Raw genomic sequence first — 121,896 nt, forward strand, 5'->3', positions numbered from 1 at the left:
TAGTACAGTGCTCTGCACATAGTAAGCGCTCAATAAATACGATTGATGATGATGATGATGCTGTGGGGAGGGGAAGGAAGTAAGGCTGGGGGGGGAAGGGGATCAGTCTGGGAAGGCCTCCTGGAGGAGGTGAGCTCTCAGGAGCTCTCCTCCTCGCTCCCATTGGCCGCAGCGCCCCTCGCTCCCGCCCTGTGATTGGCTGGCGGCGCCGGGCGCGGTGAGGGGGCGTGGCCTGCGCCCCAGGGAGAGGGCGTGGCTTGCGCGCACGCGCGCTCCCCCTCCCTCCCCGCCGAGCGGCGCCTCGCTCCCATTGGCCGCGGCGCCCCTCGCTCCCGCCCTGCGATTGGCCGGCGGCGGCGCCGGGCGCGGTGAGGGGGCGTGGCCTGGGTCCGCGCTCTCCTCCTCCTCCCATTGGCCGCAGCGCCCCTCGCTCCCGCCCCCCTCCGCCCTTCCCGCCCTGCGATTGGCCGGCGGCGCCGTCCGTCACGGCGGCTGTTTCTCCTGGGTGAGCGCAGCCCGGCTGGTCCCCGTCCGTCCGGTCATTCATTCATTCATTCGTTGGTATTTATTGAGCGCTTCCTGGGTGCGGAGCACTGGGCTAAGCGCTCCGAGCCGCCGCCTTCGAGTCTCCCCCTTCTAGACTGTGAGCCCGCTGTTGGGTAGGGACCGTCTCTAGATGTTGCCAACTTGGACTCACAAGCGCTTAGTACAGTGCTCTGCACCCAGGAAGCGCTCAATAAATACGACTGAATGAGTGAAAATGAATGAACAAAGGAGCCCGAGGGCATGGCGCAGCTCCGGAGGACGCGCAAGTTGCTAGGCGGGGGAGGGGATGGTTGCTAAGCAAGAGAGGGGACCCTCCCCTCCCCCAGACCCAGTTCATTCATTCATTCATTCATTCATTCATTCATCATCATCATCATCATCATCACCAATCGTATTTATTGAGCAGTTACTGTGTGCAGAGCACTGTACTAAGCGTTTGGGAAGTACAAGTTGGTAACAAAAAGAGACAGTCCCTACCCAGCAGTGGGCTCACAGTCTAGAAGTGGATGAATTCATTCATTCACTCATTTAATCGTACTTAGTGAGCGCTTACTGTGTGCAGAGCACTGGACTAAGTTATTAAGCACTTATTAAGCTTTTATTAAGCTTAAGCTACTAAGTTATTAAGCATTTGTTAAGCACATAGTAAGCGCTTAATAAATGCCATCATCATTATTATTATTATTATTACTAAGCGTTTGGGAAGTCCAAGTCGGCAATAGATAAAAGACAATTCTGCCGGGGGGGCGGGGGTCTTTCCCGCCCACCCCACACTGCCTTCGTTGGAGATAATAATAATAATGATGATGGCATTTGTTAAGCGCTTACTATGTGCAGAGCACTGTACTAAGCGCCTGGGAAGTACAAGTTGGTAACATAGAGAGACAGTCCCTACCCAGCAGTGGGCTCACAGTCTAGAAGTGAATGAATTCATTCATTCACTCATTTAATCGTACTTAGTGAGCGCCTACTGTGTGCAGAGCACTGTACTGTTATTAAGCACTTATTAAGCTTTTATTAAGCTTAAGTTGCTAAGTTACTAAGTTATTAAACATTTATTAAGCACATAGTAAGCACTTAATAAATGCCATCATCATTATTATTATTATTACTAAGCGTTTGGGAAGTCCAAGTCGGCAATAGATAAAGACAATTCTGCCCGGGAGGGGGGGGTCTTTCCCGCCCACCCCACACTGCCTTAGTTGGAGGTAATAATAATAATGATGATGGCATTTGTTAAGCGCTTACTATGTGCAGAGCACTGTACTAAGCGCTTGGGAAGTACAAGTTGGTAACATAGAGAGACAGTCCCTACCCAGCAGTGGGCTCACAGTCTAGAAGTGGATGAATTCATTCATTCACTCATTTAATCGTACTTAGTGAGCGCTTACTGTGTGCAGAGCACTGGACTAAGTTATTAAGCACTTATTAAGCTTTTATTAAGCTTAAGCTACTAAGTTATTAAGCATTTGTTAAGCACATAGTAAGCGCTTAATAAATGCCATCATCATTATTATTATTATTATTACTAAGCGTTTGGGAAGTCCAAGTCGGCAATAGATAAAGACAATTCTGCCGGGGGGGCGGGGGTCTTTCCCGCCCACACTGCCTTCGTTGGAGATAATAATAATAATGATGATGGCATTTGTTAAGCGCTTACTATGTGCAGAGCACTGTACTAAGCGCTTGGGAAGTACAAGTTGGTAACATAGAGAGACAGTCCCTACCCAGCAGTGGGCTCACAGTCTAGAAGTGAATGAATTCATTCATTCACTCATTTAATCGTACTTAGTGAGCGCCTACTGTGTGCAGAGCACTGTACTGTTATTAAGCACTTATTAAGCTTTTATTAAGCTTAAGTTGCTAAGTTACTAAGTTATTAAACATTTATTAAGCACATAGTAAGCACTTAATAAATGCCATCATCATTATTATTATTATTACTAAGCGTTTGGTAAGTCCAAGTCGGCAATAGATAAAGACAATTCTGCCCGGGAGGGGGGGGTCTTTCCCGCCCACCCCACACTGCCTTAGTTGGAGGTAATAATAATAATGATGATGGCATTTGTTAAGCGCTTACTATGTGCAGAGCACTGTACTAAGCGCTTGGGAAGTACAAGTTGGTAACATAGAGAGACAGTCCCTACCCAGCAGTGGGCTCACAGTCTAGAAGTGGATGAATTCATTCATTCACTCATTTAATCGTACTTAGTGAGCGCTTACTGTGTGCAGAGCACTGGACTAAGTTATTAAGCACTTATTAAGCTTTTATTAAGCTTAAGCTACTAAGTTATTAAGCATTTGTTAAGCACATAGTAAGCGCTTAATAAATGCCATCATCATTATTATTATTATTATTACTAAGCGTTTGGGAAGTCCAAGTCGGCAATAGATAAAGACAATTCTGCCGGGGGGGGCGGGGGTCTTTCCCGCCCACACTGCCTTCGTTGGAGATAATAATAATAATGATGATGGCATTTGTTAAGCGCTTACTATGTGCAGAGCACTGTACTAAGCGCTTGGGAAGTACAAGTTGGTAACATAGAGAGACAGTCCCTACCCAGCAGTGGGCTCACAGTCTAGAAGTGAATGAATTCATTCATTCACTCATTTAATCGTACTTAGTGAGCGCCTACTGTGTGCAGAGCACTGTACTGTTATTAAGCACTTATTAAGCTTTTATTAAGCTTAAGTTGCTAAGTTACTAAGTTATTAAACATTTATTAAGCACATAGTAAGCACTTAATAAATGCCATCATCATTATTATTATTATTACTAAGCGTTTGGGAAGTCCAAGTCGGCAATAGATAAAGACAATTCTGCCCGGGGGGGGGGGGGGTCTTTCCCGCCCACCCCACACTGCCTTAGTTGGAGGTAATAATAATAATGATGATGGCATTTGTTAAGCGCTTACTATGTGCAGAGCACTGTACTAAGCGCTTGGGAAGTACAAGTTGGTAACATAGAGAGACAGTCCCTACCCAGCAGTGGGCTCACAGTCTAGAAGTGAATGAATTCATTCATTCACTCATTTAATCATACTGAGCGCTTACTGTGTGCAGAGCACTGGACTAAGTTATTAAGCACTTATTAAGCTTTTATTAAGCTTAAGTTACTAAGTTATTAAGCATTTATTAAGCACATAGTAAGTGCTTAATAAATGCCATCATCATTATTATTATTATTACTAAGCGTTTGGGAAGTCCAAGTCGGCAATAGATAAAGACAATTCTGCCGGGGGGGCGGGGGGGGTCTTTCCCGCCCACCCCACACTGCCTTCGTTGGAGATAATAATAATAATGATGATGGCATTTGTTAAGAGCTTACTATGTGCAGAGCACTGTTCTAAGCGCTGGGAGGGGGTACAAGGTGATCAAGTTGTCCCACGTGGGGCTCACAGTCTTCATCCCCGTTTTGCAGATGAGGTAACTGAGGCTCAGGGAAGTTAAGTGACTTGGCCAAGGTCACACAGCAGACGTGTGGTGGGGTCGGGATTCGAACCCATGACCAATGACTCCAAAGCTCATGCTCTTTCCACTGAGCCACGCTGCTTCTCTATGCTGCTTCTCTATGCAAGCCCCTCTGAGGGTCACCCGGCCAGAATTGGAGATAATAATAAGAATAATAATGGTATTTGTTAAGCACTTACTATGTGTCAAGCACTGTTCTATGCGCTGGGGTAATAATAATAACAATTATATTGGTATTTGTTAAGCGCTTACTATGTGCCAAGCACTGTTCTAAGCACTGGGGGGAGGGGATACAGGGTAATCCTTCATCTGTAAAATGGGGATGAAGACTGTGAGCCCCACGTGGGACAACCTTGATTACCCTATATCCCCCCCAGCGCTTAGAACAGTGCTTGGCACGTAGTAAGCGCTTAACAAATACTGTCATTATTATTATTATCATCCGGGACTGGTTCCACCAGTAGAAGAGGGCTTTCCCGTTCCAGCAGACCACCATCAATCAATCAGTGGTATTTACTGAGTGCTTTCTGATCCCAGAGCACTGTACTAAGAGAAGCAGCGTGGCTCAGTGGAAAGAGCCCGGGCTTTGACGTCAGAGGTCATGGGTTCAAATCCCGGCTCCACCAATTGTCAGCTGTGTGACTTTGGGCAAGTCACTTCACTTCTCCGGGCCTCACTTACCTCATCTGTAAAATGGGGATTAAGACTGTGAGCCCCAAGTGGGACAACCTGATCACCTTGTGTCCTCCCCATCACTTAGGACAGCGCTGTGCACATAGTAAGCGCTTAACAAATGCCGTCATTATTATTATTATTATTACTAAGCACCTGAGAGGGTACAATACAATGGCGTTGGTAGATACGATCCCTACCGCCATGGGTAGGGATCCTCTAGAGAGGAGACAGGCATTAAAATCAATTACCCGTACGGGTCATGTCAGAATAGAAGGATGTGGGCATCGTTACCAACGGTCCAGAGGGCCGGGGGGTCCACGGCCCGTGCCTGCTGCGAGACCGGGGGACAATCCGCTCAGCTCTGGAACCGCTCAAGGAGAAGATTCACGCCTACCAGCTTCAACACAAGGCTCTCTCAAGGAAAGAGTTCCTGCGTACTGTCCTCAAAGGGCACAGGATTCAGGACTGTTTACATCACTGCAACGGGAATTTCCTCTGAGAGAGGAACCCGCCCATACCATCATCTAAAGGAGGAGAGGAATTTGCTCATCATGCAGGGGTCTTTGATGGGCAGGGAAACAAGGGGAGAGGTCTGGAATCCGGCTGCTGCCCGGATTATCTTTGTCCAGAAATGCTCTGTGCATATTACTCCCCTCCTCAAAAATCTCCACTGGCTACCAATCAATCTGCACATCAGGCAGAAACTCCTCACCCTGGGCTTCAAGGCTGTCCATCCCCTCGCCCCTCTCCTACCTCACCTCCCTTCTGTCCTTCTCCAGCCCAGCCCGCACCCTCCGCTCCTCCGCCGCTAATCTCCTCACCGTTAGGCCTCGTTCTCGCCTGTCCCGCCATCGACCCCCGGCCCACGTCATCCCCCGGGCCTGGAATGCCCTGCTCCCTCTGCCCCTCCGCCAAGCTAGCTCTCTTCCTCCCTTCAAGGCCCTACTGAGAGCTCACCTCCTCCAGGAGGCCTTCCCACACTCAGCCCCTTCCTTCCTCTCCCCCTCGTCCCCCTCTCCATCCCCCCATCTTACCTCCTTCCCTTCCCCACAGCACCTGTATATATGTATATATGTTTGTACATATTTATTACTCTATTTATTTATTCTACTTGTACATATCTATTCTATTTATTTTATTTTGTTAGTATGTTTAGTTTTGTTCTCTGTCTCCCCCTTTTAGACTGTGAGCCCACTGTTGGGTAGGGACTGTCTCTATATGTTGCCAACTTGTACTTCCCAAGCGCTTAGTACAGTGCTCTGCACATAGTAAGCGCTCAATAAATACGATTGATGATGATGATAAGGGAAGAGGTCTGGAAAGCATTTGGCTGTTGGGATTTCTTCATTCATTCTACCAATCAATCGTATTTATAATTATAATAATAATGATGGCATTTGTTAAGCGCTTACTATGTGCAAAGCACTGTTCTAAGCGCTGGAGGGGATACAAGATGATCAGGTTGTCCCACGTGGGGCTCACAGTCAATCCCCATTTTACAGATGAGGGAACTGAGGCTCAGAGAAGTGAAGTGACTTGCCCAAGGCCACACAGCAGACAGGTGGTGGAGCCGGGACTCGAACCCATGACCTCTGACTCCAAAGCCCGGGCTCTTTCCACTGAGCCACGCGGCTTCTCATTTGTGGAGCGCTTACCATGTGCACGGCACTGGCCCGTCTCTAGATGTTGCCAATTTGTACTTCCCAAGCGCTTAGTATAGTGCTCTGCACATAGTAAGCGCTCAATAAATACGACTGATGAGGATGATGGCATTTATTAAGCGCTTACTATGTGAAAGCGCTGTTCTAAGGCCGGGGAGGGTACAAGGTGATCGGGTTGTCCCCCGGGGGGGCTCACAGTCTTCATCCCCATTTTCCAGATGAGGTCACTGAGGCCCAGAGAAGTTAAATGACTTGCTCAAAGTCACCCAGCTGACAGTTGGTGGGGCCGGAATTTGAACCCATGACCTCTGACTCCAAAGCCGGGGCTCTTTCCGGCTTTCCCATTGTTTCTGCAGACAACAGCCTTCTTCCTGCCTCTGCCTTCAAGGCAGAGCTCAGAGCCTGGGAAATGACCTCTGTTACCCTCCACCCAACCTCCTGGACCTTCAGCCTGCTTCCTCAGTAATCCTGCACACATCCACTCCTTCCTCTCCACCCCCTAATAGCCCCCAGGCCTGGGGGCTATTAATAATATTAATATATAATATATAATAATATATAATTATATATACCATATATATTATATATAATTATAATATATATTATAATATATAAATATAATAATATAATATTAATAGCTGCCTGGGCCAATCAATCAATCAATCAATCAATCGTATTTATTGAGCGCTTCCTGTGTGCAGAGCACTGGGCTAAGCGCTTGGGAAGTCCAAGTCGGCAACATCTAGAGACGGGCCCTACCCAACAGCGGGCTCACAGTCTAGCAGGAGGGAGACGGAGAACAAAACCAAACATATTAACAAAATAAAATAAATAGAATAGATATGTACAAGTAAAATAAATAAATAGAGTAATAAATACGTACAAACGTATATACAGGCCAGTCGTTCAGTGCATGGTCAGATGGGGACGAAAGGAAGATTGGACAGGGCTCTTTGGGTAGGGGTTGGGACACATCACTCTCGCTGTGGGAAGGGAATGTGTCTTGTTGTGTCTTCTATCATCATCATCATCATCAATCGTATTTATTGAGCGTTTACTGTGTGCAGAGCACTGTACTAAGCGCTTGGGAAGTCCAAGTTGGCAACATCTAGAGACAGCCCCTACCCAACAGTGGGCTCACAGTCTAAAAGGGGGAGACAGAGAACAAAACCAAACATACTAACAAAATAAAATAAATAGAATAGAATAGATAGGCTGTGAGCCCACTGTTGGGTAGGGACCGTCTCTCTATGTTGCCAACTTGGACTTCCCAAGCGCTTAGTGCAGTGCTCTGCACAGGGTAAGCGCTCAATAAATGCGATTGAATGAATGAATGAATGAATGTTGTAAATTGTTATATTCGACTGTCCCAAGCACTTAGTACAGTGCTCTGCACACTGTAAGCACTCATAGAGAAGCGGTGTGGCTCAGTGGGAAAGAGCCCGGGCTTTGGAGTCAGAGGTCATGGGTCTGAATCCCGGCTCCGCCACATATCTGCTGTGTGACCTTGGGCAAGTCACTTAATAATAACAATAATAATAATAATGGCATTTATTAAGCACTTACTATGTGCAAAGCACTGTTCTAAGCTCTCGGGAGGTTACAAGGTGATCAGGTTGTCCCACGGGGGGCTCACAGTTTTCATCCCCATTTTACAGATGAGAGAACTGAGGCACAGAGAAGTTAAGTAATTTGCCCAAAGTCACACAGCTGACGGCGGAGCCAGGGTTTGAACCCATGACCTCTGACTCCAAAGCCCGGGCTCTTTCCACTGAGCCACGCTGCTTCTCCTCTGAGACTCAGTTACCTCATCTGTAAAATGGGGATGAAGACTGTGAGCCCCCTGTGGGACAACCTGATCACCTTGTATTCATCCATTCATTCAATCGTATTTATTGAGCACTTACTGTGTGCAGAGCACTGTACTAAGCGCTTGGGAAGTCCAAGTTGGCAACATAAAGAGATGGTCCCTACTCAACATTCATTCATTCATTCAATCGTATTGATTGAGCGCTTACAGTGTGCAGAGCACTGTTCTAAGCACTGGGGAAGATACTGTGAGCCCGCTGTTGGGTAGGAACCGTCTCTATATGTTGCCAATTTGTACTTCCCAAGCGCTTAGTACAGTGCTCTGCACACAGTAAGCGCTCAATAAACACGACTGAATGAATACAAGGTAATCAAGGTTGTCCCACGTGGGGCTTACAGTCTTAATCCCCATTTTACAGACGAGGAAACCGAGGCCCAGAGAAGTGAAGTGACTTGCCCAAAGTCTCACAGCTGACAAGTGGCGGAGCCGGGATTAGAACTCATCCATTCGTTCATTCAGTTGTACTTATTGAGCGCTTACTGTGTGCAGAGCACTGTACTAAGCGCTTGGGAAGTGCAAGTTGGCAACATAGAGAGACGGTCCCTACCCAACATTCATTCATTCATTCAATCGTATTGATTGAGCGCTTACAGTGTGCAGAGCACTGTACTAAGCGCTTGGGAAGTACAAGTGACCTCTAACTCCCCAGCCTGGGCTCTCTGTGAGGGGTCCATGTGATGGGATGGAGCAGGGCAGAACCAATCAATCAATCAATCAATCGTATTTATTGAGCGCTTACTATGTGCAGAGCACTGTACTAAGCGCTTGGGAAGTACAAATTGGCATCACATAGAGACAGTCCCTACCCAACAGTGGGCTCACAGTCTAAAAGGGGGAGACAGAGAACAGAACTAAACATACCAACAAAATAAAATAAGTAGGATAGAAATGTACAAGTAAAATAAATAAATAAATAAATAAATAGAGTAATAAATATGTACAACCATATATACATATATACAGGTGCTGTGGGGAAGGGAAGGAGGTAAGACGGGGGGATGGAGAGGGGGACGAGGGGGAGAGGAAAGAAGGGGCTCAGTCTGGGAAGGCCTCCTGGAGGAGGTGAGCTCTCAGCAGGGCCTTGAAGGGAGGAAGAGAGCTAGCTTGGCGGATGGGCAGAGGGATTGGGGGCATTCCGGGCCCGGGGGATGACGTGGGCCGGGGGTCGACGGCGGGACGGGCGAGAGCGAGGTACAGTGAGGAGATTAGCGGTGGAGGAGCGGAGGGTGCGGGCTGGGCTGGAGAAGGACAGAAGGGAGGTGAGGTAGGAGGGGGCGAGGGGATGGATGGACAGCCTTGAAGCCCAGGGTGAGGAGTTTCTGCCTGATGCGCAGATTGATCGGTAGCCATTGGAGGTTTTTGAGGAGGGGAGTAATATGTCCAGAGCGTTTCTGGACAAAGATAATCCGGGCAGCAGCATGAAGTATGGATTGAAGTGGAGAGAGACACGAGGATGGGAGATCAGAGAGAAGGCTAGTGCAGTAGTCCAGACGGGATAGGATGAGAGCTTGAACGAGCAGGGTAGCGGTTTGGATGGAGGACCACAGCTCCCGGGGAACAGAGAGTCAGGACGGGCTGGCAGGGAGGCTTTGCTAGGCAGAGAGCTTAGCGCAGTGCTCTGCACACAGTACGTGGTCAATCCTGGGAACGGAACTAATAATAATAATTGGCATTTGTTCCCAGACTGAGCCCCTTCCTTCCTCTCCCCCTCGTCCCCTTCTCCATCCCCCCATCTTACCTCCTTCCCTTCCCCACAGCACCTGGATATATGTATATATGTTTGTACAGATTTATTACTCTATTTATTTTACTTGTACATACCTATTCTATTTATTTTATTTTGTTAGTATGTTTGGTTTTGTTCTCTGTCTCCCCCTTTTAGACTGTGAGCCCAATGTTGGGTAGGGACTGTCTCTATATGTTGCCAATTTGTACTTCCCAAGCGCTGAGTACAGTGCTCTGCACATAGTAAGCGCTCAGTAAATTGATTGATTGATTGATTAAGCGCTTACTATGTGCAAAGCACCGTTCTAAGCGCTGGGGAGGATACAGGCTGATCAGGTTGTCCCCCGTGGGGCTCACAGTCTTCATCCCCATTTTCCAGATGAGGGAACTGAGGCCCAGAGAAGTGAAGTGACTTGCCCAAGATCACGCAGCAGACATGTGGCGGAGTCGGGATCCGAACCCATGACCTCTGACTCCAAAGCCCGGGCTCTTTCCACTGAGCCACGCTGCTTCCCTGCGGCTGGGGAGACCCACTTCCTGCCCCCTGCAGCTTACACTCTAAGACCGTGAGCCCCCCGTGGGACAACCTGATCACCTTGTGTCCTCCCCAGTGCTTAGAGCAGTGCTTTGCACATAGTAAGCGCTTAACAAATGCCATCGTTATTATTCTCTGTGCCTCAGTTCCCTCATCTGTAAAATGGGGATGAAAACTGTGAGCCCCCCGTGGGACAACCTCATCACCTTGTAACCTCCCCAGCGCTTAGAACAGTGCTTTGCACATAGTAAGCGCTTAACAAATGCCATCGTTATTATTCTCTGTGCCTCAGTTCCCTCATCTGTAAAATGGGGATGAAAACTGTGAGCCCCCCGTGGGACAACCTCATCACCTTGTAACCTCCCCAGCGCTTAGAACAGTGCTTTGCACATAGTAAGCGCTTAACAAATGCCATCATTATTATTATTATTATTATTATTATTATTATCTGGCTGTTGCTCGGCTATGAAAGTGCCACTGATGCTCACATTCCCTCTTCTGTTCCCGTGTGAGCTCTGGACTAAGCGCTTGGGAGAGCGCTTAGTACAGTGCTCTGCACACAATAAGCGCTCAATCAATCAATCAATCAATCAATCATATTTATTGAGCGCTTACTATGTGCAGAGCACTGTACTAAGCGCTTGGGAAGTACAAATTGGCAACACATAGAGACAGTCCCTACCCAACAGTGGGCTCACAGTCTAAAAGGGGGAGACAGAGAGCAGAACCAAACATACCAACAAAATAAAATAAATAGGATAGAAATGTACAAGTAAGATAAATAAATAAATAAATAAATAGAGTAATAAATATGTACAACCATATATACATATATACAGGTGCTGTGGGGAAGGGAAGGAGGTAAGATGGGGGGATGGAGAGGGGGACGAGGGGGAGAGGAAGGAAGAGGCTCAGTCTGGGAAGGCCTCCTGGAGGAGGTGAGCTCTCAGCAGGGCCTTGATCAATCATCATCATCATCATCATCAATCGCATTTATTGAGCGCTTACTATGTGCAGAGCACTGTACTAAGCACTTGGGAAGTACAAATTGGCAACATCTAGAGACAGTCCCTACCCAACAGTGGGCTCCCAGTCTAAAAGGGGGAGACAGAGAACGGAACCAAACATACTAACAAAATAAAATCAACAGAATAGGTATGTACAAGTAAAATAAATAGAGTAATAAATATGTACAAACATATATACATATATATAGGTGCTGTGGGGAAGGGAAGGAGGTAAGATGGGGGGATGGAGAGGGGGACGAGGGGGGACAATAAATACGATTGATTGATTGATTGATTGAGAGTACAATACAAGATAATCAGTAGACACATTCCCCGCCCACAATGAACTTACAGTCTAGAGGGGGAGACGGACATTACTACAAATCAATAATTTATAATATATAATTTAAAGGAGAAGCGGTAGATGCCACACTGCAACCTTAAAGTAATTTTTTAGTCGATAACGAGTTCGCTGATGGTTTTTAGACACAGAGGAGAAGTGCCCGGGTCGACGAGTGGGAAGGGCCCTGGCTGGCAGGGCGTGAGGAACAGGTTTTGCCGCACCCGCTCCGCCACGGGAGAGGTGCGGGGAGCCCCGGCTGCAGAGGGAACCACAAATGGGGGCGTCTGCCAGGTGGAGAGGGGCGGGGGAGAGGCGAGCCAGAGTCGGTCGGATGGGGAGGGCCAATCAATCAATCAATCAATCGTATTTATTGAGCGCTTACTGTGTGCAGAGCACTGGATTAAGCGCTTGGGAAGTCCAAGTTGGCAACATAGAGAGACGGTCCCTACCCAACAGTGGGCTCACGGCCTAAAGGCCAAGGTCGGGCCTCTGCACGAGCTCAGTTTCCCCAGGATGCAGGGGCCCCCGACCTCACGTTGGGGAGGATCGGGGGGTTGGTCCAGCCTTACAGCAGGGGTTGGGTGGCCCAGGCCGCCTCTCCTCCTCTCTCCCCTTCCCTCCAGCTCCACCCCGGCCCCTGTTTCCCTGCTCTATCAGCAGCAGCAGCAGTTGTCATCATCATCATCATCATAATCATCAATCATATTTATTGAGCGCTTACTATGTGCAGAGCACTGTACTAAGCGCTTGGGAAGTACAAATTGGCAATATATAGATTGTCCTGCTGTACATGGATGCCCACTTGGAGAGGCGCAGGGGAAGGGGCTGATCGGATGCCAAGAGCCTCCCCAGTGGGAAGCCAGGTGGGCCGCCCTGGGAGTTCTCCGATCGGAAACCTCCCGCCGAGGGCTGCGGCTGCATTTCCCTCGTTCCCTCTCGTTCTCGCTTCAGCGGTTCCCACCCCGGCTGGACGTCCCCTGGGCATGAGCGCACCGTGCTCGGCCGTGGTCCGGAGGGGTACCCTCCTTTCCTCAGAGTTTGTCGTTGTTTATCCCGACTCCCCCGTTCTATTGTGTTTTAGCCGCCTTATGCCAACCAATCAACAGTACTACTGACTGAGTGCCTACTGGGGATGGAGTACTGTACTAAGAGGTTGGGCAAATACATTCAATCCATCAGTAGCACTGACTGCAGGCCTTCATATTGTGCGTTCAGGCGAGAGGACGGGTAGAAGGCACTGGCCCTGGGTAATGGAGTTTACAGTTTAGAAGGGAAGGAAGGAAGGAAGGGAGGGAGGAAAGGAGGGAGGGAGGGAGGGAGGAAGGAAGGAAGGAAGGAAGGAAGGAAGGAAGGAAGGAAGGGAGGGAGGGAGGAAGGAAGGGAGGGAAGGGAGGAAGGAAGGAAGGAAGGAAGGAAGGAAGGAGGGAGGGAAGGAGGGAGGGAAGGAAGGAGGGAAGGAGGGAAGGAAGGAAGGAAGGAAGGAAGGAAGGAAGGAAGGAAGGAGGGAGGGAGGGAGGGAAGGAGCAAGGGAGGGAGGGAAGGAAGGAAGGAAGGAGGGAAGGAAGAAAGGAGGGAAGGAAGAAAGAAAGGACGGAGAGAGGGAAGGAAGGAAGGAAGCAAGGAAGGAAGGAAGGAAGGAAGGAGGGAGGGAGGGAGGGAGGGAAGGAGCAAGGGAGGGAGGGAAGGAAGGAAGAAAGGAGGGAAGGAAGAAAGGAGGGAGAGAGGGAAGGAAGGAAGGAAGGAAGGAAGGAAGGAAGGAAGGAAGGAAGGAAGGAAGGAAGATCAATACGTGAATGAGGAAGGGCTTAAACAGGAGGGCAGCCCCTCACTCTGGGCAGAAGTGCCAGGGGGGCATGTGAGCACACAAGTGCAGAGGAGGGATGCGGGAGCACGGAACCCATCACTGGGACTTGAGGTGGAGAAAAATCAATCAGCCGAGGCCTTCTGGAAGGGGAAGGAGATCCTGGCCAGCTAAAGGGGCAGGGCAGAGGGTCTGAAGAGTCAGAACCCACCTGCTCCCCACAACCCAGCACATAACCCAACGCCGTGCCCTGCACGTAGCGGGGCATCCAGTACTGCGCTCTGCCCCTGGCCTGGGAGCAAACGGGGCCCTTTTGGGTGTGGCTGTCAGACGCTCCCTCAAAACGCTTCTTCCGTCCCCTTGCCGCGCTTATTCCCACCCTTCGGGACTGGCTGGGAGTACCGGAACTGCGGTGGTGAGCCGGGATGGGCAGCTCCGTGGGCAGGTGGGCCCGTTTCCCCGGGTCTCCCGCCGCAGTGTCTGCCCACCTCACCGGATACAAGCCCGGCAAGTGAACATGAGTCACCCAATAAGCAGATACGCAAACCCTGCCCTTGTGTGTAGCAATTAACAAATTAATTGAGAGCTGGCGTAAACAGACCAGCCTGACACATGAGCCATTAACTGTACTGAAACCCCGTAGCGAGAGAGGCTGGGGAGGGATGGAGGAAGGGAAGGGAAAGAAGAGAGGGAAGGGAAGGAAGGAGCCTGCCTTTCTGGGCCCCTCCAAGACCGATTCTGAGCCCCGGGGTCATAATCGCCATCCACATGTGACCTTGGGCGAGTCACTTCACTTTCCTGGGCCTCAGTTTCCTCAACTTTTTTTTTAATGGCATTTACTAAGCGCTTACTATGTGCAAAGCACTGTTCTAAGCGCTGGGGAAGTTACAAAGTGATCAGGTTGTCCCACAGGGGGCTCACAGTCTTAATCCCCGTTTTACAGATGAGGTCACTGAGGCCCAGAGAAGTTAAGTGACTTGCCCAAAGTCACACAGCTGGTAACTGGCAGAGCTGGGATTTGAACCCATGACCTCTGACTCCAAAGCCCACGCTCTTTCCAACTGAGCCACGCTGCTTCTTCTCAATTTAAAATGGGGATTTGATACCCGTTAGACTAGGAGCCCCCCGGGGGACAACCTGATCACCTTGTAACCTCCCCGGTGCTTTGAACGGTGCTTTGCACATAGTAAGCGCTTAATAAATGCCATTATTATTATTATTATTATGTTTAGTATCGACCCCGCGATTAGCCCAGGGCTTGGTACGAAGTAAGTGCTTTTCCTTATTTAAATGATCAGAGCTCAGATCCAGTTTTTCCCAACACCCAGGAGGGGAGACAAGGGGAACAGGAGAACTGAAGACTCACCTGGCCCCAGGGATAGAGGCTCCGGTCCACACCCAGGTACCACAAACACCCAACTCCCGGAGCCGCACAGGTTGGTACTCATAGTAACCAGGTGGCACAGGGGAGGGCTGCCAGGGGGTGACTCAGCCGGCAGGGAGAGAGGGAGGGAAATTGGGAAAGAGGGGGAGAGAGAGCTCCAGCCATCCCCGCCCCAGTTTCCCAAAGCTTCCGAAAAGAGGGAAAGAGAAGGAACGTGCCAGGACGCACAGTCTTCCCTTCAGTCCCCTGCTCTGTCGCGGGCACCGGGCACGAGGCCCTGCTGGGTCTCGAGGCCGTTGACTCGGCCTCCCGGCTGGCGCGGACCCCCATCCGCACTCCACGAGGCAGCCGCTCAATCAATCAATCAATCAATCAATCGTATTTATTGAGCGCTTACTGTGTGCAGAGCACAGGACTAAGCGCTTGGGAAGTACAAGCTGGCAACATCTAGAGACGGTCCCTACCCAATCGTGGGCTCACAGTCTAGAAGCGGGAGACGGACAACAAAACCAAACATACTAACAAAATAAAATAAATTGAATAGATAGGTACAAGTTAAATAAATACATAGAGTAATAAATCTGTACAAACATATGTACATCATCATCATCATCAATCGCATTTATTGAGCGCTTACTATGTGCGGAGCACTGTACTAAGCGCTTGGGAAGTCCAAATTGGCAACATATAGAGACAGTCCCTACCCAACAGTGGGCTCACAGTCTAAAAGGGGGAGACAGAGAACAAGATCAAACATACTATTCTATTCTATTCTATTTATTTTATTTTGTTAGTATGTTTGGTTTTGTTCTCTGTCTCCCCCTTTTAGACTGTGAGCCCACTGTCGGGTAGGGACTGTCTCTATTTGTTGCCAATTTGTACTTCCCAAGCGCTTAGTACAGTGCTCTGCACATAGTAAGCGCTCAATAAATACGATTGATGATGATGATGATACTAACAAAATAAAATAAATAGAATAGATATGTACAAATAAAATAAATAAATAAATAAATAGAGTAATAAATATGTACAAACATATAAACATATATACAGGTGCTGTGGGGAAGGGAAGGAGGTAAGATGGGGGTGATGTACATATATACAGGTGCTGAGGGGAAGGGAAGGAGGTAAGATGTGGGGGATGGAGAGGGGGACGAGGGGGAGAGGAAGGAAGGGGCTGAGTGTGGGAAGGCCTCCTGGAGGAGGTGAGCTCTCAGTAGGGCCTTGAAGGGAGGAAGAGAGCGAGCTTGGCGGATGGGCAGAGGGAGCAGGGCATTCCAGGCCCAGGGGGAGGACGTGGGCGGGGGGTCGATGGCGGGACAGAAGGGCTGAGTAGGTGCCAATGAGGTAACTTGGTGATAACAAGGGCCTTTTTCCCGGGGTGGGGGCAGGGGGGGAGAGTAAGTCAGGATCGGACCGGGAAGGGGAGTTGGGGGGCACTAGAAGGAAGGTCGCTTAAGTGGGAGGGGGGGGTGGAAGCAGGGGGCGTCTATGGCGGCGCTCGGAGGAGAGGAGCCTTCAATGTTCGCTCCAATGTTCGCCGTCACCCGCCCTCGGCACACGCGAGTCCGGCCCAGCGGAGCTGGGCTTATTTGTTCGACGGTATCTGGTGAGTGCTTACTATGTGTCAAAAACTGTTCTAAGCCCTGGGGTAAGCAGAAGTCCATTAGGTTGGACACTGTCCCTGTCCCACATGGGGCTCACAGCCCGAAGTAGAAGGGAGAACAGGCGTCGAACCCCCATTTTACAGTTGAAGCGACTCGTCCAAGGTCACACAGCAAATAACTGGCAGAGTAATTGGCGGAGCCGGGATTAGAGGAGCAGCGTGGCTCAATGGAAAGAGCCCGGGCTTTGGAATCAGAGGTCATGGGTTCAAATCCCGGCTCCGCCACTTGTCAGCTGGGTGACTTTGGGCAAGTCACTTCACTTCTCTGGGCCTCAGTTCCCTCATCTGGAAAATGGGGATTAAGACTGCGAGCCCCCTGTGGGACAACCTGATCACCTTGTAATCTCCCCAGCGCTTAGAACAGTGCTTTGCACATAGTAAGCGCTTAATAAATGCCATTATTATTATTATTAGAACCCAGGCCCTGGGGCTGGCTTTCCGGGTGCCGCGACGTTAAGCCTGGCGACGGAAAGAGCAGCTACGGAGGGCAGGGGAGTGATTGCCTTGATGGTGCTACAGCAGACTGAGGACCAATTTGCAAGATGTTCGCTGTATTGTTCTCGGCAACAATTACTGTGATCCATTTGTCTGAAAACTGGCCTTCTGCTGTTGTTGGATGGTTAACCTCCGCAAGCCCTGGGCACCCTGCCAGCCAGAGCCCCAGAGCCCGGTGCGGGGCAGCGCAGCTCGCACGCTTCGATCCTTCAAGTATGATTGATTCGTACCTCTCCTTCTCTCCTTCTCCAGCCCAGCCCACACCCTCCGCTCCTCTGCCGCTAACCTCCTCACCGTACCTCGTTCTCGCCTGTCCCGCCATCGACCCCCGGCCCACGTCCTCCCCCGGGCCTGGAATGCCCCCAATCCCTCTGCCCATCCGCCAAGCTCTCTCTCTTCCTCCCTTCAAGGCCCTACTGAGAGCTCACCTCCTCCAGGAGGCCTTCCCACACTGAGCCCCTTCCCTCCTCTCCCCCTCATCACCCTCTCCATCCCCCCCATCTTACCTCCTTCCCTTCCCCACAGCACCTGTATAGATGTATATATGTTTGTACATATTTATTACTCTATTTATTTTACTTGTACCTATCTATTCTATTTATTTTATTTTGTTAGTATGTTTGGTTTTGTTCTCTGTCTCCCCCTTTTAGACTGTGAGCCCACCGTTGGGCAGGGACTGTCTCTATATGTTGCCAATTTGGACTTCCCAAGCGCTTAGTCCAGTGCTCTGCACACAGTAAGCGCTCAATGAATACGATTGATGATGATGATGATGATTGATGATAAATACGATTGATGATGATCCTCTAATGCCGGCCTCCACACCGGACCTCCATCCTGTCATTCTCGCCGCCGACCTCTCACTCCCGTCCCGCCTCTGGCCTGGAACACCCTGTCTCTTCACATCCGATAGATAATAATAATAATAATTTTGGTATTTGTTAAGCGCTTACTATGTGCAAAGCACTGTTCTAAGCGCCGGGGAGGATACAAGGTGATCAGGTTGTCCCATGTGGGACTCACAATCTTAAACCCCATTTTACAGATGAGGCAACTGAGGCCCAGAGAAGTTAAGGGACTTGCCCAGAGTCACACAGCTTGACAAGCGGCAGAGCCGGGATTTGAACCCATGACCTATGACTCCCTTCAAAGCCTTATTGAAGGCACATTTCCTCCAAGAAGCCTTCCCTAAGTCCTCTTTCCCTTTTTTTTCCCCACTCCCTTCTGCGTTGCCCTGACTGGTTCCCTTTATTCATCTATTCTATTTATTCTATATCTATTCTATTTATTTTATTTTGTTATGTTTGGTTTTGTTCTCTGTCTCCCCCTTTTAGACTGTGAGCCCACTGTTGGGTAGGGACTGTCTCTATATGTTGCCAACTTGGACTTCCCAAGCGCTTAGTACAGTACTCTGCACACAGTAAGCGCTCAATAAATACGACTGATTGATGATTGATTGATTCATCGCTGCTCCCAGCCCCACAGCACTTAGGCACAAATCTCATGCATCATGCACGAGAAGCTGCGTGGCTTAGTGGAGAGAGCCCGGGCTTGGGGGTCAGAGGACATGGGTTCTAATCCCGCCTCTGCCACTTGTCTGCTGTGCGACCTTGGGCAAGCCACTTAACTTCTCTGGGCCTCAGTTACCTTATCTGGAAAATGGGGACTAAGACTGTGAGCCCCATGTGGGACAACCTGATTACCCTGTATCTACCCCAAAGCTTAGAACAGTGCTTGGCACATAGTATGCGCTTAACAAATACCATTATTATTAATAACAATTATGACTTCAGTGCTTAGAACAGTGCCTGGCGCATCGTAAGTGATTAACAAGTACCATCAATATTATTATTGTATCTTATCAGTCAATCAATCAATCAATCGTATTCATTGAGCGCTTACTGTGTGCAGAGCACTGTACTAAGCGCTTGGGAAGTCCAAGTTGGCAACATATAGAGACGGTCCCTACCCAACAGTGGGCTCACAGTCTAAAAGGGGGAGACAGAGAACAAAACCAAACATACTAACAAAATAAAATAAATAGAATAGATATGTACAAGTAAAATAAATAAATAAATAGAGTAATAAATATGTACAAACATATCAATTATCAATACCATTGTATTCTTGTATTGTATTATTATTATTATTGTATCTGAAATGTATTTATTTATATTGGTGTCTGTTTCTATTCCTATGTAATTTCTATTACATACCTATTCTATTTATTTTATTTTGTTAGTATGTTTGGTTTTGCTGTCGGTCTCCCCCTTTTAGACTGTGAGCCCACTGTTGGGTAGGGACTGTCTCTATATGTTGCCAACTTGTACTTCCCAAGCGCTTAGTACAGTGCTCTGCACACAGTAAGCGCTCAATCAATACGACTGATTGATTGATTGATGGATTGTTTCCCCTCTAGACTGTATGTTTGTTGTGGGCAGGGAATGTGTCCATTATATTGTTATAGCGTACTCTCCCAAGCACTTAATACAGTGTTGTGCACACAGTAAGTGCTCAATAAATACCGCCTCTTGTCTGCTGAGTCTTCTAGACTGTGAGCCCACTGTCGGGTAGGGACCGTCTCTATGTGTTGCCAACTTGTACTTCCCAAGCGCTTAGTACAGTGCTCTGCATACAGTAAGCGCTCAATAAATACGATTGATTGATTGATTGACTGTACTTCCCAAGCGCTTAGTACAGTGCTCTGCACACAGTAAGCGCTCAATAAATACTATTGATTGATTGAGTGACGTCGGGCAAGTCATTTCAATTCCCTGTGTCTCAGTTACCTCATCTGTAAAATGGTGTTTTAAGACGGTGAGCTCCTTATGGGGCAGAGATTGTGTCCACCCTGATTTACCCAGCAGCTACTTACTCACTGCGCCTGGCACACAGGTACTGCTTAACAAATACCACGAAAACAAAAGAAAAAGACGGATTTACGATCTCTCCGAGTAGGTGCGGCAAGGATGGTGGCCCAGGAAGCACGGCAGAAGCGGCTGGTTCGGTTTCAGCGTTTTCGGGGTAGGGGGGACGGCTGCGGGGAGGGGGAGCAGGGGGGTGAGGGGATTCCTTGGGGAGAGCCGTGTCCATAAAGACATCTTTCAGGGAGCTACGCGCCGCCAAGGCCCTGACGAAGCATCTCCCTTTTGATTTCCCGTGGTTCCTGGCTAGAGCTGGGAACGTTGGGAGCGATGGCGGGCAGGCTTTTGGGGGGCTTCAGTGACCCAATGAGCCATTTGGCCCTCGGTAAAACAGCCAAATAATCGATCAATCAATCGGTCCCCACCATGGCCACGGGGCAAAACGCCGCCTCCGCGGGGTGGGCCGAAGGCCCGTCCGTAGGTAGCCGGGGGCCCGCCCAAAAGCACCATCATCAATCGTATTTATTGAGCGCTTACTGTGTGCGGAGCACTGGACTAAGCGCTTGGGAAGTACAAATTGGAAACATATAGAGACAGTCCCTACCCAACAGTGGGCTCACAGTCTAAAACCATCGGTGGCCGCATTCCACACCGAGACCGTGCTCGGGAGAGCGTCTGCACACCACAGGTGCCCAGTACAGTGCTCTATATCATCGACATCATCATCAATCGTATTTATTGAGCGCTTACTATGTGCAGAGCACTGTACTAAGCGCTTGGGAAGTACAAATTGGCAACACATAGAGACAGTCCCTACCCAACAGTGGGCTCACAGTCTAAAACCATCGGTGGCCGCATTCCACACCGAGACCGTGCTCGGGAGAGCGTCTGCACACCACAGGTGCCCAGTACAGTGCTCTATATCATCGACATCATCATCAATCGTATTTATTGAGCGCTTACTATGTGCAGAGCACTGTACTAAGCGCTTGGGAAGTACAAATTGGCAACACATAGAGACAGTCCCTACCCAACAGTGGGCTCACAGTCTAAAACCATCGGTGGCCGCATTCCACACCGAGACCGTGCTCGGGAAAGCGTCTGCGCACCACAGGTGCCCAGTACAGTGCTCTATATCATCGACATCATCATCAATCGTATTTATTGAGCGCTTACTATGTGCAGAGCACTGTACTAAGCGCTTGGGAAGTACAAATTGGCAACACATAGAGACAGTCCCTACCCAACAGTGGGCTCACAGTCTAAAAAGTCTATATGAAGGCGACGTTCGATAATTACTGAGGAATAAATGACAGTCTTCTAGACTGGGAGCCCACTGTTGGGTAGGGACCGTCTCTGTCTGCTGCCAACTTGTACAGTGCTCTGCACACAGTAAGCGCTCAATAAATACGACTGAATGAATGAATGAATGAATGAATGAAAAGAGATACCACCCACTGTGCAGAGCGCTGGGCTGGGTGCCTGCTGTGGGCAGAGTGCTGTACTAGGGACCCATTGTGTGTAGGGTATTGCGTGCATGGTGTTATACCAGCCCATTGGAAGTGCACAAAACACACAAAAAGACACAATTCCCGACCTCCGCAGGCGTCAAATGGGGTTCAGTAGCAGTAATGGTATTTACTGAGAGCGTGCCGGTGGTAAAGCACTGTACTAAGCGCTTGGAAAGTACAAAATGGAGATGTAATGCGGTCCCAGCCCCCAAAGAGCTGCCACTCTATAGCAGGGAGGCAGATGACAAAACCCTTCTAAACCCAGGTACTCAGACTAGAAGCAGCGTGGCTTAGCGCTTAGTCCAGTGCTCTGCGCACAGTAAGCGCTCAATAAATACAATTGATTGACTGATTGATAGTGGCAACAGCGTGAACCTCAGGAGGACCTGGGTTCTAATCCTGGCACTGCCACTTGTCTGCTGTGTGACCCTGGGCAAGTCACTTCGCTTCCCTGGCTCAGTGGAAAGAGCATGGGCTTTGGAGTCAGAGGTCACGGGTTCGAATTCTGGCTCCACCACATGTCTGCTGTGTGACCTTGGGCAAGTCACTTAACTTCTCGGAGCCTCAGTTCCCTCCTCTGTAAAATGGGGATGATGACTGTGAGCCCCACGCGGGACAACCCGATCACCTTGTATCCCCCCCAGCGCTTAGAACAGTGCTTTGCACATAGTAAGTGCTTAACAAATGCCATTATTTTTTTTTAATTCCCTCATCTGTAAAACGGGGATTAAGACTGTGAGCCCTCTGTGGGACAGGGGCTGTGCCCAAACCACCAATTACCTTGTATCTACCGGTGTTTAGTACAGTGCTTGACACCTTGGAAGCGCTAAACAAATACCACAGTTATTATTGTTATTATTATTACCAGAATCAGGCCTGGCAACTTGGCCTCCTGCACACCTTTTCCCCCCAACGGCGGAGCAGTGGGTCAAGGGACGACAAACTATTTTTCCATCTCCTGGACGAGAAAACCAAGGCCCAGGAAACCGTTTCGTGGGTCGCCGTGACGGAACCGGCCAGTCAGAATGACCGTCTCTGTCCCCGCCACCTTCCTCCTCCCCCTTCTCTCAGCTGCAGGAGGCGTCTGATTATCTCATTACAAGTGCTGAAATGCTTTACTTGATTAAAACCTAAATTGGAATCATGCTTCTCTTGAACACGGTTAAATTTGCGGAGATTTCCAAATGAGCCAGCCCAGGCCTCTGCCCATAGTAGATGCCCATAGTAGATGCCCAGAGCAGCGCTCTGCACGCACCTTTTAGACTGTGAGCCTACTCTTGGGTAGGGACTGTCTCTATATGTTGCCAATTTGTACTTCCCAAGCGCTTAGTACAGTGCTCTGCACATAGTAAGTGCTCAATAAATACAATTGATGATGATAACACACCCAGAAGATGGCCAGCATACAGGAAGCTTTCAATGAATAATGATGAGGATGCACAACTGTAGTTTCTATCAGCGAAAGCACCTGGGATATTTCTTTAGCAATTCCGGCGTCAGTTAGCATGAATCAATAGCCCAACCTTCAGGAAAGGTTACCTCCGTTTCCGGATAGAGAGAGCTGTCGGGAGGAATTCTCGGTGACCGCTCTATTTTCTGCGGTCTCTCTGTCGGAGTTCCTCGTTAACAGGCATTTATCTAGAGGACCGGCAAAGGGGGTCTCAATTATTTAGTCGAGTCTAAAGGACGGCTTAATCACACTGCCAACTTTTGGTTCGCTCAGCGGCCCTGTCCGCCCGGCTCCGCGATCCTTTCCCGGGGCTTCCGCTTCTGGGAAAAGCCCAGAACCCTCGGCTGGAGGAGAGGGAAGAGACCACCAGCCTCAGAGGTCCGGCGGCCCCGGCGTGTGGGGAAAAAGCAGTCGATAGGCCCCGTCTCTTCCTCCCACCTTCCTCTCCCTCTTCCCTTCCCCCTCTCTCTTTTCTTTCTCCCCTTCCCTCTTCTCTTTCCCTCCCTCCCTGGCTCCACCAGATGTTTCTTGAAATAGGAGCAGCTCCCGAATTCGGCAACAGAAGGACAGGAGAGCGTTCCCCAGGATTCTTCTGGCCACGTGCTCTTTTACATCAAAGCAGGGATACTGCCCGAACCCTGTTACCTACGGGAATCAGGTCCGCGCCCTTCCCTCGCCACCTTTTTGCGTCGATCCGAATAGTATTGATAATCCAAGTTGTGGTATTTGTTGAGCGCTTACTCTGGGTCCGAGCACTGTGTTCAGCGCTGGGGTAGAGAGGGGGTAATCGGGTTGGACACGGTCCCTTTCCCACGCAGGGCTCACGGTGAAGCAGCGTGGCTCAGTGGAAACAGCCCGGGCTTGAGAGTCAGAGGTCATGGGTTCTAATCCCGGCTCCGCCACTTATCGGCTGCGTGACTTTGGGCAGGTCACTTCACTTCTAGACTTATCTTCTAGACTGTGAGCCCACTGTTGGGTAGGGACTGTCTCTATATGTTGCCAGCTTGTACTTCCCAAGCGCTTAGTACAGTGCTCTGCACACAGTAAGCGCTCAATAAATACAATTGATTGATTGATTGATTGATTAACTTCTCTGGGCCTCAGTGACCTCATCTGTAAAATGGGAATTAAGACTGAGCCCCACGTGGGACCATCTGATCACCTTGTGATCCAATGCTTAGAGCAGTGCCTCACACATAGTAAGCGCTTAACAAATAGCATTATTATTATTATTATTATTATTATTATTATTATTATTATTATTAAGGGGGCAGCCTAGGAGCCCCAAAGGCTCGGCCAGTCCACCAGAAAAGGGGGAGAAGTAGGGCCGGGATGGGTCCATCCTGAAGGAAGGGAGCGGGAAGTTCTGCCCACTTGTCTAGATCGTGAGCCCACTGTTGGGTAGGGACTGTCTCTATATGTTGCCAACTTGTACTCCCAAGCGCTTAGTATAGTGCTCTGCACACAGTAAGCGCTCAATAAATACGATTGAATGAATGAATGAATGAATCGGGAGGTGCGGGGCCCAGAAAGTTACCTCTGTCTCCCTGTGACAGTGGAAGCTCCTTGTGGGCAGGGACCGTCTCCCGTGCCTCGGTGTTAGCTCCCAAGTGCTTCACCCAGAATACAGCATTCGGGCTACTGCTGCTATCCAGTCAGTCGGTCAGTCGTATTTACTGAGCGCTTACTGTGCGCTGTACTTGGCGCTTAGGAGTGGGCTATATATCAGACACATTCCCTGCCCACAGTGAGCTTACAGTCTAGAGTTACAGTTTAGAGAAGCATCATCATCATCAATTGTATTTATTGAGCGCTTACTATGTGCAGAGCACTGTACTAAGCGCTTGGGAAGTACAAATTGGCAACATACAGAGACAGTCCCTACCCAACAGTGGGCTCAGTCTAAAAGGCTAAAAGTCTAAGAAGAAGCGTGGCTCAGTGGAAAGAGCCCGGGCTTTGGAGTCAGAGGTCATGGGTTCAAATCCCGGCTCCGCCAACTGTCAGCTGGGTGACTTTGGGCACGTCACTTAACTTCTCTGTGCCTCAGTTCCCTCATCTGGAAAATGGGGGTGAAGACTGTGAGCCCCCCGTGGGACAACCTGATCAGCTTGTGTCCTCCCCAGCACTTAGAACACTGCTTTGCACATAGTAAGCGCTTAATAAATGCCATTATTATTATTATTAGAGTTTAGTCCCCCCCCATCTCAGCTGTGCCCACTGACTCCTGCGGGATCGAGGTGGGAAGCATCAGTGCCTCCTTAAAAAATTCATCCTGCTTGCACGGCACAATCCCTGGTAGCAGGAGGAAAATTTTCAACGGGGAAAATTTCTACAGGAAAACACGTTTGCAAGGAGTGGGAAGGGTGGAAGCTTCCCCCCAGGAACTGTTTGTTTACTCACTGTAACAACTGTTATCGTGGTTTGGTCGCTGTGGCCATTGTTACATTGGTTTGTTCACTGAAAGCAATTGTTAACTTGGTTTATTGGAGTAATTGTTACCTTGGTTTGTTCAGCTCTAACAATGGTCTGTTTAATTTGTAACAACTCGCTGGTTTTCAGCTTTGCTCCCATTGTTCTTTGGAGCTGTCTACTGGCACTTAGACTGTGAGCAGGGCCACAGGGAGTGGGTCTGATCTGATTATGGTTATTATTATCATTAGGGTCTTTATTAAGCGCTGACTATATTGTGTCAAACACTGCCCTAGGTGCTGGGGTTGAGGTTAATCAGGTCAGACCCTGCATGGGGCTCCCAGTCTAAGTAGGAGGGTGAAATTAAAAATATTTTTATAGTATTTGTTAATTGCCTACTATTTCAAACATTTTGTCCTAATCTCCCAGTCAGACACAACCCCTGTCGCACAGGAGGCTCACAGTCTAAGTAGGAGGAGGAACAGGTATTGAACCCTCATTTTACAGTTGAGAAAACCGAGACACAGAGAAGTGACTTGACCAAGGTCACAAAGCAAGCAAATTTGCGGAGCCGCCAGTAGAACCCAGGTCCTCTGAATCCCAAATGCTTCTCGATTGGATTGGATTGGATTGGATCTACAGCAGTGCTTAGCACAGCACTTGACACAGGGTAAGCACTTTATGAATACCGTTATTACTACGACTACTAAAAGAAAACCATCCCCCTTCATAAAAACTTGGCTATTTGCTATATCTCTTTTTCCAAGGAGTTAAATGCTCTCAGGCCTGTAACACATATCTCCAAGATGTAGAGTGAGGGCAAACCCAACTTCCACCTTTCTAAATAATAAAAATGGCATTTATTAAGCGCTTACTATGTGTAAAGCACTGTTCTAAGCGCCGGGGAGGTTACAAGGGGATCAGGTTGTCCCACCTGGGGCTCACAGTCTTAATCCCCATTTTGCAGATGAGGTAGCTGAGGCCCAGAGAAGTGAAGTGACTTGCCCAAAGTCACATAGCTGACAAGTGACGGAGCCGGGATTTGAACCCATGACCTCTGACTCCAAAGCCCGGGCTCCTTCCACTGAGCCACGCGGCTTCCCTTCCCTACAGACTGTGTCCAACCTGATTAGCTTTCGTCTACCCCAGCTCTAAGTACCTGGCATATAGTAAGTGCTCAACAAATACCATAAAAAAGGAGCACTTAAGGGGCAACCTGAGGCAAAGGATGAGGAAGAGAAGGAAGGGGAGAAGGAGGAGGAGAGGGAAGGGTAGAAGGAGGAGGAGAAGGAAGAGGAGGAGGAGAATGAGAAGGAAACAGGATGAGATGGCCCTCTTCCTGACTTCCCAACTGCTTTCTATCGGCCAGATGCTTTAGGAGAGGAAATTCCACCTTCAGAGACCCTGGGCTTCTCTGGAGGGCTCTCTGCCTCAGTTTCTCCTGTCCTCCTGTTGAAATACTTCAAATTTTCCTATTTAAAAAGGGGAGAAAAAGGCTGAGATGGCCCTCTTCCTGACTTCCCAACAGCTTTCTGTCGGCCAGATGCTTTAGGAGAGGAAATTCCACCTTCAGAGACCCTGGGCTTCTCTGGAGAGTTCTCTGCCTCCGTTTCTCCTGTCCCCCTGCTGAAATACTTCAAATTTTCCTATTTAAAAAGGGGAGAAAAAGGCTGAGATGGCCCTCTTCCTGACTTCCCAACTGCTTTCTATCGGCCAGATGCTTTAGGAGAGGAAATTCCACCTTCAGAGACCCTGGGCTTCTCTGGAGAGCTCTCCGCCTCAGTTTCTCCGGTCCTCCTGCTGAAATACTTCAAAATTTTCCTTTTTAAAAAGGGGAGAAAAAGGATGCCGTTGGGAAGTCATTAAAAGCGCTCTTCTCAGCCTCCACCTGAATGGATGTCGGCCCGGAGCCTTCCCAGGACACTCCAGAGAGGCAGATTTGTTGTCTGTCGTCCAGACAGACCTGAATCTGGCCTTTTCGTAATTCGCAGCTCGTGGGAAAATACTCTCCCCCGCTGAAGATAAAAACGGAGAGGCTCAGGGAGAGGAGAGAGGGGGCAGCCACATCAATTTGTGGGTGTCTCTCATTTCCTTGGTGGGAAGAGGAAGAAATCGAAAGGGACGTCTTGGGTTTTTTTTTAAACTGCGGTCTTCCGAGGGCTGGAATTATTAATGATAATGTCTATTCGAACAGATGGGATCTGACCTGGTTCTAAATAAAAATGTTGTCAAGCTGAAAGATTGCCCGGGCTCCGCTTGCGAGGGCCATCCACCGTGTGCCTGCTCAGGAGGAGATACGGCATCAAGGAGACAGGAGCCTGAAACCAAGGGGGGAGGCGAGAGGGTGGGGAACTTCAAAAGCTCAATCTGCAGACAGCTCAATCAATCAATCAATCGTATTTATTGAGCGCTTACTATGTGCAGAGCGCTGTACTAAGCGCTTGGGAAGTACAAACAGGCCCAGACACTCTGCTGGATCCATTTGGCGCCGGGAAGGCTGGTCTCGGACGGCTTAAATTCCCGTCCTCGGCCGGAGCCAGAAATAGACCTAGTTTTACTGCAGTCGTTTCTTCCAAGGATCGTGTTTACGAGCTGTACTCGCCCAGGCGCTTAGTAGGATGCTCTGCCCCCAGCAAGCGCTCAATAAATACCACTGACTGACAGAGGAGTTCACTCAGTTAATCATCATCATCATCAATCGTATTTATTGAGCGCTTACTATGTGCAGAGCACTGTACTAAGCGCTTGGGAAGTACAAATTGGCAACAATTTGCAATACAAACGGTTAATATGACGGAAAGTCCTCAGATGCCCGACACGGTGCCGGTGACGGGAGGCGGAGGCTGGAGCCCTTTCGGTCTCTACGGCGTGGCTCAGTGGCTTTGGAGTCGGAGGTCATGAGTTCAAACCCCGGCTCCGCCAGTTGTCAGCTGGGTGACTTTGGGCAAGTCACTTAACTTCTCTGTGCCTCAGTTACCTCAGCTGGAAAATGGGGATGAAGACTGTGAGCCCGCCGTGGGACAACCTGATCACCTTGTAACCTCCCCAGCGCTTAGAACAGTGCTTTGCACATAGTAAGCGCTTAATAAATGCCACCATCATCATTATTATTATTATTATTACGGCCCCCGAACGGATCGATTCAGAGGCGGAACTCTATTTTGGGGCAGACTTGCTTTTTCCCTCCTGCTACAGTGTTCCAGGTTCCTTCAGGAGGAATTCAGGAGGGAATCCGCCGCTGACACCACCGAGGCTCAAGGAGGAAGCGAGGAAGGGGAATCAATCAATCGTATTTATTGAGCGCTTACTGTGTGCAGAGCACTGTACTAAGCGCTTGGGAAGTACAAGTTGGCGACATATAGAGACAGTCCCTAAGACAACCTTTTCCCGCAAGTGTGCTTGCAATGCTTGCAGATAGGAGTTTCAGTGCTTCCCTGCTTGGCAATGGCTTTCATGTCGGTGGGAGGAATCATATTTGAAGTGTAATAATAATAATTGTGGTATTTGTGAAGTGCTTACTTGGTGCCGAGCACTGTACTAAGCGTTGGGGCAGATCCAGGATAGTTGGGTTGGACAGCTCTCTGTCCCTGACCCACAAGCAATCAATCCCACTGTTTGTTTTTGGTTTTTATGGTACTCGTTAAGCGCTTACAAGTATCAAGCACTGTTCTAAGCGCTAGGGTAGCTTCAAATTAATCAGGCTGGACACAGTCCCTGCCCCACGTGGGACTCTCAGTCTTAATCCCCATTTAACAGATGAGGTAACCCAGGCACAGGGAAGTTAAGTGACTTGCCCGAGGTCACACAGCAGACAAATGGTGGAACCGGGATTAGGACCCAGGTCGTTCTGACTCCTGGGCCCGTGCACTAACCACTAAGCCACACTGTGGGCAGAGAATGTGCCTGTTATAAAAATAATAATAATAATAATAATAATGGCATTTGTTAAGCGCTTACTATGTGCAAAGCACTGTACTAAACTCTGGGGGGATACAAGGTGATCAGTTTGTCCCACGTGGGGCTCACAGTCTTAATCCCCAGTTTACAGATGAGGTCACTGAGGCTCAGGGAAGTTAAGTGACTTGCCCAAGGTCACACAGCAGACATGTGGGTGCTCCGCACACAGTAAGCGCTCAATAAATATGATTGATTGATTGATTGATTGACTAGGGGCCAAGCGGGGTCTAGAACGTGGGTCTCCTGACTTTTAGCTCTGCGCTCTTTCCACTAGGCCCCACTGCCTTGCTCGCCGCTTCTTCTTTCCTTAGGAATACAGAGCTACATCCCTAAAGACCAGCAGCAGGAGTAGCAGCAGCAAACCCCCCGAGACTTACATTTGCATGGGGGTCCGTCCGGTGGGAACCTGAAAGGTCTCCGTGGGATGCTCGGATCCAGCGTTTTCCCAAACGGAGCCGGCTGAGTCCCAGTTTTCGGAGAGGCTGCCTGGCCTAAAATGCAATGGGTTAAAAGAGAGCATCATGTTTCCTGTTGCCTGGCCATTCATTCATTCATTCATTCAATCGTATTTATTGAGCGCTTACTGTGTGCAGAACACTGTACTAAGCACTTGGGAAGTCCGAGTTGGCAACGTATACAGTCCCTACCCAACAGTGGGCTCACAGTCTAAAAGGGGGAGACAGAGAACAAAACCAAACATACTAACAAAATAAAATAAATAGAATAGATATGTACAAGTAAAATAAATAGAGTAATAAATATGTACATACATATATACAGGTGCTGTGGGGAAGGGAAGGAGGTAAGATAGGGTGACGGAAAGGGGGACGAGGGGGCCAAGTCATCCCGTCTAAGAACTGGGATCAATCAATCAATCAATCGTATTTATTGAGCGCTTACTGTGTGCAGAGCACTGTACTAAGCGCTTGGGAAGTACAAATTCATTCATTCAATCGTATTTCTTGGCCACCCAGGGGCTTGGAATTTTAAACTCTAAGGGAAATAAGGATCCTTCCAGGCCCCGGAAATCAATCCATCGGTGGCCTCTATTGGGTGTCTATTGTGTGCAGAGCACTGTTCTAAGTGCTTGGGAGTTGAACACACCATAGAGATAGTAGACTAGTTCCCTGCCTTCAAGGAGCACACAGTCGAGGAGAGTGGTGAACAGTACACCGGAGGCATTTCCAGGTTCCTAGAAACCCAGTTAAAAACGGGAATGAGGACAGTCCAGATCAGGGTCTCTCAGGTCCCTTTCCCTGGCAGGCAGGCACTTCCCGGTTCTGCGGGCAGACGAAACCCGGTAGATCGGGATCACTGGGTGGTTGCGTGACCCCACCATCAGAACGGATAATTTCGGCCTCGTGAACAAATCCCAAGGGGCCTCCTTCCCAGCACGTGAGGAACGAATGGGATGGTTTGGAGGGCTACAGCCTGGGGGTCGCCAAGCTGGACTCTGCCCCCAAGAGAATCGACTTGAATCCCGACGGAGATGACGAGGCCAGGGAAGAGGAGGGAAGATGCCCGGAAAGGTCAGGTGGGAATACTGGGGTCCTCTCGGCAGGTGGGATGGAGTCGCCAGGGACGAGGCAAACACCTTGCTCCTGAAGCCCTTCATCATCATCATCATCAGTCGTATTTATTGAGCGCTTACTATGTGCAGAGCACTGTACTAAGCGCTTGGGAAGTACAAATTGGAAACAAATAGAGACAGTCCCTACCCAACAGTGGGCTCACAGTCTAAAAGGGGGAATACCATCAAAATAAATAGACTTATAGATATATACACATCGTTAATAAAATAGAGTAATAAATATGTGGTAGAATAGGAATAATAGGAATAATAATAGGAATAGAAGCCCTTCCACCGTTACCTCCCCACAAGCCCCACCATGACCCCTTCCTTAGATAGGGAGCTACTTTGCTGTTTTGAGGAGCACCAACGCAGCCCCAGGTGATAATTGAACTGCAATCTGACAGCAAAATTCTCGTTGGGCTTCCTTGCACCCCGTACAGGGCTGCTTACATTAAGCTCACTGCGGGCAGGGAATGTGTCTATCTATTGTTGTATTCTGCCAAGTGCTTAGTACCGCACTCCGCACAGAGTAAGTGCTCAATAAATACAATTGAATGAATTTCATGAGCACTATGAGCCTAGTGCTCGGCAAAATACAAGAGAACCACATCCCCATCCCATTTCGGGATCACAATCCGAAGTTGGGAGAGCAGGGATCTTAACCTCACTTTACAGATGAGGAAAGTGAGACCCAGAGAGGGCCAGTGACCTGTCTGAGGTCACACGGCTGGCGAAGGTGGGACTAGAAACGGGGTCTCCCGACTCCCAGTTCCTTGCCCTTTCCACAAGGATGCAGCCAGCTCCCCTACTCTTGTGTGCCCTTCCCACCCCCGCCCTTTTAATAATAATAATAATAATAATGATTGGCATTTGTTAAGCGCTTACTATGTGCAAAGCACCGTTCTAAGCGCTGGGGAGGATACAGGGTGATCAGGTTGTCCCACGCGGGGCTCACAGTCTTAATCCCCATTTTACAGATGAGGTCACTGAGGCCCAGAGAAGTTAAGTGACTTGCCCAAGATCACACAGCAGACATGTGGCAGAGTCGGGATTCGAACCCATGACCTCTGACTCCAAAGCCCGTGCTCTTTCCACTGAGCCATGCTGCTTCTGCCCCAGTTCATCCTTCCTGGCTCACCTCACCGTGAAAAAGCAGTGATATTGGGGTGGGGGGCTGGCGGGGGGCTTTCACCCAGTGAGGACGACGTGCCCTACCTCTGTTCTTGAACTTTATATTCGCATCCCATCTGCATTCCTCCATCCCTCGTCTCCCCTTCTCGGATCCTGGCCACCGCCCCAGCTAAATAGGGAGGCGGGAGGGGGGCCGTACCAACCACCTCCTGGCTTCTTGGCACGGCTACGGGGCTGGATCTTCAATCTGCCGATATTCCACTCTATGAAATTCCAGGGTTTTGGTTCGGCTCCCAGATTAGCACGGATACTTGCCTCGGTGACGATGAAACCAGTGATGGGTTGATACTGGGGGAGGCCAAGGAGACAGATAGGTGGGCTAGTCAAATCAGGGTTTACAGTCCTATGTGAATTAAAACTGACCCAGGCCCAACAGGGTTCACAGTTTAGGTCCTTAAAAATAGAAAACCTAAGCCACAGCTCTGACTACTTCAATGGCTGACTTCTCCCTGTTGCTCTGAGAAGGGTTGGTGGGCATCATCGGGGGGCGGCGGCGGCGAGGCTGGCGCTGGTCCGACCGCCCCCGACCCGCCGCCGGGACGATGGTGAAGTACTACCAGAGGGGGACCTGGGTCGGGAGGTAGACGGTGACCAGGGCCAGGAGGCTGAGGACAAGCAGCAGCAGCAGCAGCAGCAGCCCGCGTGTCTCTCTGCCCAGAAGGCCAGATGCCCGCTCTACAACCAGAACCAACACACTGAGGCAAAGGCCGCGGGACGGCCCAGCCCGCACCCTCTGCTCCTGTGCCGCTAATCTCCTCACCGTGCCTCGTTCTCGCCTGTCCCGCCGTCAAACCCCGGCCCACGTCATCCCCCTGGCCTGGAATGCCCTCCCTTTGCCCATCCACCAAGCTCGCTCTCTTCCTCCCTTCAAGGCCCTACTGAGAGCTCACCTCCTCCAGGAGGCCTTCCCACACTGAGCCCCTTCCTTCCTCTCGCCCTCGTCCCCATCTCCATCCCCCTCATCTTACCTCCTTCCCTTCCCCACAGCACCTGGATATATGGATATATGTTTGTACATATTTATTACTCTATTTTTTTATTTATTTTACTTGTACATATCTATTCTATTTATTTTATTTCGTTAGTATGGTTTTGTTCTCTGTCTCCCCCATTTAGACTGTGAGCCCACTGTTGGGTAGGGACTGTCTCTATGTTGCCAATTTGTACTTCCCAAGCACTTAGTACAGTGCTCTGCACACAGTAAGCGCTCAATAAATACGACATTGATTGATTTGCACATAGTAAGCGCTTAATAAATGCCATTATTAGTATTATTCTCTGGGCCTCAATTCCCTCATCTGTCAAAAGCGGATGAAGACGGTGAGTCCCCCGTGGGACAACCTCATCACCTTGTAACCTCCGCAGCGCTTAGAACGGTGCTTTGCACATAGTAAGCGCTTAATAAATGCCATTATTGGTATTATTCTCTGGGCCTCAGTTCCCTCATCTGGAAAATGGGGGTGAAGACTGTGAGCCCCCCATGGGACAACGTGATCACCTTGTAACCTCCCCAGTGCTTAGAACGGTGCTTTGCACGTAGTAAGCGCTTAATAAATGCCATTATTAGTATTATTCTCTGGGCCTAAGTTCCCTCATCTATCAAATGGGGATGAAGACTGTGAGCCCCCCGTGGGACAACCTGGTCACCTTGTAACCTCCCCAGCGCTTAGAACGGTGCTTTGCACATAGTAAGCGCTTAATAAATGCCATTATTAGTATTATTCTCTGGGCCTCAGTTCCCTCATCCGTCAAATGGGGATGAAGACGGTGAGCCCCCCGTGGGACAACCTCATCACCTTGTAACCTCCCCAGCGCTTAGAACGGTGCTTTGCACATAGTAGGCGCTTAATAAATGCCATTATTAGTATTATTCTCTGGGCCTCATCTGTCAAATGGGGATGAAGACTGTGAGCCTCCTGTGGGACAACCTCATCACCTTGTAACCTCCCCAGCGCTTAGAATGGTGCTTTGCACATAGTAAGTGCTTAATAAATGCCATTATTAGTATTATTCTCTGGGCCTCAGTTCCCTCATCTGTCAAATGCGGATGAAGACGGTGAGTCCCCCGTGGGACAACCTCATCACCTTGTAACCTCCGCAGCGCTTAGAACGGTGCTTTGCACATAGTAAGTGCTTAATAAATGCCATTATTAGTATTATTCTCTGGGCCTCAGTTCCCTCATCTGTCAAATGGAGTGCTCAGCGCTTAGAACAGTGCTTTGCATATAGTAAGCGCTTAACAAATACCATTAAAAAAAATGGGGATGAAGACTGTGAGCCCCCCGTGGGACAAACTCATCACCTTGTAACCTCCCCAGCGCTTAGAACGGTGCTTAGCACATAGTAAGCGCTTAACAAATACCATCATTATTATTATTCTCTGGGCCTCAGTTCCCTCATCTGTCAAATGGGTATGAATACCATGAGCCCCCCGTGGGACAACCTGATCACCTTGTAACCTCCCCAGCGCTTAGAACGGTGCTTTGCACATAGTAAGCGCTTAATAAATGCCATTATTAGTATTATTCTCTGGGTCTCAGTTCCCTCATCTGTCAAATGGGGATGAAGACTGTGAGCCCCCTGTGGGACAACCTGGTCACCTTGTAACCTCCCCAGCGCTTAGAACGGTGCTTTGCACATAGTAGGCACTTAATAAATGCCATTATTAGTATTATTCTCTGGGCCTCAGTTCTCTCATCTGTCAAATGGGGATGAAGACTGTGAGCCTCCTGTGGAACAACCTGATCACCTTGTAACCTCCCCAGCGCTTAGAACGGTGCTTTGCACATAGTAGGCGCTTAATAAATGTCATTATTAGTATTATTCTCTGGGCCTCAGTTCTCTCATCTGTCAAATGGGGATGAAGACTGTGATCCTCCTGTGGAACAACCTGATCACCTTGTAACCTCCCCAGCGCTTAGAACGGTGCTTTGCACATAGTAGGCGCTTAATAAATGCCATTATTAGTATTATTCTCTGGGCCTCAGTTCCCTCATCTGTCAAATGGGGATGAAGACTGTGAGCCTCCTGTGGGACAACCTGGTCACCTTGTAACCTCCCCAGCGCTTAGAACGGCGCTTTGCACATAGTAGGCGCTTAATAAATGCCATTATTAGTATTATTCTCTGGGCCTCAGTTCCCTCATCTGTCAAATGGGGATGAAGACTGTGAGCCCCCTGTGGGACAACCTGATCACCCTGTAACCTCCCCAGTGCTTAGAACGGTGCTTTGCACATAGTAGGCGCCTAATAAATGCCATCATTAATAACGTGGGCGCCCAATAAGTACAACTGACCAGCTGACTGACTGAATGACTAATCACCTCAGCCGTGGCCTCACGCCAAGGCGCGCGCTCGCGCGGCGGCTCTCGCGAGACCCGGCGCGCGGCCTCGTCTCCCGGGCAACCGCCCCGGCGGCGTGGTACCCGGAGCGGCTTCCCGGCTCTCGCGAGACTTGGCGCGCGGCCTCCTTCTCGCCCCCATCCCGTCTCCCGGGCAACCGCCATGGCGGCGCGGGACGCGGAGCGGATGTTCGCCCTGGAGCTGCTGGTGGACCGAGTTTGCCTCGAAGCCCGGGGGCTTCCGCCGGCCTTGGGGGGCTTTCTCCCCTCCGTTGCCTTCCGCCTGTTGGACTTCCCCACGCTGCTGGTGCCCGCGCCCCCGCAGGCCCATCCCCAGCCGGGCATCTTCGCCTTCGGCCGGGGCAAGTCCTGCCTGCTCCGCCTGGGCCCGGCCGCCCTAGTGCGCATGCTCGGCCGCGCCCCGCTCTGCGCCCTGCTCCTGGCGCCCCCTGCCGGCGGCGCCGCCGCCTCCCCGCGCCTCCTGGGCAGCTGCTGCGTCTCCTTGGCAACCGTCGCTGGGGGCCACAGGGGCCGCTATGCCCTGCGCGACCTCATGGGGGCGCGCGTCGGGGACATCACTTTGGGCTTCCGCCTCATAGACCTGGGCAGTTGCCCAGTGGACCACCTCCTCCAGGAAGCCCTCCCCCCGGACCCCGAGCCCCAGCCTCAGTTGCCCCATCCGTGCCCTGGGGATGTGGAGGATGGCAGGCCCAGGATGCCCAGGGATGCCCTGCCAGGGGTGGGGACCCAGACCCCCGCCACTCCCCATCGCAGAAGGAGCAGCGTGGATCCAGATGGGATGGAGCCCGACACATTTTGCCCCCCACCACTATTCTACACCCGTCCGGTCGGCGAGGGGGCCGCGCCAGCGGCTAGCCCTGGTGGGCCTGGGCCTCCACCTGGGGCGGTGGGAGAGGCCCGGGGTGGCCTAAGGGAAGAAGCGATCTCGGGGCCTTCAACGGAGGCCCCGGGGAAGAGCGACGCAGCGGCGGCCCGGGGTCACCGGCCCGACGGCCTCCGCCGCCTGCCTCTGCTCAGGGCGTTGTTGAGGGAGTTGTCTCTGCTGGACGGCCGGCCTGAGGATGGCACCCCTCAGGACGCGGCCACCCAGGCCCCAGAGTTTTCCACCAGGCCCGCGGGTCAGCCGGTCCGACAAAGAGACCGATGCCAGGCTCGGGGAAGAGAGAGGTCGCCCGGCCTTCCTCTTAAGAGGGATGGGGGACCAGGCGCGGAGCCCCCCGGGTCTCTCCTCCAGGCCAGGGCCGGGAAGGGGCCCGAGGACGGTCCCAAGAAAGCTGGTGGCGCCCGGGAAAACAGACGCCCCAGGAAAAAACTGGTTTTTGGGCTGACTAAAACCCTCAGGCTGCGCCTAGGTCAGACCAATCCAGAGGTGTTACTCTTGCACGAGAGGAGAGAGCGGGCCAAGAAAAAACGGCTGGAGACTCTGAGAGGAAGAAAGTTTGGGTCCCCGTCATCCAGAGGGAAGACCTTCCGGCCTGCAGAGGACAACTGGGAGCCAGTAGGAAAACCGGGCCCGGTTGGAAACTCAGACCCCATTGCCCCTTGGGGAGAAAAGGGCGGGACGTTAATGCCCAGGGACACGGAAGCGGACAGCCGCGGCTGTCTGAAAGAAGTAGAAAACCAGAGAATTGAAGCTCAGACGGGGTTGAGCGGTGAGGGGGAAAAGGTAGCCAACAAATTTTCCCTGCAGGGCAGTGTAAGCTGGACTCCTGGCACTGTTCGGTCAGCCTTGGGGTCGGACGCACAAGCCCTACCCCCAGGCGCTTCCCCTCCGGATGCTGGCATCCAGAGGGACACAATAGACCAGGAAGTTCGTGACGGGCCAAGCCAAGTCAAGGCCCCGGGCTTCACCGGTCCCAGCCCTGAGGGAAACGGGCCAAGGGAAGCCAGCCCCTTGGAAAGGTATTCCGATGACTTCACCAGCGCCTGCTCTTCGGGAGCGCTCTCCAGCGCCGACGCGGGCAGCGGGGGGTCGGGAACCCTCCGTGTCCGTCCGGAACTGGAAGGAGCCAACCCGGAGTCCGCCGGCGCGGAGGCCGATTCCCAAGCCAGCGCCTCCGGGACGTCTGGGAATACGTATGGGAGCGGGGGGACTTCCGCCCCTCTCCCTCCTCTCTCCGCGGCCTCCTGGTCTCCCAGCTCCTCCGGAACACCTCGGGTGGCAAGCTGTCCGGCCCCAAGCCCGGCAGGAGGGGATGGGAGTTCCGTCCATGGTGGTCCGTCGCCTCTCTGGGGCCGGGACGGCGGGCAGTCGGCTGCACCGAGGGCGCGCCGCAACACGGGAGCAGAGAGCCATCGGGACACGCTAGGGTGTCAAGAGGCCACGCGGTGGGCCCGGGCTTTGGAGACGAGCCAGTCGCCAAGAACTTCTCTAGTGAGCTCTTACGTCCTGACGTCCAGCGTGTCCGAGGAGGAGGTCAGCGCCCCGAATAGCCCAAGCTCCATTCTCTCTGGAGAAGGGGTGGACAAGCTGGGCTCCCTAAACATGTCGAGTCAATACAGAGACATCCGAGAACTCGTAATTAACAAGCTCCCTGGGTATACAGTGTGAAAGTGCAAAGCTTCCACGCTCTGCAAGGGGGACGTTTCTCTCCACCAGGCGCACCGTCCGGGACTTTATCTTGTACTGTGTTTAAATCCTTTGGGGCAGGTGATGTGTAAATTCCAGAAGCGTTCTAATTATAAAAACATGAAATCCAGCCCAGGGAGTGTTATCCACCGATCGCCGGTATTTACTGATCACCTACTCTGTCTGGAACGCTGTGCTAAGCACTTGGGAGATTTCAGTAGCACTAGTGGACGTGATCCCCGCCCTCAGGGACTTTAATAATAATAATAGCGTTTATTAAACGCTTACTGTGTGCAAAGCACTGTTCTAAGCACTGGGAAGGTTACAAGGTGATCAGGTTGTCCCCCGGGGGGCTCACAGTCTGAATCCCCATTTTACAGATGAGGGAACTGAGGCCCAGAGAAGTTAAGTGAGTTGCCCAAAGTCACACAGCCGACAATTGGCAGAGCCGGGATTTGAACCCCTGACCTCTGACTCCAAAGCCCGTGCTCTTTCCACTGAGCCACGCTGCTTCTCCACGCTGCTTCTTTACTTTACTTTCAATGATGTCTTATAATAATAATGGTATTCGTTAAGCATTTACTGGGTGCCAGGCACTGTTCTAAGCCCTGGGGTAGGTACAGGATAATCACACTGGACACGGTCCCTGTCCCACATGGGGCTCAGTCTTAATCCCCATTTTACAGATGAGGGAACTGCGGCCCAGAGAAGTCAAGTGACTTGCCCAAGGTCACACAGCAGTCACATAATAATAATAATCATGGCATTTATTAAGCACTTACTATGTGCAAATCACTGTTTTAAGCGCTGGGGAGGTTACAAGGCGATCAGGTTCAGCCGAGATTTCATGAACATTGCATTTCTTTCTCCACTTTCTGCAGCCCGACATTCCCTATTTCCAGCAGAACATACGAAGTCACGGTACTGGCCGCGGCAGACTGCAGGAAAAATGGTCTGATAGGGACTTGTACTTCCCAAGCGCTTAGTCCAGTGCTCTGCACACAGTAAGCGCTCAATAAATACGATTGATTGACTTTCAGGTAAATTCTAGGGCAGTTCCAAAACATACTGTTCCAATCAATCAATCAATTGTATTTATTGAGCACTTACCGTGTGCAGAGCACTGTACTAAGCGCTTGGGAAGTACGAATTGGCAACATATAGAGACAGTCCCTACCCAACAGTGGGCTCACAGTCCAAACCTTAGCTTTTATTTTTCCCCCTGTGAAAGAAGGGCCTAAATCTCCCTTCTCAGGCAAGGATTCCAGCTTTACGGCCCCCCGGGCTGCGGCAAGACCCTCCTGGCCCGGCAGATCGGCAAGATGCTGAATGCCAGAGAGCCCAAGGTGGTGAACGGGCCCAAGATCCTCAACAAGTGTCCATCCCAGTGCTTAGAACAGTTACTGGCACACAGTAAGCACTTAACAAATACTCAAATCTGCATCTCCAGCCCTGATCTCTCTCCCTGTCTGCAGTCTTGCATTTCCTCTTGCCTTCAAGACATCTGTACTTGGATTCCCCAAACTGAGCCCCCTTTTTCCTGTCCTCCCCATCCCCCCTGCCCTACCTCCTTCCCCTCCCCACAGCACCTGTATATATGATTGTACAGATTTATTACTCTATTTTACTTGTACACGTTTACTATTCTATTTATTTTGTTAATGATATGCATTTAGCTTCACTTCTATTTATTCTGATGACTTGACACCTGTCCACATGTTTTGTTTTGTTGTCTGTCTCCCCCTTCTAGACTGTGAGCCCGTTGTTGGGTAGGGACCGTCTTTATATGTTGCCAACTTGGACTTCCCAAGCGCTTAGTACAGTGCTCCGCACACAGTAAGCGCTCAATAAATACGATTGAATGAATGAATGAATGAACAAGTCCGTCGGGGAGTCCGAGGCCAACATCCGCAAGCTCTTTGCGGACGCCGAGGAAGAGCAGAGACGGGTAACGGTCACGCAGGAGCCGGCGCCGGCCCCGGCGGGCTCCTCTGGCCCTCTCCCAGTCGTCTAGTACAGGGCCCGGCCCGCCCCGAGCCCTCGAGAGTCACGGTTGGTTGACCGATTGGTCGACTGGCGCGGAGTGGCCCTAATGGCTTCAGGAATCCCCTCCCAACCCTCCGGCCACCCAGTCGATCCATGATATTCATTGAGCGTCGGGAAGAGGTGGTAGACTTGTTCCGTGCCCTCAAGGAGCACCTTGTACTTCCCAAGCGCTTAGTACGGTGCTCTGCGCACAGTAAGTGCTCAATAAATACGATTGGATGAATGAATTTTATTTATTTATTTTATTTTGTTAGTATGTTTGGTTCTGTTCTCTGTCTCCCCCTTTTAGACTGCGAGCCCACCGTTGGGTAGGGACTGTCTCTAGATGTTGCCAACTTGGACTTCCCAAGTGCCAAGTACAGCGCTCTGCACACAGTAAGCGCTCAATAAATACGATTGATGATGATGATGATGATTAAAAATTGTCAAGGTGTGCGGAGAGCAAATCTATTCAGGCCGTTTTTTGGCCCAAGACGCTCCGTGCTTTGACGGGCGACCTCCTCCAGGAGGCCTTCCCAGACTGAGCCCCTTCCTTCCTCTCCCCCTCGTCCCCCTCTCCATCCCCCCCATCTTACCTCCTTCCCTTCCCCACAGCACCTGTATATATGTTTGTACAGATTTATTACTCTATTTATTTTACTTGTACATATCTATTCTATTTATTTTATTTTGTTCGTATGTTTGGTTTTGTTCTCTGTCTCCCCCTTTTAGACTGTGAGCCCACTGTTGGGTAGGGACTGTCTCTATATGTTGCCAATTTGTACTTCCCAAGCGCTTAGTACAGTGCTCTGCACATAGTAAGCGCTCAATAAATATGATTGATTAAAGCGCGTTGCCAGCTTCGCGGCCCATTTTCAGCTTTACGGCCCGCCGGCGTGGGCTTTCCAAACTCGCTCCTTGGTGGCAGCAGCTCGGTGGCTTTTCCCAAAGAATTCCCAGAGACCGTGATGAGGGGTGGGGGAATGGCAGGGGTGGGCAGAGCAGGAGGCGCCCAGGGGCTGGGTGCCAACTCCACGGGGAGGGTTGGCACCGCTGCATTTCTTCGGATGGCGTAGGAGACGGTTGTGAAGGGAAATGCTCAAGTGTTTATCTATTCCTTATCTATGGTGGGGTGTCCGCTCAGTCCAGAGTCCTCATAAAAAAGGGCTGTGGAGGAAATTAGGTGTGGATGACACCTCTCAAAAGAAGCATGGCCTAGTGGATAAGAGCACGAGCCTTCGTGTCAGAAGGTTGAGGGTTCTAATCCCGGCTCCGCCACGTGGCTGCTGTGTGACCTCGGGCAAGTCACTTCACTTCTCTGTGCCTCAGTTCCCTCATCTGTAAACTGGGGATGAAGACTGTGAGCCCCCTGTGGGATAACCTGATCACCCCAGCGCTTCAAACAGTGATTTGCACGTAGTAAGTGCTTAGTAAATGCCATCATTGTTATTATTATTATGTGACTGCTGTGTGACCTTGGGCAAGTCACTGGACTTCTCTGAGAAGCGGCGTGGCTCAGTGGAAAGAGCCCGGGTTTGGGAGTCAGAAGTTGTGTGTTCGAATCCCGACTCCGCCACTTGCCAGCTGTGTGACTTTGGGCAAGTCACGTCACTTCTCTGGGCCTCAGTTCCCTCATCTGTAAAATGGGGATGAAGACTGCGAGCCCCCCGTGGGACAGCCTGATCACCTTGTAACCTCCCCAGGGCTTAGAATATTTATTTTATTTTGTTAGTATGTTTTGGTTTTGTTCTCTGTCTCCCCCTTTTTAGACTGTGAGCCCACTGTTGGGTAGGGACTGTGTATGTTGCCAACTTGTACTTCCCAAGCGCTTAGTACCGTGCTGTGCACACAGTAAGCGCTCAATAAATACAATTGATTGATTGATTGATTAGAACAGTGCTTTGCCCTTAGTAAGCGCTTAACAAATGCCACCATTCAAGCGCTTAGTACAGTGATCGGCACACAGTAAGCGCTCAATAAATACGATTGATTGAATGATTGATCGGGCCGCAGTCCCCTCATCTGTAAAACGGGGATTAAGACTGAGCCCCAGGCGGGACAGGGACCGTGTCCAGTGTGATTATCCTGTATCTACCCCAGGGCTTAGAACAGTGCATGCTTAACAAATACCATTATTATTATGACATCATTCATCTAATCGTATTTATTGTGTGAAGAGCACTGTACTAAGTGCTTGGGAAGTACAATTCAGCAACAGAGACAATCCCTGTCCACAACGGGCTCACAGTCTAGAAGACGTGACCACCCACCGCCACCCCACCCCAGCAAATGTCGGTGACTTGTTGCAGCTCATTCAGATTGCCATTTTCCCCACCTTTGAACCTTATTAAAACCACATCTCCGAGTGGCCTTCTCCAAATCCTCATTTTCCCTGCTCCCTCACCCTTCTGCAACATCCTTGTATTTAGATTTATACCTTTTATTCACCCCACCCTCAGCCCCGCGGCCCTTTGGTACATATCCATAATTTATTTTAATGTCTGTCTCCCCTCTATACTGTAAGCTCCTTGTGGGTAGGGAGTGTGTCTGCCAACTGTTGTATTGTCCCAATCAATCAACGGTACTTATTGCGCTTAGAACAGTGCTCAGTGCTTAGAACAGTGCTTTGCACATAGTAAGCACTTAATAAATGCCATTATTATTATTATATTATTATTGAGCACTTACTACGTGCAGAGCACTGTACGAAGCACGTAGGAAAGTAATAATAATAATAATGACGGCATTTGTTAAGCGCTTACTATGTGCAAAGCACTGTTCTAAGCGCTGGGGAGGTAACAAGGTGATCAGGTTGTCATCATCATCATCATCAATCGTATTTATTGAGCGCTTACTGTGTGCAGAGCACTGTACTAAGCGCTTGGGAAGTACAAGTTGGCAACATATAGAGACGGTCCCTACCCAACAGCGGGCTCACGGTCTAAAAGTCACAGTCTTGGTTGTCCCAAGGGGGGGCTCACAGTCTTAATTCCCATTTTACAGATGAGGTAACTGAGGCACAGAGGAGTGAAGTGACTTGCCCAAAGTCACACAGCTGACAATTGGCGGAGCTGGGATTTGAACCCACGACCTCTGACTCCAAAGCCCGGGCTCTTTCCGCTGAGCCACGCTGCTTCTCAGCCACGCTGCTTACAATACAACAGAGTTGGCAGCCACATTCCCTGCCCACAACGAGCTTTCCAATCAGTACAGTGCTCTGCGTACAGTAAGCGCTCAATAAATACCACTGATTCATGGGAATCGCAAATCCCTGTACGAAGCACCAGCGAAAATGCACCAGAATGTCTCCTGCCCACCAGGAGGTCACAGTCTAATGGGGAAGCCGGATGGACAAAAAATGGACAAAAAAGTGGGTGGGAGCAGGAGGGACAACCAGGATAATCTAGGAAGTGCGGCAAATAGGCCAGGATGGAATATCAGAATAAATCAGAATGAATAATTGAATGTACAATGAAATATTCATACGCACACATCTGCATATTTACATAAGCGCAGAGGATATGGGCCTAAAGACATAGGCTGCAAATTGCCGTTGAATTCAGAAATCACCCAAACAATACACCTCATCACAAGGCACGTTTTAAGGATTTTTCCGAATACAAAAGTCGTCAGATCTGCCTGTAATCTACCGTATTACGTTGGCGCTAAAAATCCGAGTTTCTTAAGGTCTTTCTTTTTCCGGTTGTTCATAAAACAATCGAGGAGGAAGCTTGCAAAGCTGGAATTGGCTGGACTAGAACTGCAGTGGAAGGGGCCCAGTAAGGCTGAAGCAGTCTAATTTATATATAATAATAATGATAATGATGGCATTTATTAAGCGCTTACTATGTGCAAAGCACTGTTCTAAGCGCTGGGGAGGTTACAAGGTGATCAAGTTGTCCCACGGGGCTCACAGTCTTAATCCCCATTTTACAGATGAGAGAACTGAGGCACAGAGCAGTTAAGTAACTTGCCCAAAGTCACACAGCTGACAATTGGCGGAGCCGGGGTTTGAACCCATGACCTCTGACTCCAAAGCCCGGGCTCTTTCCACTGAGCCACGCTGCTTCTCTAATATATAATATATAAATATATATGTTCTATATATATGTAGATAGAGAGATCTTCAATATCGATTTCTAGAAGAACCCATGACCTCTGACTCCAAAGCCCGTGCTCTTTCCACAGAGCCATGCTGCTTCTCTAATATATATCTAATATATAAATATATATGTTCTATATATATATAGATAGAGAGAGAGATCTTCAATGTCGATTTCTAGAAGAACCCATGACCTCTGACTCCAAAGCCCGTGCTCTTTCCACTGAGCCACGCTGCTTCTCTAATATATATCTAATATATAAATATATATGTTCTATATAGATAGATAGAGAGAGAGATCTTCAATATTGATTTCTAGAAGAACCCATGACCTCTGACTCCAAAGCCCTTGCTCTTTCCACTGAGCCACGCTGCTTCTCTAATATATATCTAATATATAAATATATATGTTCTATATATATATATATATATAGATAGAGAGAGAGATCTTCAATATCGATTTCTAGAAGAACCCATGACCTCTGACTCCAAAGCCCGTGCTCTTTCCACTGAGCCATGCTGCTTCTCTAATATATATCTAAAATATAAATATATATGTTCTATATATATATAGATAGAGAGAGAGATCTTCAATATCGATTTCTAGAAGAACCCATGACCTCTGACTCCAAAGCCCGTGCTCTTTCCACTGAGCCATGCTGCTTCTCTAATATACATCTAATATACAAATATATATGTTCTATATATATATAGGTAGAGAGAGATCTTCAATATCGATTTCTAGAAGAACCCATGACCTCTGACTCCAAAGCCCGTGCTCTTTCCACTGAGCCATGCTGCTTCTCTAATATATAATATATAAATATATATGTTCTATATATATAGAGAGAGAGAGAGATCGTCAATCGATTTCTAGAAGAGCTACGTAAGTATAATGCTCTCTCAGACCTACCAGCTGTTGCTTAATTCCCTGGCCCTTTGGAGAAGAGCTTTGCACATAGTAAGCGCTTAATAAATGCCATCACTATTATTATTATATAAACGATGTTGACTAATTCGAGCATTATGTCCCTTCATTAGCTGTCGCAAATCCCTGTACCAAGCACCTGGGAAAGTGCACCAGAATGTCTCCTGCCCACCAGGAGGTCACACTCTAATGGGGAAGCCGGATGGACAAAAAAATAGAAATATCGATTTCTAGAAGAGCTACGTAAATATAATGCTCTCTCAGACCTACCAGCTGTTGCTTAATTCCCTGGCCCTTTGGAGAAGAGCTTTGCACATAGTAAGCGCTTGATAAATGCCATCACTATTATTATTATATAAACGATGTTGACTAATTCGAGCATTACGTTCCTTCATTAGCTGTCTCAAAGAAAACTAGCCTTCTCCCCCTCCTCCTCGTCCACCTCCTCTTCCTCTTTTAGGAAGAGAATGAGGGAAACCTTGACACTGAGCGGGACGGTTGCTCTGCGAGAGGACATCTTGGTCAAGCAAAATCCTCCTGAAAGCAGAGATGACGGGGACGAGAGGCAGCGTGGCCCGGTGGATAGAGCCCGGCCCGGGACTCAATCGATGCCAGGGTAACCGAGATCAGTTCAGCCCGCCAACTCCCTGAATCAATCAATCAATCATATTTATTGAGCGCTTACTATGTGCAGAGCACTGTACTAAGCGCTTGGGAAGTACAAATTGGCAACATATAGAGACAGTCCCTACCCAACATTGGGCTCACAGTCTAAAAATGCCCTGAATGCTCTTTGGCTGCTCGAGAAACGCAGAGTTTCGGGCTTCCCTAGTCGACCCAGCGGGCTTGGCTTCCTCTGGCCGCAAAGATGTTCTTCCCGAGGATTGAGAGCCATCCTTTAGACTGTGAGCCCACTGTTGGGTAGGGACTGTCTCTATATGTTGCCAACTTGGACTTCCCAAGAGCTTAGTACAGTGCTCGGCACACAGTAAGCGCTCAATAAATATGATCGATTGATCCGGGGGCCGCTCCTGACCCCTGACCTTCCTGGAGTTGGTGGGGGCAGATGGAGCAGCAGATGGGGCAGGAGGGAGACTTCCTTATAATCCCCCTCCCAGCAGTCACACTACTTTTTTTAATGGTATTTGTTAAGCGCTTACTATGTGCAAAGCACCATTCTAAGCGCTGGGGAGGTTACAAGGTGATCAGGTTGTCCCACGGGGCGCTCATTCTTCAGATGAGGTAACTGAGGCCCAGAGAAGTTAAGTGACTTGCCCAAAGTCACACAGCTGACAGTTGGCGGAGCCGGGATTTGAATCCATGCTGATGATGATGGTATTTGTTAAGCGCTTACTATGTGCAAAGCACTGTTCTAAGCGCTGGAGAGGTTACAAGGTGATCAGGTTGTCCCACGGGGGGCTCACAGTTTTTAATCTCCATTTTTCAGAGGAGGTAACTGAGGCCCAGAGAAGTTAAGTGACTTGCCCAAAGTCACGCAGCTGACAGTTGGCAGAGCCGGGATTTGAACCCATGACCTCAGACTCCAAAGCCTGGGCTCTTTCCACTGAGCCACGTTACTGAGCACCTACTAGTTATAATGATAATGGTGGTATTTTTAGACTGTGAGCCCACTGTTGGGTAGGGACTGTCTCTACATGTTGCCAACTTGTCCTTCCCAAGCGCTTAGTACAGTGCTCTGCATACAGTAAGCGCTCAATAAATACGATTGATGATGATGATATTTATTAAGTGCTTACTACGTGCCCGGCGCTGTACCTTTCTTTAAGCGCTGAGTAGATACGATACAATCAGATCAGACACAGTCCCTGTCCCACAGCTGAAGGAAGACAGGTAATTGAGTCCTCATTTTACATATCAGGAAACAGGCACAGAGAAGTGTAGCGACTTACCCAAGGCAACACAGCAGGCCAAAGGCAGAGCCGGGATTAGAATCTAGAACCTCCGACGCCCCAGGCTCTTTCCACTAGCCCACACTGCTTCCCTATCAACTTTCCCGAGGCAGCAGCTGGGCAGGGATCTGTCTGATGAATCACAATGCAAGTGATTTACCAGGGGCCGGGCAAGCCTCTAAAAATAAGTGGTCGAGATTATTTTTAGTTCACGGGATTGGCAACGGCAATATTTTCAGCAGATCTTTGGCCTCTTATGGGAGCCTGGATGGGGTGGGGAGAGGTGAGGAGGAGGGGGTGTCCTCAAATATCCCAGGATGACAGATCGCAGGGAATGTGTCAGACCAGGACAGAGTAGACACCCTGCAAACCCGCTAACGACGGGCTTCTTCTGAGACTGCGGAGAGGGCAGAGCTGAAATCGTTGAAGGACAACGCAACCGCAGCACAGCAGCCCCCCCAAGGAGGCCTCAAGCAGATCATCATCATCATCAATCGTATTTATTGAGCGCTTACTGTCTGCAGAGCACTGTACTAAGCACATGGGAAGTACAAGTTGGCAACATATAGAGACAGTCCCTACTGAACAGTGGGCTCACAGTCTAAGAGGGGGAGACAGAGAACAAAACCAAACATACTAACAAAATAGAATAGATATGTACAAGTAAAATAAATAAATAGAGTAATAAATATGTACAAACATATATACATATCATCATCATCATCAATCGTATTTATTGAGCGCTTACTGTCTGCAGAGCACTGTACTAAGCACATGGGAAGTACAAGTTGGCAACATATAGAGACAGTCCCTACTGAACAGTGGGCTCACAGTCTAAGAGGGGGAGACAGAGAACAAAACCAAACATACTAACAAAATAGAATAGATATGTACAAGTAAAATAAATAGAGTAATAAATATGTACAAACATATATACATATCATCATCATCATCAATCGTATTTATTGAGCGCTTACTGTGTGCAGAGCACTGTACTAAGCGCTTGGGAAGTACAAGTTGGCAACATATAGAGACAGTCCCCACCCAATAGTGGGCTCACAGTCTAAAAGGGGAAGACAGAGAACAAAACCAAACATACTAACAAAATAAAATAAATAGACTAGCTATGTACAACTAAAATAAATAGAGCAATAAATATGTACCAACATATATACATATCATCAGTCGTATGTCCTTGCACCCCCCAAAATGGTCCTTTTTGGTGGCCTTTGATGTCATTCCTGCCCCCTAGACACATCCACCGGGGACTAGACGCTCGGTTCAAAGCCACATCCATCCATCTATCATCATCATCATCATCAATCGTATTTATTGAGCGCTTACTATGTGCAGAGCGCTGTACTAAGCGCTTGGGAAGTACAAATTGGCAACATATAGAGACAGTCCCTACCCAACAGTGGGCTCACAGTCTAAAAGGGGGAGACAGAGAACAATCTATCCATCGGTCACTCAGTCTGTCAGTCAGCCATTCGTTCTGTCAATCAGCCAGTGATTCATTCAGTCAATCATTCAGTCAGCTGGTCACCCAGCCACGAGCAGCAGAGGGGCTCGGTGGAAAGAGCCCGGGCTTTGGAGTCAGAGGTCATGAGTTCAAATCCCGACTCCGCTGTCAGCTGTGTGACTTTGGGCCAGTCACTTAACTTCTCTGGGCCTCAGTTCCCTCATCTGTAAAATGGGGATTAAGACTGTGAGCCCCTTGTGGGACAACCTGATCACCTTCTTCTTCTTCAATCGTATTTATTGAGCGCTTACTATGTGCAGAGCACTGTACTAAACGCTTGGGAAGTACAAATTGGCAACATATAGAGACAGTCCCTACCCAACAGTGGGCTCACAGTCTAAAAGACTTGTAACCTTGTAACCTCCCTAGCGCTTAGAACAGTGCTTTGCACATAGTAAGCGCTTAATAAATGCCATCATCATCATCATCATCATCCAGCCAATCTGCAGTAGTTACTGAGGGCCCCTGGCTGGATGGCACTTGAGGCCGAGCTGGTTGTAACATCACTCAGGGTCTGTCGTTTTTAGCCCAAACATCCTGGGAACGCAGGTCCTGGGGGTTGAGGGAAAAGCCCAAACCCAATCCCTAAATGCTCTCCATCTCCTTCCCCTCATCCCTACTTCCTCTGCTGGGCAGGACTGGTCTCCCCCGGGACTCTGGCGGGATCTAGGCCTTCCGTTCGGAGCATCTCCAGAGATCCGGCTTCCCCCAACCTTCATGGAAGTCTATTTCACAGTCCGTTAATTCTTGCTGTTTTGGGTTTCTCTCCTTATCTTCTGTCTACACGTTCCCTTCCTTCTTAATTTCTTTCTGGTGCTCCTATAGTGCTCCTATCCTGCCGAAAATATCGGCCCAAAATGATTTCCTCTTTACATAAGCAACGTACATTGTTTGTTGGATGGGGAGAGGACCCTTCCCGTCACCCCCTAATAAATCCTCCTGTTCATCCCTGAATTTTTGCCTAACCTGCTCCTTAGTCAATTTTTATTTGCTGAATTTTAAAATTTTCTCAGCGTTTGCAGTTTTTTGTTATTTGCAATTGGTTAAGGTTTTCTGTGCGTCTTTCTCCATCCCCAGTTGCAGCAGCACCAGGCTGCGGTCGTTGCGGCCAGCGACAGGCCCCGTGCGGAAAAATGTGCCCAGACCGTTTACTGTGTGCCGATGAGTTGACCCTCGGTTGGGCTGGGCCCCAGGTTCCTGCTAGGCTTGCCGGTTCAGGATAGCTGGTCTCACATAACAATAATATTAATAATAGTAATAATAACGTGATATTTGTTCAGCACTTACTCTGCGCCAGGCACTGTTCTAAGTGCTGGGGTAGATACAAAATAATTGGGTTGGACACAGTCCCTCTCCCACAGGCGGCTCAGAGTCGAAGGTGGGGGAGAACAGGTACTGAATCCCCGTTTTACAGATGAGGAAACTGAGTCAAAGAGAAGTTAAGTGCTTTGCCTAAAGTCACACAACTGATAAGTGGGATTAGAACCCAGGTCCTCCTGACTCCCAGGCTTTGCTGTATCCTCTTGTGGGCATGGAATGGGTCACCTTCCTGCTGCATTTTCCCAGGCGCTTATTACAGTGCATGGAATCCAGAGGGCACTCAATAAATACTCCTACTGTGACTACTATGTGAGAAGCAGCGTGGCTAAGTGGAAAGAGCACGGGCTTTGGAGTGAGAGGTCATGGGTTTGAACCCCGGCTCCACCACGTGTCTGCTGTGGGACCTTGGGCAAGTCACTTAACTTCTCGGAGCCTCAGTTCCCTCATCTGTAAAATGGGGATGATAACTGTGAGCCCCATGCGGGACAACCTGATCACCTTGTCTCCCCCCCCAGTGCTTAGAACAGTGCTTTGCACATAGTAAGCGCTTAATAAGTGCCATTATTATTATTATTATTATTACTATGGGGACAAGCCCCAGAACATTCATTCATTCATTCATTCATTGAGAGCTTACTGTGTGCAGAGCACTGTACTAAGCGCTTGGGAAGTACAAGTTGGCAACATATAGAGATGGTCCCTACCCAACAGCGGGCTCACAGTCTAGAAGGGGGGAGACAGACAACAAAACAAAACGTGGACAGGTGTCAAGTCGTTAGAACAAATAGAATTAAAGCTAGATGTACATCGTTAACAAAATAAATAGAATAGTAAATATGTACAAGTAAAATGGAGTAGTAAATCTGTACAAAAATATATACAGGGGCTGTGGGGAGGGGAACGAGGTAGGGCAGGAGGGATGGGGAGGAGGAGAGGAAAAAGGAGCAGCGTGGCCCAATGGAAAGAGCCCGGGCTTTGGAGTCAGAGGTCGTGGGTTCAAACCCCGGCTCTGCCAATTGTCAGCTGGGTGACTTTGGGCAAGTCACTTAATCAATCAATCAATCGTACTTATTGAGCGCTTACTGTGTGCAGAGCACTGTACTAAGTGCTTGGGAAGTCCAAGTTGGCAACATACAGAGACAGTCCCTACCCAACAGTGGGCTCACAGTCTAGAAGGGGGAGACAGAGAACAAAACCAAACATATTAACAAAATAAAATAAATAGAATAGATATGTACAAGTAAAATAAATAAATAAATAGAGTAATAAATATGTACAAACATACAAACATAGTTCTCTGGGCCTCAGTTACCTCATCTGTAAAATGGGGATTAAGGCTGTGAGCCCCCCGTCGGACAACCTGATCACCTTGTAACCTCCCCAGTGCTTAGAACAGTGCTTTGCACATAGTGAGCGCTTAATAAATGCCATTGTTATTATTATTATTGCAACCTCCCCAGCGCTTAGAACAGAGCTTTGCACATAGCATTATTATTATTATTATTATTATTATTATTATTATTAAAAAGGGTTCAGTCTGGGAAGGCCTCTTGGAGGAGGTGAACTTTGGATCCTGGTTCTGCCTCAGGGTTGTGGGGAGGGGTCTTTTAGCAGGAGTAAAGAAGGAGTAGAATGGGCCCCCCTTTGCACAGTTATTTTTCCTCTCCCTTGACCCCATGGCAACCCTCTCTAATAATAATAATAATGGCATTTGTTTAATGCCATTAATAATGGCATTATTAATGTTTAATAATGTTATAATTAATAATTAATGTTTAATTAAATAATGTTTAATAATAATTAATGTTTAATAATGGCTCTTACTATGTGCAAAGCACTGTTCTAAGCTCTCAAGATAATACATCTCCAGACTTTCTATTTCTTTGCAACCAATGACAGCAGACGCGAATCCTGGCAATGATAAAAAGCAGCATATCCTGGTTTATTGGGGGCACCCATTATTTTATGAAGCCAGCTTTTCCGCCTGCCAAATTGTCTGCCGTCCAGATTGGCTCAGCATTCCTCGACTGCTCAGCCAGCACTCAAAAAACCTCCGCTTTTCTGACTGCAGGCAGTTCAGCGCAGTGCTTACTTCACTAGGGGCTTCCCTCCCTCACCCTCCACCACCGACTGTGAGCCCACTGTTGGGTAGGGACCATCTCTATATGTTGCCAACTTGGACTTCCCAAGCGCTTAGCACAGTGCTTTGCACACAGTAAGCGCTCAATAAATACGATTGAATGAATGAATGAGTCAGCGTCTGGGCCGGCTCCTCCACTGAAAGTGTCAGCCTCATTTCCCTCTTCCCCCTCCCCATCCCCTCCTGCCTTACCTCCTTCCCCTCCCCACAGCACCTGTATATATGTATATATGTTTGTACAGATTTATTACTCTATTTATTCATTTTACTTGTACATATTTATTCTATTTATTTTATTTTGTTAATATGTTTTGTTGTCTGTCTCCCCCTTCTAGACTGTGAGCACGCTGTATGTATATATGTGTGTACATATTTATTAGTCTATTTAGTAGTATATTTAGTAGTCTATTAGTATACTTATTTATTAGTCTATAGAGAAGCAATGTGGCTCAGTGGAAAAAGCCCGGGCTTTGGAGTCAGAGGTCATGGGTTCAAATTCCTGCTCCGCCAACTGTCAGCTGTGTGACTTTGGGCAAATCACTTAATTTCTCCGGGCCTCAGTTCCCTCATCTGTAAAATGGGGATGAAGACTGTGAGCCCCCTGTGGGACAACCTGATCACCTTGTAACCGCCCCAGCGCTTAGAACAGTGCTTTGCACGTAGTAAGCGCTTAATAAATGCCATTATTATGATTATTTATTTTACTTGTACATCTTTATTCTATTTCTTTTATTTTGTTAATATGTTTTGTTTTGTTGTCTGGTCTCCCCCTTCTAGCCTGTGAGCCCACAGTTGGGTAGGGACCGTCTCTAGATGTTGCCAACTTGTACTTCCCAAGCGCTTAATCCAGTGCTTTGCAGACAGTAAGCGCTCAATAAATACGATTGAATGAATGAATATATGTTTGTACATATTTATTACTCTATTTTACTTGTACATATTTATTCAATTTATTTTATTTTGTGGATATGTTTTGGTTTGTGGTCTGGTCTCCCCCTTCTAGACGGTGAGCCCGCTGTTGGGTAGGGACCGTTTCTATATGTTACCAACTTGTACTTCCCAAGCGCTTAGTACAGTGCTCTGCACATAGTAAGCGCTCAATAAATACTATTGATGATGATGATGATTGAATGAATGGATGAATGAATGTATACATATTTGGATGAATGTATACATGTTTGTACATATTTATTACTCCATTTATTCATTTTACTTGCACATATTTATTCTATTTCTTTTATTTTGTTAATTTGTTTCGTTTTGTTGTCTGGTGAGCCCGCTGTCGGGTAGGGCCCGTCTCTAGATGTTGCCAAATTGGACTTCCCAAGCGCTTAGTCCAGTGCTCTGCACACAGTAAGCGCTCAGTAAATATGAATGAATGAATAGAGCGCGGCTGCGCGTGTGGGAAGTATGGCGCATGCGCGGTGTGTGTGTGTGTGTGTGTGTGTGTGTGTGTGTGTCTGTCTGTCTGTCTGTCTCGCGGGGGGGGAGGCGCATGCGCGGTAGGTGGGGAGGTGGGAGGGGGCGGGAGTGCGCATGCGCGGGGTGCGAGGCGAGGAGGCCGCAGGGCCTGGGCGAGGCCTGGGCATGGCCCGGCACGTGTTCCTCACCGGACCCCCAGGTACCCGGCCCGGCTTCGACCCCCGACACGCCACACACACACACACACCACACCCGCCCCCTGGACGGGACACCCCCAACGACCCCTCACCCGCCCCTGGGCACCCTACACTCGCCTCTGCCCAGCCCAGCGACCCCACACCCGCCCCTGGCCTCCCCACATCCGCCCCTGTCCACCCCCAGGACCCCACACATGCCCCCTGGCCACCCGTCACCTGCCCCTGGCCACCCTACACTCGCCCCCGCCCACCCCAGCGACCCCAGATCCGCCCCTGGCCACCCTACACTCGCCCCCGCCCACCCCAGCGACCCCAGATCCGCCCCTGGCCACCCCCCATCCCCCCCTTGGCCACCCCACACCTGCCCCTGGACACTCAAACGACCCCACATCCGCCCCTGGACACCCCCAGGACCCCACATACACCCCCTGGCCACCCCACACCTGCCTCTGGCCACCCTACACTCGCCCCCGCCCACCCCAGCGACCCCAGATCCGCCCCTGGGCACACCACATCCTCCCCCTGGCCACCACACACCCGCCCCTGGACGCCCAAATGACCCCACATCCGCCCCTGGCCACTCCACATCCTCCCCCTGGCCACCCCACACCTGCCCCTGGATACCCAAACGACCCCACATCCGCCTCTGGACGCCCTCACGACCCTATGCATGCCCTCTGGCCACCCTACACTCGCCCCTGCCCACCCCAGCGACCCCAGATCCGCCCCTGGGCACACCACATTCACCCCTGGCCACCCCATATCCTCCCCCTGGCCACCCCACACCCGCCCCTGGACACCCAAATGACCCCACATCCGCTCCTGGCTACCCCCAGCACTCCACACATGCCCCCTGGCCAGCCCATGCCCGCCCCTGGCCACCCTACACTCACCCCCATCCACCCCAGCGACCCCAGATCCGCCCCTGGCCACCCCACATCCGCCCCGGCCACCCCACATCCTCCCCCTAGCCACCCCACATCCTCCCCTGGCCACCCCACATCCGCCCCCTGGCCACCCCACATCCTCCCCCTGGCCACCCCACATCCGCCCCTGGCCACCCCACATCCTCCCCCTAGCCACCCCACATCCACCCCTGGCCACCCCAACGACCCCACATCCGCCCCTGGCCACCCCAACGACCCCCACACCCACCCCCTGGCCACCCCACACCCACCCTGGCCACCCTACGCTCGCCCCCGCCCACCCCAGAGACCCCAGATCCGCCCCTGGACACCCCAGCATCCGCCCCTGGAAACCCCACATCCTCCCCCTGGACACCCAAACGACTCCATATCTGCCCCTGGCCACCCAACACCCGCCCCTGGCCACCCTACACTCACCCAGCGACGCCACATCCTCCCCTGGCCACCCCACAACCTCCCCCTGGCCTGTTCTAAGTGCTGCGATAGATAGAAGGCGATCAGGTTGTCCCACGTGGGGCTCACAGTCTTAATCCCCATTTTCCAGATGAGGGAACTGAGGCCCAGAGAAGTGAAGTGACATGCCCATAGTCCCCCAGCTGACAAGTGGCAGAGCCGGGGTTAGAACCCACGGCCTGTGACCCTCCAGCCCGGGCTCTTTCCGATAAGCCAAGCCCAGGGGAGCCCGCCTGGGCCAACCGAGGTCCGCGTTGCCAGTGACCCCTGCCCGGTTTGTTTCAGGAGTCGGGAAGACGACGCTGGTCCGGAAAGCCGTCGGAGCTCTGGAGGCGGCGGGGGTGCCAGCGGACGGGTTCTACACGGAGGAAGTGCGCCAAGCCGGGAGGAGGGTCGGTTTTGATGTGGTCACTCTGTCGGGACTGCGTGGGCCCTTGTCCAGAGTCGGGTAAGGGACCCTGCGGGGGGACCCGGAAGGGTTGGGCCAGGCTCAACCATAATAATAATACCATAATAATAATAATGGCATTTATTAAGTGCTTACTATGTGCAAAGCACTGTTCTAAGTGCTGGGGAGGTTACAAGGTAACCAGGTTGTCCCCCTGGGGGCTCACAGTCTTAATCCCCATTTTACAGCTGAGGTCACTGAGGCCCAGAGAAGTTAAGTGACCTACCCAGCGTCACACAGTTGACAATTGGCGGAGCCGGGATTTGAACCCATGACCTCTGACTCCAAAGCCCGGGCTCTTTCCACTGAGCCACGCTGCTTCTCCAGTAATAGTCTATACCACAGAATTGGTAGATGCAATCCCTATCCACAAGGAGGGTACAGTCTAGAGTGGGAGACGCTCATTAAAATATATTTTGGGTAGTAGTAATTGTATCTATTAAGCGGTGCGCTCGTTGTGGCCAAGGGATTTGTCTGCTAACTCTGTTGTACTATCGTAAGCGCTTGGCACAATGGCATTTATTAAGTGCTTACTATGTGCAAAGCACTGTTCTAAGCGCTGGGGAGGTTACAAGGTGATCAGGTTGTCCCATGTGGGGCTCACGGTCTTAATCCCCATTTTACGGATGAGGTAACTAAGGCACAGAGAAGCCAAGTGACTTGCCCAGAGTCACACAGCTGACAACTGGCGGAGGCGGGGTTTGAACCCATGACCTCTGACTCCAAAGCCCCTGCTCTTTCCATTGAGCCACGCTGCTTCTCACCCCCTTCCCCTCCCCACAGCACCTGTCTATATGTTTGTACAGATTTATTACTCTATTTCACTTGTACATATTTACTATTCTATTTATTTTGTTAATGATGTGCATCTAGCTTTATTTCTATTTATTCTGCTGACTTGACACCTGTCCACATGTTTTGTTGTCTGCCTCCCCCTTCCAGACTGTGAGCCCGTTGTTGGGTAGGGACCGCCTCTATATGTTGCCAATTTGTCCTTCCCAAGCGCTTAGTACAGTGCTCTGCACACAGTAAGCGCTCAATAAATACGATTGAATGAATGAATGCTCGGCCCCCCCTTTCCACATCACCACGACTTGCTCCCTTTGCTCTTCCCCCTTCCCTGCCCCACAGAATTTATGTATATATGTGTATGTCTATAATTCTATCTATATCTATAATATTATCTATAATTAGAGAAGCTGCGCGGCTTAGTGGCAGGATGTCTATAATTCTATATATATCTATAATATTATCTATAATTACAGAAGCTGCGTGGCTCAGTGGCAGGAGCACGGGCTTGGGAGTTAGAGGACATGGGTTCTAATCCCGGTCCGCCGCTTCGTCATCATCAATCGTATTTATTGAGCGCTTACTATGTGCAGAGCACTGTACTAAGCGCTTGGGAAGTACAAATTGGCAACATATAGAGGCAGTCCCTACCCAACACGCCACTTGTCTGCTGTGTGACCTGAGGCAAGTGCTTAGAACAGTGCTTTGCACATAGTAAGCGCTTAACAAATACCATCATCATTATTATTTTTATTATTATTAACTTCTCTGTGCCTCCGTTACCTCATTTGTAAAATGGGGATTAAGTCTGTGAGCCCCACGTGGGACGGCCTGATTACCTTGTATCTTCCTCAGCGGGTAGAACAGTGCTTGGCACATAGTAAGTGCTTAACAATTACCACAGTGCTCTGCCCACAGCTGATGCACCTCAGTGCTCAGCATGTGCCCAGCATAGTGCTCTGCAAACGGGAGGCACCCGGGGCCGTGCTCTGCACACAAGAGATGGTCCCTACCCAACAAAGGGCGCACAGTCTAGTCACTGTCACTTATTAAGCGCTTACTATGTGCAAAGTCCCGTTCTAAACCCTGGGGAACTTACAAGGTGTCCAAGTTGGGGGGGCTCAGAGTCTTAATCCCCATTTTACAGATGAGGGAACTGGGAGCGCTTAGTACAGTGCTCTGCACACGGGAAGTGCTCAATAAATACGATTGGATGACTACGTGAATCTATAATTTTATTTATCTGTTCTGATGGTGTTGAGACCTGTCTCCTTGTTTTGTGTTGTTGTCCGTTTCCCCCTTCTAGACTGTGAGCCCGCTGTTGGGTAGGGACCGTCTCTATACGTTGCCGAATTGTGCTTTCCAGGCGCTTAGTCCAGTGCTCTGCACACACTAATCGCTCAGTAAATACGATTGAATGAATGAATCTATAATTCTGTTGATCTACGATTGAATGAATGAATCTATAATTCTTTTGATCTTTTGATTCTTTTAATTCTTTTGATCCCCGATGGAATTGAGGCCTGTCTCCTTGTTTTGTTGTCTGTCTCCCCCCGTTCTAGACCGTGAGCCCGTCGTTGGGTAGGGACCGTCCCTACCTGTTGCCAGATTGTGCTTTCCAAGCGCTTAGTCCAGTGCCCTGCACGCAGTAAGCGCTCAATAAATACGAGTGAATGAATGAACGAGCAGGTGCTCAAAAAATACCTCCCAGCAAATAACCGGAGCAGAAAAGCGCAAAGCCACTGCCCCCAGGGCCAGTTCTGGACACTAGATTAGGTCGCTCAATCCAGCGGGAGGGTGGTGGTTGCAGTGGGAGGATGGACCCTGGCCCCCATGTTCTCCCATTTTCCGCACCCGCAGGTCGGACCCCGGCCCCGGAAGCCGGGCCCCCCGGGTCGGGCAGTATGTAGTGGACGTGGCTTCGTTGGAGCGACTGGCTCTTCCCATGCTGAGCCCTGTGAGTCTTGGCACGGCGGGCACTGCGCCGCCGACGGGGGTGGGGCGTGGGCCGGTGTGGGGGGCTGTGTGAATCCCCCTCCCCACCGGACTTCGCCCTAGGTGGACGCCGGTGACGGCGGCGGCACCGCGGGGAAGAGGGTGTGCGTCATCGACGAGGTCGGCAAGATGGAGCTGTGCAGCGAGGCCTTCGTCCGGAGCGTCCGCCGCGTCCTGGCGGCCCCGCGGCTCGTGGTCCTCGGCTCCATCCCGCTGCCCAAGGGCCGGCCGCTGGGGCTCGTGGAGGAGATCCGCGCCCGCCGGGACGTGGCGCTTTTCGTGGTACGGAGCCGGGGGTTGCCGGGAGACGGGGAGGTGCGCTTGGAAGCGCGGCCGGGATGATCTTGGGACGCGGGTCCGACTGGGCTTAGAGTGGGCTTTTTTTTTTTTAAATGGCATTTATTAAGCACTTACTCTGTGCAAAGCACCGTTCTAAGCGCTGGGGAGGTTACAAGGTGATCAGGTTGCCCCACGTGAGGCTCACAGTCTTCATCCCCATTTTCCAGATGAGGGAACTGAGGCACAGAGAAGTTAAGTGACTTGCCCAAAGTCACACAGCTGACAATGGAGCTGGGATTTTTAGACTGTGAGCCCACTGTTGGGTAGGGACCGTCTCTATATGTTGCCAGTTTGTACTTCCCAAGCGCTTAGTACAGTACTCTGCACATAGTAAGCGCTCAATAAATACGATTGATGATGATTTGAACCCACGACCTCTGACTCCAAAGCCCGGGCTCTTTCCACTGAGCCACGCTGCTTTCAGGGCGCCTCCAGCCCCACACCCTAATAATAATAATTATGGGGCTTGTTAAGCTCTTAATATGTGCCAGCACTTGGGTAGGTACAAGGTAATCAGATGGGACACAATCCCTGTCCCACAGGGGTTCACAGGATGCATCCCCATTTTCCAGATGAGGCAGCTGAGGCCCAGAGAAGTGAAGTGACTTCCCCAGGGTTACACAGCAGACAAGCGGCAGAGTCAGGATTAGAACACAGGGCCTTTTTACTCCCAGGCCCAGGCTCTGTCCACTAGGCCATGCTGCTTGGCCTTAGGGCCCTCCTCCCGCCCAACTTGCCGGAGAGCTGGTGCCACGCGCCAGAGAAGGGCAGCTCGGCCGGCAGAGAGGCCGTGGGGCTGGAAGTCAGTAGGAGGCCCAGTCCTTGCCCTTCTGGGTTCTCCAGATGAGCCCATTTCCCTCACTGGGCCTCTCCTTCCTCCTCTGCAAAAGTAGGGTAAGATCCCAGGCCTCCCTGCCTGTGTCCCAGCTGATTATCCCGTGTCCAACCCAGCGCTCCGCACAGCTCCCGGGGTCGCGTAAGCACCCAGTCGGCACCAGAACTAGATGTTCCCGTGTGGATTTCGAGTTGGAAGTCCGCCCCAAGGTGAGCCCTCTTCTCTGCCACAGGTCACCAGGGAGAACCGAGACCGGATTTTGGACGACATCGTGGCGGCCGTGCAGGGCTGCAGGGACTGACGTCGCCCTGCTCCCAGAGCTCCCGCCCGGGTGACGTCCGGGGAGAGGAGGGTGGGTGGGCGCCTCCCGCCAAAGGCCGAGCCGTGCCGACCAGGATGTCGGCTCTGCTGCCCGCTGGCGGGGCCCACGCAGAGGGAGGGTTGGGTCGGAGCATCCCACTGGAGGCGGGCAGGGATCTGGGGAGATGGCACCTTGGTGGGAATCGGAAGGACCGGTGGGGTGCGCCGGGAAATCCTTCTGATCCCGGCAGCGGCCGGGAGGGTTGGCAAGGCTACCCTGGCCCTCGCCGCGGGTCTGGTTTCTCCACCCGCCCCCTTATCCGTCTGCCACTTACGGGCTGTCGCAATAAACACGGGAACTCGCGCCACAGGAGTCGCCGCCGTCTTCCGTGCGCTGCTGGGTCCCTTCTCAAATCGGGGGCCACAAATGCCACGCCGCGCTTTATCGTCAGCCTCCCGGGGCCCGTTGTGTGCAGAGCTGTGGGTAGCTAGTGCGTGTAGTGCCGTGCCACGTACCTACTGTGTGCAGAGCGCTCTGCTGGGCCCCTGCTGTGTGCAGAGCGCAGGACAGCTGGAGGCCCCTCTAGACTGGAAGCTCGTTGTGAGCAGGGAATATGTCTGATATATTATTCTCTCCCAAGTGCTCAGCCCAGTGCTGTACATACGGTAAGTTCTCAGTAAATAAGATTGGCCGACTTAACGTGTTCCAAGTGCTCTGTTAGGCCCTTGGGAACATGCAGGGAAAGAAAGAGTCTCCGTGCCTGCCTTCCAGAAGCTTTCCGTCGAATGACGGAGACAAACGGTGTGTCCGTCTCCCCTCTTCTAGACTGCGAGCCCGCTGTTGGGTAGGGACCGTCTCTATGTGTTGCCAACTTGGACTTCCCAAGCGCTTAGTACAGTGCTCTGCACATAGTAAGCGCTCAATAAATCCGATTGAATGAATGAAAACGGTCCCATCACCCAGTGTCTCACCCTCCGCTGGTCACTCCACTCCTCTCTCCCCTCAGCCCCTGGTTGCATCAAGCCGGGAACTCAGTCAGACCTTTTCGGACAGCTTTGGTGGCCGAGACCACCTGGTCAAAGCCGGGAGTCCCCCTTGCTGCGGGAACCCGAGCCCCCCCAAGCGTGGTTGGAGACACAGCTGCACACGGGATGCCCCATTGGGAACGGTTTTATTAGAAGACCCGGGAAGGGGAGGAAGGAGGGAAGGTGCTTGGATGGGGACCAGGTGTTTGGGGCCGAGGCGACGACGTTGCCCCGGGGTCCTACCAGGCGGCAGCCTCCGCGTGCAGCTGAGCCAGGGGAATCTGGGCTTTCCCGGAGCCGAGACGGGGCCCAGAGCAGGGAGGGAGGGCGAGGACACGCATCCTGAGGAACGGTGGGCATTCCGATCCCGCCTTGCCCCTGGGACCTCCCCGGGAGCCCGTGCACGACGCTTACCCAAGCGAAGCGCCCGCCGACACGGATCAGGATAGGGTGGGATGGGACTCTGGGGAAAGGAGGGCGTTCAGGAAGCTGAGGTCTCGTGCGCTGACTCCACTTCCGTGAGGATGCTCAATGGCTTTGGTTTGCGATGCCGAACTCCCAAGGAAAACTCCCGTCGGGTACCTCCGGAATTCCTCCACAGGGGAGGAGTTCCCGGGAGGTTGAGGTGCAGGGTCGGGGGCCTTCCTCACACCCATCCCTCTCCGACTCCCCATCCCGGCCCCCATTCAGACATCCGAGGCGTCCCCTGGCTCGGGGTAGGGGGGTGAGGTGTGTCCAGGGCTTGTAGGTTTTGTAGAAGCAGCGTGGCTCAGTGGAAAGAGCCCGGGCTTTGGAGTCAGTGGTCATGGGTTCCAATCCCGGCTCGGCCCACTGCCAGCTGGGTGACTGGGCAAGTCACTTCTTTCTGCCTCAGTTCCCTCATCTGGAAAGTGGGGATTGACTGTGAGCCCCCCGTGGGACAACCTGATCACCTTGTAGCCTCCCCAGCGCTTAGTGCTTGGCACATAATAAGCGCTTAATAAAATGCTGTTATTATTACGTGCGTGTGTCTTAGCCCACGTAAGGGAGAGGGCCAGAGCACCGGAGGCAGGGGGTGGGAGGTGCTATTGCTCTTCTGACAGGCTGGGCAGGGAGCCCGTGTCGTCCAGCTCGACGTCCTCCTGACTGGCCGTCCGACAGAGCCCGCCCTGGCCGGCGGCGGCTGGACCCGTTCCCGGGGCCCGGGCTGCTGGCCGCCCTGGGTCGGAGCCGTCCGTCGCGTCGGAGAACTGCCGCTAAAGAAGGGGAGGCACATTTAGCGGGATGTGCCCAGAGAGAGAAACCCCAGCGGCCTGCCCTTTTCCTGCTCACGGTCTTGGGATCATCATCATCATCATCATCATCATCAATCGTATTTATTGAGCGCTTACTGTGTGCAGAGCACTGGACTAAGCGCTTGGGAAGTACAAATTGGCAACATATAGAGACAGTCCCTACCCAACAGTGGGCTCAGGTCAAGGCCCTACTGAGAGCTAACCTCCTCCAGGAGGCCTTCCCAAACTGAGCCCCTTCCTTCGTCTCCTCCTCGTCCCCCTCTCCGTCCCCCCATCTTACCTCCTTCCCTTCCCCACAGCACCTGGATATATGTATATATGTTTGTATGTATTTATTACTCTATTTATTTTACTTGTACATATCTATTCTATTTATTTTATTTTGTTAGTATGTTTGGTTTCGTTCTCCGTCTCCCCCTTTTAGACTGTGAGCCCGCTGTTGGGTAGGGACCGTCTCTATATGTTGCCAACTTGTACTTCCCAAGCGCTTAGTACAGTGCTCTGCACGCAGTAAGCGCTCAATAAATACGATTGATTGACTGATTGGTCAGTATAGAGAAGCAGCGTGGCTCAGTGGAAAGAGCCCGGGCTTTGGAGTCAGAGGTCATGGGTTCAAATCCCGGCTCCGCCAGTTGTCAGCTGGGTGACTTTGGGCAAGTCACAACTCTGTGCCTCAGTTACCTCATCTGTAAAACGGGGATTGACTGTGAGCCCCCCCGTGGGACAACCTGATCACCTTTGTGACCTCCCCAGCGCTTAGAACAGTGCTTTGCATGTAGTAAGCGCTTAATAAATGTCATTATTATTATTATCACAAGGCAGGAAACCTGCCAGCCGTCGCTTCCCCCGCCGGTCCAGGACCCTGGGGATTTGCAGAGGGGCAGGAAGCAGTGCGGTCCAGTGGCTAGAGCACAGGCCGGGGAATCCCAAGGACCTGCGTTGGAGGCCGGCCCCACGTGCTCCCCGTCGCGCGGCGGGCGGGCCGGCCCGCGTGCTCTCACCTGAGCGGCGGCGCGGGCGGAGGGTCCGGCGGCGATGTTGACGCTGCTGGAGGACAGCGTGTCGCTGGTGTTGCCGCCGTCGGCCGCCGAGAGCCCCGAGATGACCAGGACGCTGGACAGGCTCCTCTTGCCGAAGAGGAGGCTGAGGGTGGAGCTGGTGGAGGACGAGCCGAGGCTGGAGCCCGGCGGGCCGCGGGCCGGGGCGGCCAGCGGGGTCCCGGGGGCCGCGGGCCGGGACTGCAGGGAGGCCGCCGAGCTGCACCGGGACCGTTGGCTGCCGGACGGCTGCCGGGCCATCTCCTGGGCCGAGCTGGACGTCTGCAGGACGGACTGCTGGCCCCCCGGGCCGGGGCCGGAGAGGCTCGGCGGGGCCGGCCGCTGGCCCGGCCCGGCCTCCACCGGTCGGCTACTGCCCTTCTTCCTGCCTGGGAGAGGGGACGGAGACCCGGCACCACCATCGGTTGGCATGGGCGGGGATCGGCCCCGATACCGCTTGGTAGACTGGGAGCCCACTGTTGGGTAGGGACTGTCTCTATATGTTGCCAATTTGTACTTCCCAAGCGCTTAGTACAGTGCTCTGCACATAGTAAGCGCTCAATAAATACGATTGATGATGATGATCAGTTGGCATGGGTGGGGATCGGCCCCGATACCGCTTGGTAGACTGGGAGCCCACTGTTGGGTAGGGACTGTCTCTATATGTTGCCAATTTGTACTTCCCAAGCGCTTAGTACAGTGCTCTGCACATAGTAAGCGCTCAATAAATACGATTGATGATGATGATCAGTTGGCATGGGTGGGGATCGGCCCCGATACCGCTTGGTAGACTGGGAGCCCACTGTTGGGTAGGGACTGTCTCTATATGTTGCCAATTTGTACTTCCCAAGCGCTTAGTACAGTGCTCTGCACACAGTAAGCGGTCAATAAATACGATTGATGACGATGATCAGTTGGCATGGGCGGGGATCGGCCCCGATACCGCTTGGTAGACTGTGAGCCCACTGTTGGGTAGGGACTGTCTCTATATGTTGCCAATTTGTACTTCCCAAGCGCTTAGTCCAGTGCTCTGCACACAGGAAGCGCTCAATAAATACGATTGATGACGATGATCAGTTGGCATGGGCGGGGATCGGCCCCGATACCGCTTGGTAGACTGTGAGCCCACTGTTGGGTAGGGACTGTCTCTATATGTTGCCAGTTTGTACTTCCCAAGCGCTTAGTACAGTGCTCTGCACGTAGTAAGCGCTCAATAAATACGATTGATGATGATGATCAGTTGGCATGGGTGGGGATCGGCCCCGATACCACTTGGTAGACTGGGAGCCCACTGTTGGGTAGGGACTGTCTCTATATGTTGCCAATTTGTACTTCCCAAGCGCTTAGTACAGTGCTCTGCACATAGTAAGCGCTCAATAAATACGATTGATGATGATGAGCAGTTGGCATGGGTGGGAATCGGCCCCGATACCGCTTGGTAGACTGTGAGCCCACTGTTGGGTAGGGACTGTCTCTATATGTTGCCAATTTGTACTTCCCAAGCGCTTAGTCCAGTGCTCTGCACACAGGAAGCGCTCAATAAATACGATTGATGACGATGATCAGTTGGCATGGGCGGGGATCGGCCCCGATACCGCTTGGTAGACTGTGAGCCCACTGTTGGGTAGGGACTGTCTCTATATGTTGCCAATTTGTACTTCCCAAGCGCTTAGTCCAGTGCTCTGCACACAGGAAGCGCTCAATAAATACGATTGATGACGATGATCAGTTGGCATGGGCGGGGATCGGCCCCGATACCGCTTGGTAGACTGGGAGCCCACTGTTGGGTAGGGACTGTCTCTATATGTTGCCAATTTGTACTTCCCAAGCGCTTAGTACAGTGCTCTGCACATAGTAAGCGCTCAATAAATATGATTGATGATGATGATCAGTTGGCATGGGTGGGGATCGGCCCCGATACCGCTTGGTAGACTGTGAGCCCACTGTTGGGTAGGGACTGTCTCTATATGTTGCCAGTTTGTACTTCCCAAGCGCTTAGTACAGTGCTCTGCACGTAGTAAGCGCTCAATAAATACGATTGATGATGATGATCAGTTGGCATGGGTGGGGATCGGCCCCGATACCACTTGGTAGACTGGGAGCCCACTGTTGGGTAGGGACTGTCTCTATATGTTGCCAATTTGTACTTCCCAAGCGCTTAGTACAGTGCTCTGCACATAGTAAGCGCTCAATAAATATGATTGATGATGATGATCAGTTGGCATGGGTGGGGATCGGCCCCGATACCGCTTGGTAGACTGTGAGCCCACTGTTGGGTAGGGACTGTCTCTATATGTTGCCAGTTTGTACTTCCCAAGCGCTTAGTACAGTGCTCTGCACGTAGTAAGCGCTCAATAAATACGATTGATGATGATGATCAGTTGGCATGGGTGGGGATCGGCCCCGATACCACTTGGTAGACTGTGAGCCCACTGTTGGGTAGGGACTGTCTCTATATGTTGCCAATTTGTACTTCCCAAGCGCTTAGTACAGTGCTCTGCACATAGTAAGCGCTCAATAAATACGATTGATGATGATGAGCAGTTGGCATGGGTGGGAATCGGCCCCGATACCGCTTGGTAGACTGTGAGCCCACTGTTGGGTAGGGACTGTCTCTATATGTTGCCAATTTGTACTTCCCAAGCGCTTAGTCCAGTGCTCTGCACACAGGAAGCGCTCAATAAATACGATTGATGACGATGATCAGTTGGCATGGGCGGGGATCGGCCCCGATACCGCTTGGTAGACTGGGAGCCCACTGTTGGGTAGGGACTGTCTCTATATGTTGCCAATTTGTACTTCCCAAGCGCTTAGTACAGTGCTCTGCACATAGTAAGCGCTCAATAAATATGATTGATGATGATGATCAGTTGGCATGGGTGGGGATCGGCCCCGATACCGTTGGTAGACTGTGAGCCCACTGTTGGGTAGGGACTGTCTCTATATGTTGTCAGTTTGTACTTCCCAAGCGCTTAGTACAGTGCTCTGCACGTAGTAAGCGCTCAATAAATACGATTGATGATGATGATCAGTTGGCATGGGTGGGGATCGGCCCCGATACCACTTGGTAGACTGTGAGCCCACTGTTGGGTAGGGACTGTCTCTATATGTTGCCAATTTGTACTTCCCAAGCGCTTAGTACAGTGCTCTGCACATAGAAAGCGCTCAATAAATACGATTGATGATGATGATCAGTTGGCATGGGTGGGGATCGGCCCCGATATCGCTTGGTAGACTGTGAGCCCGCTGTTGGGTAGGGACTGTCTCTATATGTTGCCATCTTGTACTTCCCAATAGCTTAATACCGTGCTCTGCACACAGTAAGCGCTCAATAAATACGATTGATTGATTGATTGTTCCATCAGTCCGTCGGCGGGAGTTACCAAGCGCCCGCTGACGGCAAAGGGCCGGGCCCCCCAATCAATCAATCGTATTTATTGAGCGCTTACTGTGTGCAGAGCACTGGACTAAGTGCCTGGGAAGTCCAAGTTGGCAACATCTAGAGACAGTCCCTACCCAACAGTGGGCTCACAGTCTAAAAGGGGGAGACAGAGAACAAAACCAAACATACTAACAAAATAAAATAAATAGAATAGATATGTACAAGTAAAATAAATAAATAAATAGAGTAATAAATATGTACAAACACATATACATATCGATATCGGAGGGCTTTTATGCAGAGAACAAAACCAAACATACTAACAAAAGAAAATAAATAGAATAGATATGTACAAGTAAAATAAATAAATAGAGTAATAAATATGTACAAACATATATACATATCGATATTGGAGGGCTTTTATACAGAGAACAAAACCAAACATACTAACAAAATAAAATAAATAGAATAGATATGTACAAGTAAAATAAATAAATAAATAAATAGAGTAATAAATATGTACAAACATATATACATACTGATATCGCTTTTTAGACTGTGAGCCCACCATTGGTTAGACTGTGAGCCCACTGTTGGGTAGGGACTGTCTCTATACGTTGCCAACTTGTACTTCCCAAGCACTTAGTACAGTGCTCTGCACACAGTAAGCGCTCAATAAATATGATTGATTGATTGATTGATTGTTCCATCAGTCCGTCAGCGGGAGTTACTGAGCGCCCACTAAATATGAGCCATATTTATTGAGCGCTTACTGTGTGCGGAACGCTGGACTAAGCGCTTGGGAAGTCCAAGTTGGCAACATAGAGAGACAGTCCCTACCCAACAGTGGGCTCACAGTCTAAAAGTACCCCGGGGGTACTCAGTACAGCGTCCAACACTCGGGAGGCTGGCAATGACTCTCTCCCCCTTCAAAGTCTTATTGAAAGCACGTCTCCTCCAAGAGGCCTTCCCTGACTAAGCCCTCCTTTCCTCTTTTCTCCCTCTCCCTTCTTTCATCCCCCCTCCCAGCCCTCCGGCACTTATGCCCGTATCTTTAATTCATTTATTTATAGTCCTGTCCGCCTCTCCCTCTAGACCGAGCTCTTTGTGGGCAAGGAACGTGTCAATTGTTGCACCAAACCCTCCCAATCAATCAATCAATCGTATTTATTGAGCGCTTACTGTGTGCTGAGCACTGGACTAAGCGCTTGGGAAGTCCAAGTTGGCAACATCTAGAGACGGTCCCTACCCAACAGTGGGCTCACAGTCGAAAAGGGGGAGACGGGGAACAAAACCAAGCATACTAACAACAACATGGAGAAGCAGCGTGGCTCAACGGAAAGGGCCCGGGCTTTGGAGTCAGGGGTCATGGGTTCAAATCCCGGCCCTGCCAACTGTCAGCTGTGTGCCTTTGGGCAAGTCACTTCACTTCTCTCAGTTCCCTCATCTGTAAAATGGGGATTGAGACTGTGAGCCCCCCGTGGGACAACCTGATCACCTTGTGCTTGCACAAGTGCTTTGCACATAGTAAGCACTTAATAAATGCCATTATTATTATTATTATGCTAACAAAATCAAATAAGCATTTGGTACAGCGCTCTGCGCAGAGTAAGCGCTTAATAAACGTGGATGAATGAATGGGAGGCGCTCAATACAGGATGAGGAAGCCGGATTTGCGGCCCGGGGGTCCCATGCGGACGGGGCTCGGGTTTCTCACCAGGGCCCACGCCGAAGCAGCCGTGCCCAGCTGCCCCGACACCAGACAAGGGTCCCTGGGGTGCAAGGTGAGGTACCCCTCGCCCGGGCTCCCTCTTTCCACACCCACCTGCGTGCCGCCGGGAACCATCCCGGGCCGCCGTCTGCCATGGAGAGCCCGCTTCCCGGGAATGCTCGGCACTGCTGGGCCTGCTACTGCTGCCGGAGCCATCCTCGCCGCTGCCCGACATCCCCCCGGCCGCGCCACCCCTGCTGCCATCGCCCTCTTCGATATGCCCACTGCCACTTTGCCCGGCGTGGCAGTCCTTCTGCATCCTGAGGGGTACAGTCAACACAGCTCTCAGCACGCAGCGGGTGCCCAGGGCACAGAACGCCGCACAAAGTGGACACCCACCCGGCATGATGTGGGCACCCACACAGTGCCCCGTATACAGCGGGCACCCGGCATGGTGAGCTGAAGCCGGGCTCTGAGACCTTGTGGGGATCCACCTAGACGTACGTTCATACTTATGGACCTATCTGTAATTTATTTATATTAACGGGCATCTCCTCCTCTAGGCCGTAAGCTCACTGCGGGCAGGGAATGTATCGTGGCTCGCTGGAAAGAGCGCGGGCTTTGGAGTCAGAGTTCATGGGTTCAAATCCCGCCAATTGTCAGCTGGGTGACTTCTCTGGGCCTCAGTTCCCTCATCTGGAAAATGGGGATTAAGACTGTGAAGCCCCCCGTGGGACAACCTGATCACCTTGTACATAGTAAGTGCTTAATAAATGCCATTATTATTATTATTGTAATCTACCCAGCGCTTAGAACAGTGCTTTGCACATAGTAAGCGCTTAATAAATGCCATTATTATTATTATTATTATTATTATTATAGTGTACTCTCCCAAGTACTTAATACAGTGCTCTGCGCACAGTACTCAGAAAAATCGATTGACGACTGGACCCAGACCATAGCTTAGGGTGCAGTTGTGGCTTGGTTTCTGGTGGGGGAAATGGATAATAATAATAATAATGATAGCATTTCTTAAGCGCTTACTATGTGCAAAGCATTGTTCTAAGCGCTGGGGAGATTACAATAATAATAATAATGGCATTTATTAAGCGCTTACTATGCGCAAAGCACCGTTCTAAGCCTTGGGGAGGTTACAGGGTGATCAGGTTGTCCCACGGGGGGCTCACAGTCTTAATCCCCATTTTACAGGTGAGGGAACTGAGGCCTAGAGAAGTGAAGTGACTTGCTCAAAGTCACCCAGCCGACAAGTGGCGGAGCTGGGATTTGAACCCATGACCTCTGACTCCAAAGCCTGGGCTCTTTCCAGTGAGCCACGCTGCTTCTTTTAATACTACTACTACTACTACTACTAATAATAGGCATTTGTTAAGCACTTACTATGTGCAAAGCACTGTTCTAAGCGCTGGGGAGGATACAGGGTGATCAGGTTGTCCCCTGTGGGGCTCACAGTCTTAATCCTCATTTTACAGAGGAGGTAACTGAGGCCCAGAGACGTGAAGTGACTTGCCCAAGATCACACAGCAGACGTGGTGGAGTTGGGATTCGACCCCATGACCTCTGACACCAAAGCCCGGGCTCTTTCCACTGAGCCACGCTGCTTCTCTTTTAGACTGTGAGCCCGCTGTCGGGTAGGGCCTGTCTCTAGATGTTGCCAACTTGGACTTTCCAAGCGCTTAGTCCAGTGCTCCGCAGCCATGACCTCCGACTCCAAAGCCCGGGCTCTTTCCACTGAGCCATGCTGCTTCTCTTTTAGACCGTGAGCCCGCTGTCGGGTAGGGACCGTCTCCAGATGTTGCCAACTTGGACTTCCCAAGCGCTTAGTACAGTGCTCCGCAGCCATGACCTCCGACTCCGAAGCCCGGGCTCTATCCACTGAGCCACGCTGCTTCTCTTTTAGACCGTGAGCCCGCTGTCGGGTAGGGCCTGTCTCTAGATGTTGCCAACTTGGACTTCCCAAGCGCTTAGTCCAGTGCTCCGCAGCCATGACCTCCGACTCCAAAGCCCGGGCTCTTTCCACTGAGCCACGCCGCTTCTCTTTTAGACCGTGAGCCCGCTGTCGGGTAGGGCCCGTCTCCAGATGTTGCCAACTTGGACTTCCCAAGCGCTTAGTCCAGTGCTCCGCACACTGTAAGCGCTCAATAAATACGATTGATTGGTTCTCTAAATGGATGCCCACAGGGTCCCGGTGAGGTCCCAGGCCGAAGGGGTGCCACGGGGCCGCCGGGGAACCCACCTGCGCCAGCGGCCGCGGAGCCAGGCCCCGAGGCGGCCCAGGCCGGCCGGCCCGCCCCAGACGTGCCCCAGCTGGTCGTGGCTGCCCAGGAAGGACGTGATGAGCGGGGACACGTAGACGGGGTAGCCCAGGGGCTGGTCGCAGGACGAGTTAATGAGGTTGCGCAGGACCTGGCGGTGGTTCTGGATGCTGCCGCGCTCCGGGTTGCGGTTCCGCAGGAAGACGAGCTCCTGCTGCTGCCCGGCCCACAGCCCCCGGACGCACTCCCGGTTCACCTGCCGCCCGTGGGGGCCGAGGAGGGCGAGAGAAGAAGCGTACAGAGGGGGCACGGCTTGCTTCCTCAGGCCCCGTCTGGACAACGGCCAGGGACTCGTAGGGTTCTGTTGTATCAATCAATCAATCAATCAATCGTATTTATTGAGCGCTTACTATGTGCGGAGCACTGGACTAAGCGCTTGGGAAGCACAAATTGGCAACATCTAGAGACAGTCCCTACCCAACAGTGGGCTCACAGTCTAAAAGGGGGAGACAGAGAACAAAACCAAACATACTAACAAAATAAAATGAATAGATAGGTACAAATAAAATAAATAAATAAATAAACAGAGTAATAAATATGTACAAACATATATACATATATGTGGGGAAGGGAAAGAGGTAAGAATGGGGGCATGGAGAGGGGGGCGAGGGGGAGAGGAAGGAAGGGGCGTTGTACTCTCTCAAGTGCTTAGTATTTGTTAATAATAATAACGATGGTATTTGTTGAGCGCTTACTATGTGCACTGTTCTAAGCGCTGGGGGTGGGAATCCAGCACTTAGAACAGTGCTTTGCACATAGTAAGCGCTCAACAAATACCATAGTTATTACTATTATTACAAGGCGATCAGGTTGTCCCCTGTGGGGCTCCCGGTCTTCATCCCCATTTTCCAGATGAGGCCCAGAGAAGTGACGTGACTTGCCCAAGGTCGCACAGCTGACAAGCTTTTAGACTGTGAGCCCACTGTTGGGTAGGGACTGTCTCTATATGTTGCCAATTTGTACTTCCCAAGCGCTTAGTCCAGTGCTCTGCACACAGTAAGCGCTCAATAAATACGATTGATGGTGATGATGATGACAATTGGCGGAGCAGGGATTCGAACCCCTGACCTCCGACTCCAAAGCCCGGGCTCTTCCACCGAGCCACGCTGCTTCTCTGTTAAGCGCTTACTCTGTGCAAAGCACTGTTCTAAGCGCTGGGGGGGATACAAGGCGATCAGGTTGTCCCACATGGGGCTCACAGTCTTAACCTGTATATATGTTTGTACGTATTTATTACTCTATTTATTTACTTATTTTACTTGTACATATCTATTCTATTTATTTTATTTTGTTCATGTGTTTGGTTTTGTTCTCTGTCTCCCCCTTCTAGACTGTGAGCCCGCTGTTGGGTAGGCACCGTCTCTAGATGTTGCCAACTTGTGCTTCCCAAGCGCTTAGTATCAATCAATCAATCAATCAATCAATCGTATTGAGCGCTTACTGTATGCAGAGCACTGTACTAGGCGCTTGGGGAGTCCAAGTTGGCAACATACAGAGACAGTCCCTACCCAACAGTGGGCTCACAGTCTAAAAGGGGGAGACAGAGAACGAAACCAAACATACTAACAAAATAAAATAAATAGAATAGATATGTATAAGTAAAATAAATAGAGTAATAAATATGTACAAACATATATAGATATATACAGGTGCTGTGGGGAAGGGAAGGAGGTAAGATGAGGGGGATGGAGAGGGGGGCGAGGGGGAGAGGAAGGAAGGGGCTCAGTCTGGGAAGGCCTCCTGGAGGAGTACAGTGCTCTGCACACAGGAAGCGCTCAATAAATATGATTGATTGATTGATTGATTGATTAGTACAGTGCTCAGAGTAAGTGCTCAATAAATACAACCGATTGACTCATGTGCTTGAGCCACCTGGAAGTCCAGAGACTCATAGGGACCCCCCAGAGACTGGGGGCAAAGGGGATTCATTGAAGAGAGATTCAGGGGAGGCCGGAGAGGGCCTGGCATCCAAAAAGTAGCGAGGCCGAGGGGAAAGAGGGCAGAGCCGGGAGCCAACTCTGCCCCTGGTCCGCTGGGTGACCTCGGGTAACCTCTCTGGGCCTCCGTTTCCTCACGTGCAAAATGGGGCCGAGGTCCCTGCTCTCCCACCAGTTGAGACAGCGAGCCCCAGGTGGGCCGGAGATCGTGTCCTATGTGATGATCTCCTCTATACCCCCAGCACCTGGTACGGTGCTGGGCGAGGACTGACTTGAGTCGTCAACAGCGTCCCTGTGAATTAAGGATTGGGAGGCCAAGGGGCCGGGCTACCGGTTCACGCTGTCCTTCTCTGCAGGTCACCATCGTCCTCGTCATCATAACTATATGTATATCAATCAATCAATCAATCGTATTTATTGAGCGCTTACTGTGTGCAGAGCACTGTACTAAGCACTTGGGAAGTACAAGTTGGCAACATATAGAGACAGTCATTCATTCATTCATTCAATTGTATTTATAGTATATATATGTATATACGTTTGTACATATTTATTATTCTATTTATTTATGTATTTATTTTACTTGTACATATCTATTCTATTTATTTTATTTTGTTAGTATGTTTGGTTTTGTTCTCTGTCTCCCCCTTTTAGATTGTGAGCCCACTGTCGGGTAGGGACCGTCTCCAGATGTTGCCAACTTGTACTTCCCAAGCGCTTAGTCCGATGCTCTGCACACAGTAAGCGCTCAATAAATACGATTGATTGATTGATATGATGATGACAGTGATGACTTGTGGTACTTATAAAGCATCAATTTGTGCTAAGCACCGGGGACTGTAGAAGGAGATCATTTCCCCTCCTCCGGAGGCCCCTTGGCCGTGATCCACCTTGGATTCATTCATTCATTGAGCGCTTACTGTGTGCAGAGCACTGGACTAAGCGCTTGGGAAGTCCAAGTTGGCAACATATAGAGACAGTCCCTACCCACCAACGGGCTCACGGTCTAGATGATGTGACCATGATGAGTTGTGGTACTTATAAAGCATCACTTTGTGCTAAGCACCGGGGACTGTAGAAGGAGATCATTTCCCCTCCTCCGGAGGCCCCTTGGACGTGATCCACCTTGGATTCATTCATTCATTGAGCGCTTACTGTGCGCAGAGCACTGTACTAAGCGCTTGGGAAGTCCAATTGGCAACATATAGAGATGGTCCCACCCAACAGTGGACTCACAATCTCACTTAGCACCGGGGACTGTAGAAGGAGATCATTTCCCCTCCTCCGGAGGCCCCTTGGACGTGATCCACCTTGGATTCATTCATCATCATCATCATCATCAATCGTATTTATTGAGCGCTTACTATGTGCAGAGCACTGTACTAAGCGCTTGGGAAGTACAAATTGGCAACATATAGAGACGGTCCCTACCCAACAACGGGCTCACGGTCTAGATCATCATCATCATCAATCGTATTTACTGAGCGCTTACTGTGTGCAGAGCGCTGGACTAAGCGCTTGGGAAGTCCAATTGGCCACATCTAGAGACGGTCCCTACCCACCAACGGGCTCACGGTCTAGATGATGATGATGATGATGGCATTTGTTAAGCGCTTACTATGTGCAAAGCACCGTTCTAAGCGCTGGGGGGATACAAAGGTGATCAGGTCGTCCCACGGGGGGGCTCACAGTCTTAATCCCCATTTTCCAGATGAGGGAACTGAGGCTCAGAGAAGTGAAGTGACTTGCCCAAGCTCACACAGCAGGCGTGGAGCAGAGCCGGGAGTCGAACCCATGACCTAATTGGGCTAATTACTAATTGGGCTAATTACTGATGAGGGGGGAGACTTTTGATTGCAACTTAGATCAAACAGACGGGCCACAATAAAACCCCAGCATCTTGGGGGTGATTTTTTTTTTTTGGTATGTTTGGTTTTGTTCTCTGTCTCCCCCTTTTAGACTGTGAGCCCACTGTTGGGTAGGGACTGTCTCTATGTGTTGCCAATTTGTACTTCCCAAGCGCTTAGTACAGTGCTCTGCACATAGTAAGCGCTCAATAAATACGATTGATGATGATGATGACCTCTGACTCCAAAGCCCGGGCTCTTCCCACTGGGCCACGCCGCTTCTCAGCTTCTCTAGATGACGCGACCGCCCTCCCCAGCGGGCATCCCCGTCTCCGAGGGCAGTCGCGGGCCGGACCGTACCTTGATGACCTTGAAAGTCAGGTAGGCGAGCCGGAGCCGGATGACCTTGTAGTCGTCGGCCCCCTCGTCCACCACGCGCCGGAGGGTGAGCAGTTCCTCGCGGCCGGCCAGCACGGCGCGGCGCCAGCCCGGGTCGCCCTCGTGCCGGACGACCACCGTGCTCTCGAAGGCGCCCATGGCCTCGAACAGGGCCGCCGGGTCCTCGTACTCGTCTGGGCAGGCGAACTGGTCCTGGAGCCGGGGAGCGGGGCGGGATTTATTTTACCTTTGGTTTGGTTCTCTGGCTCAATCAATCAATCAATCAATCGATCGTATTTATTGAGCGCTTACTGTGTGCGGAGCCCTGGACTAAGCGCTTGGGAAGTACGAGGATGGAATGGAAGGAGAGACACACACAGGCACCCCGCTCAATGGGACGGGGCGGCTGTTGGAATGATAAAACTCTATTTTATTTTGTTAATATGTTTTGTTTTGTCGTCTGTCTCCCCCTTCTAGACTGCGAGCCCGCTGTCGGGTAGGGACCGGCTCCATAGGTTGCCAACCTGTACTTCCCAAGCGCTTAGTCCAGTGCTCTGCACACAGTAAGCGCTCAATAAGTTGTTTGTACATATTTATTACTCTAGTTATTTATTTCTTTTATTTATTTTATTTGTACATATTTATTCTATTTATTTTATTTTTGTTAATATGTTTTGTTTCGTCGTCTGTCTCCCCCTTCTAGACTGCGAGCCCGCTGTTGGGTAGGGACCGGCTCCATATGTTGCCAACCTGTACTTCCCAAGCGCTTAGTCCAGTGCTCTGCACACAGTAAGCGCTCAATAAGTTGTTTGTACATATTTATTACTCTAGTTATTTATTTCTTTTATTTATTTTATTTGTACATATTTATTCTATTTATTTTATTTTTGTTAATATGTTTTGTTTCATCGTCTGTCTCCCCCTTCTAGACTGCGAGCCCGCTGTTGGGTAGGGACCGGCTCCATATGTTGCCAACCTGTACTTCCCAAGCGCTTAGTCCAGTGCTCTGCACACAGTAAGCGCTCAATAAGTTGTTTATACGTATTTATTACTCTAGTTATTTATTTCTTTTATTTACTTTATTTGTACATATTTATTCTATTTATTTTATTTTTGTTAATATGTTTTGTTTCATCGTCTGTCTCCCCCTTCTAGACTGCGAGCCCGCTGTTGGGTAGGGACCGTCTCCATAGGTTGCCAACCTGTACTTCCCAAGCGCTTAGTCCAGTGCTCTGCACACAGTAAGCTCTCAATAAGTTGTTTGTACGTATTTATTACTCTAGTTATTTATTTCTTTTATTTACTTTATTTGTACATATTTATTCTATTTTATTTTTGTTAATATGTTTTGTTTTGTTGTCTGTCTCCCCCTTCTAGACTGCGAGCCCGCTGTTGGGTAGGGACCGTCTCCATAGGTTGCCAACCTGTACTTCCCAAGCGCTTAGTCCAGTGCTCTGCACACAATTGAGCGCTTACTGTGTGCAGAGCACTGGACTAAGCGCTTGGGAAGTCCAAGTTGGCAACACACAGAGACGGTCCCTACCCAACAGTGGGCTCACAGTCTAGAAGGGGGAGACAGAGAACAAAACCAAACATATTAACAGAATAAAATAAATAGAATAAATATGTACAAGTAAAATAAATGGAGTAATAAATAAATAGTAATAAATAGACTGTGATCCTCCTTGTAATCTCCCCAGCGCTTAGAACAGTGCTTTGCACATAGTAAGCACTTAATAAATGCCATCATTATTATTATTATTATTAGGAGTCAGTCCATTGTGGGCAGGGAATGTGTCCGTTTGTTGTTGCATTGTGCTCTCCCAAGCGCTTAGTACAGTACAGTAAGCACTCAGTAAATAGGATCGAATGATGAATGAATGAGGGGGGAGCTGCTGGTTAGATGGATGGTTAAATGGCTGGAGGCTCCATACCGAAGGCTGATTAGGAATCAGTCCGTTGTGGGCAGGGAATGTGTCCGTTTCTTGTTGCATTGTGCTCTCCCAAGCGCTTAGTACAGTACAGTAATCACTCAGTAAATAGGATCGAATGATGAATGAATGAGGGGGGAGTTGCTGCATAGATGGATGGTTAAATGGCTGGAGGCTCCATACCAAAGGCTGATTAGGAGTCAGTCCGTTGTGGGCAGGGAATGTGTCCGTTTGTTGTTGCAGTGTGCTCTCCCAAGCGCTTAGCACAGTACAGTAAGCGCTCAATAAATATGATCGAATGATGAATGAATGGGGGGGGAGTTGCTGGATAGATGGATGGTTAAATGGCTGGAGGCACCGTACCAAAGGCTGATTAGGAGTCAGTCCGTTGTGGGCAGGGAATGTGTCCGTATGTTGTTGCATTGTGCTCTCCCAAGCGCTTAGTACAGCACAGTAAGCGCTCAGTAAATAGGACTGAATGATGACTGAATGAATGACGGGGGAGTTGCTGGATAGATGGATGGTTAAATGGCTGAAGGCTCCATACCAAAGGCTGATTAGGAGTCAGTCCGTTGTGGGCAGGGAATGTGTCCGTTTGTTGTTGCAGTGTGCTCTCCCAAGCGCTTAGCACAGTACAGTAATCGCTCAATAAATATGATCGAATGAGGAATGAATGAAGGGGGAGTTGCTGGATAGATGGATGGTTAAATGGCTGAAGGCTCCATACCAAGGGCTGATTAGGAGTCAGTCCGTTGTGGGCAGGGAATGTGTCCGTTTGTTGTTGCATTGTGCTCTCCCAAGCGCTTAGTACAGTAAGCGCTCAGGAGATATGATCGAATGATGAATGAATGAATGAGGGGGGAGTTGCTGGATAGATGGATGGTTAAATGGCTGGAGGCTCCATACCAAAGGCTGATTAGGAGTCAGTCCGTTGTGGGCAGGGAATGTGTCTGTTTGTTGTCGCATTGTGCTCTCCCAAGCGCTTAGCACAGTACAGTAAGCGCTCAATAAATATGATCGAATGATGAATGAATGAGGGGGGAGTCGCTGGGTAGGTGGATGGTTAAATGGCTGGCGGGATGAGTGGCTGGATGGCGTAGGGGCAGAGGGCAGGGGCAGTAGTTGGGCGGGCAGATGTCGGGAGGATGCGGGACGCACCTGGTGAAGCTTCAGAGACATTCTGACGGCCGGCGCGACCACCCTGTGCAGCAGGTCCATGTCGGCGAACACCCACTCGTCCCTCACGGCCACGCGGAAATCCCCCTTGAACAGCGTGTGGAGGCCGAACAGGAAAGAATCGAGGCTGCGGAACACCGGCCGGGTTGGGCGTCACTGGGGCCGGGTGAGGCGGCGGCAGATCCCCGGCCCGGCCCCCTCGGTGGGCAGTAGATACCTGATGGCCATGTTGTGGGCGGCCACCCCCAGCGTCCTCCGTCCCAGGATGCACAAGGCAAAGCAAAGTGTGACCAGTGGGGAGTCTTCATCACTGTCCAGGCGCTGCCGGGCAAGAGGGGAAGGGCATTAGTTCTGCCTGCCGGCCGCCCGTTATTTGTTTTTTATCCTAAAGGCAATTTGTTCATTCATTCATTCATTCAATTGTATTTACTGAGCGCTTACTGCGTGCAGAGCACCGTACTAAGCGCTTGGGAAGTCCAAGTTGGCAACATAGACGGACGGGCCCTACCCAACAACGGGCTCACAGTCTAGAAGGCCTTAGTACGTGCCAAGCACTGCAGTAAGTGCCGGGATAGAGCGCGGTTAATCAGGTTGGACACAGCCCCTGTCCCGTATGGGGCTCGCATTCAATCAATCAATCAATCAATCGTATTTATTGAGCGCTTACTGCGTGCAGAGCTCTGTACTAAGCGCTTGGGAAGTCCAAGTTGGCAACATATAGAGACAGTCCCTACCCAACAGTGGGCTCGTTCTTCATCCTCGTCTGGAAACTGTGGCCCAAATCAATCAATCAATCAATCAATCGTATTTACTGAACGCTTACTGCGTGCAGAACACTGGACTAAGCGCTTGGGAAGAACACGTTGGCAACATGTAGAGACAGTCCCTACCCAACAGTGGGCTCATTCTTCATCCTCGTCTGGAAACTGCGGCCCAAATCAATCAATCAATCGTATTTATTGAGCGCTTACTGTGTGCAGAGCACTGTACTAAGCGCTTGGGAAGGACGAGTTGGCAACATGTAGAGACAGTCCCTACCCAACAGTGGGCTCATTCTTCATCCTCGTCTGGAAACTGCGGCCCAAATCAGTCAATCAATCGTATTTATTGAGCGCTTGCTGCGTGCAGAGCACTGTACTAAGCGCTTGGGAAGGACAAGTTGGCAACATATAGAGACAGTCCCTACCCAACAGTGGGCTCGCAGTCTAGAAGAAGCAAAGTGACTTGCCCAGGGCCACAGGGCAGACAAGTGGGGGATTAGATAAGCAGATGGCACTCAAGAGAAGCAGCGTGGCTCAGTGGAAAGAGCCTGGGCTTCGGAGTCAGAGGTCGCGGGTTCAAATCCTGGCTCCGCCAATTGTCAGCTGTGTGACTTTGAGAGCTCACCTCCTCCAGGAGGCCTTCCCAGACTGAGCCCCTTCCTTCCTCTCCCCCTCGTCCCCCTCTCCATCCCCCCCATCTTACCTCCTTCCCTTCCCCACAGCACCTGTATATATGTATATATGTTTGTACAGATTTATTACTCCATTTATTTTACTTGTACATATCTATTCTATTTATTTTATTTTGTTAGTATGTTTGGTTTTGTTCTCCGTCTCCCCCTTTTAGACCGTGAGCCCACTGTTGGGTAGGGACTGTCTCTAGATGTTGCCAATTTGTACTTCCCAAGCGCTTAGTACAGTGCTGTGCACATAGTAAGCGCTCAATAAATACGATTGATGATGATTAGAACCATTAGACTGGACGCCCCTGGGGCGCGCTGAGCGCTAGGCGGGGTGGAAATTAGGGAGAACATCCTTCATTAATTAAATTAGGCAGAACCTCCTGCCGCTTCTGGGCGCAGAACTGGATCCACTGCAGGTAGGCGGTGCAGAAGCTGGCCCGGGTGATGCCCTGGAGGCAGGGCACGAAGTCGTCGTCCACGTGGAGGCCGAACAGGGCCGGGTCGCGCTCGATGTGGTGCCACTTGGCGTACGGCTGCAGCGGCCGCAGGAGGGACTCGTCGTGAATCCACAGCGCCAGCTTCGGCGAGCTCACCACGAAGTAGATCATGCTCTGCCGAGAGAGGAACGGGCCGCGCCAGCGGGCGTCATTCATTCATTCATATTTATTGAGCGCTTACTATGTGCAAAGCACTGTTCGAAGCGCTGGGGGGGGATACAAGGGGATCAGGTTGTCCCACGGGGGGCTCCCAGTCTTAATCCCCATTTTACAGGTGAGGGAACTGAGGCCCAGAGAAGTGAAGTGACTCGCCCACAGTCACCCAGCTGACAAGTGGCGGAGCCGGGATTCGAACCCATGACCTCTGACTCCAAAGCCCGGGCTCTTCCCACTGAGCCCCGCCGCTTCCACGCCCCACTCCGGGCTCAGCTGGGAGGATTCAGGCCCGGGGGGCGCCGCATCGGGGGTAGGGGGGTCCTGGAGTCCCCCTGTCTGGCTCCATTCAATCAATCAATCAATCAATCAATCGTATTTATTGAGCACTTACTGTGTGCAGAGCACTGGACTGAGCGCTTGGGAAGTCCAAGTTGGCAACACATAGAGACGGTCCCTACCCAACAGCAGGCTAACAGTCTAGAAGGGACTAGTTTCTAATTCCTAAAGTCAATCTATCAATTGTATTTATTGAGCGCTTCCTAGCTTTAAGTCAATCACTCAATCAAATTTATTGAGCGCTCACTGGGTGCAGAGCACTGGACTAAGCGCTTGGGAAGTCCAAGTTGGCAACACATAGAGACGGTCCCTACCCAACAGCGGGCTCACAGTCTAGAAGGGACTAGTTTCTAATTCCTAGCTTTAAGTCAATCACTCAATCAAATTTATTGAGCGCTTACTGTGTGCACAGCACTGTACTGAGCGCTTGGGAAGTACAAGTTGGCAACATATAGAGACAGTCCCTACCCAACAGTGGGCTCACAGTCTAGAAGGGACTAGTTTCTAATTCCTAGCTTTAAGTCAATCAATCAATCAAATTTATTGAGCACTTACTGCGTGCAGAGCACTGTACTAAGCGCTTGGGAAGTCCAAGTTGGCAACACATAGAGACGGTCCCTACCCAACAGTGGGCTCACAGTCTAGAAGGTCTACAAACCTCGGTCAAGAGGTTTGCCAGGGGAGATCGGTCCCGGGAGCCCCGCGGGCCCGGAGTTGGGAGTGGGTCTCCCCCTCGTCCCCCTCTCCATCCCCCCCCATCTTACCTCCTTCCCTTCCCCACAGCACCTGTATATATGTATATATGTTTGTACATATTTATTACTCTATTTATTTTACTTGTACATATCTATTCTGTTTATTTTATTTTTTTAGTATGTTTGGTTTCGTTCTCTGTCTCCCCCTTAAGACTATGAGCCTACTGTTGGGTAGGTACTGTCTCTATATGTTGCCAGCTTGGACTTCCCAAGCGCTTAGTCCAGTGCTCTGCACACAGTAAGCGCTCAATAAATACGATTGACTGATTGATTGATAGAAGGGGTGGGCTCACAGTCTAGAAGGTCTACAAACCTCGGTCAAGAGGTTTGCCGGGGGAGATCGGTCCCGGGAGCCCCGCGGGCCCGGAGTTGGGAGTGGGTCTCCCCCTCGTCCCCCTCTCCATCCCCCTCATCTTACCTCCTTCCCTTCCCCACAGCACCTGCATATATGTATATATGTTTGTACGTATTTATTTTAGTTGTACACATCTATTTATTTTATTTTGTTAGTATGTTTGGTTTCATTCTCTGTCTCCCCCTTTTAGACTGTGAGCCCACTGTTGGGTAGGGACTGTCTCTAGATGTTGCCAACTTGGACTTTCCAAGCGCTTAGTCCAGTGCTCTGCACACAGTAAGCACTCAGTAGATACGACTGATTGATCCTGGAAACCAGATGTCGCGGGACTCCTCGGTGGCCTGCCCGCGGGACTCGGTTTCCCCACCTGTCCCCCTCCGCGGGCCGTCGGTGGGAGGGTCGGCGGTGCCCTCCGGGACGGAGTGGGGCCCGCACCTGGACGTAGAAGCGGACGAGGATCCGGCGCAGGTCGAAGACTTGCAACATGGTGGCGGCGCTGCTGTCGGAGACGCTGTAGCCCCGCAGCACGTACTGAGCGCGGGCCACCTCCCAGCTGAGCCAACGCAAGCTGAAGGCGGCGTTGCACGACAGCAGGTGAGGCAGGTGGCCCGGCCGGCAGCAGCAGCAGCCCCGGTCCGCCTCGTCGCCCTCCGTGATGGCCTCCACCTCCCGCTGCTGGCAGTAGGTACCTGGGAGGGCGAAGGGCAGAGGTCATTCATTCATTCATTCATTCATTCATTCATTCATTCGTATTCAATTGGAGGTGGGCCTCCACCTCCTGCTGCTGGCCCAGCAGGAGGGCGAAGGGCGGAGGTCATTCATTCATTCATTCAATCGTATTTATTGAGCGCTTACTGTGTGCGGAGCACTGGACACCCGTCCACATCATCATCATCAATCGTATTTATTGAGCACTTACTATGTGCAGAGCACTGTACTAAGCGCTTGGGAAGTACAAATTGGCGACATCTAGAGACAGTCCCTACCCAACAGTGGGCTCACAGTCTAAAAGGGGGAGACAGAGAACAGAACCAAACATACTAACAAAATAAAATAAATAGAATAGATATGTACAAATTAAATAAATAAATAAATAAATAGAGTAATAAATATGTACAAACATATATACATATATACAGGTGCTGTGGGGAAGGGAAGGAGGTAAGATGGGGGGATGGAGAGGGGGACGAGGGGGAGAGGAAGGAAGGGGCTCAGTCTGGGAAGGCCTCCTGGAGGAGGTGAGCTCTCTTGTATTCGGGCGGGGCCGTGGGATGGTCATCATCATCTTCATCAATCGTATTTATTGAGTGCTTACTATGTGCAAAGCACTGTACTAAGCGCTTGTGAAGCACAAATTGGCAACATATAGAGACAGTCCCTACCCAACAGTGGGGCTCACAGTCTAAAAGGGGAGTCTAAAAAGGATGGTCGGATGGCAGGGTGTCTAGTAGGTTTCTGGTAGGTCTCAAAGGCCCTGGGCTAAGCAGCCCCACGGTGGGCCCCCAGTGTCCTCCTCCCAGCCGGGAAGGCCGTGCTACTCACCTTTGTACTTGACCCAAAACTCATCCTGAAAGATAAGAGCCACATGTTCTGTTTTGTTGTCCGTCTCCCCCTTTTAGACTGTGAGCCCGTTGTTGGGTAGGGACCATCTCTATATGTGGCCAACTTGGACTTCCCAAGCGCTTAGTACAGTGCTCTGCACACAGTAAGCGCTCAATAAATACGATTGATGGATTGATTGATTGGACTAAGCGCTTGGGAAGGACAGGCCGGCAACATCTAGAGGCGGCCCCTACCCAACGGCGGGCTCACAGTCTAGAAGGGGGAGACAGAGAACAAAACCAAACATACTAACAAAATAAGATAAATTCATTCATTCAGAGAAGCAGCGTGGCTCAGTGGAAAGAGCCCGAGCTTTGGAGTCAGAGGTCATGGGTTCGAATCCCAGCTCCGCCACATGTCTGCTGTGTGACCTTGGGCAAGTCACTTAACTCCTCTGAGCCTCAGTTATCTCATCTGTAAAATGGGGATTAAGACTGTGAGCCCCACGTGGGTCAACTTGATCACCTTGTATCCCCCCCAGCGCTTAGAACAGTGCTGTGCACATAGTAAGCGCTTAAATGCCATCATTATTTTCATTATTATCATTATTCATTCATTCAATCGTATTTATTGAGCGCTTACTGTGTGCAGAGCACGGGACTAAGCGCTTGGGAAGGACAAGTCGGCAACATATAGAGACGGTCCCTACCCAACAATGGGCTCACGGTCTAGAAGGGGGAGATGGACAACAAAACAAAACACGTGGACAGGTGTCGAGCCAGCAGAGCAAACAGAATTAAAGCTAGGTGCACATCATTAACAAAATAAATAGAATAGTAAATATGAACAAGTAAAATAGAGTACTACATCTGTACAAATATATATACTATATATATCCCGGCTCCGCCACTTGCCAGCTGTGTGACTTTGGGCAAGTCACTTAACTTCTCTGTGCCTCAGTTGCCTCATCTGTAAAATGGGGATTAAGATTGTGAGCCCCCCGTGGGACAACCTGATCACCTTCTATGCTCCCAGCGCTTAGAACAGTGCTTTGCACATAGTAAGTGCTTAATAAATGCCATTATTATTATAATATACTATATATATATATATAGTATATATATATATATATATATATATATATATATATATATATATATATATATGCAGAGAAGCAGCATGGCTCAGTGGAAAGAGCCTGGGCCCTGGAGTCAGAGGCCATGGGTTCAAATCCCGGCTCCGCCACTTGTCAGCTGGGTGACCCCGGGCAAGTCACCCAACTTCTCTGTGCCTTAGAGACCAGGGATGTGCCATAATAAATAAATAAATAAATAATGATGGCATTTATTAAGCGCTTACTATGTGCAAAGCACTGTTCTAAGCGCTGGGGAGGTTACAAGGTGATGAGGTTGTCCCATGGGGGGCTCACAATCTTAATCCCCATTTTACAGATGAGGGAACTGAGGCCCAGAGAAGTGGAGTGACTCGCCCAAAATCACACAGCTGACAATTGGCAGAGCCGGGATTTGAACCCAGGACCTCTGACTCCAAAGACCGGGCTCTTTTCCACTGAGCCACGCTGCTTCTCTATGCCATGTCCCTCCCGGGGGTCGGCCGGACGGCGGGCGTCCACGGCCGGGGGGGATGGGGTGATTCATTCATTCGTTCAGTCGTATTTATTGAGCGCTTACTGTGTGCAGAGCACTGGACTAAGCGCTTGGGAAGTCCACGTTGGCAACATCTAGAGACGGTCCCTACCCAACAGAGGGCTCACAGTCTAGGAGGGGGAGACAGACAACAAAACAAAACATATAAACCAAATAAAATAAGTAGAATAAATAGGTGCAGGTGAAATAAATAAATAGAGTAATAAATATGTACAAATATATATACAGATATACAGGTGCTGTGGGGAGAGGAAGGAGGGGGCTCAGTCTGGGATAGCCAGAGCCAGACAACAGGAGCAGTAGTAGTAATGCTTACTGCACACAGTAAGCGCTCAATAAATACGATTGATTGATTGATTGATTGATTAAGCGCTTATCACGTGCTGAGCACTGGACGAGGACTGCGTCCATCCCTATGATCCTGTCTCTACCCCATCGCTTAGAACAGTGCCTGGTACGTAGTAAGCGCTTAACAAACACCACAGTTATGATTAGTACAGTGCTCTGCACACAGTGAGCGCTCAATAAATACGATTGATTGATTGATTAAAATTTTAACCCCCCACCCTGCTCTTGCCTGAGATGAGGGTGATTATCCCAAGGCTGATTTAAGTCAGGACCCTAGAGTCTGTTTTTCACCCGGCCCCTGGTTTGCTCTGTGGCCTTGAAGGAATTATTGCCTCGTCCCTGTATCTCGTTTTCTCATTATGTATATACGTTTGTACGTCTATTTATTTTATTTGTACCTATTCATTCTATTTTATTTTGTTAATATCTTTTGTCTTGTTGTCCGTCTCCCCCTTCTAGACGGTGAGCCCGCTGTTGGGTAGGGACCGTCTCTAGATGTTGCCAACTTGGACTTCCCAAGCGCTTAGTCCAGTGCTCTGCACACTGTAAACGCTCAGTAAATACGGTTGAATGAATGAAGACTAGACTCTAGACTGTAAGCTTGATGTGGGCGGGGAATCTGTCACATTGTGCTTTTCCATGTGCTCTGCACACAGTCAGTGTTCAATAAATACAATTGACTGAGATGGAGAGATGGAACAACGGAGAGAGAGAGAGATGGAGGATGGAAAAAGAGAGATGCAGAGAGAGGCGGAGAGGGGAGACTAGACTCCTTCCAGACTGTGAGCCCACTGTGAGCCCAACTTGGACTTCCCAAGCGCTTAGCACAGTGCTCTGCACACAGTAAGCGCTCAATAAATCCGACTGATTGACCGATTGATTGATTGGAAGCCCGGAGGGTCCCCGGCCGGCGCAGGGTCTCACCGCGGAATTCCAGGCCACGCAGCTGGAAGGTGACCAGGCCGTTCCCGATCTCGACCAGGTGGACAAAGGCGTTGAGGTAGTCGGACGCCAGGATGAAGCAGTCCCCGGCGCTGAAGCTGCCCCAGCGGCCCAGGGCCAGGTCCCCGCACAGAGACTCCTGCAGCGATCGCGTCAGGTGCTCATAGAAGACCGAGTTGCGGTTGTTATCCTGGTCGACCCCTAAATTGGGGACCAAAGCCCTGGCGGCCGCTCGGTCCCCCGGCCGGCAAGCTCGCTGCAGCCTCCCTCGGCCCGGGCCCCGCCTCGGCCGGGTCGGTGGCACGTGTATGCCGGGTGGCCTCGGACGGGACGCTTGCCCTCTCTGGGCCCTTCGACCATGAGTGCGTTTGTGCTTGTCTTTCTCCGAGGGGAGTCCCGGTCCAGCCCTGGCATTCCAGGCTCTGCCCGGACTCCCACCCCGATCCGGCTCGCACCCTGTGCTCCTCTAGCGCTCGGCTCCATCCCGCCCCAAGTTCTCGACTCTCCCCACCTCTGCCTCGCCCGCCGCCATCCACCCTGCCCCGGTTCTCCCCACCCTCGAAACCTCCTGGAAGTCCCCCTCCTCCTTGGGAGGCCTTCCCTGAATGCCTTCTCGCACTCTACTCCTGCTTCCACCTTCTGTCACTCATTCATCCAATTGTATTTATTGTCCTCCATGTCCACGTGCAGACCAGCTAGATCCCACCGTGGCAGTTTCTGGCTGCCGTCTCTGCCGCTCCTGACCCTTTAGTGGTAAAAACCCTGCCTACTTACCTCCCCTCCCCGGGAGTAGGTGAGCCCCGAGGGCGAGGCCGGAGTCTCTCGCTTCTACTGACCACTGAGAAGCGGACTGGACTCCCAGAAGCTGCCGGGGGGTTCGGAGCCCGACCCACCCAAGCAGGCCCTCAGCGACGACCCCTGACTGGCGAATTGACACCATCCCGGATTTTGAATCCCGAATGCACACGTTTGGGATCCGATCGGCTCAGAGCCCGTGGGGATGGAGACGGTGGCTCCTTCCTGCCTATCTCTGACCCCAGAAGGCCACCAGGAGCTTCTCCGACCCCGCCGAGCCCAGCGGTCTGTTTCCTACCTGGGTCCTTTTCGATTTGGGTTGCCAGCCTGGTGGTAGAGTTGTCCAGGTGCCTCGTCCTGAGAACAAGGGAGAGAGCGCGGGGAAAACAGGACGAGCTCTCTTCCTCCTTTCAAAGCCCTACTGAGAGCTCCCCTCCTCCAAGAGGCCTTCCCAGACTGAGCCCCTTTTTTCCTCTCCTCCTCCCCATCCCTCCCACCCTACCTCCTTCTCCTCCTCACAGCACCTGTATATGTTTGTACAGATTTATTACTCTATTTATTTTACTTGTACATATTCACTATTCTATTTATTTTATTAATGAGGTGCATTTAGCTTTAATTCTATTTGTTCCATGAGGTGCATTTAGCTTTAATTCTATGTGTTCCATGAGGTGCATTTAGCTTTAATTCTGTTTGTTCTGACGACTTGACACCTGTCCTCATGTTTTGTTTTGTTGTCTGTCTCCCCCTTCTAGACCGTGAGCCCGCTGTTGGGTGGGGACCGTCTCTAGATGTTGCCAACTTGGACTTCCCAAGCGCTTAGTACAGTGCTCTGCACACAGAAAGCGCTCAATAAATACGATTGAATGAATGACTGACTGACTGACATATATACAGCACCTGTATATATGTATATATGTTTGTACATATTTATTACTCTATTTTACTTGTACATGTTTATTCTATTTATTTTATTTTGTTAGTATGTTTGGTTTTGTTCTCTGTCTCCCCCTTTTAGACTGTGAGCCCACTGTTGGGTAGGGACTGTCTCTCTATGTTGCCAACTTGTACTTCCCAAGCGCTTAGTACAGTGCTCTGCACACAGTAAGCGCTCAATAAATATGACTGATTGATTGATTGACGAGGGGAAAAGGAAGAGGGGGGAAGGGGAGAGGGAGGAGGAGGGGGAAGAGGAAGAAGAGTCTTATCAGGGATCGTGCTAGAAGCCCACACATACACTTACACATACATACACACAGACACGCACATACAAATGCATATCTTGGTCCCCCAACTAGAGCCTGGGGCAGATCTCGGGCTGGGCATGACACTCCCAGCCTTCAAAACCTTATTGAAGGCACATCTCCTCCAAGAGGCCTTCCCGGACTAAGCCCACACTGTCTTTTCTTCAACTCCCTTCTGTGTCACCCTCTCTCCCTTTATTCTCCCCCTTTTAGACTGTGAGCCCACTGTTGGGTAGGGACTGTCTCTATATGTTGCCAATTTGTACTTCCCAAGCGCTTAGTACAGTGCTCTGCACATAGTAAGCGCTCAATAAATACGATTGATGATGATGATGATGATGATTCACCCCCCAACTCCCAGTCCCACAGCACTTAGGTCCATATCCCTAATTTATTTCTATTAATGTCTGTCTTCCTCCCTTCCATTCAATCGTATTTATTGAGCGCTGACTGTGTGCAGAGCACTCCCTAGACTGGGAGCTCACTGTGGCAGAGAAGTGTCTGTTTTATTGTTCTGTTGTACTCTCCCAAGGGCTTAGGACTGCGCTCTAGACTCAGTAAGTGCTCAATAAATGCGATTGACTGACTGACGGACTGGGGGGACAACTGAGACAGGGTGGCAGCCGATCACCTCAGATTGCTGGGCTGCCACTCTCACCATCCCGGTCACGGTCGGGGCATCTGGCTACAATCAATCAATCAATCAATCGTATTTATTGAGCGCTTACTATGTGCAGAGCACTGTACTAAGCGCTTGGGAAGTACAAATTGGCAACACATAGAGACAGTCCCTACCCAACAGTGGGCTCACAGTCTAAAAGGGGGAGACAGAGAACTGAACCAAACATACCAACAAAATAAAATAAATAGGATAGAAATGTACAAGTAAAATAAATAAATAAATAAATAGAGTAATAAATATGTACAACCATATATACATATATACAGGTGCTGTGGGGAAGGGAAGGAGGCAAGATGGGGGGATGGAGAGGGGGACGAGGGGGAGAGGAAGGAAGGGGAAGGAAGGCTACACCCTATTGAGCTGTAGCCACCTGTGCCTGACTGTCTTTGAGTCCCGGGGGCATTGCAGTGGGCAGGAGGTGCCCCACACAGACTCTGTAAGCCGGGGAGTTTGGAGGGCAGGGGCCACCCAGATTGGGCACCGACTGCCAGAGTGCTCAGGGGGCTCGGGACCCGGGGGCCAGACAATCCGTGAGGGCGGCCTGAGGAACTGACCTGTAGTCCTTCTCCCAAAAACGAACGGGCCGCACGTAGGAGGCCAGGAAGATGACGCTCCCCAGGAACGGGCTGAGGGGAGCCGAGAGGGCGGCCGTGCCCAACGTCTGGAGGAAGAGCACGGCGGAGTCTGACGCCACACGTCAAGGTCGAACAGGCCATCCCACCGACCTCCGACCTCCGGCTCTGGGCCCCGGGCGGTGGAGGGAGGGGAGAGGGAGGCCGCCGAAGGATACGGGGGATGGCGAAGAGCTGTGCGAACACGTGGAACGAGGAGCCCCAGGCGATCTGCCACGGGGCCACGTAGGCCAGCACGAACCGCAGCTTGTGGAGCAGGTCATCCAGCTGAAAGCACAGGGGCGGGCTAGGAGCGGAGACGGAGGGCGCGGGGGACAGGGAGCTGGGGAGGAGGACCCATCAGGGCGGCCTCAGAGCCAGCGCCGCACCCCCAACCCCTCCAGACCTTGCCGAACAGGATGGACACCACGAAGAGGTTCAGCAGGAAGCTCTCGGAGGCACCCCTGCAGTCGAAGCGGAAGAAGAGGACAGTGAAGCCGAGGACCAGGAACTGGTGGACCGGGTTGCAGAAGGCCGTCCGCAGCAGCTTCATCCCGGCCACGGTCAGCAGGAAGACCTCGCAGCTGTGGGAAGACAAGACAGGCAGACGGGCCTCACCAGGGCCGGCGTGAAGGGGAGCGGCCAGTGGTACGTACCGGGCCCCCGACGGGTGCCCAGCCCAGAGCGGCGGCCGGCGTCGCCGTATTTGCCGAGCGAGGAGCTGGGGGCGGCGGGTCTGAGGGATGCTCGGCCGATCCGTCGCGTGGGACCCGAGGCCTGGCAGGGGGCAGACCCCGGGCACGTACCGGCTGGCCGGCACGCGGCGGACGCTCACGGCGAAGGCGTCGATGGTGAGGCCGTGCAAGGCGACCGCCGGGTACAAGACGAACTTCTCCAGGTACTGCAGCCACACGTAAAGCCGCTCGAACCACATCAGGCGGGCGGGCTCTGTGGAGGACGGAGCAGAGATGGGCGGACGCTGCTTACCCCTTGCCCCCGCGGGAGCCCTGCACAGCCCCTAAGCTCGAGGTCCATCAGCCGAGTGGCACAGCCACCTCCGGGCAATGGGCGGTCCATGGCTGTCTCCAGGGTGACATCTGGTCCCTGGACCGGCAACCGTCCCTCCCGCTCCAGGATGGTCGTGTCCGGGCAGGGCCCAGTTCTGCAGAAGCCCTTAGGGATGAGGTGACCCCAACCCTGCATCCATATGACCCCAGGGGCAAACCTCGGATCGTGGGCTCGGATCGTGAGTGCTCGGCATGGGAGGGAAAGGTGGGCTGTGGCGGTTGAGGGGAGGAGTAGGAGGGCGGGATGGCGGGGATCCGGTCACCGTCGCCGGTACCTGTGGCTCCGGAGGAGGGGGTGGTGGAGGTGTCGGGTGGGTGGGGTGAGGGGGGGGGTGCGGGGCGGGCAGGGGTCCGCTCACCGCTCACATGGCGCTGGCGGTGCTCGTGGCTGCGGAGGAGAGGGTGGGCCAGCCACATCCAAGGGTGGTGCTTGCGCAGCTCGGGGAGCAGGTAGTGGGTGGTGAAGCCCACGGCCCCGGCCAGGGCGAACAGGGCCGTGCTCAGGAATGGCTGCGGGCGTCGGATGGCACCGGTGGGCACCGGCAGGGAGGGGAGACCGTTCGCTACGGTGGACCCAACGTTTCCCTCTGGCCACTCTCGCCCTCCTAGATTCCATGTGGGCAGGGCCCACGGGTTGTTCAAACCCTCATGTCATCATCATCATCATCAATCGTATTTATTGAGTGCTTACTGTGTGCAGAGCACTGTACTAAGCGCTTGGGAAGTACAAGTTCCCTCTCCAGCTGTCCCTCACCCCCCGCAGCGACCCCTCCCCAGGGGCATCTGGACACCACAGGGCGCTTCCCAGAAACCCTCTCTCCTCTCTTTCCCAAGGGACTAGTCTTGGGAAGGGAGGGGGCGAGGACCTCAAGCGGATCGGAGGGAGGGAGGATGGAGGAGGGGGCTGGGACCCCAGGCAGGAGGGAGGGAGGACGCAGAGGGCCAGGACCCCGGGTGGGCACCCACATACCCGCAGTGCCAAGAAGACCGTGCTGGCGCTGACGGCGAAGGCCAGAACCATCATGGCTGCACACACGATCAGGTCTGACTTCAGGATCTCCTTCTGTCGAGTGGGATTGGGGGTGGGTGGGTTGCGAAGGGAGTCGAGGCCTCTCTCCCTCCCTTATCTATCAGGATCCACCCTGCTGTTCCCTCCCACACCTGACCCAGGGACGGACGGACAGATCCGGGCAGACGGGAAGGCTGCTCCCCAGACGTCTTCCCCGGCTACTCCCCATCCCAGGCCGGTACCGCACCGTGCCCTCACCACAGACTCTCTCATCTTCCCGGGCAGCGGGTCGGACGGGGACTCGGCCCAGGCTGGACACGGGAGGCGAGGGCACGATTTGCCCTGGAAAAGGGACCTGCCAGAAGAAGGGCGGACAGAACCGAGCTCGGGATCTCCCCGCCGGTCCCTTTTTCGTTCCAGTCCTGCCCTTCCCACCCGACCACTCGAGCCACCGGGAAACCATTTCAATTTTCACTCTCCGCCATCTTCCTTCCATCCCCCTCCCTTTTCCCATCCGCCAAGCTAGCTCTCTTCTTCCCTTCAAGGCCCTACTGAGAGCTCATCTCCTCCAGGAGGCCTTCCCAGACTGAGCCCTCTCCTTCCTCTCCCCCTCGTCCCCCTCTCCATCCCCCTCATCTTACCTCTTTCCCTTCCCCACAGCACCTGTATATATGTATGTACATATTTATTACTCTATTTATTTATTTATTTTACATGTACCTATCTATTCTATTTATTTTATTTTGTTAGTATGTTTGGTTTTGTTCTCTGTCTCCCCCTTCTAGACCGTGAGCCCACTATTGGGTAGGGACTGTCTCTATATGTTGCCAGCTTGTACTTCCGAATCGCTTAGTACAGTGCTCTGCACACAGTAAGCGCTCGATAAATACGATCAGTGATGACGATGATCCCCGAAACCAGAGAGAACCAGGGAGAGGCAGGAAGGATTTCTCCTCCCCGCAACCCGCCCCACAGCCGAGGGCGTTTGAGAGTGTCTGGCAACACACCAGCCCCTTTTCCAGATCTTCCAGGCGGGCGGGAAGGCCGCAAGACAGAGAGGGCAGGAAGGCCGGGGAAGCCAAGGAGGCAGGTGGGGAGGCCCAAGAGGTGGGATCGGCTCCGGGCATGGGCACGGTTGGTACCGAAGCCGCGGAGGTGATGATGACTCCTGGACTAGGCCCTGGCAGGGATGGAGGAGTCCCGGGCCGGCGACTCACAGCAGCACGGTCGGGTCGCTGCTGTGCCGGCTCAGGTGGTAAGAGAGGGCGACCAGTAGCCCACAGAAGGTGGAGAACAAGGCTGGCACATGCTGGGGGTTCCACGGCTCCTACCAGGAAGACAGACACACAGACACACTGACGCCGCCTGGCATGGCACCTCCTCCTTTCCCTTTTCCCTCTGGCCCCTCTCTCTCGCCCTGTGCCTCTCTCCGTCTCTGCTGGAGGGCAGGCGATGCCCTATCTTTGCGGCCTTGTATCTACCCCAGCGCTTACAACAGTGCTTTGCACATAGTAAGCACTTAATAAATGCCATTAAAAAAAAAAAAAAAAGCCCAGCCTGGGCCCGCGGCATGGGGGTGGACTTGCTGGCTTGCCATGGCTGTAATAAATAATAATAAATAAGAATGGCGTTTATTAAGCGCTTACTATGTGCAAAGCACCGTTCTAAGCGCTGGGGAGGTTACAAGGCGATCAGGTTGTCCCACGGGGGGCTCACAGTCTTCATCCCCGTCTTCCAGATGAGGGAACTGAGGCCCAGAGAAGTGAAGTGACTTGTCCAAAATCACCCAGCTGACAAGTGGCAGAGCCGGGATTCGAACCCCTGACCTCGGACTCCAAAGCCCGGGCTCTTTCCACTGAGCCACGCTGCTTCCCCCTTATAGGAGCTGGGTGAGGCCCTGGGGGATGGTGAATCCCTTGGAAGGTTTTTCTCCAAATGTGGACCGCCCCCCTCACCCCCTAGAAGCAGCGTGGCTCAGTGGAAAGAGCCCGGGCTTTGGAGTCAGAGGTCATGGGTTCAAATCCCGGCTCCGCCAATTGTCAGCTGTGTGTCTTTGGGCAAGCCACTTAACTTCTCTGGGCCTCAGTTCCCTCATCTGTAAAATGGGGATGAAGACTGTGACCCCCAAGTGGGACAACCTGATCACCTTGTATCCTCCCCAGCGCTTAGAACAGTGCTTTGCACATAGTAAGCGCTTAACAAATGCCATTACTATTATTATTATCATTATTATTATTAAGGGCCAGATTGGAGGCAAGCACATAAACGCGCATTTTCATGGACGGACAGGTGGCGCCACCTAGTGGAAAGAGTGTGGAACTGACGGTCAGGAAAGTGGGCCAGGGCCTGGGTTCGAATCTTGCTCCATCACAGACCGGCTGGGTGACCTTGGGAAAAATCACTCAGCCTCTTTAGGCCTCAGTGTTCGCCTCTGTGAAGCGGGTACAGTAACCCCCTGCCTCTCCCGGTCCCCCGAGGATGCTTTTAGACTGTGAGCCCACTGTTGGGTAGGGACTGTCTCTATATGTTGCCAATTTGTACTTCCCAAGCGCTTAGTACAGTGCTCTGCACATAGTAAGCGCTCAATAAATACGATTGGTGATGATGATGATGCTGCTGGGTTCTAATCCCAGCTCCGCCACTTCTCTTTGGCAAGTCATTCATTCAGTCGTATTTATTGAGCGCTTACTGTGTGCAGAGCACTGGACTAAGCGCTTGGGAAGTCCAAGTTGGCAACATCTAGAGACGGTCCCTACCCAACAGTGGGCTCACAGTCTAGAAGGGGGGGACAGACGACAAAACAAAACATGAGGACAGGTGTCAGGTCGTCAGAACAAATAGAATTAAAGCTAAATCAATCAATCGTATTTATTGAGCGCTTACTGTGTGCAGAGCACTGGACTAAGCGCTTGGGAAGTCCAAGTTGGCAACATCTAGAGACGGTCCCTATCCAACAGCGGGCTCACAGTCTAGAAGGGGGGGGGGGGGGGCAGACGACAAAACAAAACACAAGGACAGGTGTCAAGTCGTCAGAACAAATAGAATTAAAGCTAAATGCACACCACTAATAAAATAAATAGAATAGTAAATACGTACAAGTAAAGTAGAGTAATAAATCTGTACAAACACACCTGTATATATGTTTGTACGTATTTATTACTCTATTTATTTTACTTGTACATATTTATTCTATTTATTTTGTGAATATGTTTTGTTTTGTTCTCTGTCTCCCCCTTCTAAACTGTGAGCCCGCCGTTGGGTAGGGACCGTCTCTATATGTTGCCAACTTGGACTTCCCAAGCGCTTGATACAGTGCTCTGCACACAGTGAGCGCTCAATAAATACGATTAAATGAATGAATGAATGAATACAAACATATATACAGGTGCTGTGGGGAGGGGAAGGAGGTAAGGCAGGGGGGGCCTCCGTTCCCTCATCTGTCAAATGGGGATTAAGACTGTGAGCCCCATGGGGGGCAGGAACTGTGTCCAACCTGATGAAGTTGTATCTACCCCTGTGCTTAGTAATTTATATAATATAAATATAATATATGTATATATAATATTATATATATATAATATAGTATAATAATGATGGCATTTGTTAAGCGTTTACTACGTGCAAAACACTGTTCTTAGCACTGGGGAGGTTACAAGGTGATCGGGTTGTCCCATGGGGGGCTCACAGTCTTCATCCCCATTTTCCGGATGAGGTAACTGAGGCCCAGAGAAGTTAAGTGACTTAACCAAAGTCACACAGCTGACAATTGGCGGAGCCGGAATTTGAACCCATGACCTCTGACTCCAAAGCCCGGGCTCTTTCCACCGAGCCACGCTGCTTCTCTAGTACAGTACCTGGCACATTGTAATAAATCAATCGTATTTATTGAGCACTTACTGTGTGCAGAGCACTGTACTAAGCGCTTGGGAAGTACAAGATGACAACATATAGAGACAGCCCCTACCCAACAGTGGGCTCACATTGTAAGCGCTCAATACCATTTTTTTTTTTAAAAAAAAGGACCAAATGAGATCAGCACAGCACAGGGGCCCTTCAAATGCAAGGCACAGTCCCTTTTAGACTGTGAGCCCACTGTTGGGTAGGGACTGTCTCTATATGTTGCCAACTTGGACTTTCCAAGCGCTTAGTACAGTGCTCTGCACACAGTAAGCGCTCAATAAATATGATTGATTGATTGATTGGCGGTGGGAGGGGGCCGGCTCTGTGCCGCCCTCGTCCTCAGGGCCCAGGATGGGGGGACAGGTCGAGGGACGCCCCTTTCTTTCTGCTTGCTCACCTTCACGGCGCTAAAACAGAAGACATTCAGCCCCACGACGGTCAGGAGGCTCCGGGAGACGCCGTACACAGCAGAGAGGCCTCCGGTCACCGCTGAAACACAAACAGGACGCTCGCTTTCTCCACTGGCCACGCTCCCCGCCCATCGTCATCATCATCAATCGTATTTATTGAGCGCTTACTATGTGCAGAGCACTGTACTAAGCACTTGGGAAGTACAAATTGGCAACATATAGAGACAGTCCCTACCCAACAGTGGGCTCACAGTCTAAAAGGGGGAGACAGAGAACAAAACCAAACATCCTAACAAAATAAAATAAATAGAATAGCTATGTACAAGTAAAATAAATAAATAAATAGAGTAATAAATCTGTACAAACATATATCCATATATACAGGTGCTGTGGGGAAGGGAAGGAGGTAAGATGGGGGGGATGGAGAGGGGGACGAGGGGGAGAGGAAGGAGTCCACCCCTCTCCCATCTCCCCGTCCAGCTCCCACCCTTAGCCTGCGGTCGGAGGCGAATCGCTCCGAGCACTCGAGAGTTGACAGCGTCTGAACGTGGAGCAGTGCTTCGCACGTAGTAAGCGCTTAAGAAATGCCATCATTATTATTATTATTAATAATAATAAATGCCATCATCATTATTATTATTATCTGAACACTGTGAGCCCGCTGTTGGGTAGGGACTGTCTCTATGTGTTGCCATTATTATTATTATCTGAACACTGTGAGCCCGCTGTTGGATAGGGACTGCCTCTATGTGTTGCCGACTTGAGCTTCCCAAGCGCTTAGTACAGTGCTCTGCACCCAGTAAGCACTCAATAAAGATGAATGAATGAATGAATACTCCAGTGCTTTAGAACACATAACAAGTACTTAACATCTACCATTATTATTACTACCATCATCATCCTCACCACCCCTGTTTGGTACTTTCTGTAGTACAGTGATCCTAAAATCTACTCTGTTAAAATTCATTTCCCCGCACTTAGAACTGGACTATGTGAGCCCGCTGTTGAGTAGGGACCGTCTCTATATGTTGCCAACTTGTACTTCCGAAGCGCTTAGTACAGTGCTCTGCACACAGTAAGTGCTCAGTAAAGACAATTGAATGAATGACTAATAATAATAATAATAATTAGTAATAATTATGGTATTTGGTAATCGCCTACTATGTGCCAGGCAGTGTACTAAGTGCTGGACTACTCCAGCTTAGAAAAGTGTCTGGCACAAGGGAAGTGCTTAACAAATACCATTATTATTATTACTACTACTACTACTACTACTACTACTACTAGTAGTAGTAGTAGTAGTAGTAGTAGTAGTAGTAGTAGTAGTGGAGAAGCAGCGTGGCTCAGTGGAAAGAGCCCGGCCTTGGGAGTCAGAGGTCGTGGGTTCTAATTCCGCCTCCGCCACTTGTCAGCTGGGTGACTTTGGGCAAGTCACTTCTCTGGGCCTCGTTCCCTCGTCTGTAAAATGGGGATGAAGACCGTGAGCCCTATGTGGGATGATCTGATAACCTTGTATCTAGCCCAGTGCTTAGAACAGTGCTCCGGCACATTGTAAGCGCTTAACAAAAACCATTATTATTATTATTATTATTATTATTACCACCACAACTCCAACTGCCACCATTAGGCTTTAATTCTATTTGTTCTGTCGCCTTGACACCTGTCCACATGTTTTGTCTCCCCCTTCTAGACTGTGAGCCCGTTGTCGGGTAGGGACCGTCTCTGTTGCCGACTTGTACTTCCCAAGCGCTTAGTCCAGTGCTCTTCACACAGTAAGCGCTCAATAAATACGATTGAATGAATGAATGAATGAATAGGAGAGAACCACAACAAACTTTCACCTCTCCTCTCCTGGTCCATGCGGACCTTCACCCCGGCGTCCCTTAGAGCCCCTTCCCAACAGGACTTCCAATAAGAGGTGAGGGAGGAGGGGGAGAAGAGGGAAAGGTGGGGAATGGGAGGGAAAGGGGGAGAAGGAGGGAGGAAAAAGTGGTGGAGGGGCCCGGAGAGGACATACCAGAACCGCCAAAAACCAGCGTGTCGACCTGCTCCAGGAGGTAAGTGCAGAACGTATCTATCTGCGGGAACAGGCCCAGGAGGGAAATGGCAGGGAAGCAATATAGAAACACTGGAAAAGACAACAATAGGCCACGGCGGCTTGGGCCACAGTTTTGGTGGCGGCGGACTCCACCGATGGATCGGCTGATGGATAACGTGGCTTCGGGAGCCCGTCTCCCACCCCATCCCCGGTCTCCGCAGGCCGTGGGTGGCTCCAGCCGGGCCGGCCCGCGCTACACGCCGACCCCCTCGGGGCCGCTGCCCTCTCTGTGGCTTTTCCATCTCCCTCCGGGCTCAGGGTCCGTGTGCTGGACGCTCCGGCCAGCCCCCGGGACCGGCAGCGAGAGGCAGGTCGGACCACTCGTCAGCTAAGGGAGGTGGTGAGGTGGGGTGGGGGAGAGAGCGCGGGCAGGGACAGGGCCAAGTGGGGAAAGCGGGGTGGAGAGCGGTAGGGAATGGGTCCTATTTATCAAATATCTGCGAGCGGTATCCCTGCCCATCGCCCTTCTAGACTGTGAGCCCACTGTTGGGTAGGGACTGCTTCTATATGTTGCCAACTTGGACTTCCCGAGCGCTTAGTACAGTGCTCTGCACACAGTAAGCGCTCAATAAACGCGATGATTGATTGACTGCCCACTCGCCGCCCCGTTGCACTCTGGCCCTGGCGAGAACAGGTCGAGCGGGGGCGAGGGAGCGAGAGTGGCGTCCCCCAGACCCTGGCACTACTCCTGGGGACGGCCTAGTGGATACAGCCCCGGGCCTCGGAGTCCGAAGGACCTGGGTTCTAATCCCGGCTCCGCCACTTGTCTGCTGCGTGACCTTGGGCAAGTCGCTTCCCTTCTCTGGGCCTCCGTTTCCTCATTTGGAAAACGGGCGTAAGCGTGAGCCCATGTGGGACGGGGACTGCGTCCAACCTGATTACCTTGTATCGACCCCAGCGCTTAGAACAGTCCGGGACATACAGTAAGTGCTTAATTAATACCGTCATTATTATTATTAATATTATTGACTCCTCCACACGGGCTCTGCACCCTGGCATGTAGGCCCCGAGGCTCGCCAGATGCTCCCGGCGGAAGACTCCATCCGTTGGGCCTTCCCGCGGCAACACCACACACCCCGGGGGTCTCCGACGTACCGATGAGGGCGTCCCGGGCCAGGCGGAGCCCGCCGGGGGAGAAGAGCCGAACCCCGAAGACGACCACCGAAGGAGATGGGCGGGACGTGGACCCAGCGTCCAAGAGCAGGATCAAGGCACACAGGATGCAGAAGTAGGCGGGTCTGCTGTACGTGATGATCTGGTTGTAGCCCTGGGAAACACATCCGTGCGCACACATGCAGCCGCAGGAACATGCGTGCACTCACGCACACATACACACACGCACGACCCCCAGTTCGCACTCTCCCTCGAACACCGGCGGGTGGAAAGCAAACTCGAGAGACTTCTTGCTGAGCATCCTGGCGGGTCCGAAATAAGAAGCCAGGAATGAGGTGGGCCTCTCTCGCTTTCCGGGGCCCTCGGGGAGCGGCACGCTACATTTCGTTCCGTCCCTCTCTGCCCTGGCTCTGTCAGTGGAAGCTCCTCCTGGGCAGGGAACAGGCACAGCTCTCCCTGCACGCTGCAGGTACGGGGTACGGAGCTTTGCGCACAGTAGAAGCCTGGCACAGTGTTCTAGCCCAATAAATACTATGGATGATGGTGATGATGATGATGATGATGATGGCATTAATTAAGTGCTTACTATGTGCAAAGCACTGTTCTAAGTGCTTAACAATATATAATATAATATACTATAATATAATATAACATAATATAATATAATATAATATAACATAACAATATAATATAATATAACCTTGCGTTATATTACATTATATCATATTATATTACATAAATTAATAATAATACATTTTTAATAACATTGCAACAAAATAATATAATATAATATAATATAATGTAATGTAATATAATGTAATGTAATATTATATTATATCATATCACATAAAATTAATAGCAATACATCTTTAATAATGCCGCAACAAAATATAATATAATGCAATATGATATGATACAATATAATGATATAATATAATATAATATAATGTAATGCAATGTAATGCAATATAACATAATATAATATAATAAATGCAATGCATAATAATATAATATAATAATATATAATATAAAATAATACAATATAACATATAATATAATATAATTAATATAATATAATATGATATAATGTACTGTAACATAATATGATATAATGTAATATAATATAATAATATAATATAATATAATATAGTATAATGTAATATAATATAATATAATATAATAATGTAAAATATATAATTATTATATTCACCCTCAGATCCACAGCACCTACGGACATATCCTCATACCCTCCCATTTCCCCTATCCGTAATTTATTTCATCCTCTGTCTCTTCCCATAGACTGTAAGATCGTTACCGTGGAGGCGCCACCCCTGCAGCTCAAGCTGGGCTCAGTCAGCCAGTCAATCGTATTAACTGAGCGCTTACCGTGCTCAGAGCACTGTACTGAGTGCTCGGGAGAGTCTAGAGGGAGGTGTCACCGGGTGGACAGCGGCCACCGAGCAAATTTTGACTTTCCTGCCCCAAGCCAGTGGTCAGTATAGGGTGCCATTCCATCACTCAGATACCCTCCCCGCATCCTTACTCCGGTCGTTCCCTCTGATCCCGCTCCCCGGGCAGCGAAGGGGCCGAACTGGACCGCGTCCTGGGACTTACGTGGATTGGGGAGGCCGGGTCCGGCTGGACACTCTGAAACACACAGCAGAACCGGGCCACTGGGGTCAGTGCTGGCTCATAAGAATAATGACAGTAATCATTAAGCACTTACCCTGTGCCAGGCACTGTGCTCAGCACCGGCGTCGCTACAAGCAAATTGAGTTGGACACTGTCCCCGACCCATGTGGGGTTCACGGTCTAAACCCCCATTTTACAGATGAGGCAGCTGAGGCACATCATCATCAATTGTATTTCATTTTGTTAGTATGTTTGGTTTTGTTCTCTGTCTCCCCCTTTTAGACTGTGAGCCCACTGTCGGGTAGGGACTGTCTCTGTATGTTGCCAATTTGTACTTCCCAAGCGCTTAGTACAGTGCTGTGCACATAGTAAGCGCTCAATAAATACGATTGATGATGATGGCACAGAGAAGCGACGTGAATTGCCCAAGGTCACCCAGCAGACGAGTGGCAGAGACGGGATTAGAACCCATGACCTGCTGACTCTCAGGCTCGCGCTCTACCCACTATGCCGCGCTGCTCCTCTACAATAAATTCGAGTACACACGTGCACATTTGCACACCTAAATGTGCATACTCATCCTCACACTGGCTCGTATGAGCACTTGGTTCACTTGGTGACACAGCTACGTGGGTACCCTATCGTGCCCACACGTGCACACCCACATTCCCATAATAATAAATAATAATGATGGCATTTACTAAGCGCTTACTACGTGCCAAGCACCGTTCAGGTTACAAGGCGATCAGGTTGTCCCACGGGGGGCTCACAGTCTTCACCCCCCTTTTCCAGATGAGGGAACTGAGGCCCAGAGAAGTGCCCAAAGTCACCCGGCTGACAAGCGGCAGAGCCGGGATTTGAACCCACGACCTCTGACTCCAAAGCCCGGGCTCTTTCCGCCGAGCCACGCTGCTTCCCATGCGGGCCCGCGGAGTGAAACGGGAGTCGAACGGGAGACTTGCCTTTAGCAGGGAATACTGGCAGCTGGCCATGACCAGGCAGAAGTGCAGGGCCCAAAGGTCTTTGCAGAAACCTCGGCTCAGAGTCACAAAGCCCAGAAAGGAAACCAAGAGGACCAGCACGGTGGCCAAAACGTTCTCCTTGACGTCTTCCGTTCTGCGGAAACGGGAATAACGGTACTTGTCAAGCACTTTGATGTGCCAAGCACAGTTCTAAGCCCTGGGGTAGACACAAAGTAATCAGGTTGGACACAATCCCTGTCCCACACGGGGCTGACAGTCTTAATCCCCATTTTACAGATGAGGGAACTGAGGCTCAGAGAATAACTGTAATAATAATAATAATGATGGGACTAGCTAAGTGCTTCCTATGTGCCAAGCACTGTTCTGAGCACTGGGATGGATACACGTTAATAATAGTGTTGGCATTTGTTAAGCGCTTACTATGTGCAAAGCACTGTTCTAAGCACTGGGAGGGGGTACAAAGTGATCAGGTTGTCCCACGTGGGGCTCACAGTCTTAATCCCCATTTTACAGATGAGGTAACTGAGGCTCAGAGAAGTTAAGTGACTTGCCCAAGGTCACACAGCAGACATGTGGCGGAGCCAGGATTTGAACCCATGACCTCTGACTCCAAAGCCTGTGCTCTTTCCACTGAGCCACGCTGCTTCTCCATAATAATAATGGCATTTCTTAAGCGCTTACTATGTGCAAAGCACTGTTCTAAGCGCTGGAGAGGATACAAGGTGATCAGTGTGTCCCACTTGGGGCTCACAGTCTAAATCCCCATTTTACAGATGAGGGAACTGAGGCCCAGAGAAGTTAAGTGACTTGCCCCCAGTCACACAACTGACAAGTGGCGGAGCCGGGATTTGAACCCATGACCTCTGACTCCCAAGCCCGGGCTCTTTCCATTGAGCCACGCTGAGGTTGGACCAAATCCCTGTCCCACACGGGACTCACACTCTTAATCCCCATTTTCCAGATGAGGTCACTGAGGTCCAGAGAACTGAAGTGAAGCAAAGTGGAGAAGCAGCGTGGCTCAGAGGAAAGAGCCCGGGCTTGGGAGTCAGAGGTCAGGGGTTCTAATCCCACCTCCGCCACTTGACAGCTGTGTGGCTTTGGGCAAGTCACTTAACTTCTCCGTGCCTCAGTGCCCTCATCTGGAAAATGGGGATTAAGACTGTGAGCCCCATGTGGGACAACCTGATCACCTTGTAAACTCCCCAGCGCTTAGAACAGTGCCTGGAACATAGTAAGCACTTAACAAATGCCATCATCACTATCATTATTATTATCATTTGCCCAAGGTCACACAGCAGGCCTGTGGTGGAGCCGGGATTAGAACCCAGGTCCTTCTGATTCCCAGGCCCCTGCTCTATCAATCAATCAATCAATCGTATTTATTGAGCGCTTACTGTGTGCAGAGCACTGGACTAAGCGCTTGGGAAGTACAAGTTGGCAACATATAGAGACAGTCCCTACCCAACAGTGGGCTCACAGTCTAAAAGGGGGGGGACAGAGAACAAAACCAAACATACTAACAAAATAAAATAAATAGAATAGATATGTACAAGTAAAATAAATAAATAGAGTAATAAATATGTACAAACATATATACATATAGACAGGTGCTGTGGGGAAGGGAAGGGGGTAAGATGGGGGGGATGGAGATGGGGATGAGGGGGAGAGGAAGGAAGGGGCTGAGTGTGGGAAGGCCTCCTGGAGGAGGTGAGCTCTCAGTAGGGCCTTGAAGGGAGGAAGAGAGCGAGGTTGGCGGATGGGCAGAGGGAGGGCATTCCAGGCTTGCGGAAGCACCAAACCACACTGCTTCTCCAAGGAATAACACCGAGCGGGCATTTTCTGCAGATGACGTGCCTCTCCCTCCCGACCTGGGCCAACGGGAGTTGGCATTGACCGGGGAGCACTTGGGACCCCAGAGCAAGGCGGCCCAAGGGACCCGCCCTCCACATGGCAGTGGTCCAGGCTGGACTGGCAGCGGGCCGGAGATGCCCATCGGACCGCCCTGCCCCTCCCCGGTCTTTTAGACTGTGAGCCCACCGTTGGGTAGGGACCGTCTCTATATGTTGCCAACTTGGACTTCCCAAGCGCTTAGTCCAGTGCTCTGCACACAGTAAGCGCTCAATAAATACGATTGATTGATTGATTGATTGATTGCCCTCCGCCGGGACGCACCGGTCCAGTAGCGCCAGCAAGGTGAGTCGATCGTGCCACACTTTGATCCACTTGCCGGGGAAGATGATCAGTTTGTAGAACTGTTCCCGGCTGAACTTGCGCTGGCTGGAGGAGCACGAACAGTCTTCCGGGTCCTGGCATGGCTGTTGGGGACACAGGGGGACTGAGGGGCCGTGGCCACGCACAGAGGGGCCCCGGCTCTGGGTTCGATGAACACAAAGATTGGGGGAAGCCAGGTGAGACTCCTTTGGCTCGCAGCAGCGGGCCGCACTGCGCCGCAGAGCTTGGAGAGGTGACCACTCAGCCTTATTGCATCAGCCTTCTCTCTGATCTCCCATCCTCGTGTCTCTCTCCACTTCAATCCATACTTCATGCTGCTGCTGCCCGGATTATCTTTGTCCAGAAACGCTCTGGGCATATTACTCCCCTCCTCAAAAATCTCCAGTGGCTACCAATCAATCTGCGCATCAGGCAGAAACTCCTCACCCTGGGCTTCAAGGCTGTCCCTCCCCTCGCTCCCTCCTACCTCACCTCCCTTCTCTCCTTCTCCAGCCCAGCCTGCACCCTCCGCTCCTCCACCGCTAATCTCCTCACCGTACCTCGTTCTCACCCATCCCGCCATCGACCCCCGGCCCACGTCCTCCCCCGGGCCTGGAATGCCCCCAATCCCTCTGCCCATCCGCCAACCTCGCTCTCTTCCTCCCTTCAAGGCCCTGCTGAGAGCTCACCTCCTCCAGGAGGCCTTCCCACACTCAGCCCCTTCCTTCCTCTCCCCCTCGTCCCCCTCTCCATCCCCCCCATCTTACCTCCTTCCCTTCCCCACAGCACCTGTATATATGTATATATGTTTGTACAGATTTACTACTCTATTTATTTATTTTACTTGTACATATCTATTCTATTTATTTTATTTTGTTAGTATGTTTGGTTTTGTTCTCCGTCTCCCCCTTTTAGACTGTGAGCCCACTGTTGGGTAGGGACTGTCTCTATATGTTGCCAATTTGTACTTCCCAAGCGCTTGGTACAGTGCTCTGCACATAGTAAGCGCCCAATAAATACGATTGATGATGATGATGATGACCACCTCCCCAGGGCCTTCCTCATCCCCCTGGTCCTGGGTCCGGCCCACCTCGGCTGGCGCAGAGCGTTACACGGTAGACGTCGAGAACTCTGTGCCCCAACGGTGCCCCGGAGAAGCCCCCGGGGGCCCGCGGAGTGTACCCGGGGGCGGTCGGACTGTGTCCTCCGGGCCACCAGGAGCAGGAGCTGCTGCTGGAGCGCGCTGGCCGTCGGGTCCCCGGATGGCGGGTCCAGGCTGGCCGACGGGGTGGAGCTGGAGGAGCTGAACAGCGTCTCTCTGAGGGGGCGATCACAAAAGTCCGGGGAGTGGGGAAGCCACCCATCAGCCCATAGGAGTTCAATACACCCCCCTACTGAGGGCATTCCCTCTAGGCCGTAAGCTTTTTGTGGACAGGGAATGTGTCTGTTATATCGTTGCATTGTAGTCTCCCAAGCGCTTAGTACAGTGCTCTGCGCACAGTAAGCACTCACTAAATACAACTGACTGACTGGCGATGAACGCGACTGATTGCCCCTTACTCTGTGACAAGCGGAGAAGCACGGTGGCCTAGTGGGTAGAGCATGGGCCGCCTGGGAGCCCTATTTTTTATAATGGCATTTATTAAGCGCTTACTATGTGCAAAGCATCATCATCAATCGTATTTATTGAGCGCTAACTATGGGCAGAGCACTGCACTAAGCGCTTGGGAAGTACAAATTGGCAACATATAGAGACAGTCCCTACCCAACAGTGGGCTCACAGTCTAAAAGGGACTGTTCTAAGCACTGTCAAAGCACTGTTCTAAGCGCTGGGGAGGTTACAAGGTGCTGAGGCTGTCCCATGGGGGGCTCACAGTCTTCATCCCCATTTTACAGATGAGGGAACTGAGGCCCAGAGAAGGGAAGTGACTTGCCCAAAGTCACCCAGCTGGGATTTGAACCCATGACCTCTGACTCCAAAGCCCGGGCTCTTTCCACTGAGCCACGCTGCTTCTCACACCGTGTTCACCGTTCCCCGACACTACAGGGCGTCACCGGCGCAGTGTAACCCTCCCACCCCTGGACGCCCATTTTGTTTCCGTTTTAAAGACCCCCAGCCACCTTGGGTGATGCCCTTCTCCCAGCCATGCCACCCCAAGCCGGAGCAAGCGGTGCCCGCCCCCCCCGACGGGGCCGAGTCTGAGACCCCCAAACGCCCCCAGTCCACTCACTGCACGCTGCAGACCCGTTCGCTGCTGGGGGCCTGCGACCTCGGGGGTCCCTCCTTCTGAGTCCCGGCCTTCAAATAACAGGACCGGATTTCCCCTGGAACACATGAATCCCCTGTAAAACAGGCCCGTTGGCTTTCACCCTTGCCTGCCTGCCAACGGGTTCCCGTCTTCCCTGCTGGACCGTCAGCTTCTCAAGGGCCTACTCCCTCTCCTGAGCACTCAGTACGGCGCCGCGCGCCCGTGGTGCGGACCCACCGTGCTCTCCGATGAACACGTGGACGGCGCCCACGGACTCCTCGTCCTGCACCGATGCGTCGGGGCCGCTGATGACCTGCAGCAGGGAGCCGTCCGGCTGCGACTTCACCCTGTATACGATCTGCCTTTGCCTGCTGCCCTGAGGACTGGACACAGTGGAAATGAAAAATTTCCCCGGCACAGACTACAAACTTGGTCTTCCCTCCGAACCCCGAGACGCCCTCCGCTCTTGGGCTCGGCCCCGGCTTCGAGACTTCCTCCCCCTACAACCTGACAAGCCTCAGCTCTCCCCCTGGTCAAAACTCTCCCGAAAGTCCAAGAAGCCGCGTGGCCTAGTGGAGAGCGTATGAGTCTGGGAGTCAGGAGGACCTGGGTTCTAATCCTGCCCCTGCCACCGGCCCGCTGTGTGACCTTGAGCAAGTCACTTCACTTCTCCAGACCTCGGTTCCCTCATCTGGAAGACCGTGAGTCCTTTGTGGGATATGGACTGCGTCCAACCTGTTTAGCGTGTATCTACCCCAGCGCTTAATACAGTGTCTGGCACATAGCAAGTGCTTAAGGAATGCCAGGAGAAGGGGAGAGAGTAGTATTATTACTATTATCAATAAATAATTATTTAATATTATTAATTATTATCAATAATTATAATCATCAATAATTATAATTATTACATTATAATATATAAAATATATAATAATACAATATTATAATAATATATAATGTATAATGTAATATTATAATATATTATAATATAATTATATTATAATAATTATAATAATCAATAATAATTGATAAAGTAATCTCACAACAATGCAATTACTAACTACATTACTACTAATATTAATGGTTGCATTTGTGCTCTGTGGTACGTGTCAAGCACTGGGGTAGATACAACACAATCAGGTCAGACACAGTCCCCGTCCTCAACAGGGCTCTCAGTCTAAGGGGGAGGGTCCTGAGGGAGGGCTGGACTGAAAGAGATGGGTGGGATCTGATCCAGAGCAGGCAGGTCGGAGAGAAGGATCTGGGATTTGGGAAAATGAGCGTGCGTGTGTGTGCGGGAGTCGGGGGGTGTCGGGGAAAGTGGGGAGGGAAACAGGCTGCCCCTCTTATCCCTGTGTTTCAGGGGCCCTGGGCCAGTGAAAGGTGATGAGGAGGGACAGAAGGGAGAAGGATCAGAGAAACCGAGACTTTGAGGGAAGGGAATGTGTCGACTCACTCTACTGCATCCTACCAAACCCTGACAGGAGACAGACAGATGGACAGGAAGAGGAGGAAGAGGAGGAGGAGGATGGGAATGCAAGGCCAGGGCGAGGCGTGGGGCGGCTGTCAGCCGGTTCGGTCAGCTAGAGAGACCCGGCCCAGTGGGATACCCAGCCCAGCTGCTGGAGGGTTGGGGGGCTCACAGTGGGGCGCTGGGCCAGTCCTGGCTCCGTACATCCGACTTCCCAGGTTTGGGAGGACGATCACGGGGCTTTCCCTGTTCCAGGATTTCTTCCTTCTTCTCCAGGGGGCCGCCGCCTCCACCGCCTGAAAACACACACGGAGCGAACGTCTGGAGTCGAGACAGTCATGAATGAAGCATCACAGAGGCAGTCCATCTAGCCCACATTCTAGGCACCAGTCTGTCCAGTCTAAACCTTTTCTCTGACTTTGCTCTATGGCCTATCTACTGGCCTGGGGGAAAATTCGGGAAAACCTGTGTCTTAGCAATCACTGGATCAATGGAAAATAAAGGGTCAGGGGCTGGAGCCGCCCCCACCCCAAAAACTGGGCCTGCCGGAGAACGACGCCGGCCTCAGATGGTCACTCGGTCCCAGCAGGCCAACATCCCCACCCCCCGATTTCTGGGCTCCCTCTGCCTGGCTGGGGACGGGCGACCGAAATAACAGACTCATTCCCTACCCTCAGGGAGCGTCACCCTAATGCTCTCGGCCGGGCCGGTGGGCTAGCCTTGGAGAACGGAGTAGAGCTTCCCGACGATGGGATGGGAGTTCTCGGATTCCGCCGGCATTTAGCGGTGTTAGTTGCAGTCGGAATAATATTTATTAATAGCTTACGGTGCGCGGAGCTTGGCTTCTCACCAACATGGGGCGGAGCGGAGAGATCGACGGAAACTTCTCTGAGCCGGCTCTCCTGGGGAAGCTCCGTGGAGATACCGTTGGGGACGCCGGTAGGGATGTTGGTGGAGACATCCATAGGGACACCCATGGGGAGACCAGAGGGGACGCCCGCTGCCCCCTTAGAGGAGCTGATGGACTCCAGCAGGGAGACGAACTCCAGGAAGTTGGATTCGCTGGGGGGCTGCCCCTCCTTGGCCTCCAGGTCCGACTTGGATGTCGGCAGGGCCCTCTCCGTGTCGCTGGTGACCTCGGCGGACTCGTGGCTGGAGGCCAGATCCGTCGCGCTGTCCACGCTCAGACCCCGCGCCTGTCTCTGCCCCCGGGCCCGCCTCGGGGCCGGCGTGCCGGGCCCGGCCTCGTCGCCCGGGTCCAAGAAGGGTGCGTGGGCCTCGTCCCCGGGGCCGCTCCACTGGGGCAAGTCGCCCCTGTCCGGCAGCTGAAACTTGATGAGGGGAATCCTGAGTGGGCGGCCGGCGGACGGCGTGACCCCGGTGGGGTCGAGGTCCGACCGGCAGTGGTCTCTCCCCGGGTCGCGGCCCCCCGCCGCGCCCGCCCCAGGGCTCGGCCCGCCACTCATGGTGACGATGATCCTGACGGGCTCGTACGGGCAGAGGGGGACGCCGGGGACCGAGTTGTCCACCAGCGTCACGGCCACCTCGCCCTCGGAGTCGTCCAGGCCTCCGCTCGCCCCGGCAGGGGGTGACGGGCTCCGTGACCCCTCGTGCCCACAGTCCCCCCGTGGTTCCCGCCTCTCCCCGCCATCCGCCGGCAGGTTTTGGGCCCCCGGGTCGCCCCCCTCGGCACCGGGCCCGGTGTCCCCAGGCGCCGGAGCCACGGCACCGGAGCCACCATGGGCCGGGGATGCGGGCTCCGCTGTGGCCTGGGTTGTCTCCGTGGCCGGCTGGTCTGCGCACCCCGTGATCCCTGGAGGGGCCCCAGGCGGTGTCGCCCGGTGTCCCGGCCCCCGGCCCGCCGAGCAGGCTAACGATGGAACAGATCCCGCACTTAGGTGATCTTCGTCCGCCTCTGGCTCTTCCCGCTCCTACAGGGAAGAAGGGTCTCGATTTCCTCCAGAGCCCCAGCACTTTTCTCTAGCTCGGTCCCCAGGAGCCGGCCCGGAGGGGCCACGTGCTGCGGTCCAGGGTTTTACTAAGCATGTAGTAATAACCATCGACCATTTTGGTACTTGTTAAGCGCTTATTAGGTGCCGAGCACTGTCCTAGGCACAGGTATAGATACAAAGTTTATCAGGTGGGACGTGTCCCACGCGTCCCTGGTGTAGATACAAGGTAATCAGGTTGTCCCATGTGGGGCTCACAGTCTTAATCCTCATTTTACAGATGAGACAACTGAGGCACAGAGACGCTAACTGACTCACTCAAGGTCACCCAGCAGATAAGGGGCGGACCAGGATTAGAACCCAAGCCTACGCTCTTCCCACCATCCCACACTGCCCCTCTGCTCCTACTTCCAGATCAACTAGATTCTTCCAACAGTGTCTGCCAGAGCCCTGAAGACTCATCTGGGACATAAAAGTGTGTCTCCCAACATGGATCCTAAGCAATTCCGTACACGACGATGTACATACGATGCTCGGGCCGACTCTTGCAAAGTACCCACTGTATCCTCTTTACATTCATTCAATCGTATTTATTGAGCACCTACTGTGTGCAGAGCACTGTACTAAGCGCTTGGGAAGTACGAGTTGGCAACATATAGAGACGGTCCCTACCCAACAACGGGCACAGTGAGAAGTAACGGGGGGAGGCGGGCAGACATAAATCAGACTATCGCTCCTCCAGGGCAGGGACTGTTTCTTTCATCATCATAAATCGGATTTATTGAGCACTTACTGTGTGCAGAGCACTGTACTAAGCGCTTGGAAACTGTTCTAAGCGCTGGGGAGGTTACAAGGTGATCAGATTGTCCCACAGGGGGCTCACAGTCTTCACCCCCATTTTACAGATGGGGTAACTGAGGCACAGAGAAGTGAAGTGCCTTGCCCAAGGTCACACAGCTGACACTCGGCAGAGCCGGGATTTGAACTCCTGACCTCTGACTCCAAAGCCCGGGCTCTTTCCACCGAGCCACGTGGGCGCCTGATTGATTGATCACGGCAGATCCTCCTAGCTTATTACTCTATTTATTTTACTTGCACATATTTATTATTCTATTTATTTTGTTAATGATGTGCCTACAGCTTTCATTCTATTTGTTCTGACGACTTGACACCCGTCCACATGTTTTGTTTTGTTCTCTGTCTCCCCCTTCTAGACTGTGAGCCCGCTGTTGGGTATTTATTTTACTTGTACCTATCTATTCTATTTATTTTATTTTGTTAGTATGGTTAGTTGGGTATTTATTTTACTTGTTTATTTGACTTGCTTACTTATTTATTTTACGTGGGCGCTTTCATTTCCACTGTGCTCTCCCAAGAGGCTAGTACAGCATTCTGCGCACATTAGGCACTCAGTAAATGCCCTGGACTGGCTAAGTATTTTTTTTTAAAGCCATCCAAGTCAGGGCCCGCCAAACACCGCCCCTCCTGAAGTCAAGGTCGCGGCGTATGGAGATACCCAGCCCAGCCCGCACCCTCCGCTCCTCCGCCGCTAATCTCCTCACCGTACCTCGTTCTCGCTTGTCCCGCCATCGACCCCCGGCCCACGTTCTCCCCCGGGCCTGGAATGCCCCCAATCCCTCTGCCCATCCGCCAAGCTAGCTCTCTTCCTCCCTTCAAGGCCCTGCTGAGAGCTCACCTCCTCCAGGAGGCCTTCCCAGACTGAGCCCCTTCCTTCCTCTCCCCCTTGTCCCCCTCTCCATCCCCCCCACCTTACCTCCTTCCCTTCCCCACAGCACCTGTATATATGTTTGTACATATTTATTACTCTATTTATTTATTTTACTTGTACATATCTATTCTATTTATTTTATTTTGTTAGCATGGTTGGTTTTGTTCTCTGTCTCCCCCTTTTAGACCGTGAGCCCACTGTTGGGTAGGGACTGTCTCTATATGTTGCCAATTTGTACTTCCCAAGCGCTTAGTACAGTGCTCTGAACATAGTAAGCGCTCAATAAATACGATTGATGATGATGATGATCGAGAGAGGCAGACTACTTACCGAAGGCCCCGATCCCGACCAGCTGTGAGAGTTTATGCTGTGTCCTCTCGAGCTGCAGCGCAACGGGGGCGTGCAGGAATCCCACCTGGCTCCCTCCCGTTGGCGGCGAGTCAGTCTTTTATTGCTGGGTCAAAGGAAGAAAAATCAACAAAGCAGTGCCTCACCTACCCGTTCCCCTCATTAAAATCTTCAGCTCTCCCACTTCAAAATAACACCTGCCAAGTTAACTTTGGTTTAAACCCCTCCTTTCCTCTCCCCCTCCATCTCTGAGGTATTCTGAGTGACTTGAATAGAGTGATGAAAACCCATTTCACTTTTGCATCAGACCTTGTACTTCCCAAGCGCTTAGTCCAGTGCTCTGCACAGAGTAAGTGCTCAATAATAATAATAATGATGGCATTTGTTAAGCGCTTGCTATGTGCAAAGCGCTGTTCTAAGCGCTGGGGGGGGATGCAAGGTGATCAGGTTGTCCCACGTGGGGCTCGCAGTTTTAATCCCCATTTTACAGATGAGGTAACTGAGGCTCAGAGAAGTGAAGTGACTTGCCCAAAGTCACACAGCTGACAACTGGCAGAGCCGGGATTTGAACCCATGGCCTCTGACTCCAAAGCCTGTGCTCTTTCCACTGAGCCATGCTGCTTCTCAATAAATACAATTGATTGATTGATTGATCATGGCAGATCCTCCTAGGTTATTACTCTATTCATTTTACTTGTACATATTTATTATTCTATTTATTTTGTTAATGATGTGCATACAGCTTTCATTCTATCTGTTCTGAAGACTTGACACCCGTCCACAGGTTTTGTTTTGCTGTCTGTCTCCCCCTTCTAGACTGTGAGCTCGTTGTTGGGTATTTATTTTACTTGTACCTATCTATTCTATTTATTTTATTTTGTTAGTATGTTTGGTTTTGTTCTCTGTCTCCCCCTTCTAGACTGTGAGCCCACTATTGGGTAGGGACTGTCTCTATATGTTGCCAGCTTGTACTTCCCAAGCGCTTAGTACAGTGCTCTGCACACAGTAAGTGCTCAATAAATATGATTGATTGATTGATTGGTTAGGGACCGGCTCTATATGTTGCCAACTTGGACTTCCCAAGCGCATAGTAGTATAGTGCTAAATACACTGTACTAAGTACACTAAGTACACTGTACTTAGTACAGTGCTAAGCGCTTAGTACAGTGCTACGTGCTTAGTACAGTGCTCTGCACAGAGTAAGCGCTCAATAAATACGATTGATGATGATAGTACAGTGCTCTGCACACACGATTGAATGAATGAATGACTCTCTAGTCTATAATCAGCATAAGATGCCATGTTGACTGGGATGACAAAGAGATTTTTCAAAATTTTGACTATTATTTAGATACACCAGAAGGCACCTAAGCCAACATTTTTATAATGGTATTCGGTCTCATCATTCATTCAATCGTATTTATTGAGCGCTTACTGTGTGCAGAGCGCTGTACTAAGCGCTTGGGAAGTCCAAGTTGGCAACATAGAGAGACGGTCCCTACCCAACGGCGGGCTCACAGTCGTCTAGAAGTCATCACCACTGTCATCTGTGTTTGAATCACTTGGGAAAATAGATTCCTAACGTATAGGGCTGTTTCCCGGGTAAGGCTGTCCCGCCCACTGCCCGGTAAGGCCGGAATCCACTGGGAAGGGGGTGGGCGGGCGTGGAAGAGGGAGAAGCATTCCGGAACCGACACCGGGCGGGTTAACTCGCCCACTGGCCACCGCAACCGGCCCAGGGGACCCGGTGGGACCACGGGCCCTGACCGGGCGACCGCGAGTACCTTGGGCTCTCGGCGGGAAGCGTGGCACCACTCCTCGGCCTTCTGCCGTCCTTCTGGCCTCTGTCCTGACTGGGGCCTCCCCGCTGCTCTGCCTCCCCTTCGTCAAACATGAGGTGTAGACGGTAGCTGACCAGTTTCATCGTGGCGAAGACCACCGTCACCGAGCTGCAGTACACCAAGGCCGTGGCGGCGTTTGGGGGGAAAGCCTGAGGATCAGAAGTGGGAGGGCTTTTAGACTGGGAGCCGACTGTTGGGTAGGGACTGTCTCTAGATGTTGCCAACTTGGACTTCCCAAGCGCTTAGTACAGTGCTCTGCACACAGTAAGCGCTCAATAAATACGACTGATTGATTGATTGAGGGGCCGGGGCGTCATCGGGGCTCACGTCCGACCCGCTCGGGCTGTGGATGCCCAACTGGACGCCCGCAGGGACGCGGAAGACCAGGAGTGGGTCGGCCGAGGCGGCCCATGGTGGCCTCGGCCTTGGTGTTTCCAGAGCCTGGGCTCAACCCTCATCCCTGTGAGGGTTGACTGTGAGCCCACTGTTGGGTAGGGACTGTCTCTATATGTTGCCAACTTGTACTTCCCAAGCGCTTAGTACAGTGCTCTGCACTCAGTAAGCGCTCAATAAATACAATTGATTGATTGATTGATTCATCCCTCACTGAAGCAGCGTGGCTCAGTGGAAAGAGCCCGGGCTTTGGAGTCGGAGGCCGTGGGTTCCAATCCCGGCTCCGCCACTTGTCAACTGTGTGACTTTGGGCAAGCCACTTAACTTCTCTGGGCCTCAGTTCCCTCATCTGGAAAATGGGGATGAAGACTGTGAGCCCCACGTGGGACAACCTGATCATCATCAATCGTATTCATTGAGCGCTTACTATGTGCAGAGCACTGTACTAAGCGCTTGATCACCTTGTAAATTCCCCAGCACTTAGAACAGTGCTCTGCACATAGTAAGCGCTTAATAAATGCCATAAAAAAAAAAAAGAGCACGAAGACGTTAATGGAGGGCAGCAGCCAGAGCAAATGACTCCCAGAATGCTGCTACACCTTTTAAAAGCTCCCAAAGCTCAGATGAACCTAGAAAATGGGATGCGTCGGGAGACGCCGCCCGCCCCCGCCGCCTCCCGGCCTATTAATATTACATGAATGCATCTTAATTTAGAGACATTTAGCTTCTTAAGCGACGTTTTTTTTCTCCTCGGGGAACCGCAGAGGGACGGAAATTGATGCAGGAAGACTTCTTGTAGGGAGCCCTGGGGTTTGGGGGAAAGAGACTGAGGTTGGAAGACAGGAGACCCGAGGTCAAACTCTGACCCCAGACCTTTTGGGTGACTTTCGGAGGGGCAGCGGGGCTTATTCCGACGGACCACGGTCCTGGAGAGTGTGAGCCCACTGTTGGGTAGGGACTGTCTCTATGTGATGCCAATTTGTACTTCCCAAGCGCTTAGTACAGTGCTCTGCACATAGTAAGCGCTCAATAAATACGATTGATTGATTGATTGATTGGAGAGGACGTGGATGAGGGAGGAGGGAGAGGGTGGACACAAGGATGGACCATGGTTCTGGGGACGAGGGCGAGAAGCAGTGTGGTCGAGGGGAAAGAGCCCGATCTTGGGAGTCAGAGGACCCGGATTCTAATTCCAACTCCGCCATTTGTCAGCAGAGTGACCTTGGGCAAGTCACTTCACTTCTCTCTGCCTCAGTTACCTCCTCTGTAAAACGGGGATTAATAATGTGAGCCCGTGTGGGACATGGACTGGGTCCAACCTGATTATCTTGTATCTACCCCAATCATCATCATCGTCATCAATCGTATTTATTGAGTGCTTACTGTGTGCAGAGCACTGGACTAAGCGCTTGGGAAGTACAAATTGGCAACACATAGAGACGGTCCCTACCCAACAGTGGGCTCACGGTCTAAAAGGGGGAGACAGAGAACAAAAACAAACATACTAACAAAATAAAATAAATAGAATAGATATGTAGAAATAAAATGAATAAATAAATAAATAGAGTAATAAATATGTACAAACATATATACCCCAATGCTAAGTATAGTGCCTTCTAGACTGTGAGCCCACTGGTGGGTAGGGACCGTCTCTATATGTTGCCAGTTTGTACTTCCCAAGCGCTTAGTACAGTGCTCTGCACACAGTAAGCACTCAATCAATCAATCAATCAATCAATCGTATTTATTGAGCGCTTACTGTGTGCAGAGCACTGGACTAAGCGCTTAGGAAGTACAAGTTGGCAACAAATACGATAAATACGTAAATAGGATAAATAAATACTGTAGAATGAATGAATGAATGCCTGGAACATAAGTATTTTACACATACCATTCATTCATTCATTCAATCGTATTTATTGAGCGCTTACTGTGTGCAGAGCGCTGGACTAAAAAAAAAAACTAAAAAAGAACAGATACCATAAAAAGGAGTGAGCGGGAGGAGGGAGAGGAACTGCAGTACATACAGAAATATACATATTTTTATATATTCAATTATTCATTCGGCTGTTTCACGCTGATAGGTTTGTACCGATTCCTGCCTAAGAATAATAATAACAATGACGGCATTTATTAAGTGCTTACAATGTGCAAAGCACTGTTCTAAGCGCTGGGGAGGTTCCAAGGTGATCAGGTTGTCCCACTGTGGGCTCCCAGTCTTAATCCCCATTTTACAGATGAGGGAACTGAGGCCCAGAGAAGTGAAGTGACTTGCCCAGAGTCACACAGCTGACAATTGGTGGAGCCGGGATTTGAACCCCTGACCTCTGAATCCAAAGCCCGGGCTCTCTCCACTGAGCCACACTGCTTCTCTGCTTTAGCTTGGTCTTAATTACGCGGAAATGATTCTTGCCTGCCTTCCCTCATTTGAGCAGAAGCTGTACTCTCCCGGGCGCTCAGTACAATTCCCTGCACTCAGGAGGCATTCAGTACAGACTACTGAAGGATCCCCATGGGAGAGGCACAATTAAATAAAGTATTAAAGCATTAAATTATTAATAGAATAATAAATATAATAATTAATAAATAATAATTAATGTAATTATTAATTATTAAAATTAATTATTAAAATTATTCCCCCCTCCATACCCCCATCTTACCTCCCTCCCTTCCCCACAGCACCTGTATATATGTATATATGTTTGTACATTTTTTTACTCTATTTATTTAATTTATTTGTACATATCTATTCTATTTATTTTATTTTGTTAGTATGTTTAGTTTTGTTCTCTGTCTCCCCCTTTTAGACTGTGAGCCCACTGTTGGGTAGGGACTGTCTTTATATGTTGCCAATTTGTACTTCCCAAGCGCTTAGTACAGTGCTCTGCACATAGTAAGCGCTCAATAAATACGATTGATGATGATGATTAAAGGAGATTTCTTTCTTTCTTGTACTTGTGCTTTCTCCCTTGCCAATCTTCACCCCGCTTCCTTCCTCGGTAGGCTAGACCGAATGGGCGCGATTGGAAATGAGGAACAGTGTGGCCTACTGGATACAGCACGAGCCTGGGAGCTGGAAGGACTTGGGTTCTAATTCCAGCGCCGCCGCTTGTTTGCTGTGTGACCTCTGACGAGTCACTGCCCTTCTCTGTGCCTCAGTTACCTCATCTATAAAATGGAGATTTAGACTGGGAACCCCAAAGGGGGTGACACCTTGTATCTGAGAAGCAGCGTGGCTCGGTGGAAAGAGCCCGGGCTTTGGAGTCAGAAGTCATGGGTTCGAATTCCGGCTCCGCCACTTGTCGGCTGTGTGACTTTGGGGAAGTCACTTCACTTCTCCGGGCCTCAGTTCCCTCATCTGAAAAATGGGGATTAAGACTGTGAACCCCCTGTGGGACAACCTGATCTTCTTGTAACCTCCCCAGCGCTTAGAACAGTGCTTGGCACATAGTAAGCGCTTAATCAATCAATCATATTTATTGAGCGCTTACTGTGTGCAAAGCACTGTACTAAGAGCTTGGGAAGTACAAGTCGGCAACACATAGAGACAGTTCCTACCCAACAGCGGGCTCACAGTCTAGAAGGGGGGCTTAATAAATGCCATTATTATTATTATTATTATTATTATTATTATTATTATTATCTATTCCAGCACTTAGTACAGTACCTGGTACATAGTAAGTGCTAAATAAAAAAATAATAATAATAATGATAAAAATGGGCACATGCCCACCAGGGCTATGGGAAATCATAACTGGGCAATCCCCAGGTGCGGGGGGTCGGGCAAGCCTGGGCTCAAGGTTGACCCTAATCCCAGGTGGGGTGAGGTGGGGGTTACCTCCTTCCCTTCCCCACAGCACCTGATGTATATATGTTTGTACGTATTTATTACTCTATTTATTTATTTTACTTGCACATATCTATTCTATTTATTTTATTTTGTTAATATATTTGGTTTGGTTCTCTGTCTCCCCCTTCTAGACTGTTGGGTAGGGACCGTCTCTATGTGTTGCCAACTTGGACTTCCCAAGCTCTTAGTCCAGTTGCTCTGCACACAGTAAGCGCTCAATAAATACGATTGATTGATTGATTGATTGATTGAGGGGGCTGGAAGTTACCCCCCAGGTGGAAAGCTGACTCCGTATTATCCAGGACCCGGACAAAGCTAGGCTAAAGCATCCGATGCTCTGATGACTCATCTTTTCGGCCGAGATCAATCTTTAATGAACCTCATGGGCCTTTTGTTTTTTTCTCTTTCCAATCCCCCACCACCCCATTTCTGTCTCTCCCCTCCTCTCTGCAACCCCATCGCCCTCTCCCATTCCCCACCAAGCGTGTTTTTCTTCAATTACTACAGACAAATGCACACACACAAACATATTCCTCTTTTCCTTCCCCCCTCCCCTTCTCCAGAACCCAAATTTCCCCTGCTCCCCATTCCCTCAGCCCAGAGAACTGATCCTGAATAAAAATACAACACACATTTTTTTATTAAAGGTTTTTGTTGAGCGTTTAACTAGTTGCCGGGCACGGCGCCGTGGCTTAGTTGGTTAAAGCGCCTGTCTAGTAAACAGGAGATGCTGGGTTCGAATAATAATGATAATAATAATGGTGGTATTTGTCAAGTGCTTACTATGTGCCAAGCACTGTTCTAAGCGCTGGGGAGGATACAGGGTGATCAAGGTTGTCCCTCATGGGGCTCACAGTCTTAATCCCCATTTTACAGATGAGGGAACTGAGGCCTAGAGAAGTTAAAAGTGACTTGCCCAAGGTCACACAGCTAAGTGGCGGAGCCAGGATTCGAACCCATGACCTCTGACTCCCAAGCCCGGGCTCTTTCCACTGAGCCATGCTGCTTCGCTGAATCCCAGCGGTGCCTGTGGCCGGGCCCTCCTGGAGGTCCATTTTTCTTCTAGACTGTGAGCCCGCAGTTGGGTAGGGACCGTCTTTACATGTTGCCAACTTGTACTTCCCAAGCGCTTAGTACAGTGCTCTGCCCACAGTAAGCGCTCAATAAATACGACTGAATGAATGAATGAATGAATGAACAGAAGCTAATGAGATTGGACACAGTCCCTGTCCCGCATGGGTGGCTCATTATGAATCCCCGTTTTACAGATAACTGAGGCCCAGAGAAGTTCATTCATTCATTCATTCGTATGTATTGAGCGCTGTGTGCAGAACATTCATTCATTCAATCGTATTTGTTGAGCGCTTACTGTGTGCAGAGCACTGGACTAAGCGCTTGGGAAGTACAAGTCGGCAACATATAGAGACAGTCCCTACCCAACAGTGGGCTCACAGTCTAGAAGGGGGAGACAGAGAATAAACCAAAACATATTAAGAAAATAAAATAAATGGAATAAATATGTCCAAATAAAATAAATGAATAGAGTAATAAATACATACAAACATATATACATATATACAGGTATATATAGATATATGAGAAGCAGCATGGCTCAATGGAAAGAGCCCGGGCTTTGGAGTCAGAGGTCATGGGTTCAAATCCTGGCTCCGCCAACTGTCTGCTGTGTGACTTTGGGCAAATCACTTCACTTCTCCATGCCTCAGTTACCTCATCTGGAAAATGGGGATTAAAACTGTGAGCCCCCCCGTGGAACAACCTGATCACCTTGTAACCTCCCCAGCACTTAGAACAGTGCTTTGCACCTAGTAAGTGCTTAATAAGTGCCATTATTATTATATACAGGTGCTGTGGGGAGGGGAAGGAGGTAAGGGGGAGAGGAATCAATCAATCAATCAATCAATCGTATTTATTGAGCACTTACTGTGTGCAGAGCACTGTACTAAGCGCTTGGGAAGTACAAGTTGGCAACATATAGAGACAGTCCCTACCCAACAGTGGGCTCACAGTCTAAAAGGGGGAGACAGAGAACAGAACCAAACATACTAACAAAATAAAATAAATAGAATAAATATGTACTAGTAAAATAAATAAATAAATAAATAGAGTAATAAAGATGTACAAACATATATACATATATACGGGTGCTATGGGGAAGGGAAGGAGGTAAGATGGGGGGATGGAGAGGGGGACGAGGGGGAGAGGAAGGAGGGGGCTCAGTCTGGGAAGGCCTCCTGGAGAAGGTGGGCTCTCAGTAGGGCTTTGAACACTGTAATAAGCGCTTGGAAGGTACAATTCGGCAACAGAGAGGGCCAACAACATGCTCACAGTCTAGAAGAGACTTAACCAAGGTCACACAGCAGACAAGTGGAGGGGCTGGGATTAGAAGCCAGGTCCTTCTGCCTCCCGGGGCCTGGGTCCATCCATCAGGCCAGGCTGCTTCTCCGCTCAGCCCCCATCCTTTCCCAAACCCCTCTTACCAATCCATCCATCCATCCATCAATCAATCAATTTACCAGGTGCAGCGCCAAGGGCAGCAGCAGCAGGAACAGCCAGAGGTAGAGGTGACAGCTATTGGTGAACTTGCTGTGGTCCGGGTCGTGGTACCAGCCTCCGGTCAGCGCCGCCCACACTCCCTGCCGGAGCAGCTGCAGGCCCTGGGACCCCATGGCGGGAGGCGGCCCGGCCCCAGCCCCTTCTCCCTCCCTTTCTTCTTCCCCTTCTTCCTCCCTTTCTTCTTCCCCTTCTTCTTCTCCCCCTTCTTCTTCTTCTTCTTCTTCCTCCCCTCTTCCCTTCCCTCAGCGCCCCCGCCCGCCCCCTGGGCCCGGCCCTCCTGCCAACCCGCAGGGCCCAAGCTCCTCGATGCCGCCGGCCGCGGTGGGCCAGGTGGTCGCCATGGCTACGAGAGGAAGGATTTTCCCATCAGGCTCAGGGGCGGGAGGCTGCGGAGGCTCGGGAAGCTCCTCCTTTCCGCCCTCCCTCCCTCCCTCCTTCCCTTTTTTCCTCCCTCCCACCATCCCTCCCTCCCTCTATCATTCCCTTCCCCCTTTTTTCCCTTTGTGTGACTTTGGGCAAGTCACTTCACTTCTCTGTGCCTCAGTTACCTTATGTGTAAAATGGGGATTAAGACTGTGAGCCCCGTGTGGGACAACCTGATCACCTTGTATCCCCCCAGCGCTTAGAACAGTGCTTGGCACATAGTAAGCCCTTAACAAATGCCATTATTATTATTTTTCCTCCCTTTTTCCTTCCTCCCTCTATCCCTCCCTTCCTCCTTTTTTCCTCCCTTCCTCTATCCCTCCCTTCCTCCTTTTTTCCCTCCCTCCCTTTATTTCTCTCTCCATCCTCCCTCCCTTTACCCCTCCCTCCCTCCCTTTACCCCTCACTCCCTCCATTCCTCCCTTCCTCTTTTCCCTCCCTCCCTCCCTCTATCCCTCCCTTCCTCCATTTCCCTCCCTCCCTCCCTTTATTCCGCCCTCCATTTCTCCCTTCCTCTCTTTTCCCTCCCTCCCTCTATCCCTCCCTTCCTCCTTTTCCCCTCCTTCCCTCCCTTTATTCCTCCCTCCATTCCTCCATCCCTTTTCCTCCCTCCCTCTATCCCTCCCTTCCTTCTTTTCCCTCCCCCTCCCTTTATTCCTCCCTCCCTCCATTCCTCCCTCCCTTTATTCCTCCCTCCCTCCATTCCTCCCTCCCTCTATCCCTCCCTTCCTCCTTTTTCCCTCCCTCCCTCTATCCCTCTCTTCCTCCTTTTTCCCTCCCTTCCTCTATCCCTCCCTTCCTCCTTTTCCCTCCCTCCCTCCCTTTATTCCTCCCTCCATTCCTCCTTTCCTTTAGCCCGCCCCCCTTTCCTCCCTCCCTCCCCACTTGTCAACTGTGTGACATTGGGCAAGTCACTTCACTTCTCTGGGCCTCAGTGACCTCATCACTAAAATGGGGATCAATAATAATGCTTGTATTTGTTGAGCGCTTACTACGTGCCAAGCACTGTTCTAAGCGCTGGCTTAAGACTGTGAGCCCCACGCGGGACAATCTAATTACCTTGTATCTCCCCCAGCGCTTAGAACAGTGCTTGGCACATAGTAAGCGCTTAACAAACACCAGCATTATTATTAATTCCGGCTCCTCCACTTGTCAGCTGTGTGACTTTGGGTAAGTTACTTCACTTCTCTGAGCCTCAGTTACCTCATCTGTAAAATGGGGATTAAGACTGAGTCCCCTGTGGGACAACCTGTTCACCTTGTAACCTCCCCAGCTCTTAGAACAGTGCTTGGCACGTAGTAAGCGCTTAATAAATGCCATCATTATTATTATTATTATTATCATGTCCGCGCGCCTGAAAGGGGGGGGCGGGGCCAAGAAGCAGAGTGGCTCCGTGGAAAGAACAGGGGCTTTGGAGTCAGAGGTCCTGGGTTCAAATCCCGCCTCCGCCAAATGTCAGCTGGGTGACTTTGGGCAGGTCACTTCACTTCTCTGGGCCTCAGTTACTGTAAAATGGGGATGAAGA

General features: G+C 51.0%; 3 protein-coding genes across 6 annotated transcripts; 2 read left to right on the forward strand and 1 right to left on the reverse strand.

The window, feature by feature from the left end:
• The first annotated feature begins 35,637 nt into the window (after positions 1-35,637).
• MAP10 (microtubule associated protein 10) lies at positions 35,638-38,318 on the forward strand. Its single transcript, XM_038761280.1, has one exon. The coding sequence runs from the start codon at positions 35,638-35,640 to the stop codon at positions 38,044-38,046; it is 2,409 nt and encodes an 802-aa protein (XP_038617208.1). The 3' UTR covers positions 38,047-38,318.
• Positions 38,319-53,559: 15,241 nt separating this feature from the next.
• Positions 53,560-63,157, forward strand: NTPCR (nucleoside-triphosphatase, cancer-related). Of its 2 annotated transcripts, none has more exons than XM_038760979.1 (5): positions 53,560-53,632; positions 55,295-55,457; positions 58,107-58,203; positions 58,305-58,523; positions 62,838-63,157. In XM_038760979.1, exons 1-5 carry the CDS (start codon positions 53,599-53,601, stop codon positions 63,018-63,020), a joined length of 696 nt encoding a protein of 231 aa, XP_038616907.1. In that variant the 5' UTR covers positions 53,560-53,598; the 3' UTR covers positions 63,021-63,157. The 2 variants fall into 2 exon arrangements, with proteins under 2 accessions (XP_038616907.1, XP_038616908.1); XM_038760980.1 differs by lacking the exon at positions 62,838-63,157 and adding an exon at positions 59,648-60,081.
• PCNX2 (pecanex 2) lies at positions 61,676-120,061 on the reverse strand. 3 transcript variants are annotated; one of them, XM_038760976.1, is made up of 33 exons: positions 119,909-120,061; positions 113,075-113,280; positions 111,273-111,396; positions 108,115-109,195; positions 107,437-107,560; positions 106,031-106,176; positions 105,776-105,869; positions 104,727-104,862; positions 103,506-103,648; positions 101,313-101,466; positions 100,333-100,365; positions 98,701-98,872; positions 97,525-97,635; positions 95,495-95,586; positions 92,415-92,524; positions 91,456-91,552; positions 91,159-91,251; positions 90,548-90,698; positions 89,928-90,069; positions 89,528-89,705; positions 89,301-89,409; positions 89,065-89,194; positions 86,883-86,941; positions 85,772-85,990; positions 81,726-81,979; positions 79,569-79,802; positions 77,965-78,068; positions 77,730-77,874; positions 74,623-74,853; positions 70,400-70,674; positions 68,260-68,465; positions 63,017-63,441; positions 61,676-61,976 (listed from the first exon to the last, which is right to left on the reverse strand). In XM_038760976.1, the coding sequence occupies exons 1-33, from the start codon at positions 120,059-120,061 to the stop codon at positions 61,806-61,808; spliced, it is 6,102 nt and encodes a 2,033-aa protein (XP_038616904.1). In that variant the 3' UTR covers positions 61,676-61,805. The 3 variants fall into 3 exon arrangements, with proteins under 3 accessions (XP_038616904.1, XP_038616903.1, XP_038616905.1); XM_038760975.1 differs by having other exon boundaries at positions 108,091-109,195; XM_038760977.1 differs by lacking the exons at positions 61,676-61,976; positions 63,017-63,441; positions 70,400-70,674 and having other exon boundaries at positions 68,265-68,465; positions 105,776-105,887; positions 108,091-109,195.
• Positions 120,062-121,896: the final 1,835 nt, after the last annotated feature.

This window comes from Tachyglossus aculeatus, chromosome 19 (genome assembly GCF_015852505.1).
Source record: "Tachyglossus aculeatus isolate mTacAcu1 chromosome 19, mTacAcu1.pri, whole genome shotgun sequence".
NCBI lineage: Eukaryota > Metazoa > Chordata > Mammalia > Monotremata > Tachyglossidae > Tachyglossus > Tachyglossus aculeatus.

Bases quoted from the DNA above. Each gene is read 5' to 3' on its own strand.
- NTPCR (XM_038760979.1), top strand. From the start codon at position 53,599: ATGGCCCGGCACGTGTTCCTCACCGGACCCCCAG. The intron at 58,204-58,304 runs GTGAGTCTTGGC...ACTTCGCCCTAG, and splicing joins CTCTTCCCATGCTGAGCCCT to GTGGACGCCGGTGACGGCGG. The intron at 58,524-62,837 runs GTACGGAGCCGG...ATCACAAGGCAG, and splicing joins GGGACGTGGCGCTTTTCGTG to GAAACCTGCCAGCCGTCGCT.
- MAP10 (XM_038761280.1), top strand. From the start codon at position 35,638: ATGGCGGCGCGGGACGCGGAGCGGATGTTCGCCCTGGAGCTGCTGGTG.
- PCNX2 (XM_038760975.1), bottom strand. From the start codon at position 120,061: ATGGGGTCCCAGGGCCTGCAGCTGCTCCGGCAGGGAGTGTGGGCGGCG. The intron at 86,942-89,064 runs GTCAGTTCCTCA...CCTTGTTCTCAG, and splicing joins TTTTGGGAGAAGGACTACAG to GACGAGGCACCTGGACAACT. The intron at 85,991-86,882 runs GTAGGAAACAGA...TCCCCAATTTAG, and splicing joins CCAAATCGAAAAGGACCCAG to GGGTCGACCAGGATAACAAC.